Raw genomic sequence first — 144,179 nt, forward strand, 5'->3', positions numbered from 1 at the left:
GTGTCTTAGTTCAAAGATGTTTGTCATCGATGATCGTAATATACTTGCAAAGTTGCGAAAAACACGTGAATTTTCTGAAAAAAGTGATGCAGTTATCATGCTTTCTCTTTCACAGCACGTGTTCACGTGCGTCTGAGCGTGAACCGTAGTGATGTCTGAATAAACTTACAACCTACTTTATTCGATTGTACGGCAATCGGTTTGGATCGCTTATAATTTTAGAGTTCAATTATGCCAGTTATTTTTTTCAGTATGACATTTTATAATATCTCGTTATGAAAAGTATAGATGATGCTTTTTAAATTTGTATTATCATAAATAACTTCATGTAGTCATCAATGTGCAAACTCAGACTCACAGATCTACAGGCGGATTCCCTTACGAAGAAAGTGCTCATTTTATGCCATTTGTAATAATTTTGTACTAATAGGAATATGTAATAGAAGCGTGCTAACGCTAATTACTCTTTATATAAACTCCATCGATACTTCGATTCAAGCGCCACTTCTAAAATCGTAAATGATGAACATCACTACGCAAACTGACAAAAACAGTATACACGCAGTAAAATAAGTAAACCTATTTAGGTTCCATGTCGCGTTGGATAGAAATAATTAACTAAAATACGCAAATTCAGTTTGTAAAATAATAAAGTTTTTGTGTTTTTCAATTGGGCAGCGTAAAAATAAAAAGTCCATAGTGCATGTTTTTTTGCTAACGGAGGTGTATGTATGTATGTACGGATGATGTCTAACTATAAGAATTGTCAGTATCATAATGACAGTGGTAATAACTAGACTAATAACATAGAGTTATTCAGTTTTCAATAGAGGAAAAATAAGTAAACATGGCTTTTAACATGATAAAAGGTAAGTTTGTATTGTATGTTGTCAATAAAATATGCATTTAAATTATTCTAGCCTCTAAATAATTGTTAAAAAAATTATAAAGTTGTCTTAAGGCATAGCATATTCTGTCAATATTTACAAATACATAATTGATTATACTAATAACTAATCACCCTTGTGTATGTGATTTTTGTATGAAGAGAATAATTATATGCTGTTTTTAAAGTATTTTTAACTATTGTTAAAAAATTATGTCTCAGAATTTCCCACTTGTGGTGAAATTTGTGTATAAACTGAGTTTTGTGTTACTGTAATTCTTACTATAAGTTCATGCTCCTATTCCACCATGTCTACTGCTGATAAGAACTACTTGTTTTTTTTTTAAATTGTGTCCATGTAATGTAGCAAGTTGTAATGGTTACAAGTGTTATAAAATAGTTGGCAATTTAAAAAAAATGGTGAAGAGATGGTTGCCGCTCCTTGTCCATTGTAAGCCCTTGAGAACTGGCATACATGAAAATTTAGATTATTGTTATTGTTGTAGTTGTAGGTTGGAACTAAAAGCAAAAATTGCATAAATCTGTGTTCATTCTTATGTTGTATAACAGTACTAAAGGAACTTTATTTAACTGTTTAATTTCCCAAAAGTAAGAACCTTCCTGTTCTTCTTCATAGGTCTGTAATCTCTTAAAAACCTATTAAAAAATGTACATGATAGTTCAAAAAAAAGGCAATATATAATCATATGAAGAATGAACACAAAGTATAGGTCTGGATATTTTTTTATTTTCATTAATAATTTTCAAGTACTTAGTAGGTAGCCTTTGGTGTCTTCAAATCCGAAACAATTTTTGTTTTGCATTGTTTAAAACATTTTTGCTTGTTTAACTTATCTCCAGATATAATTGCCTTATAATATTTTTCATACAAATATTGTTGATAAAGTTTAATGTGAGCTGTGCGTACAGTGATTTTAATTTTTAATAAATCTCGATAAATACACTGAATCTAGTTGATTCTGGATGAAGATTTATTAAGTATAAAATTTTAACTGTCTATCAATGTACACAGCCTTCTCAAATGCTGAGTTTTTTACCTTTACATATTAGCTGAAATATGTTTAGCCTGAGAAAAATATTTCATGGTAAGGCGATGATTTTTTGTTTGTATTGTTTCACTGAATTGTTTTCTATTGAATCTGAATCTGTGGTCTCTGATCAAAATAAATGTGTGATTTTGGTAATATAGAAGAGGAGTACATTGCATACTGCAGTTGTTTTATTGCGAATTGCTTTTGCGAGTGATGTATGAACTTAGATGTATTCAATTCAATTTAAATTTCTGAATTCTCAATTCTTATTCAAGGAATTAAAACAGAAATTAGGACAATACTTATTATATATAGTGTAACTCCGTATAACGTAATTGCTTAACTTTGGTTGGTTTGCCTTGTCCCTCATATCCTCGAAGTGACAATTTACTTCCATAGTCGTAACATAGAACTCTATAATGCCAGAAAATCTGCATTTCCTTCGGCGTCACCAGATAGAGATTATAATTAGTGTATTAAAATAAAATTGAAACTGGTAAGGGACAACTTATTGAAAAAATATTTTGCAAATAGACATTTAAACATATAAATTGCTATAACTTTGTATATAACACACATATAACCCAACCTCTGTAGGTTAATCAGCCGTTTACTTATAGTCAACGTACTTCAACCTGGGTGTAATATAAGAATTATACGTAGATTTTTCTACCACTAGCGTACTTACAAACTTACAAATATGTACGTAGGTTACGTCAGGGTAACTCTGCGCGATTATAAAATGTATAAATTAGTGTATTGAAATGGTTTTGTCTATTATATTTATAGCGTCGGAGAATAAGATTAACAAAACTATGGGTAATATTGATGACGCGGAAAACAATGCGAAGATTTCCGATTCCGCTTACACTAACAGTTGCAGTAACAGCCAGGCAAGAAGGTAAGATATACTAAAATTATCATTTTTGTTAAAGTATATTTATGCTGCGATATTCTATTTTTTAAAGATACCAGTAATATTAGCGAATCGCCGATCATTATATTGTTATTCTGTTGTTTTAAAACTCTGTTATAAAAATCCTTTTATATTGTATATAGTCTCAGTATATTGGACAGACAAATTAAAAATGAGTTCTATCCGGCGTTCCCACTTTTCCTTGTTAGGACCTCCCGTACTCTGTATTTCCAATAGCGATATCAATGTTGATGTTTTTGTATGCAAGTTGGATATAGTTTCAATATCCGAAAAGCTTATGTCGCAACCTTGGGATCGCACAGAATAAGAACTCATTATTGGAAACGTGTCGCTATCGGAAGTTACAGACTAAAGCTGGATAGAAGCTAAAATGCCAACGGTTTGTTCGCCCGAGAACGACTGAGGCGTAGGTTGAATGTTATGTCAGCCAATTCATAAGCATCACTTATCTTAAATAATTAAGGCTTATTGAATAAATAAATTAATGTCGTCTGTTTTTAGCCGAAGCTCTCACTCGACGCATTCAGAAAGTCATTCCAGCGGTAGTAGTGGATATGGAGGAAAACCCTCCACTTCAGGATACAGGTGTGTACCAATTTACCTATCTGTGCAAATTTGTTTTTAACCGACTTCAATACAGGACATCATTAGTTTGATCTGTATGTAAATTATAATGTATGATCTGTTAAGCCTCCTAAGCTTTGCACCTGTGTACCGCAATATGTGGCACCCATATTATCATTATCACTGACATTTTACACTTTATAAAGCGTTGTATAACGTATTTTTCATTAATTTATGATTTATAGTAGAATAGAACAATGAATGATCTTTTTAGCTTCTGGTTGGGCCTAACTTAACTAACCACCAACGCTTGACTATTGAAGTTAGCCGCTTAACTTTGTAAGGGTTCGATATGCCTAAGTGTATATATATATATATAGTTTAATTTTGTAAGCAATTCTTTTGAGTTTCGTAGCCTGTTACACACAAGTAATATATTGTTAAGGATAAAACACCTATGGCTTTATATTTTATTGCATTTTTATTATTTGTTTTGATAAAGCCGATAGGCTAAGTAGCGAGTGAGAATTCATTTGTGAACGCCTAGAATGTACTTGTAGACGATGTCATAGTTCCAATGTAAGCTAGAAAGTAACATTAATGTTAATCCCAATATATGTATATATATATCCCAAAGTTAAAATCAGCGGAATTTACCAGCAACAATTCCATCTGCAAAAACCAAACAAGTAGTTGAGGCTCCTCTTCTCGATTATAACGGATTAATTAGTACTTTTTACTACGATATATTCGGTGTCCTCATACCCAATCCGCTGTTTTGCTGGTAATTTTTTTCTTTGCTTAATAATTAGCAAACATTAATAATATTTTTCTTATATATATAGTACATACATTTTTATATTTTTTGTAACATTTATGTTTACCAAAATTGTTAGATACTTTAGATAAAATAGCTTCTAACATATACCGTAGATATAGTATAATACTATGATGATGTGGTAAACTTAAATTAAGAAATAAATAGACTTCTGCAATATTCGAAAATATATTTTATCAACGTGATGCTTAAACGTGAACGTTGTTGGTTAAAAACATGTGACTATAAAGATTGCGTGGGACTGTTATAGCGCTTCCTCGCACGTGACCAGATTGATCTGGTACTGGGAACGGATTAATATCTACCGACTAAAAGGGCCATCTTTTGTTCTGATGCTATATATAAATTATTGTTTTTTCCCGTATCAGTGACTACGTGCTGTGTGCAACAAGGGTCTTGTTATGCCGCTACATATAATGCCTATGATCACTGTATTTACTGAAATCTATTATTCCATTATTGGCGGATATTTTCTATATTGTTGGTGGCAGATTTGAGACCGTAGATTCGCTCACGATTCTAATATTTATATGGCCCGGATCCGTTAAGATCTAGGTTGGGCGAAAAGGAAAGATGCGTTACATACATTTGCGTGTAGTCGTTACGCGCGTTCTCATGGCTATATTATGAAAAATAAAGGCTTTTATGCTTTCCATACATAGAATTTGAGTGTCTAACACGGCCTTTTTTAAGTAGTTCTTAAATAGTTCTTTGAAATTGTGAAATAAATTTGTTTTAATGAAAAAGTATTTCTTAACTATTCGCTTCGTAATTCATGAATATATTTTTGATTGAACAGTATAAAATCATCCTCAACCAACCTCCAGAGTGTGACATATGTGCACGATAATGCTTTGAAATTGTGAAATAAACTTTGTTTCAATGTCAAAATATTTCTTAACTAATCGTTTCTTAATTCATGAATACATTTTTGGTTTAACAGTAGCAACAATGTAAGTCAACCTCCAGAAATACGTTGTAAGGTAAAGAAAAAGAAGAAGCAACTAGAGCTAGATACTGTAGTGATCCACGAGGAAAAGCAGACGGTACCAGATCCAGAACCTGAAATAAAACCTATTGAAGAACAACGTAATGATGGTGCGTAACTTCCATAATTAATATTTAATATTTTTAATTTGTCAAAATTGTATTCGTAGGACACAGAAAACAAAGTTTACATTAAAATGTTTTTTTTTGCTCATCGTCATTTCAGCCTATTTTTTAAATTATAGTGCTTTCAGTCTGGTAATTGTATATTTTGTATGTATGATTTATTTGGAAGGCACAGAACAACTTACCAAAAGGTTTTTTAAAAAAAAAATGGAACAATTTGTTCTCAGTACTATATGTATACCACAACTGTTGGACGTTCATCCGATAGTTAGGTACTCAATTTTTTCATGTAAGTTCTATTTTCTTGTCGTATTTTATTAAATTTATCTTTGACCAAATTTATTTGGTTTAAAGAGTTAAAGAAATTTACTTTTAGCAAAGCATAATTAGAGCCCGATGTTAAATGGTACCTACGTTTTTTTAAATAGTTTAAGGGCACTTGCTTGAAACAGCGGTCGTTAAACATACGTACGCATTAAGAATACTTATTTACATTACATTTAGCGATATGAAGATTTACAATATCGTGGAAAGATAAATCCAGCTTAGTTTTCCGTTTTACTGACCCAATTCATTTACAAAAACAATATCTTAATTACATTTTATATCGTTTACTCTCCACTTAACTCCTGTAAAACGTTATAATAATTTATGTAGATTGCGGATAGGAGGGCAAATAATAGTTATTGGTCCTGAAGTATTTCCGAACCAATTCGAAAGGGACCTTTAAGAAAATTCTTAAAACGCCGTCAAAGCACTGGCTAGCCGTCTGTCATTGAAAGAGTCCATGTCATGTTATTACTTAACATCAGGTGAGCCATGAGGCAAACGGGCGGAAGCCAGTTTGTTCTATAACAAAAAAGTGTTCCAAGAATTTTATTTGTTTGAATCGATTTGCTTTAACTTAAAGGTATCTCAATTGTTTGAAGAGGAACTTGGAGTTCCTCTAAAATTAGGCAGAGTATTTTATATTAGATTTGCAGACATTTAAATTATATAGAAAACTGAAAACAATACTTTTGCATAAACGTCGATTTTTGACATTAAAAATCTATTAACTCATATTTAAGTGTTTTATTCAAAAAGTTAAAAGCGCGTAAGTGTTAGCGATCCTTTGCTAAACGTTTAATTAAATTCATTTACAGTCCATAATGCAGCTTGTCATTGAGACAACACTACAGGTGGGATACAAGACGCCAAGTGTGCCTCTTGTATGTCATAAACCTAATAGATTTAAACCTTGTAGGTAATTAAAATTAATTATAATGCAAATGGGGTTAATTGTTATAAATCGAATGTTTTTAAGAAAAACACTATTTGAACGGATTAAAGCTATGTATTATTATTAAAAACTTATAATTATTTACATAATTCTAAATTTTAAATTTTTTCCTACGTTTTGCGTGCTTTTCAGCGTGCGTGGTCACGGTGACTGAAGACAATCCGGTAAAATAGAGGACACCGTGAGTCATTTTTTCAAAAACCCATCATCTTTTAGTCGATATCAACTTCGGGGCAATAAATACAGATAAAACAACTTTCTCTGCAACTGTGATACTTTTGACATATAACACCTTTTGTTTTCAGTTTTTAATAATAATACATAGCTTTAATCCGTTCAAAAAGTGTTTTTCTTAACGTGTAAAAGCTATTTTAACAAAAGACAATACTATGTCGAATGTTTTTATTAAAATAATATTTGGAAATTGAACGAAATTGTTAATAGCGCGTCTTATACAATGTATTCATGCAGATGCTAGCTCAACTGGCGTGCAGCAAAAAGACGTATCGCAAGTTGAAATTAATGACCTATCGACTATAGACAGAAATAGTTCAAAGGATAAGGTAATTAAACTAGGGCTACAACTCTCTCAGAGACTCTCTCAGATTTCTGTCTGTTTTCTTGATAGTTTTTTTTCTTAATTCTTAATAGGCAAATAGCTGATCAGCCTTTTGTGTCTGCACGCCATTGATTTGAGCATAAGGATTGTTCCTCGCCGAATTCAATGGAGTAATTTTACGTGTAGTGAACATCTCACGAAATCATTAACTTCAACAGCTTGTGTTAAGTAATAAAGGTACCTGGTAGATTCGAGTATTAAAAATATTAATGCTAATTTACATACATCAAGATCTCAAAAGATACTCTCAAACTTTAAGGCCTGATATTAGCTTAAATCCTAATTAATTTTTTATGTTAAAATCCTTTCGAATAAGGAGTTTCACAATAATATGGCCTATGTTTCTTTTTTGTATTGGGTTCTAATGATTTAACTTTTCAGACGAGTTCGTGCAATATCCCGATACAAACACCAACAAAGTGTAAAGTAAGTACTTTATTCTTACTTATACCAAACGTTTAGTTTCCCTGCCCATGTTTCTCAAATTAAACGTAGATTACTTCGTACTATTTTGCTAATTAATTAAATATCAAAATCCTTTTTATTTTAGAACGCAGGCGCAAGATTTTTTAACTTAAAACATTTGTAATAATCTCGTTTAAATGCTAAATGTAGGTTTGATTATTCTAGGATGGTTTTTCGTGTGTGATATCTATGCAAGACGGAGTGGTTATCTACACAACAAATTCCCTCACAAACACATTGGGTTTCCCAAGGGATATGTGGATCGGACGGTCCTTCATTGACTTCGTACATCCTAGGGTGAGTTGATAATTGCCTTATTAACTTGCCATGGCAGTCAGATTAATAGTCATAGAATTCCATCAATAAAAAATTGAGACTTGAGTATAATTACATGTTTGAACACTTTAGATTGTTACCATATTCATATTAAGCGTTATGCACTGAACCGTCAAATATGATTCTTCAAACAAAAGTCTGTAAGGGAAGTTGATACCGTAGAGTATATATTTACTACAACACTCCGTACGGAAAAAACGACATAAACATCTTTTATGCTTGACGGCTGTTAATAATAATATATAATATAGTCACATATTTGCGCTTCTAACTTGTGTTGTACACTGCACACGGAATTCATAGTCGAACGTGTGTAATAATCACAGTTTTAAGAACATTGTCAAACATCGTCGGGATCAAGTGGAATTGGTTGATAGGCTCTAACAAAGACCAGTGTACTGAACACTGACACATCCGAAATGATTCTAAGAATAATCTCCTATACAACGGTCCGGAATAAAGCGAGCATTCGTTGAGCAATATGAGGTGGTCAAGCTGATATTGGAGGACCATCAGTAGTATTCATGAAATGATTAGACTGAACGAGTTTCTCTGCGGTGAAATGTTATAGGGTTGAAATCATTCTGTTGTGTTCGCAACGAAACGATTGTGTACCAAATTGAATTCCTGTTGCGAATGTTGGAGCGTGAGCGATCACGTTTGCGATGTTGCAACCAACACGTGCGTTAGCGGTGTGAGTGCTTAAGATCGCCAATATGTGTGAGGTTCATTGCCTGCTGGTGAATATCTTTTATCTTTCTCTTTGTATAGTTCGGAACTTCAACCGAGTCTTGCTAATTTCTCTTGAAATTTATCACCTTAATTGCGATATTTAAATATCTCTAATATTTTCTTAACCATCACTTTAATCATCCATACCATCATATTTACACTCGAGAAAGGAAAAAACATAACTAAACTTAAACAAGAAACCGAAGTTTCTTATTTTATAGGGTTGTACAACCAAGCCTGTGTAGGAAAAAGTTAAATACCAAAGTTTAGCCTTTGATGTAAGAAAGCCTTCAACTTCTCAAACACGTTTTAGGGTTTTATTACGCTGTAAGACAGAAAGTTGAAAGTTTCTTCAAATGAAAACGTGAACAAGCCACAAAAGGGACTAATGTTTTGAAATATTTTTGCACAATACAGAAAGTGTATAACATCGATGTTACAAATATTTATAAAAAAATGTAAAATGCATAGTTACGCTATGAATTTAGTGTGTATATCTTCTATCATACGGTTGTTTTTTTTAGAAAATTTAAAAGGTAGCTCTAATTTAGGAAGTTTACGAAATATAATTGCGAGCTTAAACGATGCACAAGCTGAGTATTGATGAGCACTTCTATCGTGTCGAACAAATCCATCATTGGTCTATAAGAGATGATTTTTTTTAATATAATCTGAGTTGGTCAGGCTCAATAATCAGTGAAATATTTGTAGGACTTTTGGGTAATTATTTATTTAACACTTCATCGCATTACAAAACACAGAGCATTTGTTTAATGGAACGGGGCCAACGGCCAGGTTGCTCATCTGACGTTAAGTGATACCGCCGCCCTTGGACACTCTTAATACCTCGCTCGGGCTATACTGAGGGCTCGCGAGTTGTTGCTGGCCTTTTAAGAATTTATACGCTCTTTTTTTGAAGAAAGATGTTCAAATCTGTAATATTCGCTTTCAGGACCGGAACACCTTCGCATCACAAATAACGAACGATGTTGCTACGCCAAAAATTTTAAATGGTACTCCTAACGAAGGTAACTTTTATTATAATATAATAAATTGTGCCAATGTATTCCGTGCTTGGTGTCTGCTTGTGTTGTCTTACAATGGCTCTGTATGTATTGTCTTACAATTAAAATAAATTTCATTTAGAACCGTTGATAAAAATTAAATTTTTTAATACATGATTCTTACAGATTTACTAATATTTTATTTGCGCTTTTGAATGATTGCAAGATTTAATTTAATTCAAATTCATTTTTTAAAACAAATTAGTTGTTATTTACATATCACTTAAAATTCGACATCTGTACTAAATTATTTGTTTAATCCAAAGATTAAAATACGTAAAAATCTTTTAGCGTTATAGCCTTAAGTAGAAAATATATTGTTTTTTTACTAATGAAATATGTACTAATTTTTTTTATGTTCTTTGGATTTCAGTGAATATAAAACTTTCGTTTTCTAAAGGTAGCACACTTTCAACTATGGTGTGTCGGATTCGCCAATACCGTGGATTGGATAGTGGATTCGGTGTAAAGAATCAAATGCTTTCATTTATGCCGTTCTTACTTAAACTATCCTTTAGAAATATAATTGATGAGGAAGGCGAGGTTATTTATTTACTTGTGCAGGCCACTCCGTTCTTTCCAGCTTTTAAAGGTACTGTTTGTTATGTAACTCAATTTTAAACGTTCTAAGCCGGCTGTGCCAATGGAATTCTCATTCTATGTATGAAATTAATTACGACATCGTGTTTTCTAATTAATTTGGCCAATTTTATCCGAACTGGTTTACCACAAATATTGTAATATTGTATTATATGAAGGCAAAAATGCGACTTTACATATCTGTAATTAGTTCCATGATTCACGGTTTTCGTATTTTTTTTCAGTCCCAAACGAAATTATATCGAAACCTATCTCGTTCGTTATAAGGCACGCGTCAAATGGTGATATAAAGTATATAGATCCTGAATCAGTGCCGTACTTGGGATATTCACCTCAAGATATATTAAATATGGATGCACTTCAACTATACCATCCCCACGACCTTGTATATTTAAAACAAGTGTACGAAACTATTGTTAAAGAGGGTGGTGTTCTGAGATCAAAACCAATCAGGTAAAAATAATCTCTCTGTTAACTGTTTCATATTGACCCAAAGTACGATTACTTACAGTTCTATAGTTTGATTTTTCTGTGTATATTTAAACTGCCGCATTTGCAAAAAGCTCTAACAATTGTGGGCCACCAACTATTTTTGTTATTTCTTCCATCGATCTCGTAATAAAAATAATAGTATTTCTTAAAGAAAATCGTCAATTTCTTTTATAAAATTAAGCACATTTTTATTATATTTATCGTACACTGTAATGCAGTGCTAGTCTCCCGCGCGACTTCCAGGGAAACGCACGTATAATATAAATGACTACTATACATGCTTTGCAGAATATTAAGAAATATTACGAATACAGATATCTGAAGACAAAATCAAAAGTAGTTGCAACTTTTTTTTATTTTGAATCAATATTCATTTATTATCCCTTACAGTGTTTTTTCTTATAATTGTTTACAGAATGATGACTCAAAATGGTGATTATGTTAAACTCGAGACCGAGTGGTCGTCATTTATAAACCCGTGGTCTAGAAAATTGGAATTCGTTATTGGAAAACATTTGCTCATTGAGGTAAGTCAAAATTATTTATATTATTACGCGAAGACATTATAATTTTGCGAAGTCGCATTACAATACGTATTGTGATTAAGCTCACTTTAGCCAATTACTATAATTATTATTAAAGCTTTATTAATTAATCCATACAAGTGTTTAGTTTACATTTCTTAATATTCGTATTAGTTGTGTTAGTATAAGTTAAAAAAAAATTAAATTACAATTCTTTTTTAGTGGTCTAGTTTTTGTATGGGCTCTTTTAGGGTAAAAACCTCCTCCGTATTTTTCCATTTCTCTTTGTCTTGAGCAACATCGACTCGATTCAATATAGATTATGCAAAAGATTCGATATTATAAATTAGCCAATCGTAAAACTCTAGTCAGAAAGTACCAATCTCTTTTTGTTTTATTTATGTTGTGGTCTAGTTGACTAACTACTAATTGCGATAGCGATTCCGGCATCATTTACTTTCGATCATTATGGCTACTTTGGTCTTCGATGCCGTGCTTTGGCTAAACAGTGATTTGGTGCTTTGGCTAAACCATGAAATTTTGTACTGAGTTACCTTACGCATATTGAAAGAAATCGAAATCGTTAAGGCATAGTGGTGTTATTGTTTGACGTAAATATAGTGGTAAAGTAAACTATGATTACGACTTTTTAAACAGGAATAATATTTTCAGGGTCCAAATAATCCTGATGTATTTCAAAGTGCTGAAAAGCCTATGAAATTCTCTGAAGATGATAAGAACACAGCACAAGCCATTAGAGAAAGCATACTTAAGGTCATGAATAAGGTAAGGATGCTTTAAAAGATATATATTTCAATGTTTTATAGAACACGGCACAAAAAGACAGGACTCTCACCTGAGTGATACCGCCGCCTTTGGACACACACTGCCAGAAGGTACGCAAGTGCGCGGCAAAATCGGCCTTAATAACGTTCAGTTTAACGGACGCCGTGATAAGACAGGTGGAATGTCGTATTTATCCTTGACATTCAAACTGAAACTCAAAATAACTTTATTCATATAGGTACCTACACTACGCAGTACACTTATAAACGTCAACAGAAAATATGTTATTCGATGATGATACTCAGCTGCAGGTATTAGTCCAAAGGCACCTTTCTTCGCAATGCTAAGGGATCAAACCGCGCAGAAAGCGGGTAGTTGAATAACTGCTACTACTACTGTGTACTGTACTACTACTACAGTTGGAAGCGATGGCCCGGAGTAGAGTACTATCGCTCACACCAAGTTGCTTGGATACTAATTTAGCCTTAGCTTACAAATAACCGCGATACTGAACATTGTTTGATACGTCCACGGCTTTAAGGACAGTTTCTTTGAAGAGAGGAGTAGCGACGAAGGGTGTTTTTTAGCGGAAAAAGCTAACTTGTATTTTCTAGGGGTAAAGTTGGACTAACTCGACCCCAGTCCGATACCACACTTAGCTGAGTTTTGGCTTCAGTCAGACACAAGTTATTTACGGTACTGATCGTCAAATGCCCGAGAAATACCTGCATGACCAGTGTGAAGAGTATCTAGTGCTATCGTCCACATAGCAATAAATGTTGATAGGTTGCAACATATAATTGAAATGTAGAAAAAGCAGGGTCTGTAATAGGACACAGGCTTGTGGGACCAAGCGTTCACGGGTTTGGCGTTGGGACATACCGATAACGACCTTGTTACTTCCATGAGCAAGAAACCTGCAAATCCATAATTTCTCGATGAGCTCATTGGAAGCGCTCAGTACCACACCCGAATGAAGGCTGTCGTTATGAAACAATCCCAAAATTACCATTAGATGAAATCATTTTAACTTCTAATACATTTTCGGCGTAATGTACGCAAAAATCTAGGCAAATAAATGTTAAGATGTTGAAGACGCAAAACGCTTTTCATTATTTTCAAAGTTAATGTAAAACATCAAATTATAGAGATTTATGTTTAAAATGTGACATACTAAACACTTTAATCCGACTATGCCACTGCGTGCGACGTCAAGCGGTGAGAAAAGAGTATGAACCTAAACCCTTTATTAGCATAGCAACAGACCTCACCGCCTGCAGACCTAAAAAATAAAAAAAAACTCACCCGATTATGAAAACCAAAATTTAAGTACATTACGATGTACTTTACAAGCGCAGATATCGCTTAACTTAGCGATGCTCAGGATTGATTTCGGCAAACGCGAAGCACGGCTACTAACCTTGTGGCTAAGGCGTTAGACACGGCAGATAACGATGAACTCTTAGCTAAGATTGCTGAGGTAGGATGAAACAGTTGCGATTTCGGGTCTGATAACTGAGAGACCGGAATCAGTGTGTAGAATTTAAGGGTGCTCTTTCGGAGCCTTTCTATGCGAATTTCGGTGTTACTCGGGGTAATAATCTCGGACCTTTGCAATTTCTTTGCAATTAATGATTTTTTTTTATATAGAAGAGGGGGCAAACGGGCAGAAGGCTCACCTGATTTTAAGTGATACCACCACCGATGGTCACTTAATGCCAGAGTGCGTTGCCGACCCTAAGTCGAATTGCTTCGGAAGTACTTCAGTGGGCAGCTGGTTCCACATAGCGGTGGTGCGTGGCAAAAATTGCCTTGAAAAACGCTCAGTCATGGAACGTCGGACGTCGAGGTGATACGGGTGGAATATTTTATTCTGCCTCGACGTCCGATGATGAAACTCAGCTGCAGGTATTAATCCGAAGAACTCCTCTGAACACTCTCCATGGTAAATGCGGTAGAAGATGAAGAGTGACCCCACATCTCTACGCAACGCCAAAGGATTCGAACCGCTCTTCGTTGGATACTGTCAAGTGGAAGGAGCTGGTACTGGGGAGCCCCCGCCCAGAAGTGAGAACAGTATTCCACGTGGGGCCTTATTTGCGCTCTTTAGAGTTGCAAGCGGTGGCCCGGAATGAAGTACTGTCTCGCCTTGCTGAGCCCACCAAGCTTTTTGGAGGCTAATTTAGTTTTTCCCTCCAAATGACCGCGAAGCTGAACGTCGTTCGTCGTTGGTAGTGGCTTTAAGAAGAGTGTTTTCGAAAAGAGGAGTAGCGACAAAGGGTGTTGCCCTGAATTATCAAATACAGTCAAAACTGACATTTAGGAATAACATTACGGATATACGTAAGAAGGCGTTCGAATCTTGGATACCTAGTAACCCAGGCTAGTGGTTTCACAACTCCTCCATTTGTTCTTGTAGAAGAATCTGGAACATAATGATAGAATCTGGGCTCCTCATAAAAGAAGGTATAGGATGATGCTGGAGCGGATACAAAACAAATTCACCAGGCACATGTAGTATGTACGTGTATTCATAATAGATTCGAGGGGCTACAACGAACTCTGAGTGCGCCGAGAATTTGCACTAACAAATTGTAACAAAGTGGCTTCAGGATGCCTCATGGTTATTTTTATAGGCGACATCTACCACCGATTCTGTTCGTACCCACAGCGAAAACTAACTTAAAAAAATAACTAACATACATGACACATATGTACTGCATAGATTAAAAGACGTTTTTAAGTGTCCGTTGAGTCTGACAAAAGATCTGCCTCATTTTAGGTCATATATTTTTGTATATATTATGATCTATTACTGTTTAATGTTGTATTAATTTTTCTGTGTATGCATTATTTTGTAGATGATGGTAGCTTATTTCTTAAAAACAAAGTAAATTATTTTCTATTATAAAGATTATTCTGAAAGCAGTAATATATTTTGTGTTGGTATGACTTATACGCGTTTTCAGCCAATGAAGCCGGTTTTCTTTTAACTGTAATCACTATGTTATTTTGTTTAGATATTAACAAAGCCAGCGGAAGCGGCGAAGCAACAAATGACCAAACGTTGCCAAGACTTAGCCTCGTTCATGGAGAGTCTAATGGACGAAGCCCCAAAGAACGACGAAGACATCTGGGTTGATGTTAAGGAGGCTGACAGTGCCTATTATGTAAGTACTATATTAAAGGACTGAAAATTGTTGTATGTTTGATTGAGTTGTATGACAAAAAAAAAACTGTTTTTATCTCTACATGTATAAAATTCTCGTGTCACAATGTTCGTTCCCATACTCCTCCGAAACGGCTCGACCGATTCTTATGAAATTTGGTATGCATATTCAGTAGGTCTGACAATCGGCATCTTTACTTCAAACCCCTAAGTGATAGGGCTCCTGTTCAAAATACAATATTTTATTTTTTGGATATTTTTTTTATTTTGTAGCTTTAAAAAATACATACGGGTTGTAAATTATCACTCTCCTATCATAAATACATTTTTGCAAAACAACGTTTGCTGGGTCAGCTAGTATTAATATAGAACAGAGGTAAACGGGCAAGATGATCTCCTGATGTTAAAGTAATACATGTTCAAGTGCGCGCCGGCTTTTATAAAATATGTGTACAAATGTTACTAGTGTTAGCCTAGCCTACCCTACCTACCTACCCTAGCCAGGATTGGATGATCCTCAATCGATCAAGCCTCAGATCAGGAATTCCAATGCTGTTTCGTGAACATTTTCTTAATAGGCTAAAAAAACATTTTGCTTATTAAAAAAATATCATAAAACTAAAGAGCGAAACGGGCATATATAGTTAGTAAATGTTTTTTTTTTTCATATTTTTGACAGGACTTTTCGGTTCAGGAGCGTGATTCCGTAATGCTGGGCGGAATTTCTCCTCACCGCGATTATCAAGAGAGCAAGTCTAGTACTGAAACACAAATAAGTTACAACCAACTTAATTACAACGGCAATTTGCAACGGTAGGTGAAGTCAGTAGTATATTTCATTACAAGTGCGGAAAGCCTGTCATTTCAAAGAGTTCCGACAAATGGTCCGAAAAAGGTTGACAATCTGAACAAGTTGCAATGACGATTCCGCACGTGTACTGAACAACTATTTTTAATACAGTTGCCAAGAAATAAGAATACAGTGGCAAAGGGAACTATGCCCATACAGCTTCAGGAGATTGTTTTTGTTGATATGAAATAAAATTTAATGAGTTGAAAAGAAATGAAACCTAACCTAACTCATTGAATCAAATCATTAAATCTGATATTGAAACAAATTAGTAGCGCCTTTTTAGAAATATTTGCATGAATCATAAAAACTGCTATGATTTTTTAGTAAAAACTTCGTGGTTGGTTTTTTCTTTTTAATAGACATTGTTTTGACAGTTGGGAAAGATAACGCACTAGTGCGGAAAAGGTAAAGAAAAAGCACGAGTGTGTAATAGCCCACATCCCGAACGCTATACGTCCCTGCAATACGCTACTTTTTGAGCAACTGTATTAAAAAAAATATATATTATGCATTGGTTATTTCCAATTTATATTTAATTTTTTTTATAGTTTTTTTGTTTTTAGGTATTTTGACAGTTATTTACCGTTCTCGGAGTATGGTAAATATGGGAATTTAGATTCTGGAGCGCACCAGTCGATGTGTGACAGAAAGTTTTACTCCGTCGGGTAATAATTTTATTAATTACTAAGTAAACGTTTTGACTTATCAATCAAATCTGTCAGACAAAAGAATTCAATATTTACAATTTTACTTGGACATTTCACATCGGGAACTCCTGTTTCGATTTGAATCTTCAAGGGAAAATGTAACGTCCTAAAAACAAAGAAAATTATTACGTACATTAAATTTAATTTAATTTGTTATTTGTAAAGGTGAATTTATCCTTAATTGTCAAATCCTTAACATTTATTTTGTATGAATTTGACCTTGATGATATTTTCTAAACTACACAACACAAATATGTACAAAAGTAAACTAAAGCAGTAAAGTAAAGTAAATTTAAACAGTTATTTTGGAAGTGACCTTTTCATGATTTTCTCTTGTAAGAATCATGAGCCATTTTATTTCTGAAGTAACTAACATATTTAAGTTTGAAATACAATTGAACATGATAAAAATATATGTATATCCTAGATGTGTTCTTTTCTGACATCGTCAATCGATTTACTACTGTATATGAAGAAAGTTTGAGTAATAAAATATAAAATTTCAGGCAATTTCCACCAATGGAGATGGTCGATTCTGGTGATATGACCAGTTCGTGCGATTCGAGTGTAGCCCATTTGTCAAATGCTACTCCTGTCACCCTGGGAAACTACACATCTATCAAATTGACAGAGTCTGCGCTAAACAAGTAAGTTTAAAAAAAATTATGAGTTCATGTGTAGCCATATTGTGCTCAAATACAATTTCATGAAATCTTTCGAGCAAACTGTGCCAAAATTTTAGTAATACAAATTAGTAAAGATCAGTTATTCCCGCTGACAACTAAGAAGAAGCAAGAAGGTTACGTTAGATCCATATTTTTTTATATTATGGCAATAGTTAGATAGTCTTTGTGCCAGTTTCAAGTAAAAGATTAGGAAACTACACGCGAGAAAAAATAAACAAAGACATCAAAAGAAGATTCATCATTAGCTCTTGACTTAAGATTGATACGATGTTACCGTTCGAAAATTGAATTTTTATCCATTATAATCATGTTTAGTTTTTAATAGAAAAAAAAAAGTTTTATTTTGTATATGTGGCGATCAACGGCGCTACTGTCAGATTCCATTGTCATTATGTCACAGAGCTCAAAAATTAACAACATAATACTCTAATTTCAACTGTCAGTTGCTGTGTAATGATTTAGATAAAATTTATTATTACAACTTAAATACCCTCACTAAAGTTCAGTATCAGACATAGATAGAAACTGAATTTAATGTGCTTTATAGGCATAACACGATCATGGAGAAAGAGTTAATGAAGTTACATAGGGAGATTAAATTAGCTCACAAAGATGAAAGAAAGAAGTCTTCGAAGGAATCCAGGCTCAAGAAGAAGGAACATCTTGCTCGTTGTAATGCGTCTTTCTTGCCCACTTCTGCTAGGCTATCTACTGTTGAATCCGAGGTAATTAAATCTTTATCAAATGTACTATATCTTTTATATATTAAATAGGTGTATTCATCTGTATATTCAAATTTCCTACTGTTCTTAAAATGTTTAACTTATTAAGGGACCACATTGTTCGTGAGGGTCTGGCCACATGTATCACATTGTATAAAATTATAAAATTAAAAAGACGATTTTATGATAAGTATATAACTAGTCTGGCCATAAATACGGTTATATGAAAACTTTTCTTTTTTTCAACCTTTTAATTATTTTGATTTTGGAACACTTATATTATTTTAAAAACTTTAGATTTGTCGCCATTTCACATATTTTTTCGTGTTCATGATCAAATTATAATATGGAATGGGTTGTTAAAGAAAATAGGATTGCAGTGATCGCCTTGCACAAAATGGGTATGGAGCCGTGGGTCATATTCCGGACACTTCAAAAGCTTGGTATCAGCCGTATGTTCGTATATCGTACTCAACAGATGCATAAACACTTATTCTGTCGAAGACCAGAATGGAATATATAGGGGTGGCCGCGTGATGCTAGAACTACAAAGGCTGTTTTGCTGTTAAAGCCAGAATTCGTCGAAACCTATGAAGCAAAAAATGTTATCGCGAGAAATGAGGTTTCCCGCTAGGACTCTATCGCTGCTTATCGTCGTTATACTGGACATGCCCTAAATCAATATTTACAATTAAAATGAATGGATCGATCAAAACGCCTTCTGTCGCGACACGCAGGTGAAAAGCACAGAAATATCCTCTTTTCCGATGAAATAATTTCCAGGATTACAGAACCATAGGCAAAACGATAAAGTGTACGCTCACAGTTCTAAAGAAGCTGCTCATGTGGTCGGAAAGGTACAACGTGGTCACCATCCAGCGTCAGTGATGGTTTGGTGGTGTCTCTGGTCACAAGGAACGAACTACCCGAGCCCTGCTCGAATGCAACGTTTCGTACTTTATGAGAGCTGAAGACTGGCCATCACAGACTTATTTAGACTTCAAATTATGGTCAGTTTTAGAGCATTTGGCCTGCTCTCAACGACATGGCGACATTGAGTCTCTTAAATATCCTTGGAGCAAGCATTGCCAAATTTCTCTTTGAGCGTAAATTCGTGTCTAAACAGATTAAAGGCCTGTATAAAAGCCAAAGGTGGCCATTTCGAATAGAATTTATTTTTTATTTTTTGCTGAGAATATAATAAATATGTAGGCATACATTTTTATGTAATTAATTCATTAAAAAGAATGCATTTTCATTTGTAACAAAAATTATGGCTGGACTGGGTATAAATGATTTATTTAACTTACGTTTAACGTGACACGTGACATTTTCCAGTCTGTTGGTCTGAAGCGATCGTCCAGGCAATCAGAAAATTCTTACATCAAGCAGCGGTGTGCTACGGTGAAGTTGTCAAAACGGCACGAAAATACGGACGATGTTCGGCCTTCAACCTCGCACAAAAGCACCACTAGTAAGTTTTATATCTACAGAAATACGCGACAAAAAATAATTTAAAATTGTCTCTTCCGAAGTTTATATGTTACAACACAATACAATATGCTTACTATGTTTATAGTCATATTTTACATACATATGGCTTCCTAAAGAATGATTCTGATACCCCAATTCAGTCTTTTTATGACCCAGGGGATTGGGGATATTTCGTTGTTGATAATAATAATAACTTGTCTGAAGATATGCATGCAATAATATGACCATTATATCATCTATATAGGTAATAATTAATAGACAGATACTTGATATAATTATTTCGAATTCCAGTATGGCCTCCAATGATCCCCGCTGTGAACAATATGAATACATACTTCCTTGGTATTTCTCAACAGATGCCTTTAGTAAACCCTGCAGTTACAGGTAAATATTTGGGGAATATTGAATATTGTTATTGAGGGTGGAATATAGATATTGGTGGAAGACTAATATTACATATATGTATCTTTATTACAACTTTTATTTTATTTAAATTAAGGACTGGTTCCCGTTTGTTACGTGCCTGCAGTGTCACAGCAAATGTCAGGTGATGGAACAAACACAAGACACAAACCTAATCAAAACACAATCGACCAGGCATATGCCAGTAAGTCTAAAATTTTACTTTTTTTTAAATTGTTTCTTTCATTTAACTATTTTGGTTGTTACATTCATGAAGATTTGAACTTTAGAGGATGTGTATTATTTACAGTGCCTTGTGTTATGTATGCGCAGCCGGTTTATAGTAGCCCGTTAATGTATTCGGCGGTGAACCCAAACATGCAACAAATGCCGGACATGCAACAGATTCAGCATATTCAACAAATGCAGCACATGCATCAAATGCAACAAATGCAGATGCAGCAAGGATTTATGTTACAAAACTATGATACAGCGGCAATGCGGAATGCAATGCTCGGTCTGTCTAGCACTAATTATCAAGAGGTAAGAAATATGTCGCATGTCACTCGTTCAAATAGGGTTGTACCACATTGTAGTACACGCGTACACGCGTGAATGTCTTTAAAGACTAAGCCCAGAGCTAAACAAATATTACTTTTCATATAACTTTCGACGTTATTATTTATTATGTCTAATGTGTAAAATAAGCATGAAATAATTTATGTTGATGTCAATGTTAACGCGTAATTTCACGACCCTGTTTGAATGATTTGTTTTTTTTTAAGTTAATGATTGCTATGGAAACTATTTTTTAAATATTTTAATTTGCATTTTTAGAAATAAACATTAGAACCCTAATAATATTTTTTAAACAGTGGTTTAGGGATCAATCTATTGGTTGCTCGGGTGTATTTACAATAATTTATGTAATAGAGGTATTGCTTATGTTTTATAAATATAAATAAAATCGAATTCTAGCCTTTATTCGAGTACTTCACTACAACTAGTACTAACTACACTAAGTCCATGTCATTATGTTTAACACTAGTTCTCGACCTCCGACGGAGTGAAGACCTCTTCCAAACTAGGCCCCGCTATCCCTTTTATTCCATCTGCCCAAGTTCGACTGAATGTGTCCGGCCCATTTCCACTTTAACTGTTTTGTGTGTTACGACAACTTTTATGTTTGTACGGTTTCGTATCACACCGTTTTTAGCTTTGTCTATAAGTTTCAATCGAAGAATCGTACGCTCCATAGCCCTTTGACATATTCCAATCTACTTTATTAATGCTTTATTGAAAATCCACGTTTGCCATCTACATGGCAGAGATAATATTCATGTGTCCACGACTACTCCTTTTATACTGAAGTTTAGGTCTGATTTTAGAACTTCTTTTATTGGCCAAAATTTATTCCATACATGCGATATTCGCTTCCCTAGGTATATTTAACTCGGGGCATATTCAAGAGTTGTGGCATTGACAAAAACTGGTCGTTCTTTGCTGCATTCATCATAATTTTAGTTTTGGAGGTGTTTATTAGGCCAATACTTTTATTTGCGTAAATCAATTTGTTAAGCGTATCTTGTAGCTGCGCAGCACAGCTTGAGATAATAACTACATCGTTGGTGAATCTCGAGTTACTGACCGTTTATTTCTTATTATTACCTTGTTTCTTTTGTATATCAGATCCTTTATGTAATTTTTAGATCATACAACCTTTTCTATTATATCTATTTTTAGTTTATTATGTAACGGCTCTTAAGCATTCCGTTAGTGACGTCTTAATTTGGCCATAATGTTTATTAAAGTTGCCTTTATCAATATCCCTTATGTCCTTTATTTTGGTTTTTATAGTTTTTAAATACGGATTTTGAATATTAATCTAAAATCATCTTCTAGAATAATAAGACTTCGACACTTTTTTAGTTCTTTTACTAGATAGGTGCATCTTACAAGACTGGTCGCTTTCAATCTGACTTCAATGTTTTGTATATATAGCATGTCATTTGTTAATATATAGTCAACTTCTCCTTTTTTGGGGAGCCATGCCAGGTCCATAAGACTTTTAGCTTCTTTGTAAATTGAATATTTATTATATTTAAGTCGTCTTTGATCCCGTTTACCAAAGCACCCATTACTCTTTCTTCACCAGGCAACCTTTTTCCTATTCAGCATTAACCATTATAAGATTTAACAGCATTAGCAGATGGCTAATGTAATCTTCTTATTGCAGTGCTTTATAGCTTTACGTAGTTGTTCACATCCTGATATACCAATGCACCTCTCAATACATTGCTTCAGTCTTTTTTTTAAAAGAAATCCTACTCCTGAGGCGTTGTAATCGAACCATGCGCTTCATAGTAATTCAGTAAGTTATTCTTTTTTAGTTGTTGAATGAGGTTGGGATTCTTTCGGAGATTCTGAGAAGTTTCTCTTTCGTTTTTCAAAGTACTCACCCTTTATTCTCGTTTATAATGAGCTTATCTTTTATAATATGACATGTTCAGCATTTAGTTCGGTTTGTAAAAGTTTTATTTTTTATATTTCCGATACTCCTTTGGAGCAATCTTTGACGTACATGTTAAACTAACTATATATGTATTTTTTTTGTTTTGGTTTATTTCTTTTATTGTTATATTTATTTCCTTACGGTATTATATTTTTCTTATATATTGTATCTGTTAAAATTTAATTATATATCCAATATTTCGTGACTTTGGTTTGAACTAAGGCCGAACTAATGTTCGGTTACAAAATGCGGCAGAATGTTACAAAATTTCAATGAGGCAGATAGTCAGGCAGAAGCTCAATGTTTACTTTTTATTGTGTATTTATTTTATTTATTTTGGTTATTTTATAAGGACTCCATATTCTCGAGACTTGGTATTGTGATACAATTCAATGATTGATCTTTATCAGATTATCACTTATGATTTTGTGCTTTTATTGTATTCATATTTCCGTTAAAATAAGGGAAACAATTTTTAATTTTTATTAAGTCAATATTGGTATACATTTGTAATGTATGTACCTAAAAATAGTTACCTAAATAATTCGATATTTAAGATAGATATTTAAGACAGTACTGAGGTTAATATATTAAAATTATATCTGTCGACACATTGAATTATTTAGTATAGTATACAGAGCGCTCATACAAAGGAAGTATGGATTTTTGTTTGCCTATTCCATCTTCATTACTTTTAATTCAATAATATAAAAATAAATTTTGTTTGATTTTGATTATCCTGAATGCAGCTTCGTTGCTAACGAACAGCGATCTTAATTTACCAAAATTAAGATCATTCCAATGCAATGCTTAATTTGTATAGATTTCTGTTATAAACGATCACCATATAGATTTGTTTTGTCTATCAAAGCAATGTAAAGGCAATGCACTGATATGATCTAATTAGATTTTTCAATTTACCGTTAGGAGAAATACAATAATTGTTTGTGTGTCGTTGGCCACTAATTAGGCCGGTATATGCTGGTTTTGAAATGTATTCACGATTGCAATGAATCGCAGGCTTGTAAACTCACTTTTCCAACGGAGAGCAAGTCGATCCCTACAGCAAAACAGAAAGAGAAAGATGGAGGACACCTTATTCAATCAAATAATAATGGAAATGGCGCCAGTTCTTCATCAGCCGCTGTTTCCCAGCTGGTATGTTTATCAAGACACCCATTTTTCAGTTCATTCGTTTATTTTGTAAGTAACTGGTGTTCATAAAGTTTCGAATATGTAATGAAAAAAGTCAACGTGTAGCGACTCAATCGTAAGTGTTTATTTTATGTATAAAATTAGTAATATTATAGAAGAAGAAAGCCACAGTTTAACACGTATTTATGCGAAATCGCGTGAGATTTTGTTTTATCTTTGTTATACGAATCTTTCATGATGAGAGTTGTACTTAGTTTGATAATAAAGTACTATTTAGAAAAAAAACTGTTATTACACGAAATGACACATACGTATACATAACTATATTTAAGTTCTCTCGTAAATGTATGGAGATTAATATATATTTAAGAATTATGTAAGATGTGTATGAATTTCATACTTTCGCCTTCGAGTATAATAGTGATTCAGCTGTTGATTCAATAATTAATTATTAATCAAACATATTTCAGATAAGAATAAACGGCATTTCCTGCTTGACACGTGCTATTTATATTTACAGAGTACAAAATTAAGCGAAAGCAAAGAAGAGACAGGGGTGACAAACAGCGAAGGTACAATTGAAAAAACTGATGAGGAGTCGAGCTATTCTTCATTCTATTCCAACTTCTTTAAAAGTGAATCGGGAAGTGCAGAAGAGGGTGATCTTAAAAAGGTATGTCAACAAATAAAAATACATTACATATGTGTCCTATTGTAAGCTTTTCTATAAAGAAATCTGGTGGAAAATGTATTTATTAAGTATTCTAACATTGAGAGTGTCCATGGGCGGTATCACTTAACATCAGATAAGGCCCTTGGTAGTTTTCCCCCAGTTCTATAAAAAAAAGTTAAGAACCTTCGTTAACAAGACTAGTTAGTACCTTGGGAAGGCGACACAAATCAAGCGTAGACGCGAGGGATAAATAATGGTAATTGTGCTTTAACATAAACAGCACCTTTTCGCTGTGCGTTCGCTGGAGCAACCTGCCATCACTAATCCAAGACGTCAAAGGCCAACGTCTTTCATAGTAAAAGTCATCTTTTAGAATGTCATTTGGCTGGGTTGGGAATTTAAATTGCATTTCTCATCATTGTCACGTTTTATGTATGTTTGTTCATTTTTGAAATGAATGTTGCTGGTGACAGCAACTTAATTCGCATAAAACTCATTGATTAAAGCGATTGTGTTGTATTTTTTTTTTTACTTAACGATTGTTTACGTGTTTACAAACACGGTACGTAATAGGGACTAGTCTGACGCTGTCTTCCCTAGTGAAGCGTTTGGCGTCTTGAAATTATTGGTTTTGAATTTTCAAAGCCAATACTTAACATACTTAAAAATGACAATTTGTACATGTTCTTATACTAATACATAATTTTCAATGGTTTTAACAATCTTGTCAAATAGTCCATTATTATTTTAGCGTTGGACAGGCAATCCACATTACAGGACATCCAGTTCCTTTGACAATACAAACGATGTGGCTAAGACGCCGAGACGAAAGATGGACCCTCCCTGGATGGAGCAAGTAAGTTTACATTTGAAATGCCTTTTGCGACAGCTAATATATATAAATTAACATATGTTAGTTTATATATATTAACACGATCATTTATTGACTACATTTGTTGCACGTATGTACGTGCATTGTTCTACCCTATTTGACTTAATTACATATAAAGTATAATACAATAAGTAATAAGTATATTTAAATTGTGTTTTCTTTTAAAAAAAATGTCGTAGTGATCAAAAAAATGTACTTATTTTCAAATGAAAACTCAATCTTAAAATGTTTGCTTTTAGGTGTGTGTGACGTCTGAACTTATTTACCAATACCAAATGTTACCTAAAAATAAGGATGAAGTGCTATCACGTGACCAAGAAATTTTACAGAATACAGAACAGGTAATTGTTGTAGATTATATTGCGCTTCGACGAAAAGCTTCAAGCTTCGATTCAAAAATCACATTATTTAGTATTGTCTTTGGTTAACATAACTTTTAGACATAAAAAATTGTTTTATTTCATCACATTATTTGTGAATAATGTGTCGCGGCCTTGTTTCACCGGTTGTATAATAGAAAAATCAGTTATTAAACAAAGGAAGGATGTGAGAAATTCGATGCTAATTTGTCTAATCTGAGAATTATAAAATACTTATCTGCTAAAAGACTCGTTCGAAACCTGATCTTCAAGCATGGTTCTGATTCGTTTAACAATAGTCCAGGAGAAATAATCCTCTTTTAGAGTATCTAGAGCCATAGCTGTTAACCTTCTTGCTTACTTAAGGGCCGATGCTTTCTATATCTTTATTTAAAACGGGGCAAACCTGTTGAAGGCTCACCTAACAGACATCGCGCCCCTTGGATACTCTCTTTGCCAGCTCTCATGTGGAGGAAATCGGTAGGCTTCTTTTAAATTCTTCAATTAAAAGGGATTTCTCATTTTTCAGCCTTCATTAGTAAACGACCAATTGGGGCAGTTATATCTAGATCTTCAACTTGAGGGTGTTGCGACAAGGCTGACTTTAGAGGAAGGCATTACGAGTTCGAGCAGCTCTGGTGAAGAAAACTTCGTTCGAAAAGCCAAAGTACAGGTAAAATTCTTTGATCTAGATTATTTTTATAATGTGTGGTGTATTGGTACCTTGTTTAAGACAGTACTAACAGGTGGGGTGAAAAGTTAGGCTAAGATAGATTTTTTTTCTTTAATAGTTGCCTTCAAGAGCGATAAAGCGATTATAGCGGTCATACAAATTTTTCGTATCATTTGTATAGTACGACTTCATGATCATCAAAATAGGTCTCAATTACGGCGATTTGTGAGACGGTGCATTGTTTTGATGAAGCAACTTTCTTCTTCTTCAAATGGCGCAGTTATTCCGGGATTTTGTCCTTTAAACGCAACGTAATAGTGTTGTTGATGTGTGCTGTTGATGGTGTTTCCCTTTTAAGATATTTGATTAATATTATACCATGCTCAACTCAAAATATTGATGCTTGACAGCCGACTTCTGTGTCTTTCCACGCCTTGGAGATGGTTCATCACATGCGTTTGTTAACACGTAATGAATAAAAGTTCCTTCAGTCAAAATAGGATGACTCATAAACTAATAGTACGACAGTTGAAAATTTATACTCGTGACTTTGGAGGTTATGGCTCACTAACAAGCATGTTGATTTAATACTAGTAGCGCCACCTATGTGTCAGTCTAAAAACTTTTCAGCCTACCTAATAGTATGGAAAGACAGCTTAATACATTACGAAGAAAATTGGTTGCTGTACTTTTGTACAATTATTTTTTTCTATTTCTTTTACTGCTCGTTCAACGTAGTGCTTTCACTTATATAATTATTGAAATTTTACTTTACATAAATCTTTTGTAAATATATCTGCTTACTGACTATCAGTACTAACATATTTCAAGTCTATCAATTTTTGTGCGTATTTTTCTTTTACAAAGTTATACTTAATATCGATATGTTTACATCGTTTATGAAAATCATTATTCTTGATCAAACAAATGGCACTTTGATTATCTATATGAAGATTAATACAACTCTTTTTAAATTCGATAATATCAAGCATTAACTGCCGAACCCAGAGAGCTTCTTTTGTAGCACAGCAGGATGCCATGAACTCTGCCTCCGTGGTAGACAGAGCGATGGTCAATTGTCGTTGAGTTGTCCACGTCACTGCTGCTCCATTTTTCATGAAGACGTAAGCAGTGATAGACCTTCTGGTGTCAGGATCATTGGCATAGTCAGCGTCAGAGTAACATTCAAGTATGTTACTTTGAGTTGATCTTGCATGTCCGAGTGACTTCACTTCCATGGGCCTGCATACGTCGGTGTGAACAATTTCTAGCGGCTTTGTTGCCTTTCACCTTCACTTTTGAATGGCAAGCTTTTTTGTTTACCTTCTATACAGGAGATGCAGGTCAGATTACTGTTCGGGGACATTTTTCACACCTTCAACACAGATCTTCAGTTTCTCCAGGTCAGTGTAGTTCAAGTGACCCATACGCTGTACGGTGCTCATAGATCCATCCTTTTGTAGTACATTAATATTGACCTTACCGCAGCTTTCTAATTTCAATTTTATTGTTTGCAACACGGATGCTTTTGATTGGTGGGTGGCCTTTCATCATAAATCCAATTTTTGTTCATGGCCATGTGCATTGACGCGCCAGAGTCCACATACCACCCAGAATCATAGTTGCTTGATGCGGCTGAAAATACGGCTATAAAAGAGTTGTCACTTTGTTTCTTGTTGGTCTTGCTTTTACAATTTTTGCTGATTTGCCCGTATTTATTGTAGGAATGACACCTTGGCCCTTTGTTTACATTTTCCTTGCTTGATTGCTTTTGTATACCTTTTACATGGAATACGCCCAGATCAGATTGCTTGACGTCCTGTAACTTTTTAGTTTTAATTAAATCGGCTATTATAGCGACACCAGAGCTTTCCATGGCCCTGATACGTTTTAAAAGTATTTGTTTGAATAAAAAAACACACTTTTTTTAAATAATGTTATTGCATAGATAAGATTATTATTCAGAATATAAACCCTATAAAAATGTTTAAAAAATCTTAATTATTGAGATTTAAAAAAAATTGAAGATACTGCTAGATTAAAATAATAACACATGGGTTAGTAAACAGTTCTTTTATTTTTTATATTTATGTTTTTACAGGAAATTCTGTCTACATTGGTATCAAACCCCCATAGGTTTATATTGTTTAGGTAATCCAGTCCGTAACAATGTACCTAACCATTCATCAACCACCTTGAACCCGCTATGTTGTGTATTGATTGTGTTCTTCAATACCTTGACAATTCTTGAGAGAAGTTATTATTAGGTCACGAAGCAATCCAACCTTCCGAGAAAGACCCGAATCATCGAACGCTTTTGCAGTCTTGGCTTCTTGAACGTGGATATAATTAATCGGATCCACCAGTGACACTATTTTCGATCTTGCTTTTACGTCATTCTTTGGATCAACGGCGCCAATGCCGGTTATACATTCTCACAATTCCTCGTGTTCTAAGTACGCTTGTACTGCAAATTTCCAGTTAGTCTCTATCAATGTCATGTGATTATTTGAAGACATTTTCGGTTCTCAAATGGAGTTTTCGTAACTGAAATAACCTCAATACTTGCAATCTCGCCGGTACTAATCGGTATCACTCGATCCGAGAAGCAAGGCGTAGTCTCGGGCGGGGTTATCTTTGTATTCGCTTAACACCGATTTTTCGAAACTAAACTCGCGTACTAATGGTTATATATATATAAAGCGCAAATACGGCCCCACATGGAATACTGTTCTCACCTCTGGGCGGGGGCTCCCCATGGTCGTCTTAGGGTCCTTCAAGAAAAGAGCGTACAAATTCTTAAAAGGCCGGCAACGCACTCGCGAGCCCTCTGGCATTGAGAGTGTCCATGGGCGGCGGGCGGTATCACTTAACATCAGGTGAGCCTCCTGCCCGTTTGCCCCCTATTTTATTAAAAAAAAAATAGATGCTGGGCCCATGAAATGAAACGAGTATTTTAATCAAAGTGTTAATTATTTATTGTAAACCACACAATGGCGGAAACAGTAGTAGGTACACCGAGTAATCATAGTAATCATGACGTGACTTAGACAACTATAGAGTGATACATTCTATAATGACTGAAGGCGCCAAATTTAAGCTTTATACAACCTAACAATAATAATATGACTTAATCGTTTAAAAAGTCCAGACACCACATTAATATAATGTTTTGTTATAGAATATAATACAGAATGTTTGCATGAGCGATTGAAAGGACAATAATTCAAAAGGTTTTGCAAGAAAAAAGAAACAAATTTTTTATTTTGTTTCTTTTTTCTAGCATTTTAGTTTTTTAGCATTTCATTGCTACTACTAGGTGAACATTATTATGTCTTAATAGACAATTAGGTGATTAGTCTTCTGCGTCTGAAGTACGGGATTTGTTTGGCGCTTTCCTTGCGATGTTTTCCTTTACCTTTACAAGTGTTAAATCTGCATTCTTTCAGGGTTGATCGCACGCTCAATCCAGTGATAAAGTAGCCGGAGTAGTTAGGCGGAGTAGGATGTATAAAATAATAGAATGCTCTTCTCAGTTTTAATAACTAATATTTATCTTTTTATGTAAAAACATTCTCAGGTGCGCCGACGTAAACGTGAATATAGCAAGCTGGTCATGATATACGAAGAGGATGCACCTCTTCCACCTCCAGATAAAGAAGCGAGTCCCACATCGTAATACGTCTAAGCTCTTAATTTCTAAGTCTAGATATTAACCAAATGGGTACTCAAATTATTTAATTATTAAGCGTTATCCATTGAAGTGTCTTAAACGGTACCCATTGATGTCTAATACGTAAAATAAACCCCAAAACACATCTTATAAATGCAACCGTGACCATGATCCATGTAAATATTAAACAATGTTTAATTAAGTAAAATCTATTGAATATATGTTTTAATATATGAAATTCGTATTAACATATACGCCCGTAGTACGTTACTGACGAACTCAGCCGGTGATTCAAATGTCTCTTTTCTGAAAACACTTCAATTGGACAACGTTATCGTTTATAGTGATGTAAGGATATAAATGTTTTTTATTCTACAACTAAATGCCGTTATTTAACGAACAATGTATTAGGAATAAATTATCGTTCAAAATCGTATATAGATTTTGTCTTGTGAGGATGAGAATTTTACCTCAATTTTATTTAGGAAAAAATGTATCTAGAGATTTAAATTTGTGCAATTTCCCAGTTTTAGATTAACTTTTCAATCAACACAGCAGTTAACATACCTGTCACTGCCATCAAAATTATATGTAAAATTTCAAGAATTTCAAGAATGATTTCATTAAACGGTGTTGCTATCGAAATTAGTTCGTGTTTTGACATCTGAATTAACAGCAATCAGAACATCTTCAGGAAACTGGGCGTATAATTAATAAAATCGAATAATGTTCGCTAAAATGAAAACTCTTTTACTACGTCAAAAGGAAACAAACTAATATTAATGTACTGATAAAATATAGTACGTAGGTTATATTTTTCGTTTTGGAGGTTTAGTGTCTATTGCGATATGAATGATTGTCATTGTCAATCAATGTTGTAATTTGATGTCAAAAATTAATAATATAAAACATTATATAGCTCACATAAAATAAAGTAGGTGGTGAGAAAAAAATCAGATAATTCTTCGCTCCATCTCCAATATTAATTGTTTAGATAAGGGGTTTCGTCCAAATTTTAACGCCAATTTAACCTTTCCCAAAATGATTGAAATTTTTGTTCATACATTTTGGTTTTTTTGGTTTTTTTGCTTTATTTTATTATAGATATTTTAATATAGATCGTACATAGAAATAATGTTAAAATATTGTTTTCGTCTAAAGCGAATGGGCTGTGTGTGAAGGGAATCGTTAATCTATGAGAGCTTATATATATTTATAAAAAATATATTATTTACATAAAATGAGATATATGTTATTTTAATAATAGGAAAAAACTTAATTTATTTAAATTCAACGGTAAATCAAATATATGTAATATATAACATATGTCTTTATTAATAATAATTGTAAAATTTTACTAAACTGTCATTAAATTAATTATTTTGGTTTGTATGAAATATCATATTTGTTTAAGTTACAATGTGTAATATACGCAATACGCTATATGACAAGAATTTAAAATTTTCAAAAATTAAATTTCAGATTATGAAAGTCTTTAATTATTTTACTCTATAACTCTTTTGAAGTTGTGTTTTATACAGATCTCAATAACAATTTTTCATACTGTCATATAGCCTATTTGTAATCGTCGTTTAACTTTTAATCATATTTCTTAATGTTTAATTAAAATATATTTTTCGTTGGATAATTTATAAAATGTTCTAGTTTTCGATATTGTATTTTTAAAACTTTTTAATTTTATATTGTACTTTTTCTGTTTTTAGAAAATTGTTTAAAGTTATCAGTGTGTGTAAAATTTAAAATTGTATACAGTCGTAGTCAGATTGTGTACGTACCTACGTACCTGATATGACATACCTATCAGTGGATTATAAAAATAATTTAATGTTGAAAAACATTTCAATAAAATTAATAATTTCATGTTTGCTGTTCCTTTTTTTATTTTATAAACTACGAGTGCCAATCACAAACTACATAATTATTATTCCATACGATAGTCAGGTTGTAAGGCACATATTGTGTGCATTACGTTTGTTAGAACGTTATACGAATTCTTAGAAAACTAGGGGACCTGAAAGGCGTGCATAGACATACATCATTTTGAAACTTAAAATAAAAAGATCATCTAACTGTAAATCTTAAGCATTCTCATACAATTTATTCATGACGTTTAAGAGTTTATTAAGATACAAATGTGCAACAATCGTGGCGAACTTTTTTTTCATGTAAAGTACAGATACCGGCAAACATCTTAAACAAATGTCCTTGCCTGCGCAGAAGCGATTTTTAGGTTCATCAGGTTCATACAGGTATCATGTTGTTGTTAATTCATTTGATTATGATACATCAGATAATATATTACGATTACCATTTATTTCTCGTTGTAGTCTGGCCCTCTTTTTCATAAAGGTCTAAGTTTTAAACCAATGTTTTGAACAGAATAAAGTTTTTTTTTTAATTTTTCGAATTTGCTCCACACTTCTAGATTCTATTTATTTATTTAAAAAGTTACACCGCATGAAACATATAAACAAATAAAATAAATGTCCAAGAATTCGCAATTATTACGGTGAGTATAGCAGTGATGAAAAAATATTTGTCGGAAATATGGCGTTACTGTCAGCTGCCATTGTCATTTGTCACTGAGCTCATAAATTGACAACATCAAAGTAAAATCAGTTTAAAACCGTTAATACTTAAATATACATAAACTTGTGGTTTATTATATTTTCCAATATATATTTTTATGTTTACAAATAAACAACTTTTTAATAATAAATAGTGATTCCATAGTAATAGTATACCTAGGTAACACTGAAAATGTTTAGAAAATGAAAAACGGCTTAATGTAGAAAGTTGCCAATACTTTTATTGTTTTTCGAAGTAATCTCCGTTCCTCGCTACACATCGTCGCATTCGATGGAACCACTGAGAAAGCAGTGGGCCCATTTTTCCTTAGGGGTCTCTTCTATGGAATTTTCGTACGCTTTCGCCGCATCTTCAGGGCTCGTAAAGCGAATACCTCGAATTTTTCGTTGAAACCTGAAATCTTTAGTTCTTGGAAATAAATGAAAGTCGCATTGCGCCAGGTCAGGACTGTATGGCGGATGACTCATTATCTCGACACCTGCCATAGTCAAATATTCACCAGTCCATGCGAAGGTGTTTCTCGTCGTCGGTTAATATATTGGGGAATCCATCTGGTACAAAGCTTCCTGACGCCTATATGTTCGTGTAATATTTTTGAACTTGACTCATACCAATGCCTAGGCTTGCCCGTATTTTCTGATAGGTCACTCTTTTATCTTCCTCTATCATGCGCCGCACAGCACTGATGTTATCTTCAGTAGTCGCTGTTAAAGGACGTCCCTCACGCGAATTGAGCTTGCTACGTCCACGCATAAACCCGTTAAACCAATTGTCAATAGTGGCACGAGATGGGGCTTCATTAAAAAAATGCTAATAGCAGCCTATCATAGCTTTGTTGTTGAGTAATCCCACAACGAAAGTCATAATAAATCATTGACCGAAAATTTTTGCGTTAGGTTCATTTTCACGTTTAACAAGAGTTTTTTCAGTGTTACCCACGTGTAAATATAGTAATATATAGTATAGAGCATGTAAGTTACTGCAGTGACGAGGGCCGTTGGATCCATTTTAATAGATTACAAGTAATATTGTATCTATTGGTACTTTAGTTTGAATTTATATTATATTTAATTAGTTTTTTTACGATTGTAACATTTTTGTAATTATCACACTAATTACTTAGGAGCATAAAAGATACGCCTGATGGAAAATTATTCTTATTCATTATTGCAATTGTGAGACCTGAGAAGCTGAATGGACGGATTGATCTCATGACTCCACGATTTTTGTCAGGCCTATCAATAGTAAATGTAACCTATCCTAAAATGAAATAGAAATACATTAATAAATGTCAGGCATTTTCAAGAAGAGATGTATTTAAAAATTTATAACGTTTTTCTTTAATAGAAAATCGTATCTAGTAGCTGTAATTTCGCCTAAAAATAATAAAAATAGGAACATATATATATTGTGAGATTAATAGGATTTAAAGAATATATTATTATTTGTTTCTTCTGGAGTCGCCGATAACAGTCTTAAATTTTGGAACGTTTCAAAATATCTGATGGAAAGAGAATCTCGGGAAAGGTCTTTCACACATGTTACTAAAACGCAAATAGTGAACTACTTTATAATGTATATGTCGTCTCCTTGAGATCTCTTGGACTGGTTTAATTCTGTTATAATTGCTATTTTATAATATTTGTACTTAAATAGTCATCCAATTTCACCTTAACTTTTCCTTAAAACAATTGTGGTAATGTTTAAGTAATGTATTAATATAATCAGGCGCTAAAGTATCCATTTCTTGGATGATATTTAAATACTTTTATAATTTAATACCAGTATGACGGAAAAGATATTATTATAAACTTTTAGTTTTCTTATTTGTATTGATCATCACATAAAAATGCAGTAATTTTCTGTTTAATACGTGATGTGACCACACATACGCATTAAAAGCCCCGTAAACAATGTAACAACATTCACGCACACCAACGTAGAACCAATACGACGGCAATGTTACCTGCGCAAGAGTCGCATTCCGTTTCCCACCTCCGCACGTATTCATCGAGGCTGTTAAAGGCTTCGATATTCAAGTATATTTTTTAGAAAGTGACCTTAGTGCGTGTGTTTCGTTTTGATGCCGACATGACAGCCAACTAGTGTAAGTATTATATTACATATTACAACCATATTATATAAGTTCTATATTGTTAATATAATACGGTGGTTAAACCTTCGTGCTTATCGTGTGAAACAATACCTCGTTATCTAGAAAAAAAAATATAGCCTTTTGCAACGCAATACAGGTAGGTACAAATTTCGGATTTTCATTTTCCATATTCACGGACGTTTCATAATCATAAGATCGGATCACGTGATCATTTGCTTAGCGAAGTGTGATTAATCTAACAGTTTTTCCCAACATATTTTTCCGATGACTAAATGAAGCGTGGCTTATATACCTTCAAGGCTTAGTCAAAAGTGCTCAGTGTGAAGATAATTCCCTAATTGTTTTGTTATAACAACATATATAATACAGGTGGTCTTTCCAATCCGTTAAAATTTATTTAAATAGTGAGAATCACTATTATTGTGGTTTGTGGATTGGATTAATTCTCCCGCTATAATTTCTAACTTCATATTTGTATTTTTACTATACGATGTTTTGATATACCAGAACAGAAAAAAAGGCCAGCAACGCACTTGCGAGCTCTCTGGTAATGTGAGTGTCTATGTCACTTAACATCAGATGCGCCTTCTGCGCGTGTTTTATATGTAAATATACATATATGTAGCAAGGGGCAATGTTACAAAAAAATAAGCATTTATATACTTTTAAAACTAATTAGGGCTGTACATAGTTGCTTTTATTTTCTTTGCGTTTTATTATTAAAAAATCACCTACTATAAAAAACCGAACTTCGAATTAATACCTAGCGCCTAAGTCCAAAAGTCTTCTTAGTTGTATAATGACACCTTGGAACACCTTGGAACGTGTTATTCCTACGGAAGAATTAAGACTATTCACTACGGTCGTATGTCTTTTTGTTAAAATATAACGAATATAAATATTGTTGAAGATATCGCAAGATCCTAACGACATCCACGCGTGTTAAATTTTATTATAGTGAGAATACTTTGTATAAATTTCTACTGAACATAGAATTTCTATTACCTATGATAATTGCACATTAACACATGCGTCGTAATTACCAAACTACCTACCTGTTATTCGTAATGACAGATGGGTTTTAATGACACTGATAAGGACTGTCTGTAAACAGGTTGCTTAAGTGTAATGTGTTGAGTGTTAGGACAATGTATGCAATATTATTCAGAGTGATTTTAAGCGAACTGTAATTTATCAAGCATTTTCTATATTTAAAAGGTTCACGGAAAAACGAATGCTATTAAATATGGAACTATAGTTTCACTAGCACAGCAATAGTTTCCAAGGAATCTATTATAAAGGACAGAAAAAAGCAAATATAGAAACTATTCATCTGCAATAATAAAGTTATTCCTACCATGTGTGGATGCAGCCTATCCAATAGTACAAGAAATAGATATATCTAGTCTTTCTATAGTATTATAATCCTGACTGACTCTCCAATATATGGCTACGTTAGGTATAACACCGACAAGTTATAGGAATAAACACAACAGATACAAACTTTAAATAAACAACGTGGAACAACTTTAACAGGCACCTTCCTAAAATTTGCTGTAAAAATAAAACAAAAAGTTGTTAACTGAAATAAAAAATAAATCAATGGCGCTACAACCTTTTTAGTTCTGGGCCTCAGATTCTGTATCTGTTTCATGGTAGGTGATCATTCTTCTATGCCTGACGCACGCCGTTGGCTTTTTGGGTCTAAGACAAGCCCGGTTTCCTCACGATATTTTCCTTCACTGTTCGAGCTAATGTTAAATGCGCACATAGAAAGAAAATCCATTGGTGTATAGCCAGGGATCGAACCTACGACCTCAGGGATGAGAGTCGCATAAAGCCACTCGGCCAACACTGCTCTAACTTTCTTCAAGCCGGATTTATTTTACTTATATTTAACACTCCTCAAGAACTAAATTCTGGTTAACAGAAATAAGAGATAAAATATATATATATAAATTAAGCCCAACATAGCTAATTTGCTGCTATCAGCAACACTGATTGTCTAGATATTTAGATTTATAAATATTTTGTTAATGAGTACATTAATTTCTCGTGTAACTTAGGAAATCGGTCCAGTAGTTTTTAGTTTAATCATTACGAATATACAAATCTATTCATTTCAATATTATCCGTGGGCGTTTTATCAGGAAAACATTAATTTCCTTTTAAGAGCAGAGGATATAGACCTAAAAATAACTATTCAGAGAAATATAATTGTTTATTTTACTAGTTTACTCTAGTTTCGATGAAGCCTTATTCATAAATTAAATTCATTTTTGTTTCCTTCATTTGTTGCTTCTATTTATCGGGTATTGATAAACGAATAGCGAAAACTTATCAATTCAAAACAAAATTATAAACAAACATTAACCGGCCATTCCATTGTTAACGTGAAAGTTGGTATCTTACAATTCCGATAAACATAAACAACGTAATACTGCCTCACACGGTACAATATCCGCTACAGAATGGTGTAATTCTATTGCATCCGTCGAAGGCGAAAATTTTAAGACTTTACGGACTATACGCCTAAATTGAGTTACCAAGTACATTGTACTCATATTAGCTTTCACGATCATCATACACTGTAGTATACTCTTACTCTATATATGCTCTATATATTAACCTTAATAGATGTTTCTATAATAGATATAAAATATACTATATGACAACAATTGTAAATATAATTCGGACTGGAATGAGTTCAGTACAAAACCTGTTTGAAACTGCACCATTTTGAACACACATTAAACGGTACAGGCATCAAGTCAAGTAGCCTTAGACAAACGTTGCGTCACTTGCATACTAATGAAAGGAAAACAACAAAATATGTGACTGTCATTCACAATATTATATTAGCCTGTTTTTATGCTTTCCTTCGTGTGTCATCCTTAAATCTCATTTCTCATTGTTAAATTTATCTGATTTTTTACATATTGCCTATACGAATAAATAGATTTTTTTACAGAACTGCGCAACTAAGCCACAACTCTACGCTATGGGAACAAGCTTAATCCCCTTCGTACAAATAACGCATAGGGCTGTGAAATACCTTCCTAACTTTCAATTAGAATATGAACCTATGTATATTTACTAAATAAATATAATATAAAATTACTTTAAGGTAATAGACGATTAGGTTCAATAATGAATCTTAAAAAAGTGAGAGACATTCGAATAAATCAGATAAGCGGTATTATTACGATTAACTATGTTGGATCCATTCACAATATTATATTAGCCTCTTGTTAGGCTGTCATCCTCAAATCTCATTTCACATTGTAAAAGTAACTTTTGTAAGTCTTAAAACTGCCCCATGTGGCAGATATTCAAACATTTCATTTTATGTTTTATTGGTCGTTTCACTTCACAGAATGATCAGCTTTCCGAACCTCATACTCTGAAACAATTATTATCGTTGATATGAGCCTTCAACATTAAAAACATAAGCGGCGAAAGAGACGACAAACTTCTATATTACTTAGTATAATTTCATTATTTTTTCCAAGAAAAGTGTATTTCTATGTCAACGTTCACAGTATGTCTCTTAAATCTGTAAGAAATTAAAACCTTTGAGACGTTAGTAGTAACTCCCATAATCTTATCTAAAAATTTAGATAACAATATACAGAGTCTATGATAAGTGGCAACAAAGACCCAATTTCTCTTATAACAACACTTTGAACGTTACACCTGCTTGGTACATTAAACTTACCTTAATTGTAATATTTTTGGCCATCCTAATCTAGGTATTGCATCATGCATGTGTAGTAACGCCTTTATTCAAGGTGATGATTATAGTAACACGTATTTGAGAAAAATGCGTGTCATTCGTGCCTTTAAGATCAGTGTTGTACGTTTAGTTTTATCGAATTTGTAATTGCGCGCCAAAATGTGTCTTACCCTCCGAAACGAGAAAATTTAACGTTCCTTGACTTGTACTACTTTCTGCCAGTTCCTCCTCCACACTAACATATACGTAATAGGTATAATATATTAATTTTTTCTGATTTTTTTAATGACGTTCTACATCTACATTGTGTTGCCTATATATCTAAATAGATTTTTTTAAAGAACCGCTTGACTAAGCCCGTAATGGGAACACGCTCTATCCCCTTCGTACAAAGGACGCATAGGGCAGTGAAATACCTTCAATTAGAATATGGACCTATTTATATTTACTAAATTAATATGTTATAAAATTACTTAATGCTAATAATAGTCTTCTATTATTAGCATTAAGATTATATTAAGGTTTAATAATGAATCTTAAAAAACAGAGAGAGAGAGGAATACATTTGAATAAATCCGATAAGCGGTTTTATTACGATTTTATAGTTTAGTTGAATCCGTCGCTAGGCAACCAGTTGAACCTACAAAAGATCCTAGCACTATGCTCCAGCTTTCAATTATGATTAAGAATATTATTTCGTTCGAATTAATGTTTCCTCCGTGAAAAATATTGTGTCGCTTGAATACGTTTGTTAAGTGCCATCATAAATAGCGGTTTATCAGGAATTTTGTACTTGGTAAGTAACCTTGAGTTAATTTAACCTCCAAAGAATAATATTAATATTTAAACAAATTTCCAATCAACCTATGCATGTATATATTTTTCATATTCTTAGGTCTTAAAGAATTATTTCTTATTTATTATCACTACGCTAGTGTTCGTGCGTGAAATCTCAAAATGCTACTTTTGCTGTTAGTCAAACATGAGTCATCACGAGACAAAAACATTTGCTCTAAAGTTTCTATTATAATTTTTTTATGAATGGCAATTTATTACTTTATTACAATTACGTCATTTGAAAAAGCGTATTCTATTTTCAAATGTTGGGTGTGTCGTCAAAAAAGGTACAGTGAGAAAGTTTCGGGACCAGGAACCCCTTTGTTGTAAGACAAATATGAACCTGTCGCCTCTATTTTGAAAAAAAGTACCTCGCCATTCCCTGCGACTACCTGTGATCTCTGCATGTTACTTCAAGCATGACTCATACTGTGTAGTGACATGGCGCTTAGTCAAACATGCTGACAGGTCCGTGAAGTATTGAAATACGGCTTTAAATATATGTTAAGTCAATTAGTTAGACTATTTGGGCTAGGGATTTTTTAAAATTGATTTTGTTGATATATTTTTAAATACCCAAAGTTTTAGTTAGTTCGGCTTATTAAACTAAGTTACACATGGCCTGTAAATTACATATAAAACAGTATTTACGCTAAACGTAGTTACACCGATGTCCATTAAACTCCAAAACCAAACTATCTCACATGGACACTGTCTTGTGAAAAATTACGTATAAATTACATCGATAAATGTTGATACTATAAAATTCAAAGTATACTAATTCCTGGAATAAAACAGTGTTGCAGAGTGAAACCCAAGAAAATGTTCAAGCCCGTAAAAACATGAGTAGTCACGATCGTTGAGGGTTTTATTTCCAACCTAGACGTGGTACCTAGCTTTACTATAGACTACGTAAAGCTATGGTTTTAACACTTTTTCTACGATAAATTAGCTCAATGCATTCAATACTTCATTTATAAATTACAGTAATACAGATCATTTGACATTCAGTTACATATTTTCAGTTCAGTTTTATATCAAAAATGTTTTATAAAAAAAATGTTTTGATATAAAATTATGTATGGTACTATTCTAACATAAATGTTTGAGTATGTCGACGCACATTTAAAATTTTGTTTCTTAACACTAAAAGTATTCACTCGTTCTAAAACACTATATGTACTTATGACCAGTTACAATCCTATTTGCGGTCACAGACTGCTCTTTTTTTTCTATATTTTTCTTATTATAGATAGGTATATAAATCTGACACCGATTTTCGTAAGACTTGGCTGATTACTTAACCAGGCTTGCACCTGGCCTCAGAGCTAGGAATCGCGCGTTTTAGCCTCTAGGATATCACACTTGCTACTACGTATATATAAAGAACTTTTAGAAATAGAAAATCAAACAAACATTAAAATAGTAATTATGTGTGTGGAGGTGTACTCTTGTGAACTCATACGCCTTTGCAATGATTAAAACAAAGATGTGAAACATCAGCTTCACCCAAGGGAAATACGGAGTTTCATTCAATATTGAGTGGACTAACAGAGCTATAACTACCTTCGTGTATAGAAAATATACTTCGATTATTAATGTTCTGTATATCCTAGACTTGTATGTTTTTTAAGGCAAAATATGTCACTGCAATATATATGGCATGAGCACCATGGTGTAATGGTTGCAGGATCTTGTAAATCATAAAACTTGTCGGAGAATTTCTTGTCAATTATTTTCATCTATGTAAATTTAAAATCATTTAATTTAATTTTAATGAATTTTAATTATGTTACCTATATTATTAATATATATATTAAGAAATTTCGGTGAACAATATTGCAGTCCGTTTTTCGTGTAACATTGATTATTTGTTGGGACTGTTAAACATAAAATTATTATTATTATTAAAGCTTTATTAATCAACCCATACAACAATTGGTTAGATAATATCTCTTAATACGAGTATTAGTTGTGTTAGTATAAGTTCTAAATTTTTTAAAGTAGATTTTTACTTCTCTTTTAGTGGTATAGTTTTTGTATGTCCCCTCTTAGGGTAAAAGCCTCATGCATATTTTTCAATTTCTCTTTGTCTACAACAGCAACATTCATCCAATTTTTCCCAGCTAGATCGACAGACAACTTTAATTTTGTCGATCTTTTCTTTTGTCGTCCTATACCTCTCTGTCCAGACTCTAATAAAACACATACCGGCAATTAAAAGAAAATATAATACTAGAAGACACAAAGCTTGCATGTGCAATCATGACTATGTCAAACATCTAAGAATGGGACAAAAGTTAAACATTAAAATATCTACTGTCATATTCCAAGTGGCTATACTAGGGAGACTACGCAACTACACTGACTAATAGAGCATTGGTTTTCAGTGTTAAAATGGCACAATTGGCTTGCATGCTCGCGATGGCTGGTGCGGCGTCAGCGCAACTCACGCTTGATGGCATCCGTTGCGGACAGCTCACTTGTCAGTTAGACGAATATTGTTCACCGGAAACCAATAGATGTGCACCATGCGCCATTGTTTGCAACAAAACGCACCACAACTTCGACTCTGGGCTTTGCATCAAGGAATGTCAAGGTATGGCTATATATATTATTTAATTTTAAATGTTAACAAATTGTTTGTTTCACATTGCAAGCGTAGCAAGCTTTATAAAAATCGCAAGTTTAGAAGTTTGTAAAATAATGTAAAATAAATAAGTTGATTAATTTATTGTTTAGCTGTTCTCTATGGTTTCTTTATAGATGATTTATCACTATGTCACAGATATTTTTAAAAGAGATATACAAAGTTTAAATTTAAACTTTAAAATTTTATATTTTAACGGAATCTAAATAAAGTTTTGAAACATTTCTATATGGTTTACATAAGGATGTTTATAGAGCATTCAACAAAACATAAAATATAGATATAGATGTTACAGCTGAGCATTACCAGCATTATAATTGAGATCTGTTCATAGAAAGAGGAGCTATGTGAAGTTTTTTTTGACAACAGTTGGAATATGTGTTTGTAGTAGTAATTGGCAGCTAAATTAGGACTCATTCAAGATAAGAAGATAAGAAACGACAAAATAGATATATACAGTTTACTCTATCAACTCGAAAAAACGGTTAACAATATATTTTTAATAAAAAACCTTGTTTTTAATAAAAATTTCGCAATAGAACCTAAATATTTCACGTCAGAATATATTTGTATGTTTCTAGTGTAGTTCGCATGTTAATTACGTTATGCGAACAAGACCTAACGACTTTTCACGAAAGGACCGGATATTTAAGCTGGGAGGTAAAAGGATGACTAATATTTATCTACATTAATATTAATAAATGAATGCGATAGACACGCGATAATGAACTTAAGTCTTAATATATTAAGGTTGTATTTATCTTTTCTATTTAATCAGTAACAGGTTCTGTGACCACAAGGCTCGCATGCCGCCTACGTTGAATTTGTCTCATTCTAATAATATACACATCTCTTTCGTTCTCAAGTAGGAATGCATTTCAGGTCAAATACTTCAAGTTATTTTCTCGTTGGATTCCAATTTTAACGTACGATATTAAATTCTATATTTATAACAAAAATAAACATTTATTGAAACTTTGTTCATATTTGTTCAATTCTTTAACCTAAAAAAAGTCGTTCATATTAATAAAAATACATACATTTAAAGGTTAAGACGTCAACAAGATTTTAACGGGATTATTTTTCGATTTTCAAAGGATTTTAAGTATCAGAAATATTTATTATAAATTGACGGGGAATTCGTTTAAAATGAGTTTTGGAAGCTTGGAATTTTACATAGCTTTTTGAAAAATTTATATAAGAATATAAATTTAAAATTCTAAATTTAAAAGACATATTTAAATCTATGATTTACTTACTTTAATTAGATTATTTAATGAAATAGGATAAGTGGTTAAAGTAAGAGTGTAGAAACCAAGATTAATCAGTGGCAATTTTGCTATCTTTAACTGTGTAACGTTGTAGAACAGCAAGGTAAGCGTACCAACAGAAACGGCTCATTGGTAAGGGTTCAGAGTACCTGTGGCCGTCATGGTCTGCTGGGGGCAGGTTTTTACTCGCACATGCACATTATACATATAAGCAGTTCTTTTGTTGTGTGGGTTCGGCACAATGAAACTGTATACGTAGAAAATATTGCTACATTCCATTACGCTATATGTTTGAACTCGATAGTTTAAACATAATAGCGTAAAAGTATAATATTTTTATAAGTAGTTTATTGACTTCATATATCAACACTATTATTAATTTATTAATTCTACTAAGATATCTGTAGCTGGGATAATATCACCCTAGGTTAGAGCTGGATATTTACGTAAGCTCCTTAAGAAACAATATACTTATGCCAACATGTAATGTATATGTCGCAGTAAAGTAGTTAAATCAGAGAGTTAATTGAATCTCTTGAGAGTTAATTAAAAATCGATATTCAATCAAGTCGCTAAAGATCCGTCAGACAAGTGAGTGAACGAAACGTTTAACGAGTTCCCTAAACGTTCCTAGGCAACAAGACTAACGTAACCTAACCATTTACAATAAAGCAAAACACGGAATTTCCAAGCTCTCAGTTCTTCACGATCACACCGAAATAACAATAATAAATGAAATAATCAAGGCGGAGTTTTACATTGTTAATCAACACGCTGACTTTGGTCAGGCAGATAGTTAAACGTTTTAGACGTTGCTTTATTTAAATCAAAATGCTAGCGACTTGATTAAATATCGACATTTAATTAGCTGTCTAGAGATTCAATTAACTCTCTGATTTAACTACTTTTCTGCGACATATAAACTTTTAATTAATCGATCAATAATATTTTTTCATTCTATACGCAATTAACACCTGTTAATAAGGTGAAGTCACACATGCGAATTTCGTTACGTTATACCCATTGTGATTCATCTGAATATCTATTGAGCCGTGCCAATTATTACTGTCACAATTATTTGGAACAACGTCATGTAACGAGTGCGAACGATTGTGGACGTTAATGTAAAATAATAGGAAGCCTCACAATTTATTTTTCCGTTATTTTTCTTAGAAATAAAACTTTGAAAGGGAGAGAGCCTATATTATACCTCGCACGTTGTTGCTTCGTAAAAATTACAGGTGGAATATTTCTTGTAAGTCTTCTTTACCGACTCTATTTGTCATACCGTCTGTTATGTAATTTCTGTAAAAGCTGTCGGCTATTAATGGAAATCGTACCTGAAAGTGGTAACTTTATAGTAATTTATTGTTGAGAGACGCTTACTTGAAGTTTAAAGGCAGCTATTCAAGTGTACCTTGAAGCTGGTTGTAATACAAGTGGCGCTACATCTCTTGGTGTGGGCCTAAGATTTCTGTGTTTATTTCATTATTTTTTTACTAATAGGCAATGTGTGCATGTGTTAAATGCGCACCTTGACTATTAAGGTGCAATAAATATGTATCGCAAAATATACTGGACAAGATATCCTGGACCAATTCAAGTAGTTTTTAATTATTCATTCCTTGAATTCATCCGTATTCCTCTGGAAAGGTTTTTATGGCGAGGAAGATACAAAAAAGAAGTGTGTGCGTTCAAAGTTAATATGTCAAAAGTGAAATGTAAATTAATTATTACTAAGGTAAAAGCCCCAATAGATGATCATGTATATGATCACTCCATGTATTTGTAGGTATATCTACATTCACACTGTTTACACACTGCATACTTAATAATGATAATATAAATAAATAAAAAATCTGCGTTTACTGCAAAAGACCATCGCCAATTGCCATCTAAAGTTCTAATATGTAACTACTAAACGAATACATCAACCAATAGCGTGTATTTTTCTACGTTCGCCCTTTCTCACTCTCTCTCAAACGGTTTTAATCGCTTTCTCCCTTTTCTTCGACAAAAACGCTGCACATCTTCGTGACATTTCCGTACAAATTTAAGAAGAAAACTAAAGAAGTTTTGATTTTATCGACCAACCCGGAAATGTAATACCAGGGCGTAAGAGGCAGTTTACTCTCCAAATACCGGTGCATGCAACCTGAGACAAACAATTTAGATAAGATAAAATAGTAATAACTAAACTTAATTTACAGTAGACTTTACTGCTTTGTAGTAAGCTGCATTTTGCAAAGCACAATTTAATAAATGATGTTGTATTACCTAATAATACACTAGAGTATACATTATTAGTTAATGAATAAAAAATTAATACAAATTCACTTAATTTTTAAGGATACCTCCTGGATATGCGGTACATGCGACGGAGTGACACGGCATCTCCACCTTCTGACATGAACGGTATGTGTTTTAAGATATTATAATCTTTGCAGTCTTTGGTTCTCTGCGACTTTCATCCCTGAGGTCGTAGGTTCGATCCCCGGCTGTGCACCAATGGACTTTCTTTCTATGTGCGCATTTGACATTAGCTGGAATAGTGAAGGGAAACATCGTGAGATCGGCTTGCCTTAGACCCAAAATTCGACGGCGTGCGTCAGGCACAGCAGGCTACCTACTTGCCTATTAGATTAACAAATAATTATAAAACAGATACAGAAATCTGAGGCCCAGACCTAAAAAGGTTGTAGCGCTATGCTTTTTATAATGTTTTACAAAATTGTAATTGTGTGTATAATGTCTAATAATTCTAATAATATATTTAAATCAAAAAATATATCTTTCGGTTCCATCTAGGCCTTGATCTACAAATAAGACCTACGAATAACAATACTGAGCTTATTTACTAATGTGTATCCATACATATTTAGATAACTACATATTTTTTTAATTTTCCTTTCAAATTTATCTGTCAAAATCTGTCGCGTTTAAGAACAGACCATGCCGTGAAATTATTTAAAAAAATCTTTACTATATTTATACTTCCATTATTTCCATTAGTCATTAAAATTTATGATGGACATTCTAATTATCAACAGTGCTTGTAAATTAATATCGTTTTGTTTGCTAAATTTTGCAGCAATTTGATTATAATTTTCGTGTTATATGTTCGGAAGATTTTAATTAATGGTGACATTTGATGGTCTCCGTCATGTGTTAGTGATAATTACTGCTGATACGTGAATAAAGGTTCTAATTAAAGCGCTTAAAATGTTATGTTCTTCAAATTAAATATAGTCTATTCATAAAATAATATCAAATGACAATGATAGATATATATACGATTGTCAACGGTCGATTGTGTGGATTTTTTTTGTGGAGGAATTATACAGCATATATAGCATGTGACTCAGAAGTGTATTAAGGGAATTTCGGGACATTGTTAACTGATCACATAGTCTACCGGCAATGAGCCGGTTTCAATTTTTATGTTATTATGTTAAGCCACGCAATTTTATAGCTGTAGCGATGCGTTAAATTTATATTTACGAATGTTGCGAATTTAATTTATTTTTATTTCTTGCTTTGTCCAACAGCGAATTTTAATTTCTTATATAGATTGGTTTAGCTGCGACGACTGTACCTTTTATATACCTCATTATTTATACCGACATTTTTTGAGATGTGACTGTGACCTAATATGACAACTGAATCTTTGGTTATTCCTCCTGTTCTACACCTGTTCTGTTCTCCTGTTTTGTTGTTATAAATTCCTAGAGTAATTAATTAAATACACACCTTTTTAATTTCTTAGCATATGCAAAAGTTATTTTAAATATATGTTTTATAATGTGCATATTTTTCTCTTAAGCTATTGTTACTAAGAAACCTATAGCTATCAATTGTCTCTAATAATGGGTTTTAGTTAAATAAGTCTACCGTGATTAGACGACCCATAACATAGAACTTCTACTTCCAATCCATAGACGGCGCCAGGTTTTTAATGGCAAAATACTTTAGCTGGTTTGCCTCTTAAGGATAATATTAAAATGACCTTAAATTTATAAGGCAATAAAATAATTAATTTTCCTAGGTATGCAACGTCAGGCGCAAACTGCTTTAATTGTAAGCTGTGTCACGTTGGCTATGCTGCTGCTGGTTCTTATTATAATTTGCCGAGGTCGTCTCTCGTGGAGACACATAAAGCAAAAACTACAGCCTTCTAAGGTAAGATGAGCTACGTATATAATGTTAATTTTACTCATCTTAGTAGCTTAGAGTGTAAATATGCCATTAAAAATGTACGACTTTTATTTTCAGAATCGCGTCAAGCAATATCCAACTGATTTAACACACCATAATCCACACGCAGAAATGCCGAAACCGAAACCAGACTTGAAATTGGAAATACGAAATCCCGAGCCGCCGAAACGACAACCTTTGAACGTAAGAGACCTGGACGCTAGAACTCAGACCGATAAAAGTCTGGGAGCTACAACTCCGAAGACCATGAGTACAGCGGTTAGCAATAGACACCCGGCTGAAGACACCACCCTGGACTTTTCGTACGATAATATGGGCATGAATGTGACCCCACCCGAGCAAGCAGCGAGCCACAAATTCTGAAAACCAACCGTATGCTTTGCTGAATCTTTGGACAGATTATAATGAGAGTCAGTGAATTATCTAGGTTGTGTGTAATAGATTTAAAAAAAAATTAGAATCTCGGTAATGAAAATGTTATTCTATTTTCGAATAATGAGTTTAATTGAAAAAGCTCTTAAGTAATCATTTGTCTTGAAAGCTACTTTATCTAAGTAAATTTTATAAGTCATTTTGTTTTCACCTGGAGTATTGTGGATGAAATTTTTCATCGAAAGTTAAGTGATACCAAGAATTAATCAAATCAGGATTTTAATGGCGTTTTTCGAGCTTCAGTAGCTTTATTGGAATTCTCTCGTTGATAATAGAATAAAACTAAAGACGTCTTATAATTGATATTGATTATTTAAAAGGTATTTGTATTTAAAGTTGAAAATGATATACACTTACAGACGTAATAATGTATTTTTCTGAGAGATAAGGTATAAATTCGATATAAATGTTATCGTGATTCGCGTGAACATATAACTTAAACACGTTTCAATTTAGTGACTTAAGTTAACACTATGTGGCTAATTTGCTTTTAAATTGCAAGGTATAATATAATAAATAACAGATCTTATGTAAAAGTAAAATTTTGATAATTATAATGCCCGTTCTATATACTTAAGAAATCTTTGTCGGTTTTACATGTTGTACATTTAAAAAAATCTTTCGAATACAGTGAAGTAGAGCCTATTTTAGACGAAAATAAGTTTTTAAATGCCTGTCTCTTTTGCCACAGTGTAAACACAATTTGTCAGGTATAAAGAACTGGTAAGTGTGAAAATATGCTTTAGTATTTATGAATAACAGGTTCCAATCTGCTTAACTGAGAATTTTGTCAAACCTTATACAATTTATTTAATATAAATTAAGTTTTTTTTATCATTTTTATATTGACATTTCTACCAAGCATCTTCTTGCTCATATGGGTAAGAGTCTTGAGATCAAAGTTAATTCAAATTATGTAGTATTTAAATATTTGCGCGGTGAATCAACACAAATGACATATAACATCTATAGGATAATAATTTCCTGTGTGAATCAAATTAAAATCAAGATAATTAAAACTAAAATCAAATAACTATTTTAATACTTGTAATATGCAGAATTTATAATAACGTGTATTCTAACAGCAATAATTATGTTACTTATGCGTTTATGACGGGTGTTTTGGATTTCGGAAAATTGCCAGGGAATTAATTAAATGAAACGATCTGTTTATTTAACTAATAACCTAATGTAATCTATTTCAACAGACAAATATAAACTCGTGATAAATGGGGAGGTATTTGGTATTTTCACGTCACCACTATTAGAACTACATTACGCATATCGTTTTAATTTGTAATAAGTATATGAAGTATATGTACTTCAATGGCGTCAAAAATATTCCATACATTAGGCAGCTGTAATTGAGTGCTCTATGGTTTACGTTTTTAATCTTTTTAGTTATAAGTATATTTTATATGTCATATATTACTGTAAAGTTGTAATATAAGATAATCTATCTCGTTATATGGAAAGATGGAATAAAACCCGTGACATGTATGTTACGGAGACGATAGCCTCGTATTGCTTACAGTATTTTTTACACTTTCAATAGATCTTTGAAAATTATTATTAACCTGTTTATTTATTTTTATTGTATTTCTGTATTGCATCAATAGTTTAACATATAGCTAGCTTCATAATAATGAGATGTATGCAACTACCTAAGTTGATTGTATGTAACATATGCAAAGAAATTTTGTTGTTAAAACGTATCCATAGAGGCAATATTCATCATCTTCTTTAGTCACATAATTTGATATGCTGTAATGTTGAATTTGATACAAATATAATGTAGAAGGAAAAGGTAGATTTTTATTTGGGAGATGTGTTGTCTTATGTTGTATATGTCTTATTTGTGCTTATCATCATCATCATATATATCATCTGAAGCTTTGTAAATATGTTGTATCAGAATTTATGTTATTTTTATTACTACAAGCAAAATAAACACAAAAATAAATACTAAATCAATAGTAAACAAAATCCATCAACGGAAACACTAGAAAAATGTTTGTTAGTTTTCACGTATTCCTTTCAAATACCATTATGAATTAAATTTTATTTACATTTTCGGCAATAAATCCGATTGATATATTCAGTAAATAAAACATTGCAATTGATTTGTATTGTTTCGTTGTTGTATGAATGTCTTGTTATATTAGGGTAAGAGACGAGACTTACTACCACCTATGATATCCGTATGTCAAGGAGTCAACGCGCTAAGTCTGGACTTTTACCCTGGGTCTAAGTTACGGAGACAAACGATTTTCACACATGAGAATAGTATTTAAAGTGGTCTCCTGACATTAGCCTTGTTTTGTATATAGTGATGTCTTGTTTAATGTGCGTGAATGAGAATAATATTGTATTACGTACGTTGTATGTTATGATATAATCAAAATATTATAAGATACATAGTTATTATAAATTTCTATAATTAACGGAATATTTTTTTAAACAGAAATTTGTTGAAGTCGTTGCACACGAATGAATTTTAAATTAGTTCTGACAAATTTCATTGAACAAGTTTTTTGTTTTATTTCAATAATAAAGTGATAGACAAAGTTTCGGTTAAGATAATTAAAATGCTATATGATTTTCATATAATTGTAACGTCGATTCGGCCCGAATTCTTTTATTTGCTTGATATATGGTCTGTCTCACCATCATATTTTTAAGTACAGAGGATTTGTCGGTTTAAATTTTTGTTCGAAAATTTATTCTGATTCAACTGGAGATATTTTATAACGCCATGTCATCAAGCACATAAATATGTTTCTGTTAAATATGTTTTAGTTAAACATTAAAATAGAATAAGTTTTAATTAATATATGTAATGGTTTTAAAACAAACCGTCCATACTAAACATTCCAATAGTGTAAGTTCAATTACATTTTATAAGCTTTGTAAGTTTCTTAAGGATAAGTCTACTTTGAAGTAGGTAGGTAGAAATTCTTTTTTGACGTTTATGAACTAGGCACGAGAGATATAAAATCGCTCAAAAATATATACAAATAATTACCCAAACACTACAATAATCACAATTAGATTTAAAAAAATAAATGACAACACAGTCTTAACTATGTTAATCATTTAGACATTTTGATAATCAATATACAATTTTGTCACAAAGAGCAATATTTTTTAATAAGTGACAAAATAAAAAAAAAAACGATTTCCATCAGGTACTGACTTCAAAAATGAGCCTTAGTATCGATTTTCGATGAAGTTCTCCCAATTAGACTTGATATCGCGGTAGAGCTCAAAAATAAACTTGGAATTACAAACACAACTAATACAAATATAAGACGCAGTCTTATTTTACGTCAACTATTAATATTGTGTCAAAATCATTGTTGTAACTATTAACTACGTATTCTGTATCTGGAAAAAAGCTTCTCTAAGTTCTTTGTAATATCACTCGTCTAAAGCATAAAGCTCAAATTAGTTGGAACCCTGAGTAGACACGGTAGTAAAAAGGGTATTATAAAAACATTATTTCAATTATCTCTGACCTTTTCATACATTTACAACCAAGTAAGCTTTAACCGCTGCAGGCTACGTTTCTACGGTTGCGCCTTCAATTAACAAAACTTTACATTTGTAAATTTTATAATATTTTTCCGCTGTATAAATCTGACGCGGACCATTAGGTTTCTTTAGAATGGTTTATATAAGAGTTATACTAAACAATGCAATTAAAAATAAAAATGATTTAGGACGATATTCAGAAACGAGACTTTGTGCTAAGTGTGACTCCCGTGTGTCAAAAACGGATTGGATTTTGACATCCCGGAGTTCCCACTGTCTTGTTTCTGAATCTTATGGATTTGATCAATTCTCTTAATATTAAGGTTCCTATAATCAAATTCTAGCTTGTTCGTATTTACTTTCAATAAAAAATATCCAATTCATATGATATCAATATCCATTCTCAAAGACCGAATTTTAAATAAGTAATCATTGTTATAATTTATTCGGAAGTATAACCATAAGTTTCTCACTACATTATGTGTGTTTGTAACGATCTTTATACAATCGAGTAAGCTCGTAAATTAAAACAACATTTATGTAATTAAACGTATCGATTGCCCTCAGTATATTCGATTTTAATGTTGTGGTTTTAAATTAAATTTGGTTCAGTCGCCGATTGGATGGCTTCGTCGTGGCGAGCATTGCGGAGTAAATTACTTTTATACACAAAAATATAACGCGTCATTGCAAATGCAATCAAGTAATTAAATTTATAGGAAATGAGGCACTTTATGTGTTTATAGACTTTATCCATTTGACATACAATATGTTTTTTATCGAGTGCGTTATGCAAATTGTACGTAAGCTACGCAGTTACCATAAGCGGTACCCACATTTCACACTTGTTCACTGATAAAACATAATTTTAATTTGAGTACTTACTGTAGAAAATGCAGTCTAACATTAATCATTGTAACATATTATAGGATCTTCGTTAAAGTACACCGTGTTTAAAAACTTAGTAGACATTATATAGACTAAATTTGATAGCAGTTTTCTAGCGAAATATTTACGATGTGTGTTTTATATGTAGAAATTGTATTCTAATTATATTAAAATGCACGACTCAAACACCTATTTGATACATATCTAGTAAATATATTCCATACAAATCTATTATATTGGTTATGAACTTATCTTTCATTATAAATAAGTTCAGTAAGGTCAAAGCTTTTGTCTCCAACACTTTTATTATGAACAAAATAATGAGTAAATAAAATATCTTTATAAAGTATTAACGATATTCAACATGAAAGGAGAGAAAAGTTTTATACATTTTAGACTTTTATGATATGTGTTAATAAATTTAAGTGTAGGTCTACTTATATTTTCTATTGTTTTTGTTGTTACTCACTCACACACATGAATTTATTTAAAAAATGTAATATCATCGGGAGTTGGGTAGGAATATAATGATTATTTAATATCAGTATCTTATTAATAAGGGTATTATAGGTTGTAGTATACACTCCATGGCAATATGGTACTTAATACTTAAGGGTATAATTTTAAATTATTTAGATTTTATAACACCATCATTCATAAAAACTAAAAAAATTACCAATACATTGACACTGTTAACTGAAATGTACATTGTTTCTCATGAGAACAGTAAATGTTATAGTTAAAATAGTGCAGTGTATCATGTTAGAAGTATGTGTATGTGGTTCAGAGTCAATAATTCGACCGTATCGAAACCCCCTAACCAATAATTTTTTTTCAATACATATTAAAAAAATTAATACTCAATTCAACAATAACATAACTTACTATATACTTTTTATAAAAAATAAATTAAATCAGTAATATTTACGTCAATTTCGAAATTAAATCATAATGTTTCATTGATTATGAACATCCGCCATTTCATCACTCAATAGGTTATTTAAAATTTGACATATTTCATTCAATTCGGTTTATTAATGATTAAATATTTAAATACTGTTTAATCTTCAAATGAAGAAGCGTCTATTGGTCAGAGGGTTTATATAAATAAGAGGCTTATTTTAATTTCGAATTGAATAACATTTGATAATTTGTGTCATTCATTCTGTTTATTTTCATGATTGAAATACTTTTAGGATTATTTAAATGTACTTGCTAAATGTTTACACAAATACACATATTTGTTTAATTTTTTAAATGGTTTGTATTTTATGTCACCGAATTACTTCGAACGTAGTATGTACTTTATTTAGAGTAGATTAAAAACTAGTTTGAATAAGATGTATATTTATGGAGCCCTCAGGAAATCCGTCCATTAGTTTAAGAGTAGGTGTTTAATAAAAAATCTAGAGAGATAAGAATCGTAACTTTAGATATAAGTTTAATTACATTTTGTTTTTAATTGCTTATATACTAGTTGATATGTTGAGTTTTAGCAGGTTTTCATAGAAAACCGATTTATCTGTCATTATTAGTCATCACTCATTACATTTATACTTAACTTCATAATCTTGTATTTATAGGCCTCGGGGGCGAGAATGTAAAAACAAAAGTCGAAAACCATCATGTACATTCTTGCCCCACGAATATTTTGTAACTGTTTATGAAATTAAACGTAACATTACACAAAACGTAGTTTTTTAATCATAATATAATTCTTGCCTGTATCTTTTCAATCGTCTGTAAGTTCCACGGTTTGGATATTCATCATATTTGTCAAGTAATCTTTCTAATTTTCGCCTTATCATTTTGTTTTTGTGTTTTTCCAACATGTCAGCATACGCGTCGGAAAATGGTAGTATGTTTATACCTCCATCTCTTGAAACTATTCCAGAAATACCAGGTACCATTGCAGCTTGAGGCTGCTGATAGAATGGAACGGAATGGCTTGGAATCGGTGGGTAGTACAAATTTGGAACAATGGGTATCATTGGATTACTCGGTACTATAGGTACGCCGTAAGGCAAAGGGGGAATGGGCAACGGAGCTGGCAAGGCAGGTACAAGAGGCAAAGGTACGGGCAGAGGTACATGTATAGGAAGTTTTATATCGGGTTTATTGGGGGCGCGGTATTGACAATACTCTGGAATGTTTCTCGGATACCAATAAAGAGGATTGCAGGCGTCTTCACCAGGTTTTTCTTTAAAAGACTTCATGGCTAAGGAATCCAGGTAGCTTTTTCCATCGATGGATCCTTCAGTGGGATAGTTTAGAAATGATATGATTATTATCTGTAATGTAATAAAATGATTATACAACTTTATTTTTAGATAGCCAACTTATTATTGCCTCAGGTTTACATGAATTTAGGGGTCATTTATAGTTTTATGACTGCAATTTTTTTTGAAATACTAACATTTACAATCTCCCAAGTATTTAATTAAAGGGCGCTGAATGTAACAGTAGAATTTACTACATGCAAGCCCAGCAAAAACGTAACACTTTTTTAATTATATTTTTCTAATCAATGATTAACAGCTTCATTAAATCAAAATATTATTCAGTTTAAGTAAATTTGATTGCAAAATCGATCACAAGATGCAACGTCCACTAGCAGATATTATGGGATGTTCAACATTGATCCAATTTAGTTTAAATCTTTGTTTCGTAGAGATAATATTTTGTAAGCACGTTGTTAAATGATTAAAAGAAGATAGTTGCTCATTTCAATATCGGTTTAAATGAATAACGCGTATTTTTTAAATCTTTCAATTAATATTATTAAATTAACGGTCTGAAACGTCAGTACTCAAGTACATACATTGCTATATCAAAAATTTAATTAAAACCACCTTGAATATAATGAACATGTTGCTCTGGACGAAGTTTGATCGAGGCTGTAATTTTTAACTGAAATTTCTCACTGTGTCCTTCTTAACAATGGTAGGACTTTTTTGTATGTACAATAAGGTTGGTCATTGTTTTCAGCGAACAATAGGAGGAGAAAATACGCATTTTTTTGGCTTTATTTGTATTTTGATGGATAACCATGGAAATGAAGCTGCTTAAACATTTATTTTAAAGTAGGAACGTGCACGACTCTCTGTATTGTTTTCGTTTTGCACATGATTCGACTCCGAGATAAGACTTCGATTAACTACATAAATAATATTACCGTTAATAAATAAACCTTAGTTTAGAACTATTTTTATTATTATATGTTGATATGGTGTCACCGGGTAGGGTTTATACCATCTGCCCACTGAAGTATTTAAAAACCAATTCAGCTTAGGGCCCTTAAAGAAAAGAACTGGTATGTTCTTTTCAGTAGCGTCATAAAACGCCGAAAACGCACTCACGAGCCTTCTGGCATCGACGGTGTGCATAGGGGGCGGGTATCCCTTAATATCAGATGAGCCTCCTGCCCGTAAGCCCCTACTCTATAAAAAAAATACGTAACGATCAAGTCCGAGTTGTGGAATTTATAATTAAAGAATATGAATTAAGTGTTGATAATAAAAAAATTCTATCATTCAGTCGTTATGGTTTTGACACTTCTGATATCATTGCACTTTTAAGATTTCAGAATCCGTTAAATAGAAATCTTAGAAGTAGTAGTTTGGCCTATTGTTTTCATTTATAGTGGAATATGGCAGCTGACAGTGACGCCATTTCTTGCTTCTACATAATATATTACTTAAAATAATAATAATTTGACAATCACTATTACTATTATCAAATAATTGTTTTATTGTAGTTATATTAACCAATATGCCAATATCGAATAAACCACAAGTATTAACGACTTTAAACTTATTAGACATTGTTTATTTATGAGCTATGACATAAAATGGAAATGGCAGCTGACAGAGCCTATGCTCCGACATATACAATATGAGTCAAAGGGTAGAAATTTTGCGCAAACCCACCGCAGACAAAACATAATGACGTTATTTATTAAAAAACAAAACATTATCATCAACATTAAAAAACTAAATAGTACAAAAATTCTGCGGTAATGTATTTTTCGTTTCGTAATATGGCACAGTCAGATTAGTACAACTAATTTTATGTCAATATTTTTATCGTTAAAATTAATTTGTTTTGAGTTTCATGGAATATCCAAAAAGCGAAATGTAATAAAAATTACACCAGTATATCCTTATTAATAAGAAATATTAAATAAACGCTATTTAATGTATACTCGTAAATGTCATCAAATTTTATTATAATATAGTTAATGTACGATTATACTATTTGTTAGAGGCTGCTTTCGCATACGCTTGCGATAGCTGCTTAATCATAGCCTCGGTCTTCCAGGAGACAGGCTGCTTGTACAATGCAACACCACCAAAGTAGGGTATATATGCTATTCTAGCGGCACTAGGTATATTATGTACATCCCGCTTCAGCATATCCAATAATTTATCCATTGGATTTCGCGGTCTTTTATAAAGTTGCACAGTTTCCATAGGATATACCACACCATAATCGTCTGGTAGAGAATCGTCAACGACTGGTAATGTATTATAATCATAATGGGAATTGTGAAATCGCCCGGATTCTATAAAAGGTTCCTTTTCGGTGACGATACGGTAGGGTGTCTTTATTCTCGAGCGTATCAATTTTGCGAACATATCCGCACATTCTTCTGGCAAATGCAACGGATGCCAATAAAATGGGTCGCACTCGTGCAAGTTTCTGTACCTCTGTTCGAAATCAAAATCATCCATGTATGTCACGCCAGCTATTGAAGCGCCTTTCATTTTTAAAAGCCACAGCAACGTGATAATTTTAACGAACATACTGAAATATAAGATGTATTAGGTCTACAGTTATAGAGAATTATTACATTAAATTTAAGCATTTATGAAATTCGAGGAATAGAAGAAGAACCGTTACACGATAAAGATTATAGAATAAAGTGACAAGATAGACGGGCAATATTTATATTTTTTTCAACAATATTAAATTAGATTTAAAATACCTTTCGCTAAAGTAACACAAAGCGTAAGCGTGCAAGTTGTAACTTATGAACCAACCTATGAACGTTTAGTCATTGTGTACCTAGGTAACACTGAAAATGTTTAGAAAATGAAAATCGGCTTAATGTAGAAAGTTGCCAATACTTTTATTGTTTTTCAAAGTAATCTCCGTTCCTCTCTACACATCGTCGCATTCGATGGAACCACTGGGAAAAGCAGTGGGCCCATTATTCCTTTGGGGGGTCTCTTTTATGGTATTTTCGTACGCTTTCACCGCATCTTCTGGGTTACTGAATCCTGCTTCGAGGGCGATGCTGTCGATTTTTTTCCGAAACAACAGGCAAACAGCGATTGACATACCAGTCTGCAGTAACTGTCCTTCCATCTTTAAGCGCAACTGTCTCGAAATGACCTTTCTGACCAAAGAATGAGGCAATCATGTTTTTTACTTGACTTCTTCTTCTTTTTCCTTCCTTTGCCTTAGTTGGCTGATCCTCAAAAGGAAACACCCACTGAGCTGATTGTCTCTTGGTTTCGGGTTCCTAGCAATATATCCAGCTTTCATCACCTGTGACGATATCAAATACAGCATTTCAGTCACCGCCGTTGAACTTATCTAACATTTGGCGACACCAGTCCATGCGAAGGTGTTTCTGGTAGTTGGTTTTTATGGGGAATCTATCTTCTTACCGCCTAAATGTTCGTGTAATATTTTTTGAACTTGACTCATACTAAGGCCTAGGCTTGCCTGTATCTGCTGATAGGTTACTATTTTATATTCTTCTATCATACGTCGCACAGCACTGATATTATCTTCAGTAGTCGCTATTAAACGACGTCCCTCACGCGGATCGTCCACGCTTAAACTCGTTAAACCAATTGTAAATAGTGGCAGGAGATGGGGCTTCATTAAGAATTGCTAATCTCATCCTATTGCTTTGTTGTTGAGTAAGCTCACATCGAAAGTCATAATAAATCATTGACCGAAATTTTCTCGCGTTAGGTTCATTTTCACGTGTAACAAGAGTTTTAGATTTGCCGCCAATTCACAAAAACAAATGACAACTGAATGCAATATACTACATTAGGTTACCAAAGAGTTCTAAAATTGAAATTCAAAAAAGTTTTCAACAATGTTTCTAACTGGCCAGCTCTAAACATTTCCACCGTTTTATCAGTAGCTGTATTGGTGGAATTTTTTACTCTATGGCCGTCCTAAAGTATATTTCTATATTTTTAATAAGTTTATATTTCATTAAATTATAGTTTGTTATATACTTCACTCTTACATATAGATAGAATGCGATGCTCAGATTTTAATTTACCTGATCCCGGGTTCACAATCCATTTTCAAAAATAATTAAATGGAGTTTTGTTTCTTTTAGTTTAGTAAATTTTTGATTTAAAAAAATCAATGTCGCTACAACCTTTGGGTTGGGCCTCAGATCTGTTTCATGATCATTTGTTAATCGAATAGGCAAGTAGGTGATCAGCCTTCTGAACTTGACGCACGCCGTCGACTGTTTGGGTCTAAGGCAAGCCCGGTTTCCTCACGACACCTTCACCGTTCGAGCTAATTTAAAATACGCACATAGAAAGAAAATCTATTGGTGCACAACTGGGGACATGTATTTACCACACATATATAGTAATAGAAAATGCTTTCTTAAAATAATTATGTAATAATAAACTTTTTAACACAATCCGCTTTTAAAAAAATAATTTACTTATATTTAGTTTCACTTAAAACCTTCGCACACTTACCTTCTTGATCATCTTTTAATATAGTCTTTGATTATACAGGATCAGTCCGGATGAAAATCAATGACAAGTGGATTTGCAACTACTAACTGAAATACTTAAAGATAAGTGTCATATATTAGGATAGTGACTTTAATTGTATTTCAATTCTACCTCTAACACGAAATAGCACACGTACTGAGTCTAAACACTTTTTTTGAGACCGTATACCAACTAAAAATTATAACGCGTAATTAACAGTTAACAGGAAAGTAATCTCACTGAAGCACTTTATTTTCAAAATAATTTTAATTAGCAATTCCCTTAAATCTTTATAATATAATATTACCCAAAAGTAATTTAAATTTGGTTTCGCTTGGATATCCGTTTGTTTGTTCTATTCAACAATTGTGGATATCTGTATAATTTGATGAATACAGGAACAAGAATCATTGGCGGCCGACTAGTGCAATCTTCTGAAATAAAAAAAAATACAATTTATTCTTATCTACATTTAAAAACATTATCTGTACTTTTGATATTAAACCTGAAAATCATTTTTGATCATTTTATTATTTAATAGAAATAGTGTTATCATGTTTATGTGTATTTATATATTTGTATGTACCTACTATAAAATAATAATTTACACATATGTCTGTTAAATATATCGCCTTTATTAATATTTCTTAGGGTATGATATTACTTGTCTCAAAGGAAACATGTAGAAAACAGCTTGGCAACATTATAAAGAACACGAAGTACTGAAAATATTTTGCGACCATCATAATAAATTAGTATTACAAATAAAATTCTCATTATTTCGCACAAATTATATTTCGCTACGACCAAAAACACTTTATACACTTCTATCTAGTCGTTACATAAGTATATTATTTTCTAGCACTGACAAACAATAATTAATACCAATTTTAATTTTAAGTACACAATCAAATTGCAGCCAAATATTTCGACACTGCAATCGTGGATGAAGAAGCTATGTTTAAACGCAACTGTATATTTTCTCTTTAGATTTTGAACTTAATACGATCTATTAACATGAAATTTTAACCTATATTTGTTAATCAATATTTACCTTTAGAATCTTTCGCTGTGATTATACTTTCCCCGATAATACAAAATAACACAGTGCATCGTAAAATAAAATTCATTTTGCTACGAAAATTGTTATATCAAAACGATTGCGTTTGAGGTAATATTTTGAATAACACACGAACAATATAAATATAACTTACGTTTTATGTGCTTTTAAAATTTGCATTTTTATCCAATTCGTGGCTATTGTTCACTTACTTCCTGTCTTAACCATACAAATAAAATTAGCCCTAATAATTATAGTCCTACCACAGGTCTAAATGCGTAGACTTTCAATCCTTTCTATACAATATCGGTACATGTAGTACATTAATTCGACTCATTCTATTTTATAGTCATAGTCATATTATTGTCTTGGCTTCCTAGTTTCGATGCCTGGCTTTCTATTGTTTCGAGTAGTAGGCACAAATATGCAAGTTAAACGATAAAGATTCATAAACAGTAAGCAGTGACTGATTTGGGTTACTTCAAATCATATTATAACAGAGTCTAGTAATAGTGTGACTTGTGAACTATATTGAGATGTAGGGTGATACTTTGTGCATGCCTTCGGATCTAATGATTATTTAGTTAGAATTGAAATTAGATACTTTCGGACTAAACAAACAGGGACGGTCTTTACCCTTTAATAAATAACAAAGATTACCTACTTAAATACGCAATAGCAAAAATGTGCCATCAAAAGTTAAATTATAAACAATGCCATGTGCATTTTCCTCTCCAAGGTATAGTTTACTGTATTGTATGTAAATTTTCATACTTATGTCCCTGTTGTATAAATTACATTTTAATAAATACAATTTGAGAAAGAGAAATGAACACTTTCTTTGAAATATTAATCACAGATAGTATTGACGAATAAGGTGGTAATAGTAAGAAAAAAGTTTGTTTACGGAATTGTAGACTGATCCTAAATATTCAGTTAATATTGTAACGTATCTACTTAGATGATATTTCTATAAACATTATTCAGTATACAACTAACCCACAGAGCTCAAGTTGAATCAAATTGTATTCACTTTTATTAAAATAGTTTTCTAGCAATGTTCATTAAATGTCACGTCTGTATCTCTGTGCAATGTCGTTATTGCATCTCATCCTTAACGTTCTAGTGGTAAAATTTTCTCGAAATATATGTAAATACGAGTTACTTGTCCATAAAATGTATTCTCGTGTACGTTCCTTTTGACGATGCTTGAATTTTTTACATAAAACTCGCGTGAAATGTTAAATTCTGTACAATGCACGAAAAGAACTTTGAACCCTTATTCATCTCTATCATTATACATGGGATTATAGAGGAATATAGAGGCTATCTGGCATTTAAAGAATGTCCCAATTATTAATTAATTAAGAGTGTGCCATTAAATCGCTTAGTTTCGCAACTACTTAATAGGTTTTTAAACAATTTCATGAACCTTATTTCCATTGTAAAAGCTGGTACTTTTGGTGCTATTTTTTTTTTCTGTAGTCATTACTTGTTTTTTATAATAAAGGGAGAGTTAATCTGTATTAGGCTCTGAAGACCACAGCTGGCGGTCTTAGAAGGAGTAGACTAATGTATACTAAGTACATGTTCCGAATTTAAAGTATGAAACTGTATTCTCCTCAAGCTAATTTGACGCTCTTAATTAAGTACTACTTAAATTTATTAATAAAATATTTGTACATAATTAAATTTAATAGATGCAGTGCTTGTTGATGTTATTAAACTCGAGCAGTACATCTCGAGTTTAATAACTTATTAAAAAGATGCTCCAAGAACATTTAATTTTTTTGAATTCCAGTGAATATTACAAACGGAAATACTGGTTAAGCTTTATGCAATGGAAACAACGTCATGCGAAGACATTTATCAGACAAGTGAATATTTATAAATAGTAAAAATATTGCATTAAAATTTTATAGTTGAGGTTGTAATGGCAAACCAAAATGTTTTTAAAAATATTTGCTTAGAAACAAAAGACGGCACGTTTCGTTGATTGTAATTTGCCCAAATTTATAGCCCAACACGTTTAGACAAAAAGAAACCAGTGGCGCTACATCCTCTCAGATTTAGGCCTCCTGTATCTGTTTCAGGATTTGTCAATCTAATAGGCAAGTAGGTTATATAGATCAAGGATCCTTCTATGCTTAAAGTTCTAAGGCAAGCTGATTTCATTCACCTTTCGATCGAATGTTATATGCACACATACTGAAAATCCATTGCATAAGAGTTGCACGCTGAAGCTAGGCCAACACTGATCACAACACGCGCGATATTTGGTCCGTTGGTCCAAACGCAATCAAACACATGGTTTCGGCTTTTGTCTACACAATATATTTAATAAAAGAATTAATTAATCTAGACTAAGAGATTTTATTATTTTCAAAACGTTTTATGACATCCTTAAACCTTTTTTCCGTTATAAAAGCTGGTACTTTTGCCACTATCATTGGACAGCAACACGTATTACCACTATTGCGTCTTCGTCTCACAACGATTGAGTTGTTGTTTTCTTTATAAAACCTTCGGAGATCATGATCCTCTATTATACCACGTAGATGTTGAAGATGTAAGACATTTGTGTCTAATTTATATTCTATTTTGCACTCTAGAATAATAAAACGATAAAAAGCTAGTACATAGTAATTTACTAAGAGAGTATTTATTAGGAAATATCATATATTATGGATTCGATGACAAATAGACAGAAACTTTCCATGTATTTAGTTTAGTTTATCACACCGTTTTCAATATTTTGGTGCATTATATTTTATAGTGATGCAAACAATTTGTCACAACCAGTTTTATTTACTACACACTGGATTATACCCAACAAAGCAGGCGCTTAAATATATTACATTTTTTTATAGGTCAAATATAATTAAATAATTTTCAGCGTATGTACCATTATTTGGTGGACACTTGCATTCTTGAAGATCAGCATTTAAATCCATATTACTTCCATGTCTACGAATAAAACCGCTTCCTGTTACTCCTACTGTTGTCATGGACACCCCTCTTCTAAGAGATACATTCGCCAAAGTACCAGAGATCAATATCACTGATAGCATATGATACTAAAATATAAAATTACCTTACCAACAAATTAATATATACTTATTGACATACACATGCGTTTATAATATAAGGATGTATAAATAATCAATATTCATAAAATATTTTATTGGTATCCTAACAAATATGATCGTTGAATAAACTAAAGTTTATGTCTTTTAAAAATACTCATAACTTTTGACGTCCTACCGAAATGGACTCTACTTATTCTGACGGGACAGTCTGGTCTAACGGAAGGAGGTTTCACATCCAATTCTTCACTAAGATAATCAGAGGTGGCCTCTTTACTCTTAGCTGAAGACGTAACATTAGGACACTCTGAGGGAAGTGTCCATATTTTTCTGGTAGTCGACTTCTTGAAAGGCACGTCAGAGCGCCCGGTGTAAATTTTCTTATAGTCCCTCGAATATATCTCTTTATATCTCTTATTCGCAGATTTTCCTACATATAGTGGAAATATCATGTGAAAGTTTTGTTCATTTTTACAGCCTCCAGCGCAGATTTTATAAGGCGCAGTGAAGAATAATACGCCCTTGGAAGTAGTTGGATCTACAAGTTTTACATCCAAGTGTCATAATTTTATCTAGGTTTCTATAATGAAGACGTGAGACGTATGTATAATATCATAAAAACCTATATTTACAACAAATACATACAGTTAACCATTGTCGAAAACTAAAATATAATATAATAAGATCTATATGTGTCTTATAGAGTGTATCTTCAGTACATAATATCGCTACTTAGAACTCACTCTGCAAATACATAAGGATGTCGAGAGATAGCAGTCACTCGTAACGTTTTGTTAACTGGGTCTGTGCAACAGACTGGTTCTAGCTCTTGGTAACGCAAACTACCTTGGCGTTTGCCGTCGCACATAGCCCCTACGTACAAACAACCCGAGTTCTTGGAGAACTCTTGTGTTGCTCACCATATACCATGTAGGAGTTGTATATGTACAACCAAATGTTTTTGTATACTTTTATGAATGTCACAGACTTGTGAAATACATTTAGTGAAATTATTTAAGTATTTATAATATGCATAATATCGATTTGAACCTTACCTTTCCCATTAATAATATTTTTAATAAAACTTTGTCCATCAAGTATTGTTTCGTTTTCCGTATTAAAGTTAAACTGAATTGTTGATATAAAATATTGGCCGTAACACAGAATGCTTAAAATATTATGCTGGAACATTATTTCTATAACACTAAGTGTTTTATTTTCACATTTTATGTATTATTTTATTACTTTATTTACAAGTAAATATTTTTCATTTCAAACAAATTTCATTTTAAAGTTAGTACGCATTATATTTTTTAAATACTAAACGGCTCCAATCTTTCCTCCAACTATGATTATGTTCCTTTGGAGGAGAGACTCTTGGGCCGTGGGGTTCAAGGCTCTAATTAAAGGTTGAAGTTGGTGCCTGGTAGATAGTACTGATAGCCCCAGTGGAGTTAGTGCTTTCCTAAATCAACGAATAGGTATCGCAATCCAGCGAAATGCTGGCAATATTAAAGGTATACTGCCACAGGGACCAAACTTTTTAAATTTGTTTTAATTTCCATTTATAAAATAATTACGTTAAGAATATAAATACTATATATTTGTGTTGGCAATAAATATTTCGTACATTACACATTATCTTATATTAAATTATAGTCGTATTTATAAACGTAAGCTTTATATGTAAATATAACCTTTTACTAATATGGACTAAATCTGCCTTATTTCAATCAGTTATATATCTTTCTTTTTATTTATATCTTTTCATTTCAGCGTAAATATAATTTGATAGAAATATAATGACTATTCTAGTAGTATGATTTTGGTTCTGGGGATTATACAATACCTATACAGTCTAGTCCTGTGCTAATCGTACGTTTTTGGTAAACAATTCCGTTTTTGTTATAAAACTAAACTACCAAAAAAAGAAACTCGAAGAGATGTGAATAATATGTATACGCATGGATTCGTTAATTTGAAGGTACACAGAACTCGTATCTTGAATGTACCAGTCAATCATTTTGGCGCTTCCCAGCACTCTGACTAGAATATTTATGTATTTCAATTTATAACTGTCACACAATCTCGACTGTTTCCAATTGGCGAAAGAGTTAACAATTGTTTCTTTGGCCGAGAGAATAATCACCTAGAATGAGGATACATTCAAAAATAAACGTTTTGTCACGTCGACATATTATACAACTTGTTTTCAGATACCGATTCGTTGCCGGGAATATTATAATAATATTGAAATCGGCAAAACGGCTATGATCAATGTAGTTAGGAAGATGGCAACTTTCAAACGGTGGGCATATGGCATGCATGGACAAAACCTGATGGACCTGGAGGGCTCTTATATAGAGATGTTGTTCTGCAAGAGACAGCGTGGCCATTGAACGATGATATTCTTATCTATATTGGTTGTGATTGGTTGATTTATTGGACGTGTTGAATGAATCTAAAGGAAACCAAATGGACCTGAAAAATGGCTTATGATAGTTAAAATCTACGTTTTACTTGCCGTTCTATGTACGTTGTTGAAATTTATTAAAATAACTTGTGTTGCCTGCTGAACCATAATTGTCATTTGTAATTCATTAATTTGATCTACGTGTAGTGTTTTGTTAACTAGTAGCTCTTTTTTAGGTTACGTGTAATCGTTAAAATTAATTTACATAAACAATTACTAAGGCCTAATACTGATTATAGATTCAAACACAAAGTCATGATTTTCTCATATGAAATCTATTAAAATCATATAACAGTAAAAATTATGTATTAAACGATTTTTAATGATTAATACTTTCTGACAGGACTTTTTGGAAGAAGAGAGTACAATCACAAATCCAAAGGATTTAATTGGAATCACAAAGGTAGATCATGGCCACCAATCCTAGTATCCTTGGCAACGGCGTCATAAGTCATTTAGGCCACGTCAACCCTACAGCTAAACTGCTGCAGTATTGACGTTGCCTGCGGCTCAGTATATAGCCAAAGACAGGACAGTGATGACTTAAGAAATAAATCATTTCTTATTCATTTATATTATTTATTAGAAACATTCTTCTTTTGTATGTTTACTAAATGGTTCTGCTTTGGACAGTGAACAGAGAGACATAAAGTCGTTTTCCTCAATAATTAGGGCCATAGCGACAGTTTCTGTAGCAGTTTTTTTATAATAATTTATTTTAACTCTTCTGGTATAAGGCTCGGATACGCCGTGGCCTAAAATAAAATAGAAATCGAAATATTTGATATAATTCGTCAGTATTTATGTAGTTCACAATAGTTAATAATAAAATAAAGCAACAGATATTTTTAGAGAACTGAGTCTATCGGGCTGCAGCTCATCTGACGTTAAGTATTAATCCCAAGGCTGCGTTTTTAACAATGGCAAAATATCACAATATTTATTTGCAATTTGGTCATGAAGTGAAATCAAAAATAATAGAGCCGTAAACTAAAACAAACTCGGTTACCTTCCAAAGCCTCATTTTCTTTCCTTAAACGGTACGAGTATATACAAAATTCAAAATCATTGATTCATATAGGTAACCCAATGTACACTTATAAACGTCAAAAACAGAAATGTCCATAAAATGCTTCTAATTTTACATTTACTGCCAGTTCGCATATCAAGGGCGTAGAACGAACGAGAAGAACTGGCAATAAACTCTCCGCCACTTTTTTTTGACTTCCACAACCGATTAGATATACACCTTTCAACCTCTAGAACACTTCTCAGACTTATATTCAATTCATCATCTAATATTAAAGCAAAGTCTGACGCACTAATTTCTAAACAAGTCATTTACTGTACCTGTCAATTAAAATGAAACAGAGAGGAACCCATACTCATGTTATAATGATGACGTTCGAGTTGAAAATATATGTTTATTAAACCATGAAGGCTACTGGCTATACAACATCGCGTCATAATCGATTTAACGCGATAGGTGCGAAGCATATTTAGATTTTCATAAAATTTAACAAGTATTTATAATTTTGATTACACTTTGTATCTATGTTAGAAGCAATTGGATATTGTTGTAGTGTTTGTTTTTCAGTATGAGACATTTTCGTATGGTGTGGGAAAGTTTCCTCTAAAATATAGAATTTTCCTGTAATTTGGTGGCATTGACTTGTATCAACTAACATAATATTATAAGAATATTTGATAGAAAAAGCTCATGCGGAGCTTTTCTAAAAGTTAATTTTACGTTTTTAGTTCATATTCGTATATACTACTGTGTAAAAGCTTTGTTAGCCTAATAGATTTAACGTGCGCCTCTCATCCCGGAGGACGGCTTAATTTTTAAAAAAATCTTTTTATATACTAGTATGCTGTTAGCATGTGAGCAGTTGACCGCATAGTTTGGCCGTATTCTATATTGCATTTATTTTTGATTTTAATTAGAATAAAATGTATATTTATTGTTGATTTAACGAAAATCAATTTTAAGATTTAAATATTTTAGCTATGATATTTTATTTTAAATATTATATATATTGAATTTCGACATTTAATTAACTGTCTAGAGATTTCATTAACTCTCTGATTTAACTACTTTACTGCGACACATATACCTTTAATGTTAAATTATCGGTATTTTGTTCATGACTAAGTTATTTAAATTAGAAAGTAAAATTAACTACACCTTACGGTTTGAAGCGACTGCAAGACTGAGAGCCGGAAACTAAAACAACTACGTTGTCTAGCTTACTATAGCGAACTATAAGGCGTGTTTAAGTTCATTATAAAATCAAAGTCACACGAATGACTTGTTATGGATGCGCATTGTTATGTATTGACACTAATTTTCGGCTAAATACCTATGTCATGATAAATCATTATTATTTATTGCATTCTTATACATGATGCCAATTAATTTTCTTCTTTGTAATGAGATAATATTTCATTGCAAATGTGCCTTGAATACGAAATTACAGGTACTAATTTTCATTCATTTTTATTTAAAAATGACGGTGTCCATTTGTCCAATCGAATCGTTTATTTCATTCAGTGATAGAATATTTTAAAAAAACATTTCATTAGTACACGTTCATCCTGCCAAATTTCTCCCAAAACCTAAACAAACTCAAAAAGGGGGGTTAATATTTTGGCCAGACGTAAGTATAACGAAAATAAAATGTGTTATGTCCCTTAAATTAGTAAGATTATTTTTTGTGAATTTATTTAATTTATAAAAAATAATCTGTCAGAAAAGCTAATAAAGAAATTATTAGGTACATGGCTAGGACAGCAATTCGGCAATACTGCAGTGCTCAATGTGCCCGATGGATACGCCTAGATACGACCATCTACCATTACTTCATGTGTCCAAAGTTAGGACTATGCTCCTATAAGGGTCATATATTATTCTAAAGGTTACGCATTTTTATTGTCCGTTGAACGAACTAATAAAAGTCGTACTATTCGTTGGTGCCTATTATTTCCAATATTTCTTTCATTTTGTGAATGTTATTTGTTTATATTTCACGTCCGATTTTTCACTGGGTATGCATTTTTTTCATGGTCACCTGTTACGAAAATTTCAGTTTATTTTGGAATAAACTGAAATTATAAATTAAATTACAGTGTTTTAAATTTGTAAATTTATAGGTCTACACATTATTTAATAAACGAATTAAAATTTAAAGGATAGTATCAAATCATTGGTTTCTAATCAAACTTCGCGATTTCTATTTTTACCAAAAATTTGTAAACTATGTCGAGGGTCCCTTAGTCATTGTAACATTTAATTATGCACAATTTGGCTGATTGCCGATTGTACCTGCTAGGTAGCCTAGCGTTTTGGCCAGCATCCAAACGATTACATTCACTGAACTGTCAAAGATAAGTTATTTTAGTTATCGCGACATTGAAACATATAGTATGTTGGCCATGTTATATTTAAGAAGATATAATCTAAGTGCTTTTTAATTGTTATAGTAACGAGGCACGAAATATGCTCTCTTTATCATCATCAAAATAAACTCTCATAATTAATACGTTCAACTGTTCGCTGCAAATTTAACAACATAAGCATAATACATTGCTGCATAATTAATATTTGTAGCGATTTAGATTCATGATCTGAAATTGTTTTTTAAAGTTTCTATTAGAAAGAAAAAGGCCAATTGAAAATGTTTTTATTTACCAAATGAACAATAATTTTATGAATATTTAAAGACAAGACGTAGACAACAGCGAACTAATGATATTTGAAAACACTCTGCAAAATTATAAAACGTTTTATACATTAAAAAGTCTCACGCCTACTACTGTGTAATAAAACATATTAACATTATGATAGATAGTCAATCCTGTTCGTACCTGACAGACATCATCAATTCAATAATTAATTAAAAGTAATTATTTAATTGAGAGCAAACTTGGCTCAAATATGGCTTGTCTCAATTATTCATTACCAGGGTCTCTGTCTTTAGTATTAGCGCTGATTATATGACTAAGGTGTAAGATATATGTTGTTACTATACAAAGAATGAGCTAGTAGCAAACCCCCACGGAATACTTCACTGTTTGTATTACAAGTTTGTTTTCTTACTTATACAGATTCCTGACTGAAACAACTGACATCGCTTTGCATTTTCAATAAAATCGCTACGCATAAAGATATACAAGCTATGTCAGTCGTAACGCAAGCAAAGAAAAATCGATTTATTAGTTAGCATTTATTATATTCTCCATAATCAACAGATATTGACAGTAGAGTAGAGAGAGTAGAAATAGCGGACTTTTTGATCGTAACTTAAAGTACGTAGAATCGCTTTTAACGGCTTGTTGTATCACGATAGCGAAATCCTGTAAAATTAATATTAAGGTCACGAAAGGTAGTACGATACTAGGGTCCGCGAAGCAACGTCAAGCGGTGTTTGATTAGCAAAGCTAGATAGAAACTGTGTTAAATCCGAGGTTAGAATACTTCCTAGAGATAAGGGACTTGGTATGAGCTCGGTGGAACTTTGCACCAACAGAAATGTGGTGGAGAAGATATCTGTCCTGTTTTGTTGATCTGGCGACGTCGTAGTTGTAACTTTGGGAGTAATAGGAGCGGAGGGCCCGTTCACCCCAAGTCTGGGGCTTTGGCCTCTCCACGGGCAGGCCCCTATTACGCCTATCTATATAGTTAATCAGGTCATCGTAGTAATTCTTTTGGTACTCGTAGAGATAGTTGTATGTGGAAAACTTCGGCCTGTGACAAGAAATAGATCTAATTAAAACTATTCAATAAATTTAAAATGTTAAAAGCTTACTGAAAAAAAAATATTTACCTAACCCAATGTTTACAGACAAGCCTCTTAGGTTTGTCATCTTCAGGCTTCTGAGGTGCTGGAGTATCAGCTACTGGAGCACCATCTGCAGGGGCTCCCTCTGCCGGAGGAGCACCTTCGGCGGGCGCTGCACCCTCAGTTGGGGCTGCATCAGCGGCTGGCGCAGGCTTTGTTTCTTCTTCTACAACGTCATCCCACATCTTGACTGGATCTTAAAAAAATTCACTGTATATTATTTTCAATTCACTTTATTAAATTGAATCACTCTAGAATCAATCATGACACTAATCCCACCTTATTTAAAAAGCGTGTGAACTGGTCTATCGTTCGTTTGCGACTGGTGCCGTCCCCTAGGAACTTAGGCAGCCTCTCGATATATCTCCCTTCGACCCCACCTGGCTGTCGCAAGCGCTACTAGCATTGGCACGCTCCTATCGTTTGCCAATGATGTTCTGTCAATACACAGCCGTTCATCAAAAATTTTCACGCTAATTGTTGTGCCAATTTTCATTTCTCACTTTCATGTATTCGGACGTGAAAAATTAGAAAAATACTTGTCAATTGACACTCATTTTGTTATAATGGTAGTTACGATTAGTGTATTCTAAAATATTGTCTTTCGAAAACCGAGTGGAGAACGGCCAGGTTTTGTCGAGATTTCAAATTCGTAATTTGCGCTTTATCTATTTTTATGTTACACAATAGACTGACGTCACGAATGAGTTTAGCAGGTGTTCGTTAATTAAATGACAGAGGCGGATTAGTTAGGATTAGACATCTATTGTGAACCCATAAATGTCATAACCATGGTCAGCTATACTGGCAGTATATAAACATAAAGGTGTGAGTTACCACACCTGGTATAAAATTGTATCTTGTCTATAGGGGATTTACTTACGTAGAATGAGATCCAATGCGACTGTAAGTTATCCTATAAGTATTTATTAATTAAAGCATAAATGGTTTAAAATTTTTTAAAGGAATTGTGGAAATTTGTTTGAAGGAAAAGATAATTGTAATTAGCTAAAAGTTAAATTTTAAAATAACTAAATTGCACGATTTAAACTCAGTTTCACTTATATTTATACAGCGGGAATGCTTTTTAAAAGACATCCAGGCTTACAGGTCCAGTAAATTAGGAGGCGAAATATATCACATCATTAAGCATGTTCGTGTATAGAAAGCACACAAAACAAAAAAGGAATTAAACATGTACGGTATTTGTTTGTCACGTACTATTCGAACAATAATCGCTTTGTATACAGAGGGATTTTCTGTTCATCCCTTATGTGGCAGGTACTATAGAGAACATTTTTAAGAGATTACAATATTCTCTTGTAATCCATAAGAGCTCTATATGCTGAATATATAAAGTTTTAAAATCCAGGTCAGGTCCTAATTCTCAGAGTGTACCCGCGGGCATATAATCGTTTTTATAAACACGCGGAAATTACGTTTGCGACTTATAGAGTAATATAGAGAATAGAGTCACAAAACGCGGTTTAACACGCATATACTTATGGGTGTTTATTTTATTGAGAATCGCTTCTTTGCAATAATTACTTCCTTTTCTTTTCTTACTAAGGTTGGCCCCAAATGTCTGTAACAAGAGACGCATAATCTAATTAAAAAAAAAAACTAATTCAATCAAAAACACATCACCACTGCAATACTTTCACTCTATTAAGATTTAAACAGTCCTAAATTTAATTTTGCTATGAGGTTTCGTCAGAGATTAAATGCAAAAAACGGGAAAAACTGTAATTTAAAAATGCCCGTTGGCGATATAATCTACGCGATTCTAACTGAAGTTGTCTGATGCAGTTGTAGGAATGTACATGTTTTCTAAATAAAGTAAAAAATTGTATTTGTTTACGAGCAAGTTAATTAATTTTTCCTTAAAAAATACAACACAAAAGCGCGCTCAACCTGTGATATGAAACGTAAAACGGAAAGTATTTTTCTCGTGTAATAGTAGTTTAATTATAAAATTGTAAGTGTTATGTAGAAATTATTACATTAAGTACCCTAAATCATTAATATGTCGAATGCCAACAACACAGGGAAACTAAGTGGCACTTTCTCTTCTAAGAAAACATCCTTTTTGAAGTAATACTTCTATTGGCGCGAAGACCAACCGACACCCTGAAGTTAACTATAGGCAACATTTTAGTTTTTTCAACAAACAGAGGGTAAAATTTTTGACGCCGAAGAAGAATAACTTCTAACGCGTATACATAAGTACCTACATACACGTTTGTTATGTGTGATAAAGTCGTTTCATTCTTTTATTTTCATGTATAGAACTAACACATAAGAAATATAATTATTTTTTGAGATTGAGATTGGTCTAGAAATGTTTCTACAGATTATGTTACACAAAGTTTAAATTTGTTGGACCGTACTCGTATGTGTTTTTTTTTAATGTTACCTACATTACCTACCTAAAGTTTTTATTTATATATACATATAGTTATGTCCATAACGATATGATAAAAGAATTGTGTCTAATACAAGCATAAAAGTATAAAAAATATTGAATTAACTTCATTCTTTATGAGAACATCACATTTCTCTTCAAACGTTTAATATATTGTTTTAGAGAGTGGCTTCATAGAGACGTCCGTTTAAAAATTTATTTACACCTCCGACCAGACAATGATTTAAAATTAATATTACTAAAAAGTACATGTATTTACATGTACTTTTATACTACTATAAAAAAATCGTATCTGTAACGTTTGTAGCATTTTACAATTGTCAGACTTTGATAATTATATTTGGGATACTAAAAATATGTTGAATATTAGATAATAACACAACAGCCCACGCAAATCCCGACAAGTTTATACCGGATTAAGGAAATGAATCAGTGGTTAAGTAAATTACATTAAAATGTCGGAAAATTTATTTTCTTTTTGGCACCAGCGATGAGTCTGACACGTTTACCGTCACTCATGGATTACAGCTGCTCACTATTTTAAACTTGCAAAAAATTATAGAATTATTTTATTTACTTCACTAACATTGCTTCTCGCATTCCAAATGACTATTAATGAAAATAAGAATTTATACACGGATACGTTTGTTGCATGGACATGGCAAGCATTTAATCAAGTTTATGCCTGTTATATATCTGCCTTTAAAGTGGTAGGCTTTAACATGAAGAATTTATTGAGTGAAGTCCTATTGAATTAGCAAGTGTCAGCTATATTTTTTTAAATTTATACATATAAGCCAAGGCTTACTTTCAAGCTGATTCCTGTCATATATAATTTGTTTGTCATATGGTAATAACAAATCCTAAAAAAATTAGTCTAAAGAATCACTACTAAAGATTTAGATTTATTTTATATTTTATGAAATAATATTTTCACAGTCTAAAGTCGTTCCAAGATGGCAGACTCGGAAGGAAGAACCAATCAGTCAATTTATTCCGAAGCTAAGTAAATGCGTTTTGCACGAAGGAAATGGTTTCGTATCTCGAGAAAATAGACGTTAAAACAAATTGATTTAAATGTTATGTTCGCTGTACATAACCAAATATGGTGACGAAATATCGGCTCGATTCTATATGACCCACGACGCATTTGAAATCTTTCTGGCAGAGTGACCGTCCAACTGTGACGGTGTAAAATAATTTAGGTAATTCCCTTGGCCGTTTGCCTCAGTTTTATAAAAGAGAATTTATCAGTCAGGCGTTATTTATCACCTTAGCTTACATCACCTTCTATATAGAATGCAGCCATAAATCAAAAAAAGCTGTGATAAAGTTATAGGTCAGATTTGGATATAATTTTAAATGTCGCAAAAAAATCCAGAGCGTTGATTTTATAAGCATCTATTATTAACCTGTATATAAAATCCTCTACTTTCATAACCAATGAATGCGAATGCTGATGAAATGCAACTTCTTGATACAACAGAAAAAGGACGCCCAAAGAGAAATAAACCTTTTGCGTAAATAATTTAGTAAATATAAATGTATGTGCAAGTGCGGTATCTCGGACACACGAACATAGTATCACAGCATTATAGAACTAAGGTAATGTTCAATTACAGTCTACTAGGACTAAGCTGTTCACTAGTATTGTAGAAAATTACGTCATAATATTACTATTACTTATTAGCCATAATTATTGTATAAGGCTTGTTCGTAATTCATGTAAAAAAAGTAAACTGTAACTGTAACTCTGACCTAAGAAATGAAAAAAATATATTCTTTAAACAGAACAACCTGGCTTTTCACGCCTGTCAGTTGCAATACTTTCAGTTGAAAAACAATTATGTTTGCAGTCGAACTTAGAAGATGCAGTATATTAATTAAATAGGAACGTTAGGTTTAAATAATATTCATACATTACAAAATGGTTATGACAGCGGCAAATTACATTGACGTACAAATTATATATGTTCGATGAGTAATTTCAGTTGCATTCTTGGAACTAGTGAGCTAAATGAACGTTCGAATGAATTTACTTTCATGTTATGCGAAATTAATCAATTAATATCGGGAAATCCCTGTAGCAATATTCCATTCTCAGAACTGTTAAAACACTGATTACTCTTTACTTAGTGTCTGAATAACGTTGACTTACGCAAGCAATTAAACCGATTGATAACATTTATCACAAATTTGTGTTTATTTAACTTGAACGAAGTATTGAGGCTAGAAAGCAAATATCGGATCAGGATTTTAAAAAATATATTAGTAATAACTCGTTATGAATCCAATCCAACTACGAAATTAATAAAAAATTTATTCGATTGTAAAAATCGACTTGAACGTAGAATGTGAAATTGGATTACTTTTACTTTATTTTTGATACTCAATAACGTGTTTATTAATGCATTTTCACCGTGGAAAAACAATATCTCCAGCTTTAGCGCCAACGATCGGCTCCAATGGAAAACTCATTTAGAAAACCAGTCTAACACACCTCCGGGAGCGCTGTAGGGATTTCTCATCAATTTTTTTTATTTAATTCACTAAACCTTTACTTATCTGTCTATATATACTCATTCGTTGGGCTCAAAGATTTTGGTTCAAAACCGGGACTCAAACGCTAATTCTAGCACACATAAGTGTGGTTAGCATCCAACCCAGGCTTGGGCTAGGATGATCCTGTTTACGAATCTGATCCAAAACTTAGTGCTTATCCTTCGCCAAACGATGGCAACCTTTTGGACCCTAAACTAATTCACATTACCATCAGCCTCCGCTCAGGAGTGCCCATGTGTACTCCCTATAAGTGTCCCTGTGGCTTTGAAGTAACTAGCCTTGGATACCATGGCCTCCATTGCCAGAAGAGTGCAGGTCTTTCATCTCGCCTCGCCATTAAAGATTTAAGTTGGCGCCAGGTAGATAGTACCTACCGGTAATCTTAGAGCTGGTGCTTTTCTCGCTCAATGAATAAGTATCGCAATACAGGAATAGGAAATGCTCAGCGTTAAAGATACACTGACGCGGGGACCAAACTTTTTAAATTTGTTTCAATTTTATTTTTATTTAGGTCAAGAAAATTGTAGATATTTGATTTTTATGATTACTAAAAAGATATTCTTATATTTAATCGTAAATTAGTATTATTAATAGTGAATATGTTACATATAAATCGAAACATATTTACTATTATACCTTTATATTCACCTAAAATGGTATAGTGTTTATGTGTTACCTGGCCTGAAGGTGGAACTAAGATACTCTTAGTTTATGTACCTTTTGTTCCCGATGAAAAGATGCATATAGTTTACACTTCAAGTATTGAAAATACCTATTCCGCTTTAACAACAAGCTAACATCAAAAAATGTTTGGCGTGGATTACAGCTTAATAAATGATGTATACTGAATGAACAATGACTGAATATGCACTGCTTATGTAGGCTCGCCTTCAGCAGGTTATATGGTAAAAAATGCTTTAAGTATTTCATTCTTTATATTAAGTATTCTAAGAATTTAAGAAAACGAGTTCTATTAAAGCTAAAATATAATTCCAAATTCGCAAAAATATAATCAAAGAAATTTCTATTCAAGTTTTAAATTCTGTAATACCCTATATAATGGATATAATTGAAAAAACGTAATTTCAATTTAGGTAATAGATTCTAGGTACTTTATTCCTGAAGTACTTATCTGCAAGACCTGAACCAGTACCTTGTAAACCACTCTGAGGGGTAAAAATTTAAAATGAAAGATGACGATGTCGCGTCCTGTTTCATTGGGCCAACTAGTCTATATGAACACGTGCTAACACACATGATGCGTCGTTCCTTTTGTACAAAGGTTCATATATTCATCATTCAACAGGATTATTGTCGAACTATAATGACGTAACAGTAAACAACAAACAAGCGGGTTCATTTTGCGCACAGCCTATATTAGCGCTTATGTCATTAAAAGTATTGCCTCTTGGCAGTACGGCCAAAGTAGCCAAGAAGGATCTTTGTAATGAAATACAAATTCTTACATCAGTTATTATCCGGCCAAATTGTGTTTTTTCTTTCCAAAGATTTTGAAAGAAATACGTCATATTGCACAAAAAATCTTCTATTATAAAGAACAATATTTAGTTGTGTGAGAATTCTCAGATGTATGCGATGTGCGCCTAAAGTTTTTAATGTATTGTTATGAACAACAATAGTCTGTCAGCTGATCGGTGTCACTGAAACAAAAATATTGATGAATTTGGCTTCAATCTGATTGCCTCGCTTTACGCGCCAATTCACAAGGCATTATAGAACTTAAAATAAATTAGCTCGATTTCTAGTTGAAGCACATTTACCATCATATAGTTAGCCTTAGTTGGTTTGTTTTCATTTCGATCGTACGTTTTAAGTGGCAAATAAGAAACTCAGGTTAATAAAACAGCTTCATTCAAGCATATTAAGAAATTAAATAATTAACCAATACCACGTTGTAATTAAACGAAACCATTAAGTTAATCTAATTTATTTGTTATTAATTGGTATATACATAATCACTGTCTACATACCGAGAATTTAATACAACATATATATATTATTTGAGCACTGTTGACTGAAGTGACTTCAGCGTGCGACTGTCATCCCTGAGGTGGTAGGTTCGATCCCCTGTTTACCGGTGGTCTTGGTCTTCATGTGCGGCTTTAACGTTCACTCGACGGTGAAGGAAAACATCGTGAGGAAACTGCCTTGCCATAGACCCAAAAAAGACGATTGTGTGCGCCAGGCACAGAAGGCTGATCACCTACTTGCCTATTAGATTAACAAATACTCATCATCAAACAGATACCACAATCTGAGGCCCAGACCTAAAAAGGTTGTAGCGCCATTGATTGATTTATTTTATATCCATTATTTGCCGCGGCAGAAATTATGATAAAAATTGCTTGTCTAGTGCTTTTTTATTTTAGAGTGTCAGAGAACATATCCAGGGTGGTGTCCAGACTTCAATCTAAATAGGTATTTTATCTTTATAAATTACAAGATTCACATTAAGACACATCACGAGGTTAAATGACTCAAAATAATCATGTAGTTAAAACTAAAATTACACAGGTAGTATTATTTTATTAATGACAATAGTCTAAGCAACGTTCATTTCAAAGATCTAATAAAGTTACAAATATATTAAAAATGTACAGAGAATACCATAATGATTAAACGTTAAAGAGTCTAAAGTCTATGTAACTATGTCTCAGTTTCAGATTCACTAAAACATAATTAACGTTTGTTTCGATTGCAGAATCTAATATATGCTGTATATTATACAAATTTGCTTTCTTCAGCAATCCAGAAATTATGTAAGCATAGGAATTAAAATATTATATATATAGGTTTTTGATTAATCATATTTTTATTGTAATTTTCATCATGAATTTTGGAACAGAAAATTGTTTCGCCAGGAAAGTGAAAATTTTCCCTATTTGTTAGCTATTGTTGTCAGGGATAAATCCGAATTGAATTTTATAAATACTCTAAAACGAAACACATTTATTGTTAAATTAAGGATCTGCAACGTGAGCCCCGTAAAGTTCCCTGATCTAATTAAAATTTAATTAAGTTTTAGTTTTTTTAAATATCCCTACACGAAAAAAGGCAAGTATTTACACCAACGTTCTCAGACACACAGTACAGTGGATCTCTCGGCAATGATTCTGCCGATGAACTTGCAAAGAGAAGCTCGGAAATATTGCCTGCTGGCCCGTATCCGCTCCTTCCCTTGCCCTTCTCGCAAGTGCAAACCTGGATTCGCCAAAGATCTGCGGATTTCCAGCTTCAACGTTGGTCACGAAGTGCGGACTGCAGGCAATCCAAAATGGCTCTACCAGCAGTTAATCCGCAACTGACAAAGCAACTTCTAAACTTAAACAGAACTAATCTCAAAACAATGATAGGGACAATTACGGGCCATTGTCTACTTAATAAACATCTTTTTGTCCTATGCGTGATAGACAGCCCTTTGTGGGGCTGTTTCAGCGCAGAGGAATCAGTCACCCACGTAGTCCTGAAATGCGAGGCTGTGGCTAAACAACGTGCAGAAATCCTCGGAACAGTGAGGTCGCTCCGTGAAGCCTGTGAAGTACCCAGGAGGCTTCTATGATTTTGGAAGGAGTTAGGTTTGGTTACTTAGCCAGGACTTTAGGACGTACAACGGACCTTATGAGCGTCTTAGTGGGAGAACTGAGTCCACAAACCATACCATACCACCAACGTTCTCCAAAATTCAAACCTCGGTTGTATTGATTACCATAATTTAAAACTAGAATATTATATGTTAGCTACCTATTAACATGCTCGAATTATTTCACAAGTGAAACTTTTAATGAATGCCTTAACGAACGCCTTCGCTCGTTCTTTGTTTCGATTCGTGTACTGTGATTGCTTGTAATCTTGCTGGGACGGTCTTAAAGTTTCAGCGCATTTATTATACAGCTTATTACTAACTCAACCGACAACCATAATTAGGTTTGAAAATTTATAATTCGTAATTAAAAATAACGCCATCTCTTGTCATTTTCGTAATCTGGAACAAATTCTATTCGATAGATTTTTATTTTAATCGTTTGTAGCTTTCTGTTCGTGCCACTAGATGTCTCATTTTAGAAATTAGTTAGGTAAATTTTTTATTCCTAACTAGTGGGCAGAGTTATTTCTGCTTATTAAGTCTCGAAATACTTTCGACTTTGACCTCTATATTACAAATTATTATTTACGTAATTTGAAATACTCTGAACATTATATTATTATACACTTACATATGCAAAAAAATTGTTTGACATTCCAGAGTCATAGTTAGCGCTTAATTTCGACTCTTATTTTAATTTCATCCGTAGTTAATAGAAAAGCTGTAATGAAAATTTTAATCAAGGATTGAAAACATAATATTCGAAATATTCTTGTGTATGAATGTAAATAATAAATACATTTTATTATTTGCAGTTCATAGGAAAACCGAATATTAATTTTGCGACCTCTCATATGAGTTATTAGTATTTACATTGGGCAAATAAGTAAAACTATATTTTATAAAATTGTTTATGTTGTTGAATTGAATTTCTGATCGATTTAGCTTACCACAGCTTTCAAATTCATACGAAAATAACGTATTGAACAGTTCATACAGTAGTAATTCTACGCGCAATTTTGAATCTATAACACCAGGTGTACAGCTGGCGAGAAGGAAGCATTTTTTATATCATTTAAATTTATATACGTATATATTTCCTCTTCAATAACTATGTATATCTTGACTGACATTTCACGGGGAAAGCACTTTCGTTTTATACGATGTAGATATAAAATATAGCGAAAGCATAAGAATAACATAAAACGAAGTTAATGGAAGTAAAGAAACTCGACTAATTACAAAGGCAATCTGCAATTGACAATTGATTGTAATATACAACGTAGAAAAGACATAACGAAAGAGAGTATAATAATTAACATTTTATTATGTTGTTAGTTGTGCATAGGAATGCGTACTATAAATGTATGTAAATTGATAAATATACAGTATTTACAATATTCTTAACATAGTATTACTATTTAGGTTAATAATATTTTATACTATGAAAAAAATGCATAACTGATACTGAACTGTTCTGCATATATAAGTAGGTATACATTTTACGCAGATGAATTGAATTAAGGGTAAGAGATTCAGAGTCGAAGTTAAGCGCTAAGTATGACTCCGGTATGTCGGTTTGTAACTTTTTCCATATGGAAGTACTAAGTTCTGACTCCTATTCTTGTATACCTACTAAGCATTTCTTAAGGCAGTTTTTGCCACGGATCACCACTGCGTTGAACCAGCTGCTCTCTGAAGTATATCCGTAACAATTCGCTTTAGGGTCCGCCAAGAAAAGAGCGTACCAATTCTTTCAAGGCCGGCTTCGCACATGCGAGCCTTCTGTCAACGCAAAAAAATACGAACTATAAACTTATATATGTATGCATAACAGTACAGTAGCAATTAAGTGCATTTTTTTTTCACAATATGCAATATTCTTAACGTACATAGTAATATTAACAATATTATATATTTGTGTGTTAATAAACTAATTATTTGGTTGTAGAGAGAGATTGTATATAGGAAATTTTGTTTAAAATGAAATACTTTTGATGAATAACGTATATATTTTGAAGCATTAATGTTACGTTTTAAAATTAAAATGCACATCGCATACCGACTTGACAGACGCTATGAAGGAACAATTGTTTAGTGGTAGGGGGTGATCAGCAAAGGTGGCCTTTTCTAGTGTTAGAAGCCACAGATTAAGTTGGGTCGCTGCGCCATCAACGTAAGTAAATTAACATTACATAAATATATTATACTGGCCATGGAATAAAACCACTTTTATTTCTGTTACTGTCTTACCTACTGGGCTTCCAGCGCGAAACCATTAAATTACTTGAACAAATTGATTCGCAGAAAATTTAAATTGAACGAACTTATTAAATATTAAATGGCGAAACCCTGCTGCTGTGAGTTTAAGTAATATGAGTTCATTAATGATACTAACGAAATATATAGTTAGCATAAGTAAAATCATCATATAAAATGTTATGAAATGGTAATATTGAAACAATTGTAAAAAATTGAATTAAAATGTACGAAAATCTTAATAGTTAGCATACAGAAGGAAAAAGAGCCAATAATTAAACGTCATATAAAGTATCTAAATTACAAACTCTTTATTTCTAACGCTAAAACAATAATAATAATAGATAGTCTTGTAATAAAACCAACGGAATAAGTATATTTTTATTTTTTTAGTATATATAATAGAGACCGGCTGAACCTAAGAAATGCATAAAAAATCGCTTATCTTTAAGTCTTCTAAGATCTGACCGCTACGAATGACCGCTATGACTTCTCTTAAAATGTCACTTGTTTCTTCTCTCGTTCAGCTCGGATCGTAATTTTTGAAGCGGCTACAGTTGTGTCAGCTTCTGTGTCTGCGACGAGGGCTCTAAGGCGAGCGGCACGTTTCTCTCTAGCCGCAGTTCGCTCGCTCAGTTCCGACATTTCATCCTCTAGATCAGTTAGACGCGCCCTTGTGGCTTTGGCCCTTTGTACGGCAGCTGATTCTTCGTCTACGTCCTTCAACGCTGTCCACTTAGTGAGTGAGTTCTCTTCGTTAATTCTACGCGCGATGCGTTTCTCTGTGCGATCTTCATTCTCTTTCAGAGCTCTTCTTGCGTTAGATACCTCGCTTTGGCCAATACCAACGCTTTCAAGGATCTTGTCTGTAATAAAGTTGCTTTTTATGCGATTTTCCAGGTTTGATACGTTGCTCTCAAAATCAATGTCATCGGAGAAACGAGATACCTTCTTACTTGCACGGAGACGTTTCAGCGATTCAGTGATCTGAAATAAAGAGTATCATAATTATTACGTTAACGATACACATGTTCAAATAGTTCGGAATAGGAATATGTAAGATTTTCCTGTTCTATTTCTGTTGGGCTTGATATGTAGGTGACTGTGCCTTGCGTTTGATAGCTAATTTTATCGTCCAATTGTTAAAGATCAACCAGCGGACGCACGTGTCACATACAACTGACCATCAATCACGCGAAGGAATCCGGATTAAATTGTTTATGAAGCTTGAGGTACAAAGAATACGCACCAGCATATGCATAGTATTTGATTTACACCTTTACGTCAAGTAAGAAAATTAAATCCAATATATTTTTATTGTAATTGATGGATTGATTAGAACACGTCAGTTTGTATGAAGAATTCATCCTATAGCCAAGTGAATGATCGCATCGTAAGTGAAAAAACTTACATATTACCTAGTTATATATTTATATAAGCGTTTGTTTATGGATAAAATTTAACAGATAATCTTTAAACTATTTTATTAGCATTAGAATTATTTTTGCCGTATGTGGCCTACATTAAACAATTCTCTCATCTTGGGGTATCTTTTTACCTTGTAAAACTTTAAACGAATTAAGTGAACCAGTCATCCACTTAATCGTCCAGACGGTTTTCTTCAACTATTTGTTAAATGTACCTTGTTGATGAGATATATTGTATATATTCTGTTGAAGACCGTTTCAAAATGCAGATAAAACATAACTTTATATCGATATTGATAAAGGGAACGTGGCCTTTAGTAAATCTGAAGTAGTTCTTTAATAAATTATTAAGTGCATCATTAATTAAAACTAGTTTCTACACTTTTATTTGATTTAAATAAAATAATATAAAACGGTCGCGGATTGAAGCAGATAAGCATCTTCTGTCTTATTAAGCATAGAATTAAAGTAAGAAAGAAATAAAAAGATACGCAATTTGATGGTAAGGGTTTTTTTAAAGGGTTAAAGCATTATTGATTTTTTGATGAAACTATTCATTTAGGAATTCTGTTTAAAGAATTTTCAGAAACATTATGTATAAACGAGCGAAATACACGTCCCAATTTCAGTCTAGTAGATTCACTCTGACATGTATTTTAATGCCCTTTTGAATTTGTTAAACGCGCTTTTAAATAATAATTAAAAACCTTTTTCACTGATACAATTATCAATTTAGCACACACGTCCGTTTTGTAACAGAGCTTAATCGACGAATTTTATAAATTTCGATTCCGTTAATACAGTAATTTGGGTTGAGCTGAGGTAACTCAAAAAACGATTTAGTTTTATCTAGTTGCTAATTAAAAATTTAAACAAAAATAAATGTTACAGTGGAACATAAATAAATTTAAGTATTTTCTAAGTAACATAAAAGTAGAAGGTGGAAGCTGCCACTTAATGATACATATCCCTGTGAACAGATTAATTTGAATACAGACATCTAAAATGTACATCTACAGAGTTATTTTGATGTCAATCAACTGAATTAAAAGATTGAATCATTTTAATTAAAAAGGGACATATTTGTTACGGCCATTAATCGCAATTCACGTGTACCACAAATTAGTTGGACGGAACAAATAGCCAACATTATTAAACATACATATATAACATACAAGTAGTGGTACAACGGTGAATTTGTTAAATAAAAAAATGAATCATTTTTAACAATTATAGTAATTAACTAATTTAGTTACATACATACAATATAACTGTACATTAATTTATTCTACTAATAAAGAACAGTGGTTTTTTTATTATTGAACATAAAATCGCCCAAACAGTAGTGTCTTCTGGATGTGTAAAATGAACCATAATAGGAAAATTATATCCCTACTTCTAGATTCAGTGTGTCCAGTGAAAGATCCGGTACTCAGGAAAAAGGGTACTTACGTATTAACGCCACAGCGGCAAAAAAATAATGGTTAGGTTAGGTTAGTAAGTATATGTATAGCCAGGTGAGTCAACCTATAATTCTAAATAATTTGTGCAATTATTTGGGTACTTACGTATACTTACTAACCTAAGCTTGTCGCGGTGGCGTTAATACGTAAGTACCGGAAAAACATTATAGGCATGATAAGATTTCTATTTATTACTCTTTTCGCATTTGTTGACTCGATGTTTCGGCAAAAATAAATAATTTTCAAATCGCATCTATTTCTGGCACTAACTGCGCATTGAATAATCATGTATTAAAAATAATTTATATGTGGGTTGCTGCAGTGGGAATAACTTTTGCTTGATATTACGGTTCCATTTATAGAACGCAGTGGAAATAAATAAACATCAACGACACTTCACAGAATCACTTTGAATTACTTCATTGAAATTGGAACTGAGTGTTTCAAAGACATGCAAACGGACAGGTAGCAAAGACCGTTCTCACACACTATGGTCACATGTAAATACATATGGCTCAAGAAGCTTTGTTTGAGTAAAAATATTCCATATTATGCATAGATATTTGAAGATTTTATTCGCTGCCTACGTACTTGTGTAGACAGGCAACGCTTGCACGTGTTTGTAATCCTATTAGTGCCTAGAAAATATTTTACTAAATAATATTCCGATCGCCACGATATTTTAAGACGCTTTCTTGTGTATATTGTGTAGTTCATTTGTAGGTTTCTCTATTTGAGAAACAGTGGAGTCGACTTATAGTAGTGTACTAATAAAGTGAAGTTTAATTAAATAAAATTGTTTTGTATCGGTGTACGTACAATATTAGTTTACACTGAATAGTTTACGTAGAATTGTTAACGTAAGTATTAACCGAGACTTTCTAGGAATTAATTATATCTTTCATAATAATTAATTGCCTTAATTAAAGTTTCCATGTGCAATGGACTAAATATTCATTTTAATTGGACTCACTGAATATCGTGATTTATTCTGAACATTTATACGACAATCTTGTTTTGGTGTGTTACTGAACATGTTAGTTTATTAACGTAAGACAACATAATTTGTTTGTATTAAACCGACATTTAGATACAACTTCGAAAGCTCCAATATACAAAAGCATTCCATGTTAATAGAATTTCACTTTTATTACATTCCCTGATTGCACTTTGCATTGCAATCGCCTTTCCAGATTTTTATATAAGCGAAAAATCAATGCAGTATATAAATTATTTTCGTCAGTTTATCGTACGTTTACACGTCGACAGTTTACAAATTCAGGCTTTCTCATGGCGTATAATCTGCAAGTGGCGGGTTCGATTACCCAAACCTTTATTGTAGTTTCAGTATTGTTTCCTTACTTAAATAACAATTAAACATATGCAGAAATATGCCATGATTTTTGGAATATACGGTGGAAAGATCAAAATAACTATTAAGGATTCCTTAACATCGTCCGCTTATTTAAAATAAATAAAACATTTATATTATGTAAGTAATTTGTATATCAATGCATATTTAACATACTGAAGTTAGACATTCAACAATATATTTTTTACCGATTTCAGTCGAGTATTGCAACGCCAACTCAATCTTACCGTTGAGAATTGCTTGCGCTAATATCAAGCTTTGTAAACTCGGAAAAAGTATAAATATATACTAATAGAGCAACGGTAAATTACAGGCTTACGTAAATAAGGCAGTTATTCATAGCTGAATGGTCAGTGAATCAATAAAAGCTTTATTGGTTTCAAAACCAAATAACCCCACGTATTGAATGCGCAAAATAAGCAAGGGATTCGTAATAAACTCATCTGCTTTCATTTAAATAATGTTATTGAGTCATGTTGTAGCAAACTGTGTTTGGTTGAACTAACCAAATACGAAATACACTTGTAAGCTACACATGCTGTGGTTTTACTTAATTGATATCACCTTTTGATACGCGGTAGCGAACCAATTATTGACGGATATTCAGTTTGAAAGGGTTTATATCAATGGTCAATACTTTTAGAGAAATTATTTTAATAGAAAAATTTATTTTAAATCGTGTATCAAATTTGATGTGTATTAAAATATTAAAGCATTTGTTGGTTACTAACAAATTCTAGAAATGGTCTATTAATAACTATTTATTTATAAAATGAAGTTTGTAAATAATTAATAAGTAAATATATAAAGCCTTTTTTTGAAGCCGAAATTTGGCAAAACCTTGGGCATAGAGGTATTTTTATTTGGATGTACATTATTGTAACTGTTATATAAACCGTCTGTGTTTACGCATATACATACAATCAATGAAATAATACACAAATTAAACGATGCGAATGTATTACACTATTCATATACCAGTTATTCGACGCGTTATATAATATCAACATTGTAATCGGGGTTTCAATCGCAATTAGGGTTACCTGTTATTGTTTTACCGTAGGTAACGTATCTATACTATACTCAGTGGTTCTATAACCCTTAGCCTCCGATTTCTGTATCTGCTCCCCGTTTTATTTTGTGAGTAGCATCCCGAGGAATTGAGATTGCAAAACAAAAGATGAAACAACGGTGCAGTCCGTTTGGTCATAGGCATCTCTTTTCCAACATGTGCTGGCACACACGTAAATGATTTAATGGTTATGATCAGGTTATACCAAGTAAGAAACATATTTTAGTCCAGTCTCGCTGAAAACAGCGTTAAAATGTTTATAACAAGCGACAGCCACATCAATTTTCTTTTTTTCTGTTAGTAGTTTTGTGTTCTCAAAGTACTGAGAAGCTGTACCGAATAGCAAACATTTGTTTGAAATTTGTTATGTTTTAGACGACGATCCCACCAATGAGGACCAGGGATAAGGTGATCCTCCTTTACAGGACCCATGAAGCGAAAATAGGACCTGACGAAAATAGGACTTTAATCTGAAAGATTGCGCGGTGGCCTGCCCTTATCACTTGGAGGATTTGACGATCAACAGGACGGGACTCTGCCTGCTGCCTCAACTCATTCCTCTTGTGCTTGGATAATAATCTACTATTAATTTATTTATATTGTTTATGAAATATAGATCTGCCCTTTGTGCGCTGTCACCGTTCACCGTATGAGAAAATACCTATAACGCATAAAGGCTTAAATAGCTAACGCTTCTTAACCAAGTATAACTTAACCAACAGCCGAATAAAAATAATTTCACGTAGAAAACAAAAAACAATTTCTGAAATTAATATGCCAATACAAATTCAATTTTCATTTGAACAAAGAGTGCTTTTAAATGTCAGTCAACTATTTCAAGATGACAGGAGTGCTGCCAAATTTCGATCAGTTTATTTGATGGAAAAATCATAATTAGTGATTGAGTTTTGGAATATTGGATGAATGAAAAACAAAGACAGGACACGCTCCATGTTAATAATTTTCGATCGCTTACACATATTGCAATAAACTAATCGAATGGATTTAAAGATCTGGATGGATGGATTGTGAATGGATTTAAAAATAGTGTATTGTATAGCAATTTAAATTCCCACACACATCTCAAAAAATTAATTATTAGTAAATACACATGTATTTGGTGTAATCCGTTGTAACTATATTTACTAGTTAAATAATATCTTAAAAAAGAAAACCTGTGTATTATCAATAAACTAACTAAAATTTTCGACCTATTTTGGAATTAAAAACCATTGCTACTTTTACATAAAGAAAAAGATACAATATGTGTGTGTGTATCTTGCACGCAAGTGTCGGTAAATACACACAATCCATTATATCTATATGAGAAGTTTTACAGTTGTAAAACAATCTTCGTATATAAACAGATTTAGAAGGTACTTTTATAAAAATTCCGCTCATTGTAAATGTTTTTGAAAATTCATAACTTTTTTTGTTTCTATATTCCGACTGCTGGTTATGTTTCGACGATACCTACCCCCGTACAGCCCTATTTAAATCTATTACGAGAAATCTAAAAAGTAAAGTGTATTATAATAGATAATTTCCGATTTCGTGCTTAGTAAAACTGAAATATTATAATATTATTCTCGTGACTTTACTGCGGCATAAATCTTTACGAAAGTATCGTCAATTTATTAAAAAAAGTCTGTTCGTCACTAATATAAATTAGGGTAATTCATTGTTTATTATTATGTTTTTGATATTTATTAAGTGAATATTCTTACATCGTCAGTCAGGTCGTCTTCCAAAGCTGACGAAAGAGGTCGTCCACGCTGTACACGGCCACCTCTTGAGTCAAATAAGTCATCAGCTGGCGCATCAATGTCATCCAGGGCTGTCCTGATGCGGTTTTCGACATCAGATTTAAATTGATCCCTCTCAGGTTCCTTGGCTACGGGGACTTTTCCGTCCAGACGGTCCAGCACGGGTCGGTAGTAACTCTCCCCTTTGTTATAATTACAGTCATAGACGCGTGTGCGCCTGGTTCTACCAACACGACTCATTTTTACAACTGCAAAAAAATCGAGGTATAATAGAATAGTTTTTTTGGATTGATCTTTCTAATAAATTACGTTACTATCTTGTAAATAGCATCAGTCCACCAAATATTCATACATCTATATATATATAGTAAATATTCATACTAAATTTTTGAGAAAAAACAATTAAATCCAATTTTAAAAGTTAAATTATCTCTAAAGTTAAGTAATAAAAAATGTCAAATGCAAATATTTCCACTCGGTCATCCGTGAGTGTTCCATTCCATTCAAGGATGTTACAGATTTTGAGAGCTTGGCATTTCAATTTTGTTGTTTAGATGTGAAATAAAATTGAAATTTGACAAGTTCTCTATAGATATATAATAACCGTAGCTACAAGTAGTAGAGTATCATATAGTATTGAATGGATACATTACACGTTAGTCTTCCTGATCTTTAAAAGAGATGTTTTGCAAAACTCGTAAAAGACTAATAAAAACACATTAAACACGACAACGTAATACACAATATAACGTTAATGTTTTTCATGTGTTTATGTGAATACACATTCCAAAAAACGAAAACAACGCCTACACACTATTCCTGGAGAATAACTAACGCGCTTCATTCAAAATCAGCCTATGAATGTAAACGACCACACAATATTCAAAGTTCCAACTATTCAAATGTAAGGTATGATTATTATGAGACTTGAAAGTAAATACAATAGATTATCTTCCTTTGAGTCATCTCGAACTACGCGAGCAGCGTACACTGGTACAATTTCAAAATAGATATCGCAAACATTTGATACGAGGGTATTTTTAGTACCGAAACCCGGTTTTTGTCTGAACTAAATTATTGTTATGTACTTATTGAAAGTACACCAGTGAAGTTAAATATAGATTTATCTTAATATTTTTTAATTAGGAATACGATTGATTTTAAATGTAAACGGATAATCGCGCAGCATATAGTTAATCGCAAATGCGGAAAAAGTAAGAGAAAAGTCACTAACCTGTTGCGTCTTTGTGCGGCGAGATGTCAGATGGAACTGAAAGTTCAGGCGATGTGGAGACAGGCAATGTGCGTGGGCGATACTATGTTTAACCGTGAGCAACACCAAAATATACTGACTTTTGTTCCGAATGCTTTACTACTCGAAAAACCAATATGCGCAGACGCGTGCGTCATGGAATTCGGAAATCACATGTCAAGTTTTAACATATTTTTTTACACAAAAGTAGGCCGTTCATTCCCTTTGTATATAAATATATATGTCGATATTTGTTTTCTTTTTTTAACGTATTTCATTTTAAATACACATACAATAACAAATGAAGTTACATTTTGGCTTTAAACTAGCGCGAACCAATCCGTTTCCAGGAAAATACAAAATAATCTTGACCAAAATTTCAACCTACGATTTTATGCAGTGATTTCACTGAAACTGATATTCCTGTTGTTAGTTTGCCTTTGTGGCGTATTTAAAGCATGAAAATAAACATCCTGTGTTTCCTCACGCAACACAATAATATTGAATTTATCACTTCACAAAAGCCTTCTCGCGTTAAAACGACTGTTTTGATATAGACTAAGAATCTATTTGATAATTTATACCACAATTACTTAATTAAATTAATCAATAGCGCTACAACCTTTTTAGGTCTTGGCCTCAGATTTCTGTATCTGTTTCATGATCATTTGTTAAACTAATAACAATTACTTAACTAGCCACGAATTCACTGTTTTATATAACGTGGATAAAATCTATGACTAATTTTTATTCAATCTAATTGTACTTTCCCAACTAAAGTTCTATTTTTTATGTCATAGGAGGCAAATGGGCAGGAGGCTGACCTGATGTTAAGTGATACCGCCGCCCATGAATACTCACAACGCCAGAAAGATAACAAGTGCGTTGCCAGCCTTTTAAAAGTTGGTACGCTGTCTGCTATCAGTTGTAGAAGGAACATGCAGGTGTTAGTCCAAACAACTCGTCTGAACATTCCATGGTAAATGTGGCAGAAGATGCAGAGAGACCTCACATGTCTACGGAACGAGAAGGAATCAAGCCGCACGAATAGTGACTAGTCGTTGACGATTCGAATCGCTTTCCGCTGAATACGGCCAAGCGGAAGGAGCTGGTACTGGGGAGCTCCCGCGCAGAGGTGAGAACAGTACTCCGAACTCCGACTAATAACATTTTTATAGTGTTGCAAGCGGTGGCCCGGAAGTACCGTCTCGCTTTGCGGAGCACACCAAACTTCTTAGAAGCTTCAATTTAGCCTTCCCATTCAAATGACCGCGAAACTGAACGTCAATCGAAATGTCAACGCCCAGTATTCCGATGCTAGCTGAGGTTTACAGGAGTGTCTTCAAAGGTTGTTTTTTTTAGCGAAAATTTCTTTGCCTATATCACAACGACAATTGTCTAGAGTTGCCAGAAACACTGCTTTTGTCATACAGTCAAAATGATTTACGACGACATCGTTTAGAAACATATAACAATACGTTATATTGAGCAAAATCAAAGGTCCAGGCGGGTAACAGTATTAGGTATAACAACGTCATCGGCTTTTACGACTATCAGGTGTTACGACCGATATGTGTAGTTCCTTCGATGTCATATAACAGATTTTGACTTCACATCTAAACTCGATTTAGCATTTATATGCGCCACGGGCTAGATTTAATATCGTATTTTAATATAATTGAAATTTATAAAATTATATTTATAATTATAAAAATAAATCAATGGCGCTCCAACCTTTTTAGATCCGGGCCTCAGATTTCTGTATCTGTTTCATGATCATTTGTTAATCTAATAGGCGAGTAGGTGATCAGCCTTCTGTGCTTGTCGCACGCCGTCGACTTTTTGAGTCTAAGACAAGGCGGTTTCCTCATGATGCTCCTTGTGCGAACGAATGTTAAATGTGCACATAGAAAGAAAGTCCATTGGTGCAAAGCCGGGTATCGAACCTACGACCTCAAGGATGAAAGTCGCACGCTGAAGCCACTAGGCCAACACTGCTCACGTTTATAATTATACATAATCTTATTTAAACTCCATGTAAACAACCATATTTCAATCTCAATATAAAATCTGTTAGACATAACCTCACCTGTTGAATAAACTTAATTAAATTTTGCTTCAACTACCATTAAAGCAAACAGAAGTTCTAAACTTGCAATTTCAGTATCAAGAAGGTTTAACTTTGATATACGCTTTTGACTGTGAATAATTAAGCGAGTTATGCCGAAAATACTTCTAGAACGAGAATCTTCCAGAAAATATGTTCTATGGAAACATCCATGCAATAGCATGCAAAATATTTTTTCATTACTATTAAATGAGAAGTCGTTTTTACTTTAGGTATTCTTAACATATATATAATATATTCTTTCACATGTTTAAAAATAACTTGAAAAAATTAAATAAGAAGAAGTCTTTCATACGTAGCTTTTAAACTGACATCCAAGAGGCATTTATTTGAGTTTAATATTTTCGTTTTGATGGAAATTATTTGAATGCTAGAAAAAATATGTTTCTCATTGAATTGAATCCCATGTTGCCATCAACATGTTTGATTCTCAGGATTCCATAATCCTGGGAAAAAAATGTTTTTTTTTGGGCCTGGAAGGGATTTGCGCATGTTTATAGTAACTTCCAAATATTTTTTTATATAATTGTTTATTCGTGTAGATAACGTTTGTTCACTTAGGAAACATAAAAAATAACAAATGTTATATTCACCGCCAGTTCTTAAATCAAGAGGGAACAAGAGGAAACGACACGAAACTCTCTGCCACTTCTTGAAAGCCTCTACCAACAGTGGGTTATAGGAACACTTTAACGCTCAATCACGGTAGATCAAGGTTAATGACGGACGGAAGCGAAAGTAATACAAAATTGTATATATATATATATTATGTATTAATTTCGCTTAGCACAACACATAATCACACTCAGACTTGGCTTGGCTTGACATTAAGCGATGTTAATAGTAACTTTATAAGAATTAGCATGAACTTTATATGAACTAAACTCTTATACCAGATTTTTGGATTGTGATTCAAAATATTTAGATAACACAGTTCTAGCTTCAGCTATGTTGGAACGATACTCTAAGTACTCTTTGAATGGATATATGACCTACTTTGAATTTAAAAAAATGTATAATCAATGTTGTCGTTTGACACAATTATAACGAAATTTTTTAAATATAAATTCAATTAGATAGTAAAAATGGGGTGTATGCTAAGGAGCGATCTTATGTCTTTTTGTGAAATATTCATTCAGCCTGAATGCGCGTTCGAGGTATTATCTCGATTAGGAGAAACGGGAAATGTTCAATTTCTCGACGTAAGTTATAATTTGCACATTTCAAGTTACTCACCGGGAAGGAAAAAAACCGACACATTTTTGCGTCTGTAACTCATATTTTATAACTAAATGTGTGAAATTTTTGTAGGAGTTAAACAAGATTTGATGAATCGGTTCTTTTGTTTTTACAAAAGTACCTACTATAAACCTTTTTTGCTTAAATAATATTGTATCGTTTCATTATTAGCCAAGTGACAGAAAAAAATTGCATGTCTATAGATATAACTTCTAAAATATGTATTACTAGATTGGTCCCGGCATTGCGCTAATTAATGTGACATTTTGATTGTTAAATAATTTTTGAAATCGATGATGTAGATTTTTATTTTATTTGTTACAAACTTAGCAATATTTCCTGCATATTTTATTAGTATAGAATATTTGTTGTAATAAATTCATGGGACAATCAAAATTATGATAAAAAACCCATATTAGTAGTATTTTTTTAGAATTTACTAAATCATTTTTCAAAAACATAATAGTTAAAACTTTACGTAGATGACACCAGATGTCAAGGCCTTTAACCGGAGTTACATAATGGAGCTATGTGGCTGCGTCGAAATGGAACGTAAACTACTATATATGCAAGGAGAGATGATGAAGGATAACATCGATATTCCCCCATTGGAAGTGGAGCCACAGGCACTACCTTTGAACGAAATGAAGTCCCTTGAAGTATGTATACAGATAGATTGGCATGAATTTTGTAATTAAGTTGTACGAACTATGATTGTTTTATCAGACTGGCTTGCAGTTCCTTTTCGTCATATAAATAGTTACAATGAGATCTATTAAGTATGGTTATTATATCGTCTACCATTAAACTTTTTCTCATTAAACTCATTCTTGTTTCTTGCCAGTTTATCTCCCCCGTTCAACGCCCGTGGTTTGGGAATTTGTAGTAAATGTAATGTTAGATTTTCATTTTTTTAATGAAACAACGTGCGCGACTTCGCTTTGCATCGGAAGCAACTGACATTTTATTTATCTTAAAAAGCCGCACTAACGGAACACATACAGACCCTTCCAGACAACATAGAAAAAAACAATTAATGAATGTGCATCAATATTAAGTGTGTATCTATAGAAAAACATTAAAATTATAAAAAAGAATATAAATAATACATTAAAAATGGATTAAGTAATAATTTTAATATATAATTTAATATAATTTTTCTTTGCAATTGTTATTGGTGATGGAACAATTGTCATTTTGTGTTTATTATAAGATAGACGGAATAGAATGAAACAGTTGGCGATAGTGTATGAAGTGTCATTTTGATATTTACGACACTCAAAATAGATACTGCTTTATAGCGGTTTACTTAACAATCCCTAAGGCATTCAATTCTTTATGTTTTACAGTGCCTAAGATCTTAGCAAATCTGCAGGCATGATGTAAAGAAAGAATAAGCACTAACAGTGTTCCCTACAAAAATGGGTTCTGACATTGATATGCTTGGTTTTATTATGAAAGACAAGGTTAAGTTACACGTTACAGTTTTTGCGGACTCATAACTGTCACTATAAATCTTATAAATTTATTCGTAATATTGCCTCTTTGCAAAAAATGCTCTGAAATATATTATACTATTAGATACATTAGGCTTCTGTGCTAGACAGCGCAATGCAATTTTACTTACTACAACTCCTAGATATGAAATATACAGATAATCTCTTTTAATATTTTTTTAAAAACTCTCAATACTCATTTTTCATAAAGCTTAATATTAACGTTATTGAATTGACTTAAATATGACTCTGCAAAAGCTAAAACTAAACACATTAAGCTCCCGTAAAATGCTGATTATTGCATTTATTCTCCTTTTTACTTGCCTTTATTGGAGTACGATTTCAATTACAATCTGTCATGTTGAATTTAGACAGTTATTTATCAATAAATTTCTCTTGACTTAAAGTAATGTCTTTATTATAAAATCCGATTGTGACTCTTCATCAATCCAGGTCATTGACACTTTTCTACAAGAAAGGTAAAAACAGCATTAAATTGATTAAATCCTGTAAATCAAATATTGTATAAGACCTTACGTTCCTTGATGTTACTAATAGCTTTTTAAAGAGTAATTGAATTTTAGAATTTGCTAGAAAAATGGGAGGGTGAAGTGCAGGATTTGTCTGACAACCAAGTTGCTCTTCTAAAGAATTATTTGGAATTAAGCGAAATGTATTACGTCTTAACGCATATTGGAAATTTACTTGGTGATACCGAGCTCACTTCTGAATCGTTGTTTGGAAAGTAAGTATTATTTAGTGGGTAGTTAGAATTAATATACTTATGAAAATAATAATCAGTATTTTCGTCATCTAAATATATTTGTCGCGTTTTAGTCATCGGAGTTCAGAAGTAGAATTCAAAGAAAAAGAAAAATTATTTTTATTGGGTATAATTTTTTAAAGAAACAATATAATGGTTCGGTTTATATTAATGAACTTTAAACCGTAATATTTTAGGCATTGGAAGCATGGTCGTGGGCTTATAGGAAATATTGAATATATCTCGAAATCATTCATCATAACACTTTTGTTATAAAATATTACATGTATTTGTTAGGTCCTCAGCAGGTGACGGGGCGTCTGGTCTCCTCACAGTTATGTGTGGTGTGGTTCAAAGGAGCAGGTGTTTTCCTTTCGAAATGATGTTGTGGAGAGTTTCCCGAGGAAATATTTATTATCGACAAGCTGCTGACGACGCCTTCCTGCAGGATCCACAGACTGTAATGTTCTATATTTATAATACATACACTGACATTTGAGGTTGGGCGCAAATACTAGATTAGAAAAAAGATTGAATAAAACTTTATGTTAATTTAAATCGATATCAAGGTATTATGTGTGTTTGATGAAATGAAGTAGGTCGAAATTATAATAATAGTGTAGATTACTAGAATTTGGTGGTTGTAAATTCACAAAAGACTGAACCGATTTTGATTTTTTTCATGAATGCTTGAGTGCTATTTTAGTAATATACAAAATGCTATAAAATATTAGTAGTTGTTATGCAAGTTGTATTTTCACATGCATAAGAGAGGATCATAAACTTGGGACGGTAAAATCAATATAATTCAACTTATGGGGACAAAATGTGCCTAAACTAGTAACTTTATAGTCAGGTACAATTTATGATAACTGTTGAATATTCCAAGAGATTAATTTACAAAATTTACCTGGTTATCTATCTGAACTATTTGGGAGTTCAAATACAAATTTAACCACATTTTTAATCTTAATTCATTGAAACATTACAACACTATTACACCAAGAAATCCTTTCTATAATATACATTACCGATCTGATATGATTTATTTATGTAGTAAATGTATTACAGTAAGTATTAGATACATTGCTGTTGACACGGCTTAACGGAATGTAACTCGATAGGATTCGTTACATGCGTCGTGATTGTGTCTGACCTCACACAAACATAATAACGACGTAGGGATGGTGGCCCGCAGATATTTAATAGATTTGATACACGTTGACTGTACATTATTATTATTTGTATTAAATAATGATGTACAGTCAACGTGTATCGTAAGAATATCGTAATTGTAAGATTATACATCTTGTACTCGGGTTCAATATCAAAAATTTGTATCGTATAGCTAAAAAGAGAAAATATGAACTTAGGATACTGGAGTAGGGAGCTTTTAAAGAGCTTTATATAGAGATTTGAGATCCGTAATCGTAAAAATTGGTACCATAGGTCTAAATATTAGGTGCGATAAAAGTTTTGAAAGCCTTTTGTGGGGTATGGGACAGATACATCTTACGTATTACCGATCCAAAAAGTATTGTTCAATGTTACGTTGTGGTATTGCGCCCATAAGTTATAATATGGCCGAATATGTTACAATATTTACAAAGGGTCTGCATGATGATAACAAATAGCATAGTATCGTATTTATGAATTTATTGTAATGAAGCTGCTGTATATAAAATTATTTACTATTCGTTTGTCTCGCAGAAACTCGATAATAGCTGGATGGATTTAGCTAATTTTGATCTTGAAATATTTAAGGAAGTTCAGTGAATTTTTCGGGAAAAATACTAAAAAAAGACAATTAATTTTTTGAGTAAAAAAATTACCTTCCTGGGAAATATTTCATGTATTTTAGAAATAAAAATGTCTTGGTTGTCATATATTTATAGATGCTTTCTGATACTTTGTTTCATACCTGCAGTATTTGTATTGTACTACTTTATGACACAATGCGTGTAAGTGAAACGAAGTTGAGTGGGTCAGCTATTAAATTAATAAATATGAATAGAAAATCTGCAATTAAGTCCTTTTTCTATAAAAAATAATATTTTACGAGACAGTTCATTAGTAAAATACTACTATCATAAAATCTACGTTAATATAAAAAGTACTAAAATTTCTGAGAGAAAAAGTACGTATATACGTTTGTTTTATACTAAATGACTATTACAAAACAGTTAATAGATCAACTTAATAAAATCTAAATCAATTAGTTGTTTTTAATGTTTTATAAAGTCAGAACATAAGTTTAGAATAATTAAGTTAAGGAGGTTATGGAGGTCTGCAGTATATACATATTTAATTAAAATCCATTGGCTAGTTTTTAAGATATTGATAGAGATATAGACGCGGCAGACGGAGGTATTAAGAAAAACACTTTTTGAACTGATTAAAGCTATGTATTATTATTAAAAACTTATAATTATGTACATAATTCTAAATTTTAAATTTTTCCGACGTTTCGCGTGCTTTTCAGCGTGCGTGGTCATGGTGACTGACGGTGTTTTTCTTTATGTGTAAAAGCTATTTTAACAAAAGACAATACTATAGACGGAGGTATGTTACTTAAGCTGCAGCGAAGTTATGTGGGACAGTTTTTGGTGTTCAAACTAATATTTTAAATACGTTCGTACAAGCGCTCTGCTCCACCTTAATACTACAAGATCAGGAACATTGGTGGATTTCTTCGGGGCGCTAGGCCTGTGTGTGAATTTCTAAGGTATCCTCAGAATTTCGAATTGTCAACCTAACATCCAAGGGTGGCTAAACATTGTCCAACCATAGTCTAACGATGTGGTGTGTACCTCCGCTCTACACCTACGAAATATACCCATTCGTTATGAAGCTTCATTGCAACATCTCTGCAACTTTGGTGCGTTATTAAATAATACTAATAGTTAATTTCGGTAATACTTAATAATAGAACGAAATAAGTATTTATGTTACATTTATATATATTTCAATATGGACAGGGTACAGAGCTACGAAAGGTGGCATTTTTAGCAGTCTTTCAAGGCGAAGCTTTGAATAGCCGCATGGAGAAAGTATGTAATGGATTTCGAGTTAACATCTACTCCTGCCCAGAGACAATTGACGAGAGGATGGATATGCTTCATAAACTTGATGTTCGCATTGGAGACTTAGAAAAAGTAAATAGTTTTAAATTTCTATTATGTCAAAATGAGAAATTTAAAATAGATGTGAAACAATTGTTCATGTTGAATTGAATTTTGCTTTTATTTAAAGAGTAGGTAAATACAACAATAACTCTAGCTTTTAACAGTTTCAAATGACGACGTTTGCTTCGAATATTTTTCAAGCAAAGCTTCTAGTCAGTACGGTTTTAGTTTATTTAATTAGGTGTTTAAGCAGTTATTAAAATTATATATGTAATTCTTGACCACATTGTGTAAGTTAATTTCTACGAATAATTTGACCTATTTCTTAAAGCACAGCAGGATTACCCCGTAATTTGGATCCCGATACCAAAAAGGTGTCTTACCACGTTATTCCTAGTGATCGGCATCAGTGCAGCTCCATTGGTTTTAGCTGTTAGTGACGTCATAACTATAAGTACAATCGGCAATCAGCACTTCCATATATTTGGTTTATTGGGCAATTAACGCGACACTAATTGAAAATCAGTATCGCTTTTACAGTGCAGCCATACAGCCAGATTTTATGATAATTGCAGCACCGTATTTTTCTTTATATACAAGTAGGTGAACAGCTCGGCTAAGGCATGCAGATTTTAACACGATATTTTCAATATGCGTAAGTGTTATTTGCGTTGGAAAAAATCGAGAAAAAATTAATAAGCTCAACTCGCCACTAGGTCAGTGCTGCTCTTAAATTTGAATATATATTTTAAGGTTATAAGAAAGACAAAATATCATCGATGTAAAGCGTTACGGACAATTGCAAAACAATGGAGTACGTGGATAGCGCAAATAAAAAAAGCGAAGGCGATATATCATACTATGAATATGTTTACTCTTGATATTACAAGAAGGTGTCTTATTGGTCAATGTTGGGTCCCTGATTTAGATTTGCCCGTTGTAAAAGAAGTACTGGAAACGTGCTCGGTATTTATGATACTATACTATATACTACTATATGAAAAGTCCCTTTAGGTATCAATATGAATTATTTTAATTACATTTTACAAGCCTTTATAGTAAAAGCGATATATATATACATGAGGATAAAACGTCTATAATATAATTAATTTTGAACGACGCAGATATCATAAAAAACTATATTCAAATTGGAAACAAATCATGCTATCGTTAACTTATAACGTCATTATAGTGCTAACGTTAGTTTGAACGTAATTTAACTATCTTCTTTAGGTGCCACTTTATAACTAAAGTTTGTCCGTTCACAACTTAATCTTGCCTAGCGCAGATTAAGTTGTTAACGAAACAGTTCCTCGCCGGATGTGAACTGCAACAAGTCGTATCTATGATAACGGTAAACGTATCGCAGATTTGCGACATTCAGTGCTCTGTCTTCATAAGCTTTTGTGTCATACCAATTTGTTAAAGAACCCTCTCACATCACAAAAGCTTCGAGGTGCCTTCTTGTGTACTCTTTTACAGTTTAATCCACACAGCCGTATAGCCGTATAGCCGTATACTGTATAACCCCCTCATAAATATGAAATCATTTTTAAATTGTATTTTTTTATTGATATGATTACTTCAGTGAAAATAGTACTGATTTAATTTTTATGAATTAGAATTAGAATATGAAAAACCTTTAATTTAAGGTTCTTTGTGATTAGCGGTAATTTAAGAATACCTATCACTAATTTGCGTGAGTTACTAGTTTAATATTGGATCCGATATAAGCCCATTAATAAGAGAGTATATTTTTTGCCTGTATTTATAGAAATAATTAAATTAACAGGAGGAAATGGAATCAAACGTTCCTTCATTTATATCAAAAACAGAAACTTCACGGACTCCTCCAACTTATCACCGAACGAACAAATTTACAAGAGGGTTTCAAGCACTTATTAATGCCTACGGCGATTCTACGTATGGAGAGCTTAATCCAGGTAAAAAATCAATTTAAAAACGCAGAAAAGATAGTAGGTATTGTCATAACTTTCTGAGGCAGAAATTTGTCTCAGATCTGATGGAATGGCAGAATGGTTTGCTGTCAAGTATATTTTACAGTCCTTGGTAAATTCTAAAACAAAGCTTGGAGACTGTGGTTCTAGTTTTATCATCATGTATCTAGTCCAGCCACAAGTTCTATTACAAGTTAAAATGTTTTTTTGTAATGTATACCTACATATTTAAGTCTCAGCAAAAAATAAAATATTCTATTCATTATGTCCACCTTTGGCTTTTATACAGGCCTTTAATCTGTTTGGTCACAAATCTATGCATTTAGGTTTCTCAATGTCGCCATGTCATTTAGGGCAGGCCAAGTCCTCTAAAACTGACCATAATTTGAAGTCTAAAGGGTTGTGGTCTGGGCTAGATGACGGTATATTTTTAAAAAGTGTATTGCTGAAAGGTTTCACAACATGATCCAGGACTGTACCTTGATACACTTTGGCTGAAGTTTTCACTTTTTTTTCACAAAAATGTTGTGACTCCTTGATAAGACACGCCCCGCCAAACCATCTTCAGCTTCTTTAGAACTGTGAGCATACACTTTATTTGTTCAATCGTGAAAATTATTTTATCGGTAAAGAGGATATTTCTGTGATTTCCTCCTGCCTATCGCGACGGAAGGGGTTTTGATCGATCCATTCTCTTTAATAATAAAGATTGATTAAGGGAATGTCTTGTATATCGACGATAAGCACCGAGCTTCAGGTCTTGGTTTATGACAGAGTCCTAGATGGAATCTTCATTCCTTGCGTTAAGATTTTTTGCTTCCTAATGGAGTTTCTCTGGAATATGACCGACGGCTCGATACCCTCTTTGTACAAGGCGATCACTGTAATCCTATGTCCTTTAACAACCCATTCCATATTTTAATTTAATAATTAGCATGAAAAAAAAGTAAAATGGCGTAAAATTGAAAGAAGTTTTTAATAAAGTTGAATACTTTTTCTATGTAACAGTTTTTATGGCTAGACTAGTTATATGATGAAAAGAGACAGATTTCACATGCCAGGTGCAAATGTTAACATAAAATGTGTTTCAAAATATAAGACTCCTATTACTGAAATAAAGAAAATGTTTTGTAATCTTGGAGTTGATTGATGAAAACGAAAATAATACTTTAAAAAAATACTTTAATGTCTCGGAAATTTTGTATTAATTTTACATTTTGTGTGCTGGACTGAAAGCGTTTTCGAAAGGTTCTTAATTAGGCACGATGCTGAATCTTGGACAAGCTTGCATCTAATGAATCCAATAATATTAATAAAGTATTTATCCCTCTGCGTCCGTCTGCTTTAAAAGCAGAATTATCAATGAAACGCAGAAGCATAATCATCAAGCAGATGTCCTGCCCTCCACGTATGATACACGTTTTAAGGTTGCGGCCTAAAAAGTACTGAATTCACTGTTTTTTCTACGTAATTATTATTAATACTCTACGGCACAGAGTATTAATTGTAAACCTTGACAGAAAAATCCATTGTCCACAGCGGAGGAGAATCGCAAGCTTAATTGGCTAACACTGCAATTACATTTAAAAGATTTTTTCTTTATTCAGGACTATACACAGTTATAACGTTCCCGTTCCTCTTCTCTGTGATGTTTGGGGATGTTTGTCACGGTCTGATCCTAGTTGCATTTGGCGCATGGATGGTTACATCCGAGAAAAAGTTTTTATCAAAGCCGTCTACCAATGAAATTTGGAATATTTTTTTCGGCGGTAAATATTAGATGCTTGTGGTTTTAAAATAAAATGCTTAAACAAATATAAGAATAATAAAATTGGACAAATTAATGAGGCATATGTTATTTTAATAGTAAATACAAATTATTTAATCGATGAAAAATTTAACTATCATTTGTATCATCACATATGAAAGGTAGCGATGTACATAACAAACAATTTTATATTTAGACGATTCGTGAATAGAAAACGTATTTCATATATGTATTATATAACAAAATGAAAATACGCCTTTTCAATAAAAATACGTAGAGAATTACAATATACTTAGATTACAAGAAAATCCCGATCACCTCTTGAGCAGGTATAAGATGAGTGGTCGTTTTTTGTTTCAGGTCGGTATGTAATTCTGCTAATGGGATTGTTCACGCTCTTCACTGGTTTTCTATACAACGAGTATTTCTCCAAACCTATCACTTTAATGATGCCTTACTGGAAGAATACATATTCGCGCGAGGAAATAGAGCAGAATCAATATATTACTCTAAACCCAGTTTTTGAGACTAATAGCCCATATATCTTTGGTGTGGATCCCATTTGGAAGGTACATTGAAGTAGCTTTATACTGACGAAGTTGTCGGAAAATATTTATGAATAGGTTGGTTGACGTGTGGGTAGAATTTTAACATAAAGGGATTTAACTTTTGCGTCTCTGTGCAAAAATAAAATATATAATTGTGTTTGGTATACTACACATTTAAAAAGAAGCTTTTAATGATATTAATGCGTTTTATTTTGTTGTTCTATTTTAGTTAACTCAAGATTTCAAGTTCATTTCAGTTATGCAGCGCCACTGACACGTCAAATTGATTGATAGACAATTCGACACACAAAATACATTTGAGCATAGAGCATAGAGTCTAGAGGAAAGGGAACTGTCGTAGCGGTTCTGCAAACTTATATAATTTTCATTTGCTACGTAATTTCATTTATTCACATTCTATACTTTTATTTGTTTCATAATAAATATCAAGATGATTACTAACTTTAATTACGCTGCCTAGATAGTTCTAGGCAGCGTTACTAAAGTTAGTTAGTCTGCCACGTAATCCTACGACAGTTCTCATTTTTTCACGCTATATTACATTATTATCATTTATGAATGCACAAAATAAGTTGTAAGAAATCGAAATAAACAATTACACTGTATAATTTTACGAATATTTTTTTCAGCTGGCAAAAAATAAAATTATGGCTTTGAACTCACTCAAGATGAAACTGTCTATTATTATAGGAATTATCCATATGATATTTGGCCTGTCACTGAGTCTTTTTAACCATCTGTAAGTGCTTATTTAATTTATTTCATATTTGCGTATTTGCCGGAATGTTGACCGGCTACAATTCCAGTTCCACATACTTTCCTTGGCCGGCGTATGAAATTGGTACTACCGTCGCATCATCGTACAAAACCTATCATAACAGTTGTTTCTCCCATTTATTTAAGCCTAGAACTGTATTTTCTTGTTGAAAACATTCGTTTTATTAAGACATTTGAAATAAATTATAATTAGGTTAGCCTACATGATTTCAAATTATTCTCCTTACCATTTTGAATTTTTATTTACTCGCAATACTAATATCCATGACAGCGTCGCTTTTACCGGCCAAGAAAAGTATGTGGCACTGTATTTGTGTATTCCCGTAAGTCCCGTAGGTTCACATTGACACAATTGATTAATACATGTCGGCGTTCTCGATTTTTATACATTTTAGTTACATACTTTTAGCCTCCAGCATTATCATTATGTCACAGTGCTTATAAAATAAATGGTATATAGTAAAATACAGTCGTTCCTATGACTGCCTACTCACATTGCAACGGATCTCGATTATCCCATCACAGTAGCTAACAACACATCAAAAGCTGCAAGCGTATCTAAGTCAATTCAGTTCAGAGCAAAAACCGCGTTCACCGGGACTAGGTCCCTTGCTTCCGTTCCGCTCTTCAGGCAAGTGCCCATGACGGTAGAAGCCGAACCTCGCAGAACCCATTTCAGGCACGAGAGACACGCTCGCCAAAACAGCCCGATCTGAGCTGTCAAGGCCAATAGCAACATTCTATTCTGAATAAAAATGAATCTCTGTTTAATTAAGCAGTAATATATATCATTATAAATATAAAAGAAAGAAAAATACTAGGTAATGGGTTCGGACACCAACTTTACGCTCCTTACAATCATGATGATTATAGGATTATCTAATGTGAGAGACGAAAGAAATCAAGTCCATATATTATTCTTTATTTATTAAGACTTTATTGTTTACAAATAAAAGAATATAATAAAAAATACATTGTTCAATAATAAATAGGAAAATGAAAAAGATAATATTCCTTTCTTATTCGTAATCTTGAAAAATTACTAATTACGTTACGAATAAGTACGTTATGCTTATTACCGTTTTGTCTTTACTTGCTACGTATAATTAAGAACAAATTATTGAAAACCTTACACACTAAAGCTTATACAGTATAAATAAGATAAATAGCGTCTTAAGGTTTTCTGTATTCAAAACACTTATTCTTGCTACTAAATTTCTTTTGTATTTGCCTCAACATTTAATTTCTATGTACATACTAATGTTAGTGATGTGTATGATTTTTACTGTCATATTTTTCTCGTATTAACAAATTATTAAACATAGATGTAGTTTTAGAGTATATATTTTATTATAAATAAAATAAATATTCTCACCTTTTGATTTTGCGTATTTGCTTCCACGTAGTGTGAATGTAACTAAAAATGTTTTCAATAATTTTTGCCTGTCTGTCAATATGATAGATTTTTATATGGATATGGTGTTTCAGCTATTTCAAACGGCACTATGCAATTTATTTGCAGTTCATACCGCAGATGTTATTTTTGTGTGGTCTCTTTTTATGGTTGGTTATTCTGATGTATATGAAGTGGTACTTATACAGCGGGAAAACAAGTAAGTCAATTGGTTTATACGTTACCCTGAAAGGTGGCTTTTCTACGCACTTTTGAAAATAACTAAAAAGAGATTTTCCAGCCAATATTGCATTGGAGCCTTCTGGATGTTTCGAATTTTAAAATCCGGCAACGCGTTGTTTCCTTTATGTCTACTACACGTTTGCTTAATATTCTATAACTGTTATTAGTCCAATAGTAAAATATACTAATATAAAATACTTTCAAGAAGTTTTACATGTAAAATATATTTTAGTAAATGATACCATTGCATATAGAAAAACGTATTACCTATTTCAATTAATCGTGCCAATAAAAAAGACCAAGTTACAACTTGAATTGCGTTGGGTACGCATTATAAAAATACTAGAATTTTAGTAACGCTTTGATTTATTTCAAAATTGATATCAACACGGGACGAAAATACTACTATATAAATTCTTTCACATTTTTTTCAATATCGTTTGACTTTTAGATTCTAATTAGAACCGAACACACGCATCCATTTATTATATAATTCCAATGCATCAATAAAAGTATTTCTGGACCCATTCCATTTTTGAATGGCTTTTGAATTTAGGTACTGAAAGTATGTTACAAAAACCCAATACAGATTGAACATTTTTAAAGTATTGTGGTATACCTTCAGCCTAGTTTTAGTTCACGAGACGTAATGTATAAGACGTCGGCTGCATTTCCCGAGACGCCGGTGAAGGAAATGACAGAGTCTGATAAACCTACTATTATAGTTATGTTTATAACATTTTTTAAATACAATCTTAAATTCTACGTACGGTAGTTAAATACATTTTTTTATAACATTCCGTAATATATAGTAATTGTCAGGCCTCCATTGAGACATTTTAAATCACGTCCATTTAAAAATAATCAAAGTTATATCGTCGTAAACACCTGATTACTAACATCCGTAATATTAATTGTCAATGGACTGCGTGGTTACTTAAATTTTGAGGTCATTCAACGGTAATTTCGGTTCATTAGTAAATACTATTTAACAGGTTAATAGGCGTTTAACTGTATGTATAAAAAAAAACTTTATCTCATAAGACAGCTTTTACTCTATTATTAAAAACTTCGTCTCATTGCAGCCGACTTAAAAACTGGCGCAGGCTGTGCTCCACTTATCCTTATATTGTTTATCGATATGGTGCTTGGATCGACTTCAAAGCCTGTGGAGGATGATTGCGATGCCTATATGTTTGAGGGTCAGGAAGGTCTTCAGTCCATTCTTGTTTTGGTTTCCTTGCTTTGTGTCCCTATTTTGCTGTTTGGGTCCCCAGTATACCTTAATAGATACAACCGGAAGATGAAAGAAGAAGCAATGGTTAGTTTTTAAGCAATATTCTATAAATATGATTCTATTTGATTTTGTCTTATCTCTTATGCATACATTCCTAGTTTAAATTATAAATATGATAAAGTTCCTTTGTAGGTTGTTTAATTCTGCATTTTTTTACATAGTTAGATATTTGAGGAAATTAAAAGGTCCAACAATATTCTTTTATAGAAGAAAATAAGCAACTTTCGAAAATACCAACGCATCGATTCCGATAAAAGGGAAGAACAATTAATACTAGATGAGATTGAAAAGTATTCAACTACTTTTGGAGAATTGATGATACAACAAGCTGTTCATACAATTGAGTTCGTTCTCAGTACAATCTCGCACACCGCCTCATATCTGCGTCTATGGGCGTTGTCATTAGCCCACGAACGTGAGTTAATTTGACATTGATATGACGACTACGCAACAATATATGCTAATGCAGTCTGCTTTTACCAAACAATAAAAAATGATTCATTAAAAAAAATTTCAAGGAATATAAAATTCACCAGTGAGTTTTTACACTCATCTCTTTACCGAAAGACTTGAAGCTGGGCAATGTTAGGCTTAAGCAGAGGCATGAGTACCAGTGATCTATTTACATACGCACCCTGCCCACTTCCCTGTCCAACAGGGCTGAGTGTAAATGTTGAGTTACATATTATATGAGTGCGCGATCTCGAAACAGTCCAAAAACGCGTTGTGTTAAGGTTTTGCGCAATTTTGACTCTTATCTCATACAAATATTTATCATATCGGAAATACTGAAACCCTAAAAACAACAAAACAAATGTCAGTAATGATTATAATTATTATTTTTACTGAAATAAATTAAAAAACAACATTAGATGACACATGATTCCTTATTATAAAACGTTACACTAATTTATAAAAAAATGCAATTATATAACTATATACGGTTGTATATTTGTATGTATTTTGACTTTGAACATTGACATGCCGGTTCTCTTACTAAGTTCAACTTACGCAATTGTTGTTCGTACGGTAAATTTATTATCTACTTGCGTACAAACACAGAAAAATTAATTGGTCCAAGTATGTCGTTAAAAGGGCTGCCTCAGGGCTGATAATCGTTACATACCTACAATGAAACTGCTCTTAAGGTAAAATCTTTGTATGTAATATAGAAATTCAATTTACCCAAAATACACATGACAAAAAACTTTCAAAAGTACATTACTACTGCCAAGTAAAATATTTACCTAACGAAGTGCAGATAGATGGCTATTAATTGGCCATAAGTCGTCAAATTACAGGCTTCTACGTAAATGCAACTTTCTCTTCAAAACTACCAATTAGTCTGTTTTACACAGAAAATGAAGTATATATTATTTTGTCTCACTAAGAGAGACTTTTGAATGAAACCGGACAGAGTATCGAGTATTATGTTTCTCTTTTAAATTAAACAAAGGATTCAGCTAGGCTATCAGCTACACAACGAGCACATATTATAAATTAATTTTGCTTTGTTGATTTAAAATAGGTGTATAAAGATGTGTAAGTTTTAAATAGTTTGCTGAAAATAGCAAAAAATTAATGATAAAAACACAAGTACCAGTTTTTAAATTGTAATATTGTATTCATTAATTTTATCGTTGTTTTTTTTTCAGAACTATCAGAAATGCTGTGGGTGATGATTTTAGCAAAATTAGCGCTTCGCGATACAACTTCTATGGGTCCAGTAAAATTATTTTTCATATTTGCTGTCTGGGCTGTATTCACGTTATCAATTTTGGTAATCATGGAAGGGTTATCGGCTTTTCTACACACACTCAGGCTCCACTGGTTAGTAAGACTTAATTAAATATAAAATGTATATGAAAAATATATACATTTGTTTACTTATAATACATATTGATTAGATCATTTAATTATTCATCATCATCCATGGTTATACAGCCCCTTGTACGCCTCCTCAAGTACGCTTCGCCATCGCAATCTTTCCGTTGTCAATTGCGTACCCCTATTGTTTCGAGGTCCTTCACAACTCCATCCCACCAACGTAGCCTCGGTTTTCTCTTGCCACCGGGTTGTGAGTTTAGTAAGGACCTTGGGGTTCTGTTGTTTGCTATTTGGTACACATGTCCCAGCCACTTGAGCCTGTTGCATTTTATGAATTGGTCAATGTTGGCGTCGTCTAGGATGTTAATGTTAAGGCAAAGTTCCTCATTGTAGCGAATACGCCAAACACCGTCGTCGCATACAGGACCAAAGATTTTTCGAAGACTCGAAGAAAATAATGAGAGAAGTCTCGTCTTTCTTGCTAAGGGGCCAGGTTTTAAAACCATAAGTGAGCACTGGTCGCAGAAGAGTTTTCTACAGAACAAACACAACACAACATTTAATTATTAGTTATTAGGAAATCCCTTTACAAGTATAGGCCTCCTCCCAGAAATGCCATTTTTTTCTGGCACTGTCCACCTGAAGCCAGGTGTAGGTCAGTAGTTTTAGAAAGTTTTCCATCGTATTTGTGGTCCACCTTTGCTCCATTTGCTTTATAGTATTATTTATGATGACTCGGTTGATAAGGAAACTGTTACTTAACCAGAAATAAATATAATTCAGCTTTAGAAGATAATAACTACTGTCATAAAAACTAAATCAATTTAATGCACTCTTTTAACTAAGTGTACTTTCGTCTCTTTCTGTCAAACTGTGTAAACACCGACAAGACAAATGGAGTACTTCAGTTAAAACGGCGCAATAAGACTGATTTATTTTTATTAATATGTAAGTAACTTTATATTTTATCCTGCAAGCTATGAGGGGTGTTCAATAAATAGCAATAAATAGTGTCTTTTGTTTTTTTTTTATATAATAGAAGACTTCTAGTAATTTTATTTACGTGGTTTATGGAATTCAGGGTCATTAATTAAGCGATGATGACGCAATAGTCACCGTATTACAGGATCCGGAAAAAAACATTTTTAAAGCTTTAGAAAAAAGAGACACCTTAAAAGGTTAAAACTAAAATAACATTTAATGATTGTGTCATAGTCATCATTTTTTATTGAACACCCCTAGTTTATTATAAAATATATTTTATTTTAAGTGACGGTGGCGTACTGTTATAATGTAAATTTATCTCATTAAGAATTATTCTCTATGCTTAGATCTTTATGTAATAATCATCATCAATCATCATCAAATGAATCAATCGAAATCATAGTTTGTGCTAAGTCCCGTTTCTCAATCTGATACTGAGCCATCTTTCAATTTTCCTTTTTTTCATGAAAATACTAATGTATGTTTTAAATGAAATATTATTCCAGGGTCGAATTTATGAGCAAGTTTTACTCGGGTGGAGGCTATCCATTTAAGCCATTTAACTTTCGCTCCATATTATCTGCCGATGCTAAAGATGACAAGCCTGAAGGCATTTGTAAGAAGAGACCGAAAACTGAATATTAAGTGTCCTAGTTTGTCCCAGGAGATTTAAGGGAGTCGGGGAATATTATGTTTACGTGAAGTTTATAAAAAATGATTTTTAGTTTTCTTTTAAAATAAGCATATTATTTTAAAAGCTTTATGAAATATTAATTAGATTTATTTAAAGTTAACCTTTATAAATAAAAATATTAACCAATTCTTAATTTAATTACTGTCCTTAAGATATCTACGCCCTACGTGGAAATAGATCCACTGATGATTACAGCCTTAATACAATTTACCAGAAATATGAATAATCTACCATAAGTAGAATAAAAATAAACTCCTTAAAACCATCAAAATAAAATTTCTTAATGCGAATACGGATTGCAACCAAAAAAAAAAATTCCACACAATTACTATCTACCTTCATAGATCATATTTTAAAGCACCTCGATAGATATAGTAGTGTTTATTGACTATGTATATAGTAAGGCATTCGATACATTAAGACCTCGTAATCCGTAGGTTTCCTTGTACTCCAAAGTCATGGAATACGAAGATTCAAGTGGTGTGAAAACTATCTGCGAACTAGAATTTATCGTGTTAAAGTTTGCAACGACGAAAGCGTCTCCAAATCCATAACAGAAGGTTACGCCTCAGGGCTTAGTAATTGCACTATTACATTACCTTATCTACATTAACACATTACCTTACATAAAAAAATATTTTGAGATGTTCAAATTTCCAGATGATACCTAGGTAACACTGAAAATATTTAGAAAATGAAAAACGGCTTAATGTAGAAAGATTCCAATACATTTATTGTTTTTCGAAGTAATCTCTGTTCCTCTTTACACATCGTAGCATTCGATAGAACCACTGACAAAAGCAGTGGGCCCATTTTTCCTTAGGGGTCTCTTCTTTGGCATTTTCATACGCTTTCACCGCATCTTCAGGGCTCGTAAAGCGAATACCTCGAATTTTATCTTTAGTTCTTGGGAATAAATGGGCGCCAGGTCAGGACTGTGTGGCATATGACTCATTATGTCAACACCTGCCATAGTCAAATATTCAACAGTCCGTTTTGCGGAGTGCGCTGAAGCATTGTCGTGGTGAAGGAGGATCCTGCTTAGAGGGCGCTGCTGTGGATTTTTTTTTTCAAACAGTGATTAACATACCAGTCTGCAGTAACTGTCCTTCCCTCTTCTAGCACAACTGTCGCAAAATGACCAAAGAATGAGACAATCATCTTTTTTCCTTGACTTCTTCCTTTCTTTACGTTAATTGGCCTATCCTCGAAAGGAAACACCCACTGAGCTGATTGTGTTTTGGTTTCGGGTTCATGGCAATATATCCAGCTTTCATCACCTATGACGATGTCAAATACAGCATTTGAGTCACCGCCCTTAAACTTATCTAACTTTTGGCGACACCAGTCCATGCGAAGGTGTTTCTGGTCGTCGATTAAAGTATGGGAAATTCATCTGGTACAAAGCTTGACGCGCTTAATGTTCACGTGTAACAAGAATTTTAGATTTGCCGCCTATTCACAAAAACAAATGATAAATGAATGCAATGTAATATACATTAGGTAACCAAAGAATTCTAAAATTGAAATTCAAAAACATTTCATAGGCTATGTGTCTAACTGGCCAATTCTAAACAAGGGTGTTACCCACGTACATGCCTAGTAGCCGCTGGGCCTAACATCGAAGAAGCATGAACAAAACTACAATCTGATTACGTGATTGATCAAAACTAAGTATATGCATATTCCATCCAGTCACAATCTATGCTTACGTACTAAATCCTACATAACCACATATGTGCACATTCTTATAATTCGTACACCATCAACTACAACTGCGACACCTTAGAATTAGTACAAAATTACAAGTACCTCGGGCTTACTATAGATGACCAAATGTCAGGTAAATTGCATATTAACTGAAAGATGCTAAGAGCGATAATTACCAAATCCACTGTAATAAAAAATCAAAAACCTCTTAAAACTCTGCTACCACTATACAAAGCACTGGAAGTATCCATTAACATACGATCACGCTATGGAAGAACATGCTAAACTTATCTAAAAAAGATATTTGCAATATAAATTGCTGATAAGAAATTAAAATCACAATATAAAGATATAGAAAACTATACGCATTTTTGAAAATTATACCTATACAAAAGAATGTGCAGTTGGAGTGCAAAACTACTATACAGAAAATTACCTTAAAGCAATTACTATCACTATTCAACATGTAGTCAATAAAAAACAAATTACCTTAATACAATAATCTTTTATGAAAAAAATACATTAGATTACCTTATTTTAAACTGAATATACTTACTACCAGTTGCACTTCTAATTGATATAACAAAAACAATATTAAATTTAAATTAAACAAATAAATTATACTATTCAGATTTTTCCTTCATTAAATTCTTATTAGAATACAGGAATACATCCTATATGAGAATTCTCGTTGATAACAGGGTTTTTTTGCATTGGCTATCTATGAAGCGTCGATGTTTCAATTTAATGTAAATTTTACGCGCAATTTAATGTCTATAATGATGTTGTGTATGTCAATGGTAGTTAATTATTTAAATCTGTTCGACGACCTGGTGTGCAGAAAAACTGTGTCCACTTTGTGTTATAAACATCTTTAAAAAAAAAAATTAGATACCTATCCTTAATTAATAAATAGCGTGATAAGCAATGGCGTGATTACGTGATAAGGTAACTACGCGATGTAACCTACTAATAAACTTAACATTGACACCTCTTCGAAGTCAATAATCTAACCCTGTAACGACGAGTATATTCGAATTTATTTGATCGAAATTAGAACTCCCCAATTACTTAACTTTCCGATATCATATTTATTGTGATAATGACAGGAGGTAATGTTAATTTTTTTTAGCTTGGGGTGGTCTCTCTCCCGACAATATATGTGTCTTATTCGTTGGTCCATATTTTTTTTTTTATAATAATTAAACATATGATAAGGAGCATGATGTAATGGTTGCAGGCAAAAATCTTGAGATTCATTGACAATTCTCGACCAATCTTTGTTATTGACTACAGAACGGGACAGTAGATGTAAATTTAGAAGTTCCTTATTGCATTCACATTTGTCCATACTTAGACTTGCTAAAATATATTTTGATTTGATTTGATTATCGATCCTTTTTTTTCAGAAGATTTTCTCTTGTTAAACTTTTAAAAATCACATGTTTGAAATATAATCCTGCTGAAAGCAGGTCATCTGGTCATGCAGCTATAACTGACAGATGAAAAATGTGATCTATTAAATTGGCCCTACTGTTGGCAGTTGCAACATTAATAAAAAAACACGAGTTATTGAAAGAAAACACATTTTTACCGGATTGAAGCTATGTATTATTATAAACTTATAATTATTTTACATAATTTTAATTTTTTTTCCGACGTTTCGCGTGCTTTACAGCGTGCGTGGTCACGGTGACTGAAGACAAAAGGTGTTAAATGTCAAAAAGTATCAGAGCTGTAGAGAATTTTGTATTAACTGTATTTATTTCCCCGGAGCTGATATCGACTAAAAGATGACGGGTTTTTGCAGAAATGACTTATCATAACGCGAGTTATGTTCAGTGGCGGTTGTTGTATGGATGCTCAAATATATGTTATAAGAAATTCTTTCTTTGAAACTGGGTGTCTACTACCTTTAATCGTTTAAAACATGATCGTCGCTGCATTAACAAAAAACTTACTTGACTTATTGAAGAGTTATTAAGTGACACTTATGTTATTGGACATTATCGGAAACAAGAATGTTAAATTAAAATTTATGAGTGTGGGAAGAACTAAAAGGCTATTTTTGCATCAAGTGTGCAATGTTTGCTAACATTTAGTTTATGCTTCTAATTATTAACTAAAATATATATATGTAACTAATGTTAGGTTACGTAACTAACGCGAGCCTTACATTTCACTTCAATCCCACTCGTTGCCGGCAGAAAACTAATCACATACCTCTACCTAAAATTGGATTCGAATACGGTCGCACAAATATAACTTCTTCGGAGCTTAACAATAGTTTGCTTTCTGGGCTACTGGATATAGTAGCACTGGACCAGTTCCGAATACTGAACCGAATTCCTGATGCATGACGGCGGCGGGTGTATTTTCACTTTTTGTTTTCTTTTGTTTTTCTCATGTAAGAGACATGTTGAAGAGAATAATAATAATAATCTAAATTAAAATATACTTCTTTAAACAGTTTTTTGCAAATCCTTTGTCTTCCATGTAAATAACTTAACGAAAGAATTATATGCCAGACAATACGGCTTAGAGGAGACAGAGAAAAATTCTAAACGATTTGCTAAGCAGATTATTATTTTCATTTCTCTTTTTCCATTGTTTTGCGTTGGGGTTTCTTATAATTATCGTCGTTTTAAGCAGTGTATCTATTTGCATAACTTTTGAAGAAAAAAAATATGCGAATATATATACTGAATATTCGAAACATTCTAAGCAATAACATAAAAGATGTTTTAAGCAAAGCAATAATACATTTTAAAAAATTCAATCCTCATGTACTTGGTGGGCTTGGTGGGTGGGCAGAATACTGACACGACACTATATAGCTGATCAACATAAAAAACAGCCGTTGTTGTTGTTGCGTAAAGCATTGCAAGGTTTCATTCAAAATCTGAATGCTTAGCATAAGTAACCACCATCAACTAATACCAAATAACACTGTATAAACTATTTTTTTAAATTCGTATCAAATAAAATAATTATTATTTGGTTTTGAATTTTTCGTTCAGTTACAATTACTTTATTATTTTTTAATTTAAAATGCAGGGAATATCTGCCTGAATGAAGTATTGTCACAATTATTATTGAGAGCCCTACGATTTTTCAAAGTCATGACGCATTTTTTTATTAAAAAGAAGTCACATGTTTCACAAGTAGGCGATGAAAGAATTTCACCAAATTCACTTCTATGTAAAAATCCTTTTAAATGCGTGAAACTTTTTCAAGGTTTTAGTTGAAATTTCTTTTTCAGGTTTTATGGTTTCTTGTTACTGTAAATTATTGCTAACCAGCAAATGTTTTTCCTGTAAACACTTTGTTCAATTAAATGGCTAGCTTGCGAGACGCGTAACACCATTCGTGAACACTTTATTGTAATATATTGTATCTTTTTAGTAAAATTTGAGATATACAAAATCTCCCTGGACAGAATGGTAGAGTATTGTTAAAAAATACTAATACAAAATTGAAAAAAAAAATGTTCTTGTACTAGTGTACACACGTAAGAGGTGAAACTTTTTTATGACCTTATTTTTCGAAATATGATCTACCATAAGCAACTTTACAGAAATTGGTAATATAAAGTTAAATTAGATAAAATTTTACACAAGGCTTTTATTATCATATGCATGAATGCAAATAACACAATTATTTAATTTTACCTTATTACTACTAAGTTAATTACAGAATTTCATTAATAGTAATAGAATTATTACCTTTATTATTCATTGTTATCATTATCATATATTTTAGTTACTAATGGCTTTGATTTTTTTCGGATCAACCGTGGGGACAAGAAAACGTGTTTTTTTTCCGCCGATAAGGAAGTTTCACTTCAATTAACGAACTAGTCTTCAGTGTTTGATAACTTTTAGAATTATTTAAGCATAAACGTAATTTGGAAAAATTACATCAACTTCAAATACCAGTCAATACGCGTGGATACACATCTGAATACCCGTGCTATTCAAACTTAAGACTATTCTATAAGAATATACCTTATTTAAATCAAATAGGATATAGTTTCCGGCAACTTTGTTGACAGTCAAACAAGCTAAAGTTATATAAATAATAAATATCACATACTACATGTCAATCTAAAAACTTCCTTTTTTAAGTCTATTAAAAATGCATATTTAACAAGGTAACATTTATTATAATATTAATAACGGTTTCGCAGGCATGCATTTTAATATTATTTAAACAAACATCTAAACAATAAAAGGCCTAATCACAACATTAAAGATCAAGCTAGTAGTAGTAGTAGTAAGTAGATACTTCGAATTTTTTTCATAGAAAGTAAATATTTTATTTATAGCGCGTACGTATTTTAGCACTTACATCACTCTTTAAATGTAGTTTTCTTACTGACTGCACTTTTCGCCGAAACTGCGGACTTCTTACTCACTATTGACTTAGTGTCCGCAATTTCATCAAGACTTTCTATAGAAACGGCTGGTGTTACCGTTATATTGCCCTCACTGTAACCTACCTGTCTTGGCAGGTATATTCCAAAGCGGTCCTGAAAACAATAATATTGTATGAACATTTATTCATAGATATCGCAATTCAATTGTTCGTTTTATTACTTTTTATAACATTACTACGTTAAATATATATTATTCGAAGTTGAGAAACGATTCCGGCCCTTTCCCAACCGGTAAACAAGGTAAACCACCATTGGTCTTGGCTTGGTCTAAGAGATTCCAGTTTCCTCACGGTGTTTTCATTTACCGCATTCATAAAACATGAATTATATGGTAGTGATGCCATGATTTTAAAGCACGACCGCAAGGACTTGAACTTGGATATGTTCCGCTGGTAAAATTTTCTCATTAATAGATGTGTAAATATTTCCACTACTTCTTTCTTATTTCAATGTTTTCGTTTGTTTCTTACAGCCAAATCTTTTTCATAATCAGAGTAAATAAGACAGTCAAGCTAATTGCACTCTTGTCAAAAGGTACTCCTTCGTCTATTTCTCTCAGATTGTGTTTACATAACGGCGAAAATCTATATCTTGTATATTATATTATACATTCCTACATTGGCACATTTGTAACAAATAAACTAAAAACGACTCAACCGATATAATTATTTCATTATTAGAATCTGAAATATTCTGTTATACAAAAAAAAAATGTATCTCAATACATGGATGGATGAACATCGATATTGTGTATTGAGTGTCGATATTTAACAATCAAGTTTCTTTTATAAATATCTCTACCTTCTACTTCAATATACCTTCGGGTAACGATTATAAGTGAATTGTGGATGACAAACACATGGACGCGGTGGCGGCTTTTTGTAACTCTCGTGCGATGAAAGGACACTTTTTGGTGTAGGTGGAGTCTCATACCCTTAATAAAATCAAATATTATTTACGTCCTCAATAAAAGAAGAAAATACGTTCTTTCAGCAAAACATATTGAAATATAACTTCAAAATATTTTTATTGAATATTACCGACAGTGAAAATGGGCATGTTATCATTAGATTTAATTTCCGTTATGACAATTCATAATTTGAGGTAATATTTTACTTGTTGTAAATAAAATTCTTGACAAATAACACTGACAGGAAAATTAATAACCTTTAAAATTATTCTGACGCCTAAGTGTTTTCTTCAATTTCTTGCGCATTCTTTTCTCCCAGGCGATTTCAGCGGCTAAATAGACCAGAATTACATATTTATATATATACTTTGAGTAATATTAATAATCGTTTATACGTTACACACACACAGACATCACATCGTTTACACCCCTATCACTTCCTAACAGGAATATGTCGAATTACCAATAACCCTGTCTATAAGTTGCAATATCCACAGTCCACCCTAATAATATATATCTTCAGTACATCTCAAAGTTTTAGTTTAGAAGATTCTTATAGTTATTTTTAAATGACCAAATTGATAGATAGTTAAAATTATCTGTTTTGTAAAAAGTCAAAGATACGAAAAAAAAAATGCTAAAGTGTTGGGTCTGATAGATATAAAAAGCATCCAATAAATCTCACTTATACGTTCCTTTTCCATGATATTTAGTTCAAACATTTTATATGAATTATAGTATAACTCAGCAATATCTTCCTTGATTTCAATAACGGGTATTTCCATAGCTTCTTCGACAGCTTTCTTCAGTTCTACATAAGCCGTATCGTAGCGTAGTGCTGGTTCGTCAACGTGAAGAAATATTGCTTTATCAACGGTATTTGACACCATGGAAAATAATGTTTCTGAAAGTGTTGGCTCTGGGGTTGGTATCGGCTCTGAAAATGATTTATAAATCGACAACTGACGGACGAAAAATATCACCAATACCACCAGAAGGACTCATGTCCCCATTTGTTTATTTATCGCACTTAATAGAAAAATATGGGTAACAAGCACGTACTTCTAAAAATACAGAACAATTTTTCTAAAACGAGATATACTTAACGAGGCAAGGGATAGGTATATTTTTGCTTCTTGATTCACTGATTTATTAAAGACAAGTAGTTTGGGCTGTGTCTGAATCACACAGGACGACGGTTATACGGCATAATTAAATTATTTTAAGCTTATATTATAAAACAGCAGAACCAATATGAATTATGTTTATAAATTAATCCAAAAAAATGTTTTTTTTATTGACATGATACCTGGAGTTGGTAACGTGGTGTCCGAAGTAGCAATGGATATAAAAGATGACGATGCCGTATTTATTGTGGAGGCGTCTGGTGTTAGAACTCTGTACGGTTCTCCGGGATAATTTAAATTGATAATCTTCTGTATATCATCGATCAGCTTTAAGTCTTTATATTTGAATTGCTTAGCGTCTTTCTGGAATATATAGAACTAATTTACTCAATAATTTCTGGTATATTATTTTTATCCTGTAATCTAAAGAGCAGATTCAGCGCACTAGTTAAAATTGCTGAGTTTAAAAAGTTATTAATTTAACGCAAGAGAGTTCACCACGATTGCTGAAAAGAACTTGAAACGAAAGGAAAAACCCTCGTTTTATAAATAATCTAGTAAATTGGCGAATATATTCGTTAAAGAAATTTTATTAAAGTATGTAGCAGTTGCAACGATGAAAAATCATATAAGTATACAAATGAGTTTTAATTTGGTAATTTTTAAGCAAAAAATATTAACAACTACTCTTGTGATGTATCGCTTGGCTTATATTAAACAGCCCATGTATCAATAACCAATAAACACTATGTGGAATCAGCTGCCCACTGAAGTATTTCCGAACGATTCCTTCAAGAAAAGAGCTTACCAATTCTTAAAGAGTCCTTGGGCGGCGGTATCAAAAAGAAACACGATTACTATTGCATACAGTTCTAGGTAATCAGATAGCTAAAGTAGATTGTATAAAAAATCAAATAAAAGCTTCCTACAAAAATCTTATGCATCTTTACACTTTTGCCGAGAGCCCTTCGCAAAAAAAAGAAATTTATAAGTGGAGCGTATTCAAATTTACGAGATACATTTACAGGAGTGTACACATTTTACCCAAATATAGTATCCAAGTTTATCTGTCTTGGGTATGGTACAACCAGTTAGACGTAAGGAGGGCCTTACACACATCTAATTTTTTAAAGCCCTTAGTGGTAGAATCTGTAATGTGGAAATATTGGAGAATCTGTAATGTGGAAATATTGGAGAATCTGGAGCTGTGTGCCAAATAATCGCACTTGGTGTGGGAAGCGGTTGCAATTGCTTTCAGTGTCTATAGTGCGTACAGGTTTACTCACAGAAGCGCGATTTACGCGCACCCTAAATATTATTACACGTGAGACGGATATAATGAGTTAGACACAGGCTAAATTCACAAGAATTGCATCATTTATATAATATATATCAAAGGTTTTAGGTTTTATGTTTTATTGTTTTGTTTATAATGTATTAGTACTAAGTTTCTGTAGTAAATAGAAAATAAGGAAATAAATAAAAATACAGTCTCGACTAATGTCATGAGAGGCTTCTTCACGGGGCTTTGGCGTTTCAAGACGCCTAGAATCTAGAATTTGCCGCTGATGTTGTCAAAGTTCACATAGACAATTTTTAAATATTATAATAGAATCATTTATTCAAGTACATTGATTCATGCACAGCGTTATCATGTTTGATTTTGTCTCAAATAAACCATTTTTGTATAATATTACCGGAACCCTACCTCAATAGAACTAGGTGCGATATCGGCTCTCATGTTCCTCACAAAATCGAGCGCAAATCAGCTCTTGGCCAGACTCAGTATTAACTGTTGCCATTATATAGAAACTACGTAAGAAGGCAATGAATCGCTATAAAATAATTAAATACTATTCAATTGATACTATTTTAAATTGCTGCAGAACTTGACTTTTGCAATTCCATAGAATTCACTTCAAAGTTACCTTTGCAAGCTGTACTAGCAATTAATTGGGGTTGCATTTCCTTCGTCTATTGAATATACTGGACGTCAGAAAACGTTTGATGTCTACTCCAGCTATTAAGCGTCTTATGTACTTAACAAGAACCGAGAGAACTGACATTCTACAGAAACCTTTGATATGCCAATTCTATTGTCACTTGACCTTATACAGGCTTTACAGTTATTAATGTTATTACTATCAATACCATTTACAAGCTTTTACTATTTATTTCTAACCATACAATAAATATCCAACCGTGATGTGCATAGCCTTTATGATAAACAAGCATTTTAAGACTACTTTACTTAATAAATAGGCATGCAGACAATAAAGGCTCGAAAAAACAAATGATACCTGATAAATACGAGTATATACTTCATTTGTTCGGTCGGTTTGGTCGTCTATCGTTTAATTTTTATTAGTTAACGAGTTATAGAGTAAGCAGTAACTTTTTTAAGCTAAGATTAAAACTGATGCAGTATGATGAGATTTGTAGAAATAATTCTCATACAAACCTTAATGAAAGAACTTCCATCTGAAATGTTGAGGTGTTCTTTGATCTCAGATTCAAGTTCTTCTGTTGGTTTCGTAAAATATTCCGCTGCTTCCTTTAAAATACCTTTCCGCTTGTTTTCTCTGCTCATTTTACTTACAAACGTCTCTAGTATTGCCCGTATCTGTTTGGATATCATATATTCAATAAATGTGTGATTAAGGCAGCAACTGCTCACACGAAAAGAGTTAGTGGGGAACGAGAACTCGTGAAGTTTTAGGTTGTAAGTGCTAAAATCCCCTTTTTGTTGCGTTAACAACACTGTCAATTCATTATAAAAATAAATTAAATCAATGGCGCTACAACCTTTTTAAGTGTTGGCCTCAGATTTTTGTATCTCTTTCATGATCATTTGTTAAACTAATAGGCAAGTATATCATCAGCCTTCTGTGCCTGACGCACGCCGTCGAATTTTTTGTGTCTATGGCAAGGTAGTTTTCTCACGATGTTTTCCTTCACCGTTCGGACTAATGTTAAATGCGCACATAGAAAGAAAATCCATTGGTGTACAGCCCGGGATCGAACCTACGACCTCAGGGATGAGAGTCACATGCTGAAGCCACTAGGCCAACACTGCTCGAAACATTATATTCGAAACTCGTTAATTGATTATAGTTTGACAGTAATTATAATACTTCATTCAATTTTGTATAAATTAAATGACGCTCTAATAAGATTTATATTGGTTTGCATCACCGCCACTCCTCTTTCCGCATAGAAACTAATAAAAATTTCAAGGCATGTAAAAAAATTTGCGACTTCATGAAATTCGCAATTACGCTTAGTCAAGGACTTGTGAATATTTTTTTAGATATTACAGTATTAGCTTATACAAATATTTTAAATTATGTATTTTGAACGTTCTAAACTTTGTAAATCGTAATTATCAATATAATATTGGTTTAGAGATGATGATTAATTTTCTGTATATAAAGTACCTAATCAAAACTAAGGATTGTAGAATCTTTATTTCTTCTACATTTGTTTCTTACACATAAACATTGATACATTATTTACTTGTTTGCACCGACTCACATTTATAAGATAAAAATAAAACGGTAAAAAATACAAATAAACAATGACATAACATATCACACACAATAACATATGTAAAGGATAATAATTTAAAAATATATTAAAACTGTGTTGCACTATTTTTACCGGATTGAAGCTATGTATTATTATAAACTTATAATTATTTTAAATAATTTTTCCGACGTTTCGCGTGCTTTACAGCATGCGTGGTCACGGTGACTGAAGATAAAAGGTGTTGAATGTCAAAAAGTATAATTATAAGTTTATAATAATACATAGCTTCAATCCGGTAAAAAGGTGTTTTCTTTAAATGTGTAAAAGTTAGATTAATAAAAGACAATACTATGTGTTGCGCTAGTTATTGACGCAAGCAGACAATTTGATGAACGCTCTACCTGAAACGTAACCATACTCTAGCAGTAACTTAAACTCGTCGAACTTAATGTTTATTTTCTTATTATATAAGATCGATCCAAAATCGTAGTTATTTTATACTATCTCAATTTGGTTAAATATTTTTTTATCTATAAATTTGACACAAAACATGACTTGTGTAACACAAAAGATATTTCCAAAATCCAATTGATAAAATATTATACTATATTAAACAAGGGTTACAAAGATCGTAAGAGGCCGGCAAAGCAAATCACGTCCATGCGCGGCTGTATCACTTAACATCGGGTGGGCCTCCTAGCCGTCTGCTCCTGAACCTGAACCTTACATAATATTGAACGAACGCGGTAAAGGGTTATGGGTTATGTTGATTGAAAAAATGATGTCAAAACATACGAAATCGTCGCAAGATGCTGACGCTGAGGCGAGTGTGTATTAATTTAAATAAAATATTCTTAAAGATTGAGTGTTAAAATTTTCCTCAGATTTTGCTTACAATATAAAACATAACCATATTTCACATAACATGGCTCCTATAATTTAAATGTATAGGCTTCAGATTTGAATCTGATTCTTGAGATTTTATTTTTTCTTAATTGGCAAGTGAGTGACGACTGTGGCTGGCACACACCATCAGTTTTAGATCTGAGGTATGTCCGGTTTTTTCTCGCTGTTTTACTCCACTAAACGATGATGATCCACATATAAATAAAAAATGTCAGCCACTAGGCGAGCATACCTTAAAAATTGAGGCATTTGAATGAAGTCTTTATTGAAATATCTCAAGTACAATATCTACGGCTGGATATAAAATAAACGTGTCATTTCACTGCAGGTAAATTCAGTATTACATGAAAGCCAGCTTCAAATAGAATCAATACTGTACGTTGTATTTCTATTCCAACAACATTCAAAATCGACATCCAGTGCAAAGCCTACGACATCATTCATAACATGCAAATATCAGTTTCAAAGGACCAAATCTCTCTTTGATCAACACAATAACGTTCACTATACGTTCATTAATACTAGATAGCTAGATTAATAATTATAAATAGACCCATGCACGTAATTAATGCACGATTAGTTAACGACTGATAAAATATAGATGTATTTTAGCTAACTAATAATAATTATACTATATAACACAAAGAATGGTTCGATTCGACAACAACTTGAAAAAATAAACACGTAGAAATCACTAGTTATTATTTCAGAAAAGCATCTGCGCTTCAATCTCACGTTTAAAACAAATATCGATGAAATGAATGTTGATACTGTTAAGTATGCATTCCTTTATTAATCATGCTAATTGATCACTAAGTGAATACAATAAATAGTATTAAATACTTAGCACACGTAGTTCGCATACGTCAGGCAATTAAGGGTACTAAATAATGGTACTAATTGGCATAATGCCATTTCTATGGTCAATTAGCCCTTGACAGCCTTTGACGATTTAATCAATTGAAATATTTCATGCGTACTTATTAGGTGCCTTGAATAGGGCTGTATGATGCCGGTGGAGAGGTTAAACCGAGAGAGGTACTACAATACAAAGGAGACTATGTGGTCGAAGATGTATATATCAATAGGTGGAAATTACTAGTGATGTAGCAGTTCTCAAAAAAAGGTTATTGCTATTGAATTTAGAGTAAGTATTAAGTTAGTACGAAGTTAGTTCAATATTAAACAATTATAGAGAACCAATATGTAATCCAAAAAGGATAATCTAATAGAAACAGTATTATGACAGGTGGAAAGTTTAATTTGTATAAACTAAAATGACAAATTTTGTATGAAATTTCTTTCAATATTTCCATAAGGAATCCTTTTGTTAAAACCAAAGCTAAATTATCAAATGAATACCTCTGGATGTCTGGAAAGATACGACTCTTGCTCCAATTGAAGGGTGGTACCAACCCTGGCCACACACTCCCGTTGGCAGTTGGTAAGTGCATCATCATCCCTATATAGAATGCCTTCAGCTGGCAGCGGGTCCAAGGGTACACCCTTCATTACCTTTCTTAGAGGCATTTTAATATATTAAGGCAAAAGCTGTACAAAATATTTGATTACTTAATTGTCACTATACAAATGTGAGGTCTAAATGACAGGTTGCTTTTTTGTGCCTGTATGAAATCGTAAAAAAATATTATAAATAAGAAAAAACTTTTTGAGATTTACTATATATCTTAATTAAAAAAGGAATATAAAAGCGTGTTAGCGTAAAGGTTTGATTCCACCAAAGTAGCGTGCGGCACAAACATTTTGTTCAAAACAATAACAGAACACGTACTAAGCGCGTATCGCGTTTGACTGCTGTCTCCATCGGTAATGCTGTGCGCGCGCGCACACTTGTTCACTGAAAAGATTTTCTGCCAACAGTTGCTAATATGGACGGGCAGGAAAACATTGTGCCTTGTAAAATATTTTTGAACAATTCAAAATTACTTGGCATAGTGCGGGTCAATTAAATTTGTTCGCTTTGGTAGCGGAAGCAAGATGTGAGCGTGTCGACACGAGTCCACTTCTTCTAACGTGGGTCCGCACGCAAGTACACAGTTGTGCGCGAGTTAAATATTCGAGCAATTTGTTGGCTTGAGTGAGTTGACTAAAACAAACATTTGTGCAGTACGCTGTGCAACACTGTGCCGCTCAGTTCAGCACACTGGTGGAATCAAACCCTAATGACACACAATGTCTCGCATTATTCATTTCTTACCATTGACTTATACGTCAATCTCTGTTGTTTAGAAACTTATACTTACATTATTGACTTCTTTGAAGATTTTATTTGTTCAAAGACAAATAAAACAGATATGACATTAATGTGTATAACCTGCCACAGTATATAAAGATCAATGTAAATATAAAAACAGTTATCCAATGACTGGATTGTGACTACTGTTCTAGGTTGTTTTTTCATCTCTCATGGCCCAAAATTATATACATATGTACCTATATAGGTTTTAAGCAAAGTGTAATAATGAAGTCTCGGTAGGCGGTATACATTACTAGGTACGTCACAAGTCCAGTGAGCTTCGCGTGGGAGGAATCTATTTTCCTACTAAAACCTGTCAATTTCATTGTTTGCCAGGCTCGTGGCATAAGGTATTCTGTTACAAAGTAAAAGGTTCAAAGCAGACTACCTACCTCCTAGAGTTGTTTTCATCTTCATTTGTTCAAATCAGCCACCTGAAACCTTTGTTAACGAGCAGTAGGTAGATATACGATAAAATAACATTGTTTTTTTTAATATTTCTTTACTAACACCAAAACTATTATTATTATTACTATAATAAACATAATACGATCAAGAAACACGTGCACACAACATTTAATTAAATACACATATCATTTGTTCGGTAGCCATGACAAATACCACTAAAGAGTTGCATACACGTACAAAGGAAGCGGCAAAAAAAGTTACTCAAGTTACTAGTTTAATTAAACTCTACACTTGCTTAAATAAATTGAACACGATTTTTTTATATAAAAAAATTGTACGCATAACATTGTTCCCGACCATCCTTATTTCCAATACATACTGTTCTTTCCAATGAGATAAGATAAGATTTAATTTTTATGTCTCGCGATCAAAAATTTGCGATATTAAGGCTTCAACTATTGAAATATGTTCTATAAAATTGCTTTACCAGGCACGAAAGCTTTTGAACATCTCGCCTAGCAGTTTAAAAAAAATAAAACCAAATACAGTAATGCATCTATTCTTCTCTTGGAGTTATTGTAGTTTATATTATATAAATTAACTTACAGTAAAGCTTATATTTGTGCTTTAATAAGTAGGCGTATAGTTGCGCAACTTTCGGTCGACTTGTGTGTTGCTAGCCTAACAGGTCAACCCCTCTAAACCGTCTGTATACTATTTGGAGCTTTAATGTAATGCATCCGTAGAAATGCAATTAAATTGCCGGATTAATTTTAATAATATTGTATTGAACTTCACCTCACTCACTCCGCTGGGTCTGCGACCCAAAAAGTGGCTATATTGTGTGTTGAATTTCACCCAGAATTAAAATTAACCTGCAACGTTTTAACGTATTAATGACTAACAAAAGTAAAATTATTTTGTATTTGCACTGAATTGTATGCTTGTGAGAAACAATAATAAATCATCGAGCACGTAACGAACAATTTGTGTATATACCCAATATTCCCCTGGACTTACGATGACGGAAGTAATGACGTGGTCAAAAATAATTATAAGTCTGCTCAAACCAAAATAAAATTAATCACTGGCGCTAGGTTTTTCGGTCTGGGCCTCAGACTTCTGAGATTTGTTGATTTATGACCCCCCCCCCGTCCTCTTATCAGTAAAAGTAAGCAAAGCTCTCAAAAATAATAGTACATAAACGTAGATAATCGGCGAGTAGGTGATCAGTAGTTCAATTTTGGTCTCCTCTCGATGTTTTTCATCACAGTTTTTCGGTCTGGGCCTCAGACTTCTGAGATTTGTTGATTTATCCCCCCCCCCGTCCTCTTATCAGTAAAAGTAAGCAAAGCTCTCAAAAATAATAGTACATAAACGTAGATAATCGGCGAGTAGGTGATCAGTAGTTCAATTTTGGTCTCCTCTCAATGTTTTTCATCACAGTTCTAGCGAATGTTAAATGCGCACAAAGACAAAGTCCATCGGTGCACAGCCCCCGGCTGTCGAACCTACGACCTCAGGGATGACAGTCGCACGCTGAACCCACTAGGCCAACACTACTTAAACCAATATAAATTATTCAATACATCAAGCAAATTAATAAAATTGTGTAACTACCTCCTTCTACAAGAACGTTAATTGAAAGGAATACAAAACAAAGAGAAATAAGTAGAACCTTCATGTTGTGTTTAAATAATTGCTAGACAAAAGGAATATCTAAAGTTGTGCAGGTAATAAAATGAAAAACACCGTATCGATTTTATATGTATAAAACACTGCCGTTAGGGTGAAATGGACCCCTCAGGCTCAGATTAATAAGTCCACGCAGATATTGAAACATAAAATATCTCGTGAGGGAGAGGAGGAAAGAAATAAAGATCTATTATGTACCGATCAACTGTCCGTTACTTTTAGTATGAGAAACGTAATATTTGTTTGTTTTAGGGTAACTCTTACGTACTTTAATCGTATTACGTACTTTAATCGTATTACGTACTTTAATCGTATTACGTATTTTAATCCAAATGTATTTACTTATTTTTAATTTGTGTCTGTGATCATTTTCTTTGATATGATCTTATGCTCCCATTACAGAAACGATTTATATTTAATTAAATAATGGATTCTTGGTATAAGCAAGTTTCATTGTTCTAACGCGAACATTTTTGTACACTAAAATATATGATAGACCACAAAATTTAATTAAATTATATTAATAAAATACAAATACTTTCATACGCAAAATTAAGTCAATTTAAGACTTTGCCAATGACTGTGACTTCGCTATAACGTCTTCGATTGTACCTACCATATAAAAAGCAGCCTCTGGTATATTATCCAATTCTCCAGCCAAAATTCTCTTGAAACCTTTAATTGTCTCTTCTAATTTAACCATTTTACCAACATGACCGGTAAATACCTCAGCTACTTGAAATGGCTGTGATAAGAAACGTTGAATTTTTCGTGCACGTGCCACTGTTAATTTATCGTCCTCTGACAACTCATCCATTCCCAGAATTGCAATAATATCTTGCAGAGATTTGTAATCTTGTAATATTTTCTGAACACCTCTTGCTACTCCATAATGTTCGGCGCCTATAATATTAGGATCCATCACTCTAGATGTTGAATCTAAGGGATCCACAGCAGGATATACACCCAACTCAGCTATGGCCCTAGAGAGTACCGTTGTGGCGTCTAGGTGGGCAAATGTGGTGGCCGGAGCGGGATCGGTCAGATCGTCAGCTGGAACGTATACTGCTTGTACACTTGTAATAGAACCAGTTGTGGTGGTCGTAATTCTCTCCTGCATTGTACCCATGTCTGTAGCTAATGTTGGCTGATATCCTACGGCAGAGGGAATTCGACCAAGTAAAGCAGACACTTCCGATCCTGCTTGAGTGAATCTAAAAATATTGTCTATGAATAATAATACATCTTGACCTTCTTTGTCTCTAAAGTGTTCTGCTAAAGTTAGACCTGTTAAAGCTACGCGGGCTCGAGCTCCAGGTGGCTCATTCATTTGCCCATATACTAAAGCTACTTTGGACTGCTTATAATCTTCTTTAATAACACCACCAACTTTCATTTCATTATATAAATCATTACCCTCTCTTGTACGTTCACCGACTCCTGCGAATACAGAAAAGCCACCATGAGCTTTGGCCACATTATTGATGAGTTCCATAATTAAAACTGTTTTTCCAACACCAGCACCTCCAAATAATCCAATCTTACCCCCTTTTACATAGGGAGCTAGTAAATCAACGACCTTGATACCAGTGACAAGGATTTCTTGCTCCACAGACATTTCAACGAATGGTGGCGCATCAGCATGAATTGGAGCAAACTTATCCGTTGCTATTGGTCCCCGTTCATCAATCGGTTCTCCTATAACATTAATAATCCTCCCAAGCGTTGGTTCACCAACAGGAATTGTGATAGGAGCTCCAGTATCTACAACTGGTTGACCACGTACCAGACCTTCTGTTCCATCCATAGCTATAGTACGACACGTACTTTCACCGAGATGTTGTGCTACTTCTAAAATAAGTCTGGGTGTCCGACCCGGTACTTCAAGGGCATTTAATATTGGTGGCAACTCTTTATCAAACTTTACATCAACGACGGCACCAATAACAGCAATTATTTTACCCTTTGCTCCTCCTCCTGCCGCTTTTGGAGGAATACCGGTTAGATTTTCTGCTTTCGAACTGTCTGTGGAATATTTTGCATTTAAAAAATTTAAATAGACACATGCACCTAGTTCACGTCGTTGGCGCTTACATACTTGATTTTTGGGGTTTTATTTGATATAATTTCTAAATATTTCACGCTGTCTTTTGTTGCTTTAGATTTAAATCGTTTATTAATATTTCGAAGATAATAAAGTCGTTGTGAATTAAACATTTTTTCCACTAACGTTTCAAATGTGCAATTAAATAAATTACAATTAGGTTGTATTAATATTTACTTCAAATCGCAAAAGTGGAACGTTCGAATATGGACCATCGATATTTGAGCTTTTAGGGGGCGAGGGGGGGAGGAGTTTGAGGGCTACCCTTCTGTGCCATCCCCACCCTGCGGAGCCCATGGTTATGGAGATATTCATGGTTAAAGTTTTAAGGTTAGAGTGGTAACGATTTAGAAACTGTCGCCCAAATTTGATGATACTGATTGTGTAGGTACTCTGTACCTTGATTGGAACACCTCCACCAGTGATTTTTGCTACCAGAGTTGCATCTAATTATTTAAAAAAAATTTTTTAAATGTTGTGTAATGTATTACAATTCGTAAACAAACCGTACATTTTCTACTTCTCTATCGGTTATTAGAGATTTGATTCTCATAAAAACAAAAAAATTGGTTTTTTAATTAATCGACTGTTTTTAGCATTAAAAATCGATTTTTTTACCGATTATTTCCTAATTTTTGAACTTTAAAGTTTTAGAATAATAACCCCCAACCACTTTCACGCGCCAGAAACAGTTATTAAAAAAATATTAATATACTAACCTAACCTAGCCGAACAATAGATAATAATTGTTTTTTCGACTGTTCCGGCGCTACGGGAAATGCAGCCCTGCCACCTTTGCGTACTAAAGTACAGGCATTATATTCAATCGATACCCGAGTAGTATCGATACTTTCAAATACTTGAGTACTATGTACAAAAAAATATGGGCATTTAAATCGATGGTCCACATTGGAAAGTTTAGCCACGGCACCAATAACAGTAATTATTTTACCCTTTGCTCCTCCTCCTGCCGATTTTGGAGGAACACCGGCTGGTTTACCTGCTTTCGAACTGTCTGTGGAATATTTTGCATTTGGAAAATTTAAATAGACACATGCACCAATTTTGGCAAAACCCTTGGATTTATTTGAAACTTTTAAATTGTTCACGTCGTTGGCGCTTACATACTTGATTTTTGGGGTTTTATTTGATATAATTTCTAAATATTTCACGCTGTCTTTAGTTGCTTTAGATTTAAATCGTTTATTAATATTTCGAAGATAATAAAGTCGTTGTGAATTTAACATTTTTTCCACTAACGTTTCAAATGTGCAAATTTAAATAAATTACAATAAGGTTGTATTAATATTTACTTCAAATCGCAAAAGTGACAAAACATGTCATTAGTGTTTGATGTTTAATTGTTATCGAATTACTTTATCGACCATCTAAAAGTTTTTATTATAAATAAAAAAAAACAAATTACAAAAACATTATTTTTATTTTCTGGACTTGATTATTCTGATTATAGCTGTATTATAGATTGAGACTGGACCAATGAGAGCGTTGTAGCGAGCAAAACGGGTCAATAGTTTGTTCTTACCTTTAATTTTTTATGAGCACGCCATTTCGTGGTCGAGGGTTGAGGGGTGTGTTTCTATGAGACACATATATACCTGAAGCAGGCGGTATAATTTCAAATTTATTGAAACAATATTTGTAATACAAAAAATACTATTAAATTAATTTATTAATACATAATACAATATATTAATACATTGTCCATAGACTTGGGTTTTTTAAATTATATTGAATTTAGCAAATAAATGTTAAATATAGTATAACAATAGTAAAAATATATTCTTCATTATTTAAGGCATCCTTCGTTTAATTGATTTCCATTTTAAAAATAAGTTCTATTGTTAATCGCATTTATTTGCAAACAATTTGCATAGTATTATTTAAATTAAACCTGTTCCTTAATCTTTTTAATCCTTTTGAATATTTAAGCGTCACTAATATTAAGTCAAAGAAAGCTTTACAACGTTATGCATATTTTACTAACTAATTTGGCTGTTCGTGTCGATCCAATTACATGACGGGCAACGGCCCTGTGCTTAGTTTTATTTTTAATATTCACCCCAAATTGTGTTGCAAGAGCAAATTTGTTTGGCTTTCTATTAACCTCCACATATAAAAAGTAATAAACCTTATTTATTTGGATTTTATATGTTTTGTTTAAATAAATAAAGTATTATTATTATTATTTAGGCATCGTATGTTTTGTATTACTGTGGAATCATTACAGATATAATTAGCTTATTAGTAATGATTCTAAACTTAAATATAATTTTATGTACTAACCTTATACACAAATATATAATAAATTAGGAGAAAAATATTTTAATAATAGTATGTCAGCTGTAACCGGCATGCAACTCACCTACATAGAGTTGTTTGTATACAACATCATCACAAAGAAGCTACGAATCGCGGATGGTCATCGCAGTATTCGCGCAGTCAGAGGTTAGGTCCGTTCCTTTAAGCGTCCCCAGGTGACGAGAACAGATATCCTGTTATCCTCTCTAACTTACACTCAAAATCCGGTACAAAAAGGAATATTAATTTGTGCCGACAAATAATTATTCCAATTTGTACTTCGGGTAGGAGAGGTAGGAAGTATCAGATGAGAAGATACCGGAGTCTCGGTAAGAAAGGACAAGGCCGGCCTTGCAGTCTCTAGGGGATGACATTGTGTGTAGTGGACAGCGTGGATGTTTGAGTTGAGCCCTCTCACATTGAAGACTACGGCGAGTGTGGAAGGTTATGCCTTTGTTGGTTTGCTCCGTTTGCCCCGAGTTTTGTGATGGTCAGAGCGCAGAATTGCCCAACCCAGAATACGATGGGCAGCCTGTGCATCGACCACTGCTAAGCGTCCCGATGGAAGATGGACAGCGGTGTATTATCCACGATGTTTCGCATCTTCATATTTCTTGAGGAGGGGGGATGGGCTCCGGAAATCTCTCTCCCGCACGAAACGCGACCACAATAAGGGGAACCTATTGCATCACTTCACGCTGAAGTCATTTTCTCAGAGACTGTGGTACTGCCCCGGTTGTGTCAGCCCATTTGGCTGAAGCCTAAAGGCATGGCATTTCCACTAGGAAGAGGTTAACCGATTACGCTGGTGAAATAACTGTGAGTAGCCGATGGGGTCTTTTCGTCCCGACGCCGGTATACTGCGACGCCTGTATGATGCGCAATACTCAAATTCGGCTGGATCAATTGTAGTATTTTTTTTAATTTATTCTAAAGATGGTACAAAAAGGTAATCTAAGTAAAAACATATTAAGTCGTGACGAAGTTCCCGGGGGCAGCTAGACTAAAATGCTACTAGGCTACCATTATATAACAATATAAAACAAACATTTTATCTATAAGAATAAAACTTAGATATACTTCACAGAGAGATTAAAATAAGAAATATATGTAGCTCGTATATACATAATCAAGAAAACAGGAAATCATATCAACATTGCATATAATTTAAAAAGATGTTTGATGATGATTTTACATTAACACTAGAAAATTCATTATTTTCATTTATTACTTCATAGTTTTATAGGATACATAGTGTAGTGGATTCCAACGAAAGTTTCAGAGCCGTTCTAGAAGTTTGATTGAAAACGAAATGAGAATGTTGATTATTATTTTAATCAAGCTTTTATTGTTAGTTGGGCTTTAGAAGAACTTATAATATTAAAAACTTATTTTGCTTTATTACGCGGGACTCTCAACATTATTAGCTCGTTCGGTAGAAGAAAAGAGCAGAAAATCCAGCACTTCAAAAGCCAACAATCGATGCAGATGCCAGGCACTAAAGCCTTGTCTTACGAAACCAAAGCAGAAATGTGTACGCCTTCTTTGTCTGACACACAAAAGTTCAACGACATCAGGGGTGCAATAATCAGTCTCGCAAGTTAAAGAAAACATTTGAATATTTTTTAATATTGTATTTTCGATTGGAGATTATATAATGAACTATAATTATATGGTGAATATTCACCATCTTAGTTTATCAAAACTTTTGAAATTGTGGACAATCATTAGATTGAAACTAAAAGTGATTGAGAAAAAATCGAGATGATTCTTTATATTCCAGCTGAGGGAACAGTTAAAGTTTTATAAAAGATCAGTAGTTTTTATCCACGCTTTTCGGAGCGAACATGTATAATAACATAGGTGATGGTGACCGGTTTTGAAGTTAGTTTAATTATAATAAATTACTTTTTTATTCGATTAACTATTAACTAAGAGATATTCTTAAAACACTCGATACGTACAAAACCAAGGGAGGTGGTCCGTAAAATTTCCCTTACGCTAATTAAATTAAATTCTCAAAGGTACTATTTTAATTAAATCCAACATTAGGGAAGCTATTTGATTTCTATAACAGGATAAACAGAAAATACTAATAACATGGCGAACAAAATTTTATATATTCCTTTAAATAGCAACTCTTTTGACGTTGCATGGTAAATAAATAAAAAAATATCTTTCCTACCTTTATCAATAAGTAAAAAACCATATGGAATTTTTAATATGAACCAAGCCCGGGACTTCATCCATGTAAAATATGGTTTTATTACTTTAAAAAATCTAGATACAGTAGACGTTTTGTAGTTGGATTTACCGGTAATTTTTAGAACAATGAATTTGTTTGCCAACACAATAATTGGTGTATTTAAGAGGAGTTGGGCATTCTTTATTAAAAATAAAATATAGATTTGTGTGTTATTTGTTGAGTTACTATACTTCTATTGATCATTCAATGTTGATGTTAGTTTGTATTATTTTATCTTATTTTTATTTAGTTATAAAATATAATTGTTAATGGTCGGTGTAAAAAAACAAATTATATATAAGTGTTACCATATGAAAAAAACATTGTAGCAAAACGTATGTAATGATTCTATAACCATCAATTATCAGTTACTCGTAAATCATGTTTCAATGAACTCCTGATCTGATCTCTCAACTCTGATCCTGATTCGAGATTTCAACGAAGGCTGAATCTGCGAAGATGAAGCGAAGTAACTCAATCTGGGTAATTGATTTCGACCATATAAGAAATTAGGTATGCATTCCCGTAGTATTTAGCAAAATAACGTAACATACAATTGATTGTACGACGAACCCTGTACTTCGTAAGGATATTGAGAAAACAAATAGAGTTTCCTCAGCTGACAATTTTATGAGTACCTATCTAATTTGAACACTTATTGTTAATTTTTTTACTACACTTATTGTATATTATATTTAGATTTTGATCAGATTAGAAAGTGGTAATATCGCTTTGATTTCATAACGATGACATGCGTAGTTCAAAGGGCTTAGCACTATTATCGGTTCTCGTTATCGTATGGTTGTAAGATATGTTTATATTTAGATTCATTTCTGTTCCGTTCTAACAAATTCTTTATAATATTATAGTAACAATCGTTATTCACAATACTAGTTTTTTAACAATACTATGTTTTCGCTACAGCAGAATTAGAATTTGTTAAAATTTACAAGGAGATATAATATTAAAAACTTACACTGAACTTCACAAAATATATAAACGAAGACAAAAAAAATTAAATACACACAAGTAGCTCTACAAGCTTTTTTTAGGTCTGGGTCTTTGATTTCTGTATATGTTTAAAAATCATTTGTCCATATAATAGGCAAGTAGGTGATCAGCCTCATGTGCTTAATACAGGCCGTCGAAATTTTGGGTATAAAGCCCGTTTCCACACGTTTTCCTTGACCGTTCAAGCGAAGGTCACATGACCACATTGACAGAAAGTTCATTGGTGCACTGCCGGGGATCGAACCTACAACCTCAGAGATGAGAGTCGCACACTTTAGCCACTAGGCCTAAAAACCTAAACACAGGCTCTGTATTGATTCAAAGTTAATTCAAAAATATGTAAACATTATAGTAGGTACCTAATAGCGGTAAGATTTTACTGATATTTGAAGCCTTAAGTTGTTGTATATATTATTTTGACTATATTCGGACACAATGCATTGCGCATTTACCGCGGCGCGACTGCTTAGTGCCGTAGGGTTATGTTGAACTCGCGATTATGCATACCCACTAAAACCCCCAAGGCACCAATCGACTTATGCGTTGAAGCCACTAGGTCAATACCACAATCTGAAATTATTAAATACATGTGTACAATGTAGATAAAAAAGACATACGTTGTAAAGTTTTGATATTATGCTAAAAACGTTGGTCCAAACAACAAAATTACAATATCAACGACAAGTTTAACAAAATATTTATTTTGTTAAATTTTGTAAAAATATTTGTACAGACAGTTTATTTTTAAAACACCGGCTGTCCCTTGTCAACACATCAATTAAAGCTACATGTAATTTTTATATTAAAAAATAGAAAAATCTGTGGTCAAAAAGTCAAACAATATAACGGCGAACGTCGGTGGAATTGCGCTGGAATCATTTATTAGTGGGGGGAAACATAGGGAGCGAGATAGGAGGCAAAAGGTGCTGTGGTGGTATATAAAATATATGAGCCGTGTTCGTAGGTAAATCCACCCAATATCACTTGCTTCCAAACTCAATGTATGGAGTGTTATTGGTGTATTATTCCATTTCAACATGATCGCTATTAATACATAACCTTTAGTCGTATATAAACCAATATATGTATGCCTATATATTTTATTTTGTCTCACAACGACTGTTAAAACAGCTACTTAAGCAAATTAGTCAAGACTTCGACAAGTCTTACATAAAAAAGTATTATGCTTAATAAGGTATACTGCTCCGTATTTCCACATATTATGGTTACTTTGTTTGGAGTTACTCGGAATTTATATACCATTGAAGGTTGTTTATATTTATTAACCTACTATGAGATGGTATCAATGGAAAACCAATCACCTATTAGTTGATACTACGTCAGAATTTAATAAATTCAGTTGTTGCACCTATAATATTGCTTATTATAGGTGCATATTATTAATATATTATAATATATATATCTGCAGTTATTGTTTTTTATATTGACGCCCAGAAGTATACTTGTGTTAACTTTATGAATAACTAATATTTGATTGTACTAAAATCAAACTATTTTGATATGTTCGCTTCATATAAAACATTAACGGCAAAAAATATTCGAATATAGGTACGTTACTCGAAAGGTTCTGCGAATCCTATTTTCATAATAAATTTTTAATGATATTGCTGAGAAAGGGTGCAATAGGAAGTTTGACTCACCTATACTTACATGTTGCATAAGATTTAAATTGTTTACGTCGTTAAAAAATAAACTTCTGAACTGAGATGCTACGGATAACGAGATGCGATGATAATATTTTTCGTGGTATGCTTGGATAATTGGTATATACACTTTTGATAGTGGATTTTTCTCACTGTTCGTTTAATGTCAATATTTTATTAAACAATTTAGTAATAGTAATTGAACAATGTAAACATATTTCATTAGTTATCTTCTATTGTTTTAGAAATTATACAATAGTTACATCACCTTTATATGATGTCATAGGCATAACCAAATTTAGATAGTAGTATTAATCGAGACCTACGGACGTACAGTACTAAAATGAGGCTTATACTAGTGTTTGCAATCCTTCTAATTTACCACAATCATTGCGTTAATTCATATGCTATATTCGACGTAATTAGTGACAAAATGAATCAATTTTCCCATTCAATAAAAGTAGCGTTTAAATCATTTCGCGTGAAAATGAAAGATTTATTTTTCCCCGACATGATTAATACAAAGGAAACCGAATTGCCCCTAACTAATTACAGAAAGTCCAGGACCAGCAAGGCGTTCAGTGATTTCGTCGACGAAATGGCGGCAGAAAGTGAGACAGAATCACCTGAATATTTAACTTTGAAATCTGATCCAACTGCTTTAATGTCAACCCCACAGCTGGCGACACTTCACGGAAAGCGCATTGAATCACACATTGTTTTAACGAAGGATGGCTATTTTCTAACTTTGCATCGCTTAATTTCGCCCTGTCGAAGAGATGGAGACAAAAGTTATTGTAACAATGAAACGGTCTTGCTTCACCACGGTTTATTGGGTAGCTCAGCTGATTGGATTTTACTAGGTTCAGATGATTCTCTACCGTATATACTGTCTAACCTTGGATACGATGTTTGGATGGCCAACGCTAGAGGGAATTATTACTCACGCGGGCACACGTCCAAACAAGTAGATAGTACAGACTTCTGGAAATTTTCATGGCACGAAATGGGGTATTATGATTTACCAGCTGTTATAGAATATATGAAAACTGTTAAGAACACGAGTAGCAAAATCAATTATGTTGGATATTCTATGGGCGCATCGGCATTTTTAGTATTACTGTCTTCGTTGCCACAATACAGTAGCAGTTTTAAACTAGCAATATTTTTAGCCCCACTAGCGTTTTTGTCAAATACAGAGGGACCTCTTCGAATACTTCGAGCGATGGCCTTCAATCCACCTTTGCATTTATTAAAACTACTCGGAAATGGCGAATTCATTCCAAAGAGGAAAGTTCCATACTGGATTTCTAGTAAATATTGTCACGGTCCTGAACTGTTCTGTTGCAATCCATTATTTTTCTTCGCAGGAGCGATACCAAGTGACACGGAATATCTAGATAGAAGTTTTTTAGCGAGATTGATGTATCATGTACCTGCAGGTGGTTCAACTAACACAGTACTACATTATGCGCAGTTGATAAAAACCGGTAAATTTCACAAATTTAATTATGAAACTGAAGAGTATCCTTTAAGTCAGATTTCAGTGCCTATCGCATTAATATCCTCAACCGATGATACGCTAGCAACAGTGGCAGATGTTTTAAGACTGTATTTCAGCATACAGAAACCTATAGATCACTATGTGATCCATGACAGGAATTTAAATCATACAGATTTTATATGGGGACACAATGCAGCAGAGTTAGTATTCGGCAAAGTGGTAGACTTTTTAACAACAGGTTTATATTTTAACACAACACGAATCAATGAAGTGTGATATTTTTAAGTGCTATTTACTTAAAATAAATAATACAAAATAATTGATAATTTTTTCTTTTAATATTCTATTAATGTCAATATTTTAAATCCCATATCACGTGTCACATTTTTTATAGTTTATATACTCCATAGATGATTTTCATTCAAGTAGAAATATTTTAGGAAAGCTTGTAAAAAGGCTTTTGTATATTAATTACAGCCTAGAGACACACATTCATACCAGTAAGCAAGCTAAACTATTTAACCATAACCCAACTTTAATTGAAGATCAGATTAATACAGGAAACATCTTCATTTTTATTAGTAATCTCGAAAGATGAGAAAACTTTTAGATGCGTATGTTTCAGGCCAACTAGCGCGGATAATTTCCTATCAAAGCTCTTAGGATAAATCCGATCTCAAAGTTGACGTTATCAAGTAATTTAATATGATAAAAATGAACGGAATAAATCAGAGGCTGGTAATATAAGCTATGAACTGTTGGAGTGAACTGAACGTTTCTTTGTGCATTTCCATCGGGAAAAATATATTGTTATTACGCGCTCATGTTGTAAATTGGAAGTTTAAAATGATTTTCTAAATAGAAATATATTATATATTTTCTGAAATTAATAAACAAGCCAATGCTTCGTTTGTAGTAACAGCTGGTTGAACGTATGATTCGGGACTGAGAAGGAATCTTGAGGAAAAGTTTTATTTTTTGTTTCCTATCATCATAACATTTTTTCAGTGTATCCTTTGATTGCTGCTTTCCTTAGTAGGCTCTTTTGAAAAACACCTTAAAAAACATTCAGTGCGTGGCAGGAATTCCCTGATAAAACGCTCAAATGACGTCCAGGTGATACGGATGGTATTTCGTATTCTACCTTGACGTCCGACGATGAAACTCAGCCGCAGGTCATTAGTCCGAACTGTGAAGTACCTAATACTATTTTAATATTTTTAATGATGTGTGCTAGGCACAGAAAGACACATCTGTAAATAATATACTTACCTATAAATAAAATGTGTGCGTGTACTAGTGTTACACACATTAGAAGTGAAACTTCTTAATGACTTTATTTTTAGAAAAATGATCTACTTTACAGAAATTGGTTAAATAAAGTTACATTAGAAAAAATTTAACAAAAGGCTTTTATTATGATAGACATGAATACAAGTAATACAATTATTTCATTTTACCTTATTACTACTAAGATTATTACAGAATTTTATTAATTGTAATACATTTATTACTATCATTGTTATCGTTATTATATATTGTTATTATTAATTGCTTCGAATCTCTTCGAATCAACCATGGTAGGGAAAAGAAAAAGATGGGGTGAAACGGAAATATGTGACAATATTTTTTTTCCAACGCTGATAAAGAAGTTACACTTCAAAACTCAAACAGATACAGTAACTTGAGGCTAAAACGCTTAAAAAGCTATATATATATATAATGTTTCAATTGGTATTTGCATTATTTACTTATATTGATTATGTGGTCAATAGAAATGTCATTATTGCTTTAGGAACTATACTTCTGCCTCAGTAACTACAAGTTTATCTGATGTATATTGGTGATGAGAATATGTTTCTTAACAAAATACTAGTAATATTTTCGAATGTGTGATGTTCGAGCTCATATATCAATTATAACTTTTTAAACGGATGTGAAAATTCGAATTTATGACGACAATTTTTAACAAATTGACGTATCTTGAAAGTCACTTTTACGTAAAGTTCTTTTGAACTTTGTTGTTGCTACGTTTCCACTTGACGAACACAAAATGCAATACTACATCAAATATTATTTAATACGAATCTACGAGACGAGTTTTGCACTTACATATAAAACTTTAATTGATACGGAAACTATTACTTACTTAAAACGATATTTTGATAACTTAGTATCCCTTATTTGAATATATATATACCTATATGCATTCAAGTATATAGGTATACCTTCGACATTTTCTTAGTAAACCCTAGGGTTCTTAATTATAAATTGGGTAATAATGAACTTGTTTTCTAAGCAATTAACGTACTAGCGACCTGTCGCACGACGGTCGCACTGTCGGACGTTTATCGACTTATTCATAAAAACTAAAATATCATAACTGCACTCTTTCGTCTCTTTCTGTCAAGTTGTGTTAACATGGTAATGAACAATGGAGGTCAGTTACAACGGTACTATTGGAATGCTTCATTTATTTACTTAGAAATATGTGCGTTGTTTTATTAAGTATCTACATATTATAATCTGCATTTTCGGGTAACAATCTAATGATTGAAATCTGTCCATAAACGATTAAACATTACCAAAGCACGTATGCCATTAACGAAATTTTGTTATATAAAAATTTTTTTGTTAAGATTTAGTTGAAATCATGTGGCCGTTCAAGTATTACGCAAGGACTATAGAGAGTGGGGGTTTTTGAATTTCTGATTTGGTGTTTATGTCAACAGTAATTATTTACTTTTTATACGTTTATTTTGAGAGCTTTGCTTACTTTTGCTGACAAGAGGAGGGAAGGGGATAAGTTGTATTAATTCTGAGTACGTAATACTTGAACGACCCCCATCAAAAAGACGCTGCCCCGTCGTAGACTGCTTAGGAAAAAAAACAACAAATAAAATCCGAGGCAATTTGCAAAACAAATTCGTCTTTATTCCAGTCTGGGCAGATTAACCAAGCCACATTGTTTATCCGGAAACTTTTTAATTTAACGAAACAGGTACGTCCGTACCGTATTATGATGCTAATATAAGAATATCATTCAATTTTCCACCATTTTACGCATTTCATTTCAATAACACGGACGCATAAAAATTATATTCTATTTATTTATATAACAAACTCTCAGCTCTGAGGCCATCCGTTTCTATGCATGCTCTATGCATTAATGCATTCCTACGTTGAGGAAACCAGTAAGAATTTTTTTTATACAATGGCAATAGTTTTACTATGGCAAGCAAATGGTTGGGAAACTACACGCGATAAAAAATAAACAAAGACATCAAAAGAAAACAAAGGGATAAGCTGGTTACCAGTAAGACTTAACGATACATATATATATATATATAAAATTATTCGATTTTTAAATCTTAGATCCAAAAATCGATGACATGTGTCAAGTCTGATAACTCAATCAGCTTGACTATGAAAGAACGAATTGTAAACTAATACAAGCCATATAAGTGATGCTACTGGATTGTTATTTTTATTTTAGTTCCAATTCCTCGATAACAGCTTTACAGTGATTAAAGCCAAACGAGAACACACGAGTAGGAAAAACAAAATCTTGTACAAAACTTGTACGAAAGAATTAGGTGTATATTTATTATTTTGACTATTTTGAATTTTTGGAAACATTTGTATCAATTATCAATATCAATCTGTTTTATATTTTGCTTCTAAGCTATTCGGAATATACAAAGATTTTTTTGACATACCATGATTTAACTATAAGGTTAGAAAACCTTCACCAAAAGACGTCGCCTGTATGGTTTTATAAATCCTCGGGTTCCTACAAATTTATTAGTGACTTAGCCAGTCAAGTTATTTTTACTTTAGCCTTTAATGGACTAATTAAAATAAATAAATCAGTGGCACTACAACCTTTTTCTGGGCCACATATTTATGTATATGTTACATAATCATTAGTTAAACTAATGGGCAAGTAAGTTATCAGCGTCCTGTGCCTGACACGCCGTCGTTTTCGGTCTAAGGCAAGTCGGTTTCCTCATGATGTTTTTCTTCACCTTTGGAGCAAATGTTAAAAACGCACATAGAAAAAAAAGCCATTGGAAAAGCCGGGGATCGAACCTATGGATGGATGAACCTCAGGGATTCGCACGCTGAAGCTACTAGGCCAACACTGCTCAATGAATCAATTATTTTTGTAAAATATTTAAAACGTAGGTTCTATTGTATATACATAACATTCAAGAGCAAAGTTTGTTGAATAAAAATTATGATATATAAACTTCATCTTGTGTTATGTGTTATCATTGTTACATTGCGTTAGTCATGAAAGTCAAAACGTTATATCTATTATTTATATTAATATGCATTAATTTCGTTTACGAGAATAACGCAGCCATTAAATCATTCAAAAATATTACAAGAATTTTTTGCACAAAAGTGAAAAGTACACTAAGGCAAATTAAAATGTTTATTAATGATACACTATCTCCAATCAAAGCAGAGGGGCGTAAATTAAAATCAGCCATTAGTAATTTCTTCGAAACAGTATTAAAAGATAATATAACTGAAAAAGGACAAGTAAGCAACATATCAGACGGTGATACTGTATTTGCTTTTCGATCTTCTATTGCATCTTATGGTTACCAGATAGAAACCCATAAAGTGTTGACTGCTGATGGATATATTTTAAAATTACATAAGCTTACTTCAAGGCTCCCGGATTCCTTTGGTATTAAAAGGAGAATAGTTTTATTACATCATGGTTTATTTGGTTGTTCTATGGACTGGCTCCTTCTTGGTCCTAAAGACTCGCTACCATTTATACTTTTGGAATCTGGGTTGGAAGTTTGGTTAGCTAATTCCAGAGGAAATCAATTTTCCAAAGAGCACACTTCTAGAAGTGTCAATTCAGCGGAATTTTGGGATTTCACTTTTCATGAAATCGGTGTATATGATCTCCGTGCGATTTTGGAATATCTGTATGATATCAAATCGGAACATGCTGATATTGTATTTCTGGGCTACTCGCTTAGTAGTACTGCTTTACTTATTTTGCTTTCTCTATTACCCCAATATAATAATATGATAAAAAGTGCTGTCCTCTTAGCGCCTTTAGTATTCATGAATGACATTAAGGGACCACTCAAAGATATGTCAGACATTTATTACCAAAATTATAAATCGGCAATGCTGTTCGGGAGAAACCAAGAAGAGCTATTGCAAGAAGATGAATCATTGAGAAGCATTACACAACAATATTGCAATAGGAGTAAAGTATTATTGTCGAATCCTCTTCTTTGTTTAAAATATGGCATGACTGTAATGCCAAAGATGAACGAACTATTAGTCAATTCAACGTCAGGAGGTTCAGAGAAGACCCTTATTCATTATCTTCAAATGATACAAACGAAGCGTTTTGAAATGTTTGATTATGGAATCGAAAATAATTCCAGGGCCTATGGCTTGTCCTCACCACCTGAATACCCACTAAAGGATATATCAGTACCGCTGCATGTTTTTACTTCCTCTGCAGATGAAATGTCAACTACGAACGATATTAATAAACTTAAAAGTTTTGTTCCACGTATAAACCATACGATATTAAAGAAAAGTAATTTCTTACACCCTCATTTCATTTTAGACAGGACTGCCCCAGAGTTCTTATATAAAAATATATTATCTGTTATTAACTATATCTAAAAAAAATGCCGGTTAAAATTGTAGCATGAATAATCTAACAAGGGACACCGTAAGAGCATATACCTATGTTGGCTTTGTGTGTTGGACATACACAATGATTTCCCGCGTGGCCGCTTCATGGCAGGATCCGTTAAAACGACATGTCACAGTAAACGCCGTTCAAAACTATAATGAAAAGTGTGTTATTTCAAATTAACAAGTTGTACGTTTAAAAATACGTGTAAATTTTTCAATTTTAACTGAACATTATTCAGGATATCATAGTAGGATTGTTGTGACACAATATTCAATTTCAATTTACTATCGTATAAAAGGCGAATCCATCCTTTCATTTAATTAAAATCATAATATGTAAAACAAATAGATACATTTATAGCGAATAAAATCTTGTATATCATTAAATTCTTTCTGTTTCTGTGTATATTATTAATAGTGCATTTA

General features: G+C 32.8%; 9 protein-coding genes and 2 long non-coding RNA genes across 27 annotated transcripts; 5 read left to right on the forward strand and 6 right to left on the reverse strand.

The window, feature by feature from the left end:
* The first annotated feature begins 554 nt into the window (after window positions 1-554).
* On the forward strand, window positions 555-32,135 carry LOC123718685 (period circadian protein). Of its 11 annotated transcripts, none has more exons than XM_045675385.1 (27): window positions 555-869; window positions 2,728-2,839; window positions 3,377-3,460; window positions 5,221-5,375; window positions 7,144-7,235; window positions 7,673-7,717; window positions 7,922-8,053; window positions 9,777-9,852; window positions 10,262-10,480; window positions 10,713-10,941; window positions 11,396-11,507; window positions 12,177-12,290; window positions 15,311-15,460; window positions 16,139-16,272; window positions 16,861-16,977; window positions 17,526-17,666; window positions 18,253-18,430; window positions 19,766-19,901; window positions 20,213-20,305; window positions 20,421-20,528; window positions 20,634-20,866; window positions 23,856-23,993; window positions 24,511-24,663; window positions 25,415-25,519; window positions 25,795-25,896; window positions 26,444-26,587; window positions 30,168-32,135. In XM_045675385.1, exons 1-27 carry the CDS (start codon window positions 848-850, stop codon window positions 30,264-30,266), a joined length of 3,423 nt encoding a protein of 1,140 aa, XP_045531341.1. In that variant the 5' UTR covers window positions 555-847; the 3' UTR covers window positions 30,267-32,135. The 11 variants fall into 11 exon arrangements, with proteins under 11 accessions (XP_045531341.1, XP_045531343.1, XP_045531344.1 ...); XM_045675387.1 differs by having other exon boundaries at window positions 16,876-16,977; XM_045675388.1 differs by having other exon boundaries at window positions 10,289-10,480.
* Window positions 32,136-34,856: 2,721 nt separating this feature from the next.
* LOC123718687 (protein grindelwald) lies at window positions 34,857-54,241 on the forward strand. Its single transcript, XM_045675397.1, has 5 exons — window positions 34,857-34,977; window positions 41,950-42,158; window positions 45,830-45,895; window positions 47,526-47,659; window positions 47,753-54,241. The coding sequence occupies exons 2-5, from the start codon at window positions 41,957-41,959 to the stop codon at window positions 48,056-48,058; spliced, it is 708 nt and encodes a 235-aa protein (XP_045531353.1). The 5' UTR covers window positions 34,857-34,977; window positions 41,950-41,956; the 3' UTR covers window positions 48,059-54,241.
* On the reverse strand, window positions 54,231-60,575 carry LOC123718688. Of its 4 annotated transcripts, none has more exons than XM_045675400.1 (4): window positions 60,371-60,567; window positions 59,624-59,750; window positions 59,299-59,384; window positions 54,231-54,840 (listed from the first exon to the last, which is right to left on the reverse strand). In XM_045675400.1, the coding sequence occupies exons 3-4, from the start codon at window positions 59,308-59,310 to the stop codon at window positions 54,250-54,252; spliced, it is 603 nt and encodes a 200-aa protein (XP_045531356.1). In that variant the 5' UTR covers window positions 59,311-59,384; window positions 59,624-59,750; window positions 60,371-60,567; the 3' UTR covers window positions 54,231-54,249. The 4 variants fall into 4 exon arrangements, 3 of the variants coding, with proteins under 3 accessions (XP_045531356.1, XP_045531355.1, XP_045531354.1); XM_045675399.1 differs by having other exon boundaries at window positions 59,299-59,392; XR_006755052.1 differs by lacking the exon at window positions 54,231-54,840 and adding an exon at window positions 57,232-57,355 and having other exon boundaries at window positions 59,299-59,392; window positions 60,371-60,575.
* Window positions 60,576-62,687: 2,112 nt separating this feature from the next.
* LOC123718649 lies at window positions 62,688-64,676 on the reverse strand. Its single transcript, XR_006755044.1, has 3 exons — window positions 64,518-64,676; window positions 63,282-63,453; window positions 62,688-62,984 (listed from the first exon to the last, which is right to left on the reverse strand). It is a non-coding gene; the product is annotated as an uncharacterized LOC123718649 (long non-coding RNA).
* Window positions 64,677-64,781: 105 nt separating this feature from the next.
* LOC123718719 lies at window positions 64,782-66,494 on the forward strand. Its single transcript, XR_006755059.1, has 3 exons — window positions 64,782-64,979; window positions 65,679-65,994; window positions 66,279-66,494. It is a non-coding gene; the product is annotated as an uncharacterized LOC123718719 (long non-coding RNA).
* A 3,107-nt stretch (window positions 66,495-69,601) lies between these two features.
* LOC123718858 (flightin) lies at window positions 69,602-71,217 on the reverse strand. Of its 2 annotated transcripts, none has more exons than XM_045675792.1 (3): window positions 71,056-71,217; window positions 70,762-70,972; window positions 69,602-70,682 (listed from the first exon to the last, which is right to left on the reverse strand). In XM_045675792.1, the coding sequence occupies exons 2-3, from the start codon at window positions 70,959-70,961 to the stop codon at window positions 70,376-70,378; spliced, it is 507 nt and encodes a 168-aa protein (XP_045531748.1). In that variant the 5' UTR covers window positions 70,962-70,972; window positions 71,056-71,217; the 3' UTR covers window positions 69,602-70,375. The 2 variants fall into 2 exon arrangements, with proteins under 2 accessions (XP_045531748.1, XP_045531750.1); XM_045675794.1 differs by having other exon boundaries at window positions 70,762-70,966; window positions 71,056-71,200.
* A 10,778-nt stretch (window positions 71,218-81,995) lies between these two features.
* On the reverse strand, window positions 81,996-90,099 carry LOC123718657. 2 transcript variants are annotated; one of them, XM_045675343.1, is made up of 3 exons: window positions 89,961-90,099; window positions 88,688-88,974; window positions 81,996-82,613 (listed from the first exon to the last, which is right to left on the reverse strand). In XM_045675343.1, exons 2-3 carry the CDS (start codon window positions 88,964-88,966, stop codon window positions 82,122-82,124), a joined length of 771 nt encoding a protein of 256 aa, XP_045531299.1. In that variant the 5' UTR covers window positions 88,967-88,974; window positions 89,961-90,099; the 3' UTR covers window positions 81,996-82,121. The 2 variants fall into 2 exon arrangements, with proteins under 2 accessions (XP_045531299.1, XP_045531300.1); XM_045675344.1 differs by lacking the exon at window positions 89,961-90,099 and adding an exon at window positions 89,380-89,614.
* A 3,058-nt stretch (window positions 90,100-93,157) lies between these two features.
* LOC123718537 (V-type proton ATPase 116 kDa subunit a1-like) lies at window positions 93,158-110,356 on the forward strand. The gene is made up of 15 exons (XM_045675147.1): window positions 93,158-93,308; window positions 93,828-94,004; window positions 95,426-95,586; window positions 95,902-96,064; window positions 98,583-98,759; window positions 99,483-99,695; window positions 100,522-100,672; window positions 102,295-102,456; window positions 102,816-103,024; window positions 103,654-103,763; window positions 105,290-105,414; window positions 106,523-106,758; window positions 106,942-107,149; window positions 108,390-108,564; window positions 110,052-110,356. Exons 1-15 carry the CDS (start codon window positions 93,192-93,194, stop codon window positions 110,188-110,190), a joined length of 2,523 nt encoding a protein of 840 aa, XP_045531103.1. The 5' UTR covers window positions 93,158-93,191; the 3' UTR covers window positions 110,191-110,356.
* A 5,776-nt stretch (window positions 110,357-116,132) lies between these two features.
* On the reverse strand, window positions 116,133-124,480 carry LOC123718655. Its single transcript, XM_045675341.1, has 7 exons — window positions 124,221-124,480; window positions 120,886-121,047; window positions 118,607-118,787; window positions 117,983-118,234; window positions 117,555-117,629; window positions 117,206-117,321; window positions 116,133-116,480 (listed from the first exon to the last, which is right to left on the reverse strand). The coding sequence occupies exons 1-7, from the start codon at window positions 124,386-124,388 to the stop codon at window positions 116,301-116,303; spliced, it is 1,134 nt and encodes a 377-aa protein (XP_045531297.1). The 5' UTR covers window positions 124,389-124,480; the 3' UTR covers window positions 116,133-116,300.
* Window positions 124,481-125,677: 1,197 nt separating this feature from the next.
* On the reverse strand, window positions 125,678-130,636 carry LOC123718893 (ATP synthase subunit beta, mitochondrial-like). 2 transcript variants are annotated; one of them, XM_045675857.1, is made up of 3 exons: window positions 130,275-130,636; window positions 127,835-129,243; window positions 125,678-126,398 (listed from the first exon to the last, which is right to left on the reverse strand). In XM_045675857.1, exons 1-3 carry the CDS (start codon window positions 130,567-130,569, stop codon window positions 126,378-126,380), a joined length of 1,725 nt encoding a protein of 574 aa, XP_045531813.1. In that variant the 5' UTR covers window positions 130,570-130,636; the 3' UTR covers window positions 125,678-126,377. The 2 variants fall into 2 exon arrangements, with proteins under 2 accessions (XP_045531813.1, XP_045531812.1); XM_045675856.1 differs by lacking the exon at window positions 125,678-126,398 and having other exon boundaries at window positions 127,707-129,243.
* Window positions 130,637-136,892: 6,256 nt separating this feature from the next.
* On the forward strand, window positions 136,893-138,341 carry LOC123718770 (lipase 3-like). The gene has a single exon (XM_045675549.1). It carries the CDS (start codon window positions 136,905-136,907, stop codon window positions 138,339-138,341), a length of 1,437 nt encoding a protein of 478 aa, XP_045531505.1. The 5' UTR covers window positions 136,893-136,904.
* Window positions 138,342-144,179: the final 5,838 nt, after the last annotated feature.

This window comes from Pieris brassicae, chromosome Z (assembly GCF_905147105.1).
Source record: "Pieris brassicae chromosome Z, ilPieBrab1.1, whole genome shotgun sequence".
NCBI lineage: Eukaryota > Metazoa > Arthropoda > Insecta > Lepidoptera > Pieridae > Pieris > Pieris brassicae.

What these genes read in the sequence shown, in the direction of transcription:
- LOC123718685 (XM_045675385.1), top strand. Translation starts at nt 848, where the DNA reads ATGGCTTTTAACATGATAAAAG. An exon ending in CTGAGATCAAAACCAATCAG is followed by an intron (nt 10,942 to 11,395) that starts GTAAAAATAATC and finishes AATTGTTTACAG; the next exon opens with AATGATGACTCAAAATGGTG. An exon ending in AGGCTGACAGTGCCTATTAT is followed by an intron (nt 15,461 to 16,138) that starts GTAAGTACTATA and finishes TATTTTTGACAG; the next exon opens with GACTTTTCGGTTCAGGAGCG.
- LOC123718687 (XM_045675397.1), top strand. Translation starts at nt 41,957, where the DNA reads ATGGCACAATTGGCTTGCATGCTCGCGATGGCTGGTGCGGCGTCAGCG. An exon ending in TTGCATCAAGGAATGTCAAG is followed by an intron (nt 42,159 to 45,829) that starts GTATGGCTATAT and finishes TTAATTTTTAAG; the next exon opens with GATACCTCCTGGATATGCGG. An exon ending in TCCACCTTCTGACATGAACG is followed by an intron (nt 45,896 to 47,525) that starts GTATGTGTTTTA and finishes TAATTTTCCTAG; the next exon opens with GTATGCAACGTCAGGCGCAA.
- LOC123718858 (XM_045675792.1), bottom strand. Translation starts at nt 70,961, where the DNA reads ATGTGGGATGACGTTGTAGAAGAAGAAACAAAGCCTGCGCCAGCCGCT. An exon ending in GTCTGTAAACATTGGGTTAG is followed by an intron (nt 70,683 to 70,761) that starts GTAAATATTTTT and finishes TTCTTGTCACAG; the next exon opens with GCCGAAGTTTTCCACATACA.
- LOC123718657 (XM_045675343.1), bottom strand. Translation starts at nt 88,966, where the DNA reads ATGAGTCGTGTTGGTAGAACCAGGCGCACACGCGTCTATGACTGTAAT. An exon ending in AAGACGACCTGACTGACGAT is followed by an intron (nt 82,614 to 88,687) that starts GTAAGAATATTC and finishes TCTTTATTTCAG; the next exon opens with ATCACTGAATCGCTGAAACG.
- LOC123718537 (XM_045675147.1), top strand. Translation starts at nt 93,192, where the DNA reads ATGGGGTGTATGCTAAGGAGCGATCTTATGTCTTTTTGTGAAATATTC. An exon ending in AAGTACTGGAAACGTGCTCG is followed by an intron (nt 99,696 to 100,521) that starts GTATTTATGATA and finishes TTAAATTAACAG; the next exon opens with GAGGAAATGGAATCAAACGT. An exon ending in GTGTGGATCCCATTTGGAAG is followed by an intron (nt 103,025 to 103,653) that starts GTACATTGAAGT and finishes TATTTTTTTCAG; the next exon opens with CTGGCAAAAAATAAAATTAT.
- LOC123718655 (XM_045675341.1), bottom strand. Translation starts at nt 124,388, where the DNA reads ATGCCTCTAAGAAAGGTAATGAAGGGTGTACCCTTGGACCCGCTGCCA. An exon ending in ATCTTTCCAGACATCCAGAG is followed by an intron (nt 121,048 to 124,220) that starts GTATTCATTTGA and finishes ATATCCAAACAG; the next exon opens with ATACGGGCAATACTAGAGAC. An exon ending in GCGTCAGAATAATTTTAAAG is followed by an intron (nt 117,322 to 117,554) that starts GTTATTAATTTT and finishes GATTTTATTAAG; the next exon opens with GGTATGAGACTCCACCTACA.
- LOC123718893 (XM_045675856.1), bottom strand. Translation starts at nt 130,569, where the DNA reads ATGTTAAATTCACAACGACTTTATTATCTTCGAAATATTAATAAACGA. An exon ending in GGCAGGAGGAGGAGCAAAGG is followed by an intron (nt 129,244 to 130,274) that starts GTAAAATAATTA and finishes AATATTCCACAG; the next exon opens with ACAGTTCGAAAGCAGAAAAT.
- LOC123718770 (XM_045675549.1), top strand. Translation starts at nt 136,905, where the DNA reads ATGAGGCTTATACTAGTGTTTGCAATCCTTCTAATTTACCACAATCAT.